Source organism: Pelodiscus sinensis, chromosome 4 (genome assembly GCF_052426305.1).
Source record: "Pelodiscus sinensis isolate ZL-2025 chromosome 4, ASM5242630v1, whole genome shotgun sequence".
In the NCBI taxonomy this organism is placed as follows: Eukaryota; Metazoa; Chordata; order Testudines; family Trionychidae; genus Pelodiscus; species Pelodiscus sinensis.
The window spans coordinates 99,633,370-99,777,548 of NC_143055.1; the positions used below are offsets into that span (position 1 = coordinate 99,633,370).

The 144,179-nt window shown below is 43.8% G+C and overlaps 1 protein-coding gene across 1 annotated transcript; it reads left to right on the forward strand.

Moving 5' to 3' along the window:
- The first annotated feature begins 18,292 nt into the window (after window positions 1-18,292).
- QRFPR (pyroglutamylated RFamide peptide receptor) lies at window positions 18,293-87,603 on the forward strand. Its single transcript, XM_006125586.4, has 6 exons — window positions 18,293-19,114; window positions 75,495-75,653; window positions 76,602-76,663; window positions 77,590-77,825; window positions 82,119-82,216; window positions 85,752-87,603. The coding sequence occupies exons 1-6, from the start codon at window positions 18,775-18,777 to the stop codon at window positions 86,150-86,152; spliced, it is 1,296 nt and encodes a 431-aa protein (XP_006125648.1). The 5' UTR covers window positions 18,293-18,774; the 3' UTR covers window positions 86,153-87,603.
- The last annotated feature ends 56,576 nt before the right edge of the window (window positions 87,604-144,179 follow it).

The following is a 144,179-nucleotide window of genomic DNA, read 5'->3' on the forward strand; positions in this document are numbered from 1 at the left end:
GTGAGGTCATAAGATGTTTGTTCCCTGTATCAATGAAAGAGAGAGATGTACAGCTATTGTGCCCCTTCTTGCCACCCGCAGGCCTGGTAACCATGATTTATACTGGCTTTGATAAAAAACAAGTATTTTTGCTAAGTATATAAAGTAGGATTGAAGTGGTTGCAAGTGATAACAGACAGATCAAAGTAAGTTACTAAGCAAAATAAAACAAAATATGCCAGCTAAGCCTAATACACTAAGGGTTCGTCTACGCTAGCTCGTTAGTTCGAGCTAGGTAGGGTAATTAGGACAAGCGGAGTTGCAAATGAAGACCGAGATTTAAATATCCCAGGCTTCATTTACATGTTCCTGGGTGCCGCTATTTTTAAATCCCCTTTAATCCAAACTCCGTGCCCGTGGCTACATGCGGCATGGAATAGGTAGTTCGAATTAAAGATCCTAATTAGAACTACCGTTACTCCTCATTTCATTAGGATCTTTAATTCGAACTACCTACTCCGTGCCGCGTGTAGCCACGGGCACGGAGTTCGTACTAAGGGGGATTTAAAAATGGCGCCCGGGAACATGCAAATGAAGCCCAGGATATTTAAATCCTGGGCTTCATTTGCAACTCCGCTTGCCCTAATTACCCTACCTAGCTCGAACTAACAAGCTAGTGTAGATGTACCCTAACAGAAGTTATTACAAATCCTCATTTCTCACCATAGTTTTTGTTTCTGGTAAAGTCCTTCTCACAACAAAGCTGATCTTTTTACTTATCTAGTCTAGTAGCTTTGCTTCACTTCACCCCTGTCTTCAGAGGTTTGTTTGTTTGTTTCCAGGTATTTTCATATAGCCTACTAAGGTGGGGAGCAATCTGTGAAGCCAGCTGAAGACAATCATTGTTTGCTTCCTATTCCTTAAATAGAATTTCCCCAGAGCAGAAAGTCTTTGTTCAATTCCCCCCATCCTTTTGTAAAAGTACAAAATTCAAGTTGGATTCCAGCATTAGGTGGCATGGTCATTTATCGTTGTAGAACCAACCACAGTTTAAACTTACAAGAAAAACAAGACTATTTACAGATCATTATCATATTTCCATAAAAGGTATGGGGTGCAATGTTTTAAGTTCCACTTTGGCTTCTTTTTGTAGTAAAAATTATTACATTGTGAAATCAGAGTAAAACTTTACATCTTACTAAAATTTGCCCATAAATTAATCCTGTCTAGAAGTAAACAAATTGATTATTTAACTGAACTTGAAATATCTATTATAGCTGTGTAACTAACCATCATAAATATTTATTTTTAGAAATCCTTTTTTTATTGTAGAGATTTCAGTCTCAAACTGTTTTGTTGCTTCACAGAAGTTATGGAACACTTGACTGCACACATTTAATCCCAGTATTGTATTATGTGTGCCTGCATTTTCCTAGAGAATGTATCTGAGTTTGGTTTCAGGCTTAAAAATTGTAGCCTGAAATCTAGGCAGATTTGTTATCTGTCAAGTTTGTTAAATCTTTTTGACAACGTAAAATTAGGTATTAAAAATAGAAACACTCAGAAGTTGTAATGATACTGTTTTATACACCTCGGCTACGTCTACATTGGCATGATCTTGCGCAAATACTCTTTAACGCAAGAGTTCTTGCGTTAAAGTATTTGTGCAAGAGAGCATCTACACTGGCATGTGCCTTTGTGCAAGAGATGTGCTTTTGTGCAAGAGCATCCGTGCCAGTGTAAACGCTCTCTTGCGCAAGAAAGCTCCGATGGCCATTTTAACCATCGGGCTTTCTTGCACAAGACATTCATGTTGCCTGTGTACACTGGCCTCTTGCGCAAGAACAGTTGAGCAAGAGGGCTTATTCCTGAGCGGGAGCATCATAGTTCTTGTGCAAAAAGCACTGATTTCACACATTAGAACGTCGGTGTTCTTGTGCAAGAACTCCCTGTCAGTGTAGACAGGCAGCATGTTTTTATGCAAAAGCAGACGCTTTGGTGCAAGATCCCGCCAATGTAGACACAGCCCTCATGTCAGAATATTTTGTGAGATATAGTTGAGCAAAATAACTATGATAAAATGACTTAATTTTCTAGATGGAAGATTTTATGATCACAACTAAGTTCAGAGAATAAAGAAAATTCTTCTATATTCCTCCATATATGACAAATTCATCCTGAAATGTCTATCTCTTACAGCAAATAATAGAGTTCCATTGTGATTTTCACTAACACAAATACCTTCAACTTTGCATGTTATAATGAATAAAGCTTGTAAGATGGCTTTAATGATAGTCTTTGACTATTTACATGAAGGATACAAGCAGGGAAAATATAATACAATGTTTTGTGAGTGGTTAGAATTGGTGTTTAGTATCATAGAAGAGGGAAAAGGCAAATAGAATTATTCAAAATTAAAAACAGGCCTTAATTTAAAACAAAACAATAGGCAATTTTAAAGAGAATCTCTATTCTGTTGTTATAGAGTTGAGGCTTTAAAATTTATGACATTCGCTAACTGGAGAAGTGAACCTGCAGCTTAGGGATATGGTGTGCAGAGGCATGAATTGTAAATTGTCCAATATAGCAAAACTCCAACTCGGTCAGTTACATAAAACTCTGTGAAAGTCAGCAAAAATTGGAGGAAATAGACTGGTACAAATTACGTGGTGATAAAGGGTCTTCAGAGTTTCTGGTAAAATCATGGGTTGACATTGCAATGAGCTGAAATATTCTAGAAATAGAAGGGAATGTTCATTGCTACAATAGCCAAACTAAAGTAAACCCCTGATGTTTTTGATTAGTTAACTTTAAAGGGAAAAGATCTCCACCCCTTTCTGGGCACTGCTATCTTGGAGACTTGTAAAAGGAATGAGGAGGATAAAGAGAATGGAAAGAGGAAACAGCTTTACTCATAGGTGCTACTCTCACTATCTATTGAGCGTGGAGAGGAAATCCACGTTATTTGTTTAGGCATGAAGGAAGTAGTATTCTGAAGAAACATCTTGGAATTGATTGTTGAGACTAAGTAGAAAATACTTGTTTGATTCTGTGGATGTTAGTAATGAATCTGTGTTGCGAGTTGCGCTTGACTTGGAAAGAGGAGCTGAGGAGAATTGATGTTGCCTACTCGAAAAAACCCATATGTGTGTGTGTGTGTGTGGGGCGGGGGGGGGTTGATATGGATTGTAAAGGAAGAAAGGGAAATGACTGCAAATATGATCAGGAGGAGAAATAATTTAAAAAGGCAGCAGGATGGTTTGTGAGCAGAATAATTTTGAACCGAAGAGGTGAGAAGAAAATTGTGTGGCTTATTCTCATTCCTCTTTTTTCAGCACAACAGATGAGAACTCAAAGTAAGATGAAAACGATAGCTACAAAAAGGCACAGAATATACGTGATTTAATTTAACACTAATTATAATAGTTCATCCTTTTATGGACAGGCAGCTCTGGGACTAAGCGGCTGACTCCTTGGATTGTTAGGCCAGGCTGGGACAGGAGGACTGGATCCATGCCCTGGAAGGGGTAGGGCTGGGGCTAGCCTCCGCTGGCAGCCCTCCGTGCCACCTGCAGTGTGCCATGTCCCCCACCCCCATGAGCCCTCTGCAACACCTGGAGTCTGGTGGCATTTTAAAGGGCCCAGGGCTCCCAACCATTGGTACTAATGTGGCACCAGTTGGGAGTCCCAGGGCCTTTCGAATCATAGAATCATAGGGCTGGAAGAGACTTTAGGAGGTCATCAAGTCCAGCCTCCTGCCCAAGTCAGGACCGCTCCCAACTAAATCAACCCAGCCAGGGCTTTCTCAAGCCAAGACTTAAAAACCTCTAGGGATGGATATTCCACCACCTCCCCAGGAAACCTATTCCAGTGCGTTCCCACCCACCTAGTGAAATAGTTTTTCCCAATATCCAACCTAGACCTCCCCCACTGTAACTTGAGACCATTGCTCCTTGTTAGGCTGTTCACAGTAGTGACAAATGGCACTTCTCCAGCCTCTTTGGAACCTCCCTTCAGGAAGTTGAAGGCTGCAATCAAATCCCCCTCACTTCTCTTCTACAGACTAAACAAACCCAAATCTTCATAGGTCATGTGCTCCAGCCCCCTAATCATTTTGGTCACCCTCCGCTGGACCTTCTCCAATGCGCCCACATGCTTTCTATACTGTGGGGCCCAGAACTAGACACAATATTCCAGGTGTGGCCTCACCAGAGCTGAATAAAGGGGAATAATCACTTCTATAGATCTGCTGGTAATGCACCCTAATATGCCATTAGCCTTCTTGGCTACAAGGGCACACTGTTGACTCATATTTAGCTTCTCATCCACTGTAACCCCCAGGTCCTTTTCTGCAGAACTGCTGCTTAGCCAGTCAGTCCCCAGCCTGTAACAATGCTTGGGATTCTTCTGTCCCAAGTGCAGGACTCTACACTTGTCCTTGTTGAACCTCATCAGATTTCTTTTGGTGCAATCCTTTAATCTGTCCAAGTCACTCTGGACCCTATCCCTGCCCTCAGCGTATCTACCTCTCCCCCTAGCTTAGTGTCATCTGCAAACTCGCTAGTTTTAATCTGGGAGCTGACCTTGTCTGTGAAGTCAGAGGCAAAGAAAGCACTGAGTACTTCAGCTTTACCCACATCATCTATTACTAGGTTACCTCTCTCATCCAGTAAGGGTCCCACACCCTCTCTGATCATCCTCTTATTGCTAACATGCCTGTAGAAACCTCTCGTTACCCTTCACATTCCTTGCTAGCTGCAATTCCAATTGCGCTTTAGCCTTTCTGATAACTCCCCTGCATTCTCAAGCAATATATTTATACTCCTCCCTAGTCATCAGTCCAGTTTTCCACTTCTTGTAAGCTTCCTTTTTGTGTTTAAGTTCACCAAGGATTTCCCTGATAAGCCAACCTGCTTGCTTGCCATATTTGCTTTTCTTGCTGAGCATCGAGATGGTTTCTTCCTGTGCCTTCGATAAGTCGTCTTTAAAATATTGCCAGCTCTCCTGGACTCCTTTCCCCTTCATGTAAGCATCCCAGGGAATCCTGCCCATCAGTTCTCTGAGGGAGTCAAAGTCTGCTTTTCTGAAATCCAGGGTGTATATTTTGCTACTCGCCTTTCTTCCTTTGGTCAGGATTCTGAATCTACCATTGCATGATCACTGCTTCCCAGATTGTCATCCACCTGTCCTTCCCCTGCTAGTTCCTCCCTGTTTGTGAGCAATAGATCAAACTGTGCATGGCTCCTGGTCAGTTCCTTTAGCACTTGTACCAAGAAGTTATCCCCAACATTCTCCAAAAACTTCCTGGATTGTCTGTGTACTGCTGTATTGGTCTCCCAACAGATGTCAGGGTGATTACAGTCTCCCATGAAAATCATACAGAGAGACCTTGAGATTTTCTCCTGGATGCGCTGAAATGTCACTGAGCCTGCCTACATGCCCTTTGTGGGTGCCCCACCTCTCAGTCTTGCTGAGTCAGATCCTCCAATTTTCTTCAGCAATGGCACAGAATTGGGGTTACCACCCACATCAGAGTAACAGCTCATATAAGAGTAACAGAGACACTGAGATCAGCTCAGCTTTGGAAAGGATCAGTCACAGGGACTTGACACAGCACCCAGGTGCACAGCCCAATGGGACCAGGACCCCACATAAATCCATTTTAGTCTGCATAAAGCTTTATTCAGAGTAAGTTCTTAAGTTGGTTGCCACTTTATCAATGGTAACAATTATTTACAGTGCATTTATTAATAAACAAAAGTGATGATTAAGTTTAAGAAGTGGGATTTAAGTGGTTACAAGTGGTAGTAGACAGATCAAAGTAAATTTATTAAGCAAAATAAAACAAAACACACAAAACTTGTTACATGCAATTTCTTACCCTAACAGCAGTTCTAATCATCTCTTCTCACATGCTGGGAGGCCTCCCAAATGGAGCCTAATCCTTCCCTGTCCAGTACTCATCTTGGGTGATAAACTAGGGTATCCTGGCATCTGGCAGCCTCCCCATTGTTTGGCAAAAGAGATTTAAAGGTGGGAAACGAAAGGCAGGAATCTTTTGTGTTCAGTTCAAAATTTACTTACTTTTGTGGTACAGCATCCAAAATGGCTTTCAGCCTCAGGTGGCCTGGCTACATGTATTTGCAGGATCAATCCTAGTCCAGGTTTATAGGAAAAGAAAGACTATTCATGGATCATTGTCCTGATACTGGGTCCTCACTTAAAATGTCTAGATTAGTAAACAGGTTTTTTCATCGTATTTCTAACTTCAAATACAGTAATGATGCAGGCACACAAATAGAATAAACACATTTAGCAGATTACGAGCTTTGCAATGATATCTTACAAGAAATATTTTGCATAAAGCATATTCAAGTTCTGTATATTTCCATAAAAAATATGAAATACATGGTCACAAGCAGTTTGCAATAATTCCCCCTGGATTAAGATACTATTTTAATTCCGTCATTTTGAGGACTCCACTCATCATAATTTGTGATTGGTTTCTATGTTCTGATTTCATAAGCAATTCTGCTGGTCATCCAAACATCTTTTCTACTTTAATGAATAGAACTAGTGATAGCTTTGAATTGTTTCATTTAAGAAAATGTGTCACAAGTATTGAACTCTGCTATTGTTATCTGTAAATTGACTTAGTTGTGCTAATTTTACTGTAGAATAAAAATTGACAGAGGCATTGTCAGATGCAACTGAAAAGCAGGGCTGCTTGAAAATTTTCTTCCAAACCTTTTTTGGACAGAAAACTAGATTTTTTTTTGACTAAACAAAACCCTTTTAAGTAATCTTCAACTTTCTTTAAACACTTTTTTTCATTGAAAACTGAAAATTTTGATGGAAAACATGATTTTCAACTAATTTTTTGTTTAACAAAAACTATTTATTTATTTGGGAGTTTGGGGAATGTAAAATTGAAGTTTTTGACAGTGCAATGGGGGCAGAGGAAAGAAAGAAACAAAATTTTCCAATCAACTCTACTGAAAAACACTTTTGTAATAGTAGCTTAAAATATACTTCCTATGTACAAAAAAATAGATAATACATTTGAGAATTAGAAAAACATACAGATTTCACTGTGGCATTTACTTCCAGCTGCAGCTGTCTTTTGAGGTACCTGTAACCTTTTGGAAACATCCCTATTTGCTTTTAACATTCTGTATTGTCTAGGGAACTCCTGCTTTTGCTTCTTGAACTGAAGCTATAAAATTTTGATTCTTGCACTCTGACCAGATCCATGACATCTGTGGTTGTATTCCCCAGGAAGGGTTCTCTATTACCCATAACCCACCACCATAAACGTCAGTTGATACGGTCTATTTTTGGGGGTTAGTTACTACTGTATGAGGTCACATTTCTCATACCTAGCAGTCAGTAGGCTTGTTAAGAGGAGAATGAAATAATATTGGGACTAGCTTGTGTCTGACTGTATCTTTGTCCACTGTGGAAAGTTTCCTTATGTGCAGGATACAAAAATGAAAAACATACAGCTAATTAACAGGAAGGTGATATAGGCAACTAGAAACACAGAGAAAAATGCACTACCGCTGTAAACACAACTATTTGTTAGATTAAGGACTGTTATTAATCACAGTTAATTGATGCAATTAACTTTAAAAATTAATCATGATTTAAAAATTAATCACACTGTTAAACAGTAGAAATCCAAATTATTTAATACATTTCAGTTGGTAGTTTTTCCTACATTTTCAATATATTGATTTCTATTACAACAGAGAATACAAAGTGTACAGTGCTCACTTAATATTTGTACTGGTAAAATGATAGAAATAATATCTTTCAGTCTGCTTCACACAAGTACTATAGGGCAAACTTTTTATCATGAAAGTGTAACTTACAAAAGTAGATTTTGTTTGTTTGTTACATAACTGCACTCAAACAATGTAAAACTTTAGAGTCTATAACTCCACTGGGTCCTATTTCTTGAGTTCAGTCAATTGCCAAGAGACATGAGTTTGTTTACATTTACAGGACATAATACAACCTGCTTCTTATTTACAATATCTCCTGAAAGGGAGAACTGGTGTTCACATGGCACGACTGCAGTTGACTTTGTAATGTATTTACATGCCAGATGTTAAACATTCATATGCCCTGCATGCTTTGGCCACCATTAAATAGGAAATGCTTCCATGTTGGTGGTGCTCTTTAAAAGAATATTTGGTTAATTTAAATTTGTGACTGAACTCCTTAAAGGAGAATTGTATGTCTCTTGTTCCGTTTTACCAAATTCTGCCATATATTTCATTATAGCAGCCTTGGAGGATAACCTAGCATATGTTTAAGAACACTTCCTCAGCAGATTTGAGAACATGCAATGTGAGATTTCTAAAGATACCCACACCAGTCAACCCAAGGTCTAAGAATCTGAAGCATCGTACAAAATCTGGCAGGGACAAGGCACAGAGCATCCTTTCAGAAGTCTTAAGAACAATACTCCGATGTAGAAACTACAGAACCAAACCTCCAAATGGGGAAAAATCAACCCTTCTGTTGGTGGCATCTGACTCAGGTGATGGAAAATCAACATGTGTTGGTCCGCTCTGCTTTGGATGGTTATCAAGTAGAATCTGTCATCCACATATATGCATATCTTGTGGAATGATGACTGAAACATGACGGGACACATGACACTTCAGTGCATCTGACACACAAATATCTTATAGAATGAAAAATGTGGCTTAGAAACTACTATCCTCTACACTGCTGTGTCTGAATCAATAATAATTGTACAGGCAGTCCCCGGGTTACGTACAAGATAGGGACTGTAGGTTTGTTCTTAAGTTGAATCTGTATGTAAGTCGGAACTGGTGTCCAGATTCAGCCGCTGCTCAAACTGATCAGTTTCAACAGCGGCTGAATCTGGACGCCAGTTCTGACTTACATAGATTCAACTTAAGAACCCCAGAAATCCCCAAGTCAGCTGCTGTACCACAGGTGTCCGGAGCAAAGCCGCGGAGCACGGGGGCAGCGGGACAGCCCAGACGCGCCGTGGCTGTCCTGCTGCCCTCGGGCTCCGTGGCTTTGCTCTGCTTTGCTCCCCGTCCACCTGGTCTGCAGACCAGGGGGACGGGAAGCAAAGCGGCGGAACACGCGGGCAGCGGACAGCCCAGACGCGTCTGGGCTGTCCGCTGGCCGCGTGCTCCGCGGCTTTGCTCTGCTTTGCCCCCCGTTCCCCTGGTCTGCAGACCAGGGGGACGGGGGGGGGGGGCAAATCAGAGCCAAGCCGCGGAGCACGCGGCCAGCTGACAGCCCAGCTCTGACAGCCCAGCTGACAGCCCAGCTCTGCTTTGCTCTGCTTTGCTCCCCAGTCCCCCTGGTCTGCAGACCAGAGGGACAGGGGGGGGGGAGGGGGGCAAAGCAGAGCAAAGCAGAGCCAAGCCGCGGAGCACGTGGGCAGCGGACAGCCCTGTCCGCTGCCCGCATGTTCCGCCGCTTTGCTTCCTCTCCCTGGTCTGCTGGAGACCAGGGAGAGGAAGGGCCCCGTTTGTAACTGCGGATCCGACATAAGTCGGATCCACGTAACTCGGGGACTGCCTGTACTCATAGTATTCTTCAGCATTTCAAAATCTTGACAAAGCCCAGGCTGGGTTGATTTAGTTGGAGTTGGTCCTAATTTGGGGAGGGGCTGGACTTGATGACCTCCTGAGGACTCTTCCAGCTCTATGAGTCTATGAAAATATTACACATTCATTAAAAAACACAAATATCCTCTAGCGACCTCATCCAGTTCCTACTGATGTTAACGGAAAACTCCATTTGGTTAATGGGAACAAAGTTGGGCCTTAGATTATATGATGAAACATATGGAGGATCATAACTAGGACTTGAAAAACTCACTCAGTGGAAGTAGTTAACAGTCTCTGGCATATGAGACAGCAGTTAAGCCTCCAACTTCTACAAAGTAAAAAAGTCATCACAAATAAAAAGCCTATTTGGTTGCAAAGGCCAATTTTATAGCCCTAGAATATGAGAACAAATGTACTGTTTTCTTCAATGTGAAGATAATTTCTGAGCTTCTGCTCTATCATGGCACAACAAGGAAACTGAGAAAGGGAACTTTAGCTTCTGCTACTAAAAGTTATGTGAGCAGCTGTGAAAACAACAAGAGCTATGTAACTCCATACTATTTTGTCTTGGTCTAACTACAAGCCACATCAAAAGCAGATGATTTGATATTCACTATGAAAGAGGGGAACTCAATTTAAAACAAAATAGACTACTGTCTGAGTTAACATTACCATACTAATTTCCTAGAGAGGGAAACTGGCTCAAAGAACATACCAATTAGTCACATGGTAAATCAGTGAGAGCTGGAAAGAAAACTGTGAGATACTTAGAAGCCCCTTTTCTTCCTTGAGCATTTGTGCCTATCTACTGTATAAAAGACCTGATATCAAGTCCAAAGGAGACATTGACTTTGTATCATGTCCAATATTGTCATATTGCAATTGGACCACATTTATCCATGGTGTAATTTCATTATATTAAAACATTGATCAGTAATATCAATTTGGCTTGTTGATTTTATAATGTCCATAAATAGAGGGAAATGTATGCAAACCCCACATACATACTCCCAAATGGGTAAATATGCAAACCAAGTGTTATCTGTACATTTACTTGCTTTGTGTGCTCAAATGGCTACATTCATTTTTATGGTCCACTAGAAGTCTGGTCCCCAGCTTCAAGCTCAGAATATATTATCTGGGATATGTGGATTATAAATTTTCAGCTGTACTGCCAGTTATTGCTATTTTAAACTGAACTATTACAGTAGTTGCAATAGCAAGTAATCACACTAATACAAGAGGAAATATAGGGACAAAAGGAATGGCTATAGTAATATTTAAATACTGTAGGTCAAAAACTGCCTTCATTTGTGTTTGGAAAGTGTCTGGTGTCCAAAAAATTAATCGTATAAATATTTCTGAAAAAGTTTGTTTGTTTGTCCCAAAAGATCTCCAAAATGGTAAGAGCTAGAAGCACCAAATTTTGCACGGACGCTACTGATCTTAAATCACTGGATTGGTTACATCTCAAAATTGGTTCCCCCAAAGCCCCAATTGCACTAGCTATGTTAATTTCTTAAAGTAATATATAAGAGAAAAGTATTTCCAATAAAATACGCTATGTTAATGTAATTGACAAAGTTAATTCATCACACCTTTTACTATATTTCCCAAGGTCGACACCGGGTATTTCTGCTAGTAATAATTAAAATGAATCAACATCCCCCTTCAACATACATATACCTGGTCACTACATTGGGTATTGAATCACAGAAGATGGTTCTCCCTTTAGGCTTTAAGTTCTGCTATAAGAGTACAAGTCTGAAATGGCTTTAAACTTGATGCTGTTACAGGAGACATTAAATCTAAAAGCAATAGCTCTTGCTAAATATATGGGAGGAATGGAAGAGAGGATTAGAGAGAGGCAGAGGAAAGTATACACCACTTTGCTCCAAATGCCAATAATATGTTAGAGGCTTAGGGGGTCTTGAATAAAAATCCATTAGCTCATCAAGCCATGCAACTAACTGTACCCTTCAATAACTGCCCACACTTTCAGCTCCCACTTACACCCTGATGCCTGAATTAAAATTCTGATCTTTTGGAGATTCTGCAAGTCCAAGTGTTAGGATTCGAATTCAGAAGATTAAAAACATATTACAGGGCAAAAAAAAAATTGTTGTGATGTGCATACATTTTCTATTTACTTTTAAAAAAGCTGTATAGCGTATGCCATTTTTCCCTTGGCACTTAAACATGTGCGTCATTTTAAGACTGTGCATAGACTCATTTAAGTCAATGAGAATACTCATGATTCAAGTTAAGCATGAGCTTTGCTGAATCAGAACCAAAAGTACTGATCACAGTGCAGATACTGTATCTGCTATTAGACTATATATCAGGGCCGGACTGAGCTATTTGTGCACGCCGGGCCCTGGGAGCGCAGCGCCGCCCCCAGGTGCCCGGCGCATGCATGGCCCCGCCTGGTCTGGCAGCCCTGTGAGGCGCCCCTACAATGGGGCATCCTGGGCGGTAGCCCGGTCAGCCCATAGCTTGGGCCAGCTCTGCTGTACATTCATAACAGCTGTGATAGATTTGGTCACAGAAATCCCCTTGAGACTGTCACTTGATATGCTGAAATACCACTGAGTCAGGCCTCTTTCAGCACTAACACAGAGGTAGGTCACAGCCCACAGCAGAGTAATACTGAGATCAGATCAGCTCTGGGCAGGCTCGGTCAAAAGAACTTGCCACAGCCCCCAGGTGCACAGTCCCAATAGGACAAGAACCCTTGATGAATCTGTCTTACGCTGTATCAAGTTTTACACAGAGCAACTTCATGTTGTCTGCCCTTTTTCTTACTTAGAGAGAGATGCATTGCTGCTTCCCTCATAATTATTTACACTGGCTTTATTAATAAACAAAGGTGATTTGGGTTTAAAAATAGGACTGAAGTGGTTGCAAATAATAATGCACAGAGCAAAGTAAGTTACTAAGCAAAACAAAACAAAACATGCCAGCTAAGCCTCGTCCACTATGAACATTTGTTACAAATTCTCACCCTAGTTCTTATTTTAGGTAAAGTTCTTTTCAGGCTAGAGATGTCCTTTACTGGCTTTGGTCCCTCAGTTCTCTATTTTTCAATACATGCCTTTGGTTTGTAGGTGTTTTCAAGTATTCTCTTGGGGTGGTTAGGCAGTCTGTAAAGCCAGCTAAAGACAATCATTGTTTATTTCTCTCACTTTCTATAGAATTACCCTAGGCTCTATTTGAGGCCATGGGGAGGTGGGCAGGCACAGCCCGCCCACCGCTCCAAGTGCCTCCCCCAGCCCTGCGGGAGAGAGAACTAGACCCAGGCTCAACTGATTACAGGGGACAAATAATGACTAAAGGGAGGGGTGCAGGTTACAGGTTAAAAACAAGGGAACCAGATGGGCACATCGAGCAGAGAACCCCAGACAGCGCCTACTGCTCCTCAAAGCTGTCAATGGAGCCAGTGGATGCTACCCATAGGAATTCTGCCTGGATATGTGACACTAGGGAGGAACGGAAATAGGCCCCACAGTCGCAGGGAACCCGTTCATCCAGCATCCTCCTCCTGTGTTATATATGGTGGCTTTAACCAGGGCCAGGAGGAGGTTGACGAGGAGGTCCTGCAGCTAGGGTATGCATAGATAAGAAGGTGTGAGGGAAAAGTGCAGCCAGAACCTCAATAAGAGATTCTGGAGGAGCCGGAATAGGGGCTGCAACCTGGCGCATTCAAGATAAGCAGGCACCAGGTTTTCCCTCACGCCACAAAAGGGGCAGGCGTCCGGGATGGGGGTGAACTGCGCCAAGTACACGCCCATGCTCATGGCTCCGTGAAGGAGCTGCCAACTGATGTCCCCAATAGGCTGCGAGATTAGGTTGGAATATACGCTGACCCATCGGAGTTCCCCACCCTATAGGTCTCAGAGAGTCCCGGCATTTAGTGTTGGGGTGGGACGCGAGGGTGGGGAAATGCAGGGTGTGGAGCACGAGTGCGTACAAGTGTTTTCTTGGTGCGGTTCAAAAACATACCAGCTGCAAATCCTGAAGCTGGCTAAGGGTCCATTGATAGGTAGGCCTGGGGGAGGAGGGAAGAGGCTGTGGAACAGGGGCCTGATAACAAGAGACGGAGAGTTTGCAGGAAGAGAGGGGCGGGGCATACCCTCTTGCAGGGCTCTTTGCAGGAAATCGAAAGCGGTCTGCGGCAAAGCCGCCTTCACCTCCTGGAGTAGGTGCAGGGGGGTGCGAGGGGTGGAGAGCCCCATGCGCTGAGCGAGCGCTTGGGTATCCACCCAGTCCCCCCTGTCATAGTCCAGGAGGTCTCCGACCTTAGTGGTTTTTGCCAGGATCAGCCTCCGGTGCACCGAAGGAGACTCCGCCACCTGCACACACAAGGCTGGATTGTGGAGCAGGGGCTCCGCGAGGTCTACTCCCTCGGTGGTCATGATGGACCTGGTTGCTGAGAACAGCTTCCAGGTCTAGAGGAGTTCCTGGTAGAATCCTGGCAGCTCTGAGAGGTCTCGCAGAAGACCCCTCGGGTGAAGAAAAAAGAGCTGCTGGTCGTATCGGAGCCCTCGGAAGCGGCGGAGGAAGGCGCTCCTCAAAGTGCTCCATGCTGGACTACCTGCACTAAAGAGGAGTCTCTGCAGGGCCTGGATGCGGAAGGTCAGGACCTGACTGTGCATACAGATCAGGCCCTGGCCTCCCTCCTCCAGGGGAAGAGACAGAACCCCTGTAAAGACCCAGTGCAGCCCTGGCCAAAAGAACTCCAAAGCTATCCTATGGAGTTTGGCCAGGACCTCTGGGGCCGGCCTCAGGGTATTGAGCCGGTGCCAGAGCACGGATAGGACCAGTTGGTTCAGTACCAGTGCCCTCCCCCAAAGGAAAAGACACCAGAGCAGTCCTGTCCACTTCTGCAGCTGCTCACCCACTCTGGCCTCCAAACCTCCCTAGGCTGGGAAGCCTTCCCCCAACCCCCATCATCCTGTGAAATTACAAAATTCAAGAAGGATTCTAGCAGAGGTGAGGGTCCATGAGTCAGGAGCAGTGTAACTTGACTGCAGGAAGACAATTCTTGATTCAATTGTCTCTTGATAGTGGGCTATTAGCTCTGTATCTGGCTTCTTCATAGTTGTTCCTGATGGGCTAGTTTCTCATCTATGAACACATTAACAAATTTGCAATCAGTATTCCTAATTTCAGATACAGAAATGGTACATGTATCCAAATAACAGAAACTTTCAGACGATTACAACTTCTCCAATGGTACCGCAAAGTATTTTGCATAAAGCATTTTCCAGTTATGCATATTAATAAGCATATTTCCATAAATAATGAGAAATACACTGTTACACCTGTAATGATAACTACTGCATAGGAAATGATCTCACTGTAGGTCAGCCATCACAATATGGGTCAAACTGTATTTATTATTGCTGAGAACATTTATTTACTCTAACAGAACATTTACTGCCCTAGAAGTAATGTTTATTCTAGATTTTTCTTTTGAAACTAGCTATCAAGCACATAATGAATAGAGTGCTCCTGCTACAGTTTTTGTACAGTTTCAAGGAATGATTGCTTGTGTAAAGGGTCAGAATGAAGAAGAGCTGAGTGTTATTCATTATTTTTAATGATGCTGGGTTATTAAAGAGCTATAAGTATGGCATAATGGTCAGCAAAATGACCAGCATCTTTTCCCTACCACTGCTATTCCCTTAGGTTTGATATTTTTACTATTGCATTGACAAAAAGGAAAGTTATTGCTACAAAAGTTAGCACAGCAAAATTGTCAACTAATTTCTGATTGCAGAATTTTAAAATATTACTAGGGATGATGTATATGTCAGAAAACAATCTGTTGTTCAGCTCACATGGTAAGGTTGCATCACTGAAAGTTGGGAAAATCAATTTTGCCTAGGGTACTGACTGAACATGGTGTGACTCTCATTGAGTGAGAATTAAAATGGAACTCAACAATGCCCTTCTTAAATTCATGTCTTTATCTGGAATGCCAGTTTAAGTTCAAACACTTGGGCTGTGTCTAGACTGCATTCCTTTTCCGTAAAAGGGATGCAAATTAGACACATTGCAATTGCAAATGAAGCGGGGATTTAAATCCCCCCTGCTTCATTTGCATAAACATGGCTGCTGCTTTTTTCCAGCTCAGAGCTTTGCCGGCAAAAAGTGTTAGTCTAGACGGGGATCTTTCGGAAAATAAAGCCTTTTCCGAAAGATCTCTTATTCCTCTTAAAAAAAGGAATAAGGGATCTTTCAGAAAAGGCTTTATTTTCTGAAAGATCCCCGTCTACACTGGCGCTTTTTTCCAGCAAAGCTCCGAGCCGGAAAAAAGCGGCAGCCATGTTTATGCAAATGAAGCGGGGGGGAATTTAAATCCCCGCTTCATTTGCAATTGCGATGTGTCTAATTTGCATCCCTTTTACGGAAAAGGAATGCAGTCTAGACACAGCAGTGGTCCTTGTCTATACTAAGATATCCACTGCTATGTGTCAGTACAAATCTCTATTGCAGACACAATCTGTTGCACAAGATACATTAGAATAGATTTCAGAGATGAATCTTAGTCTTTTTAGCAAAAACAACAAGAAGTCTGATGGCATTTTAAAGACTAACTAATTTAATTTGTTAGTGTTTGAATGTCACCAGACTCCTTGTTTATGTATTAGAATAGTTTACTCTAGTTTGAAATTGTGTCAACATTAAAGTTTTATATGGTGCAACAGAGGCTTAAATATCTATGTAGTTAAGGCTTTTAAAAAATGTATTATAAGGTTTAGGTGATTTTAGATATTGTTTCCATGGAAACAATACACTAAATATATTATTCAGTTGAGATGAAATTCACCCTTGGACTGACAGTTCACTCTTAAATCGTGTTTTATTCCATTCATTGTAATAGAAGATAGGTCACTGAATGCTTTGAAAATCTCAAGCCTTGTACTATATATTTGTAATGCATTTTATATAAATTCTGGGCACACTCCATAGGGTAGTTCTTCAGTGTGGAGAGTCAGCTCTATCATATCTATTTCTACACCCTAATGGTGACAAAAGAAGCTCTCTTACATTGGTGCACTTCTTAAGAAAATTAAATATACTACTGAAAGGGGAAAAAAAACAAAGTGGAAAAGAAAGGAGAGAAGATTACTGAGACATGCTCAGAAGATATTGTAAATTATGGCATTGCACTCTCTGGGTTCTAGACCAAGGGTGGGAAATAATTTTTGATGGGGCCATTCCAAGATTTTGGAAAACGGTCAAGAACCGCACTCTCCCATGATATTAATAGAGGAGATACAGGGTCTGGGATGGAGGTTGGGTGGAGAAAGGAGCTTGGGGTAAGGGATTGGGGTGCAGGAGGGAGAATGGAGTCTGGGAGGGAGTTTGGGTGAAGGAGGCAATTGTGATTTAGGGCAAGGGACTGGAGTGCAGGGGTTTGGAATGTGACCTAGGGCAGGAGGGGATTGTGATCTGGGGCAGGAGATTGGGGTGCCAGATCTAGGAGGTGGTAGGCATACAAGAGGGGGAGGCAGGCTTGGGCATGTTGATGGGAGGGGCAAAAAGTTGGGGTTGCCAGAGGTACGCTCTGGCCAGGAGACTTTCCAGCCAGCAGTCAAACCAGCTTGCCTGCAGAGCTAAGGCTTGCAGAGCTTAAAATATTTCCCAGCCAACCTGCCTGGACTTGTGCTTGTGTGAGTAACTGAGCAGAGGCGGGACGTGTGGTTCTTCTTGACAGCCTGTTATTCAAACAGGCAGCTCCCATTGGCCACTTTGTGGCCAGAAACTGACCAATGAGATTGTGCTGGGGGTGGAGGCAGCCGCATTTCTGAGTGGTGTTATGGGGCAAACAGGGGAGACTGTGTGGGGCTCCCTCCAGCCTATGGGCCATATTTTGTCCATGCCTGGTTTAGACCCATAGGCTATGTCTACACTCGCGGCTTCTTGCGGGAGTAATATGCAAATGAGGCTAAGCGTGGAATATTGCCGAGCTGCATTTGCTTACCTAATGAGCCACCATTTTTTTCAGAAGAGGCTCTTGCACAAGAAGGAACGTCTACACTGCCCCTTCTTGCTTGTTCTTCCTGAAAAGTAATAGGTGTAACTGCTTTGCGCAAGAGGGTTTTACTTGCGCAAGAAGGGGCAGTGTAGACGTTCCTTCTTGCGCAAGAGCCTCTTCTGAAAAAAAGGTGGCTCATTGGGAATGCAAATGAGGCTTGGCGATATGCCATGCTTAGCCTCATTTGCATATTACTCCCGCAAGAAGCCGCAAGTGTAGACATAGCCGTAGTGTCCAACCAGTTCTGAAGTGGTAGCCACTATAGCGAACTAGCCACAGTCAACGAGGCAAATCATATGACTTAGACAAATGACTGTTTCAAGCAGTAAAGGTGGCAGTTGGTGTGGGAGTCACTGGATCAGGGAGCCCACACTAACCAGCTACTTGGCTGGGTGTTTCACCCCCCTTTGAGAATATTGCATCCTGGGACGTGCAAGGATAACACAGACATGGAACTCGCAGGCGCTACTTGGCAGATCACTGTTAACCACCCGCGACAACGTGGGCAAGACTGAAAGGCAAAAACCCCAGCGGCGAAGTGGCGGTGCGAATGCGCAGCCCACTCCTCAGCCGCCCGCTCCCTCCAGGCTCGGGCCAAGGGAGGCTGCAGCTCGCTGAAGGCAGCTGCTCCGCCAGCAGGCGGAGGCGGAGGGGGAGTTGGCAGGGTAGGGAGGGGGGGGGGAGGAGGCGCCTTTGTGCGCTGATTGGCTGGCACCCCACATAAAGCGCCCGCCGGCGCCGCTTCTCCTTTTCAGCTGGGCTGCAAACTTTCAGCGGGGTTCTCGCCTCTGCTGTGGCCGCTGTTAAACGGAGGCGGGGCAGGCGGCTGCTCCTCGGTGGGGTTGCGGTCAAGCCAGGGGCCAGGAGGAGCGGGCGACTCTCGCCACGTTCACTCCTCGGTTCTTTCCTCTCCTTGGCTTGGAGCCTTTCTTCCCCCAGCCCGCAAGTGCGTCCAATTGTTCTTGGGCCTTTAAGGGTTAACTGCTAAACACTCCCCCCCCCCCCTCCAGTCCCGGTAACTGAGGCAGCCGCCCCTCCCCTGGCCCGCGGGCGCACTGGCCCCTGCAGAGCCCTCGGGGCGAGCGCCTGAGTGCAGCTCGCCGCGCGCTATGCCCCGGGGTCCCGCCTGAGCCGCCGCGCGCCATGCGCTCCCTCAACATCACCCCGGAGCGGTTCGCCCGGCTGCTGCGGGAGAACAACGTGACGCGGGAGCAGTTCATCGCGCTCTACGGGCTGCGGCCGCTGGTCTACATCCCGGAGCTGCCCGGCCGCGCCAAGCTGGCCTTCGTGCTCGTCTGCGTGCTCATCTTCGCCCTGGCGCTCTTCGGCAACGGCCTGGTGCTCTACGTGGTGACCCGCCGGAAAGCCATGAGGACCGTCACCAACATCTTCATCTGCTCCCTGGCGCTCAGCGACCTGCTCATCGCCTTCTTCTGCGTCCCCTTCACCATGCTCCAGAACATCTCCTCCAACTGGCTGGGCGGTGAGTGAGCCCCTCGTCACCCGGCCCGCTCCCTCCTCGTCAGGGCGAGCTCGCCTGTCTCTCCCCCGGCGCCCCTGCAGGGTGCGGGCGTGTTCCTGCCCCGTCGAGCGCACCCGCCGCGGCTCCCGCTGGAGGGAAACGACCCGTGGCTCGCTTTGGTCCCACAGCGCTAAGGACGGTCGGTGCTGCTGCTTCACCTTGGTCCTGTGGAGCAGCCTGCTCCCTGGTCTCTCGTGCGCAGGCATGAGGTGAAAGGTGACCTGGGCTATGTCTAGACTGCAGGCTTCTTTCGAAAGAGCGCGTCTAGACTGCAGGCGGATCTTTCGAAAGAGCAATCCGCTTTTTCGAAAGAGAGCACCCAGCGAGTCTGGATGCTCTCTTTCGAAGAAGCCCTATTTACATTGAAGAACGCCTTCTTTCGAAAGAGGAACTTTCGAAAGAAGGCGTTCTTCCTCGTGAAACGAGGTTTACCGCCATCGAAAGAAAAGCCGCGTTCTTTCGAAATAATTTCGAAAGAACGCGGCTTGAGTCTGGACGCAGGGGAAGTTTTTTCGGGAAAAGGCTACTTTTCCCGAAAAAACCCCTGAGTCTGGACACGGCCCTGGTGTGTGGTTGTAGCGATGTAGCTTCCAGGATATCCTAGGGGCGAGGTGGGTGAAGTCCTTATCTTTATGGGCCCAACTTTTGTTTGGGAAGAGAGAGCAGCTTCCTAGCTCCCCCAGAGCGCTTCTTAAGGACTTTCTCTGGGGGAAAAAAATCACACTTACCTTTTATCTCCCAAAAGATGGCAGGCATTTAATTAGCTGCCCCCTTACTTCCCCCCCAGGTGGGCAGCTAGGTAACTTAAAATTTCAGGTACTGTCCTGTTGAAACCCAGGTTCTTGCCAACTCTTTAAATTAGGGCTGTAATAGGGTAGCTGATTAACCGATAAGCAAAAGCTTATAGCTTTGCTATAGACTATATGCATTCCCTGCCACCAGTAAATTTTTTAGCAGGCTGGCCAGCAGCCCAGCTCAGTCCTGGCTCACACCAAGTCCAGGACCTACACTTCAAATGCAGAGCTGCAGCAAGGGTATTAGGAGCCTGGTGAGCAGGCAGCCTGGCTCAGCTCCAGTTTGCACCTGGTTTGGGAGCTCAGACCTGGCCCCCCCAGACAGTGGCTGGTGCCACCCTGCACTGCTGCCTCTGTAACAGTCTGTAACAGAGGCAGCAGCGTGGAGTGACAGGCACCTGGTCCATGCAGGGAACTGGTTTTTAAACTGTTCCCCTCCCCCCCCTCCCCGCCCTCATGGACCAGCTCTCTCCTGGCACCCTAAGGAGGAGGCTTCTCAGGAGTGGGGCCAGAGCACACTGGCTGCTTGTCCCACCCCCTCGGGAGTATAGAACAGTCGAGTAACTGATAAGAGTTCATGAGATTAATCAACTATTCAATTAACTGATATTTAACATCACTACTTTAAATAGCTCCCTGTTGGCTTTTGCCCCAGCTCAACCTGCTCCTGACAGAGTTGCACACCAGCATGCATTTGCTTACTTTTGCCTCTGCTACCCACAAAACACCTCAGCTACATCTAGACTGGCATGATTTTCCGCAAATGCTTTTAACGGAAAAGTTTTCCGTTAAAAGCATTTTCGGAACAGTGTGTCTAGATTGGCACGGACGCTTTTTCCGCAAAAGCACTTTTTGCAGAAAAGCGTCCGTGCCCATCTAGACACGCTTTTGCGCAAAAAAGCCCCGATCGTCATTTTCACGATCGGGGCTTTTTTGCGCAAAACAAATCTGAGCTGTCTACACGGGTCCTTTTGTGCAAAAGCTTTGCACAAAAAGACTTTTGCCTGAACGGGAGCAGCATGGTATTTCCGCAAGAAGCACTGATTTCAGACAGTAGGAAGTCAGTGTTCATGCGGAAATTCAAGCGGCCAGTGTAGACAGCTGACAAGTTTTTTCACAAAAGCAGCTGCTTTTGCTGAAAAACTTGCCAGTCTAGACACAGCCCTTAGGTTTTAGGATTTATATTTTCTTAGGAATCTGTTTTTCTCTTAGGACAGGGGGATTGGTTTGACTATAGAGGGCAGAATGAAGCAATCTTTGTGAAAGGACAGTTCTCTCTTCCCTAATATCTTCTGTACAAGGGGACCTGGCAGCCTTGCTTTATAACACTTCATTGGTATTACTACTGTAGTGTGAAAGCTTTCATAGCTGGGTGGACTGATTTTTCAAACCTTTGCAAGTCTCTGTTCATAACAGGTAACTTTTCTTATTTGCTCCAGAGCTGTTGGCTATTCCTACTTGTTTGTAGTCTGTTATTGCATTTTAGGATTAGGGCTCTGAATCTCCACATCTCATCCGCTAACCTAAATGTTGTACTCATTCTGCAAAGTTACAAGAACTACTAGATCAGATCACTATTGGACTGAATTAACAGATTGTAGTCAGCTTGAAATAGCTGTTTGAGATCTGGTGAAAGTTGCAGTCAACTGAAGTTTTGATTTTTAATATGGTGGGGACATTTTTTTTTTTTTTTTTTTTGGTTTGAAGACTATATTATTGATGACAAGTGCAAAAGAGTAAACTACAGCTTCTGGAAGACAGTTGCATTGAACTTAATGGGCTTTAAACCTTTGCCTTTTATTAACAAAAATGAGTCCTTTGGCTGGTGTATTACAGGGAATACACCAGGCTCCAGCCCTCTCCTGGCTGGCAGCCCTGAGGAGAGGGAACATATCCAGCCTGGGGTCGCTGTGGGGACGGGGAAGGTGGAAGGAAGGAAAGGGTGTAAAGAGAAAAGGCCAGGTCTGCAAATTACTGAGCATGACCAGACATATCCTGGCTCATACCTTGGCCAGGAGGTAGAAAAGGAAAGAGGGAGCTGCATTGCCCCAGCACGACCAACGCTAGGGAGGAGTCCCAACCTTCAGGGGCCAGATCCAGGCCAGCCAGGGGCCCTATCCAGCTCCTGGGCTTTGGCTTCCCCACCCCTTAGACTCATTGTTGCAACAGCTAACTTTTGGGCATCCTCATGCTTAGAGGGATTCTTAGACTTGAATTAGACTCCTTATACAGGCAGTCCCCGACTTACGCGGATCCGACTTATGTCGGATCCGCACTTACGAACGGGGCTCTCGCCCCGGAGGTCGAGGTAGCGGATTGCTACCTGCGAGCTCCGGGGCGAGAAAGCCCCGTTCGTAAGCTGTTCCGGTGCCCCTGGTCTGCTGGAGACCGTCTCCAGCAGACCAGGGGCACCGGGCGGGTTCCCGCGCTTCTGAGGCTTTGCCAGAGCAAAGCCTCAGGAGCGCGGGAACCGCCGCTGCTGCCGCTTGAGACCAGGTGCCTGTGGTCTGCTGGGGACCGTCCCCAGCAGACCACAGGCTCTGGGACTGAAGCCGCAGCCGCGGGAGGGGAGGGGGAGTCCCGCGCCTCTGATACTTTGCCAGAGCAAAGCCTCACAGGCGCGGCACCCTGCTGCCGCTGCTGCTCTGCTCCCCGTGTCCCTGGTCTGCTGGGGGGGGGGGGCGCGGACAGTGTGCCCCCCCCCAGCAGACCAGGCTTTTGTTTTGGACCCTGGAGCAGAGCAGCTGGGGCGCTGCGGATTGGTCCTGCAGCACCCGCTCTGGGCACTACTGGACCAACCCTGCAGCACCCCAGCTGCTCTGCCCCAGGTGTCCTGATTCAGCCGCTGCTGGTCAGTTTCAGGAGCGGTGCTACTGGAGCAACCCAGCAGCACTCCAGCTGCTCTGCCCCAGGCGTCCCCAAGTCAGCCGCTGCTGAAACTGACCAGCGCTGACTACAGGAAGCCCGAGGCAGAGTTGCTCTGCCCCAGGCTTCCTGGAATCAGCGCTGATCAGTTTCAGCAGCAGCTGACTTGGGGAAGCTTGGGGTTCTTAAGTTGAATCTGTATGTAAGTCAGAACTGGCGGTCAGTTTCAGCAGCGGCTGAATCTGGACGCCAGTTCTGTCTTACATACAGATTCAACTTAAGAACAAACCTACAGTCCCTATCTTGTACGTAACCCGGGGACTGCCTGTACAATGCATCTGAAGACATCCCTAAGTATGGGTATGTCTACACTACCTCATTCCATGAGGAGTAACGGTAGTTCGAACTAGGAAGCCTAGTTCGAACTACCTAGTTCGTGCCGCGTGTAGCCGCGCGGCACGGGGTTCGAACCAGCCGGGATTTAAAAATGGCGGCGCCCGGCTTATGCAAATGAAGCCCGGGAAATTCAAATCCCGGGCTTCATTTGCAAGTGCGGTATGCCTACATTACCCTCCCAGTTCGAACTAGGAGGGTAGTGTAGACATACCCTATGGGACTTAAATTCCCCACTCACTGCGCTGTTTTATAACTAAGATAGCCCGTAGGAATTGCTGAGGAGACAAGGTGAAAAATAAGTAGTTGTGCTGGAAAAGCTGTTGGAGTGGGAGTGCTAAACTGCAACCCCTCCATACCTCTCTCCATGCCCCTCATTGTCCCCTACAGCTGGACTGGTGGCTGGAACCTTGGGGTGAGCAGCAGAGAACCCAGGTACATAGTCAGCAATGGAGCTAGGTTGGAAGTTGAGTGGGGACTTTGGGTCAGCAGTGAAGACCCCGGGCAACAGCTAGTAAGCAGCAGATCCTGGGTGGCAGAGGTATGGGGCCAATGGCTAGGATGGGGGTGCTGCAGGACTTCCTGTGCCTATGAAAATCCATATATTTTTGGGGGGTGGGTGGGTGGGGGGGGAAGAGAGGAATATAGTTTCCTATGAGACAAAGCACATAAAATTGGCACAATCTCAATAACATTAGGATGGCTGGTCACCCTCGCTTAGGTTTGGGTTTCATAGCCATGAACCCTTTCTTGGAAGTTGTCATAATCAGGAGTGCTGATCAGCACCTGGTGACTAAGGGGCTAACTAATGTCTCCTAGCCAAGGTATCGGGTGGTCAGCCAATAACAATGCAGGTAGGAATTTCAAACTGGAAAAGGGTTTTTTCCCCTCTCTTCTTTGTTTGAGGTTCAGAGGAGTTTCTCTCTGCTGTTGAGGGAAATGGGAGACACTTCTCTCTCCAAGAACAGACTGCTTAAAATGTGTAAGTAGGGAAACGTTTACATACTCCATCAGGGTTTGTTTTCCTTGTTTGGGGATTTGGTAATAATATCTGAGCTTACTAATTGTTTTTTTCCCTCTTTTGTAACTAAGTCTTACAGCCCAGGGGTTTTCCCCTGAGCATCTGTATCAAATGGTGGCTCTTTCCATCTAGCCAATTCATTATGCTTGCAACTGTAGTTTTGTTTTGAGAATAAACGATTGTTTTTTGTTCTAATTAACTGGTGGTTGATTGTTGCGTCCTTAGGATCCAGTGCTAGTTATAAGGCAGAGTCCATTGTTGTCTGGATTTCCTCTGTTTTCCCAACTCCAAGCGAAACGGAGGCTAGGGCAAGGGGGAAAGCTTTACTTTAGGGAGGGGGTTTCCCAAGTGATCTCTTCCCTGATTTTCTTGGAATTACTTGGATGATGGCAAGTAATCCAATATCTGGGTAGTAGGATTTTGTGGGGGGAAGTTTTTGTACCGTAGCCTGTAGAGGCAAGGTTTTGGAGTACTCTTGTGGGCCCCCAACTTCTGCATTCATTGTGCCAGAGTGGGGAACAGCCTTGACCGAAATAGAGGCCTAAGTTGAGTCAATCCTCTTTTATGAAAACTGGTATTGATGCGCCTTAAGTGGCAACAGGGGTGTGTGTGGGGAGGGATGCAGTGTCACATGTACCCCTGGGTTGCTACCAGAATGTCAGAACCCTCTGGGGAGGCATGCTGACTCCATTCCCTTTACTTTGCCCGGGAGCTTCCCCGGGCCTGTGCCTTTGCCATAGGTGACTTGTGATAGTACTTGGGAGGTGCACCACCCCCCTAAGCCCTTGTGTCACATTATCGGAGTTTAAGGGAAGCAGCCAGGTCACTGCTGCGCCCATGGAGGAGTGTTTGCCCCAAAAGTTAGTATGAAAGGGGCCATGTGAGGTGTCAAACAAAAGCTTACTTTCTACTGATTCTGTATATGTTCTTCATATATCTGTATAGTGTCTGTGTGTGGAGTTATGAATATGTACTCTGCATGGAGACTGAGAGTTTCTCTGTATGTGACTGAGCAATGAACTCAGCCTATGGACATGCTAATTAGCAAGGCTCCAGGGACAATAGGTTTCTTAAGTAGCAGAGACCCACCTATGAAGGAATCTAGGTTCCTGGTCAGAGACCATGTGACTGTCTCCAGCTTGGAAGAAGCCAGGATGGAGGTATAAATAGGCCATGTTGCCGACTCCATATTGGTCTCCAGATCTGCTCCTGACCCCAGATGCGGCATCGCAGGGATTCACGAGCCGGGAAGAACTGTGGACCCATCCTGGCATAGGATGTGCATGAATGACTTTTAAGCCAGCAGCTATAATATCTCTGCGGCAAGCCTGCATTGAGAACTGGGAGATTCGATGCATGTAATGTATGATATTTTATCAACCTTATACTCATGCTTTTCTTTTTTGTAGTAATAAACCTTTAGATTGTAGATTCTAAAGGTCTGGCTCAGCGTGACTTGTGGGTAAGATCCAGAGTGTAAATTGACCTGGGAACTGTGGTTGGTTTCTTGGAACGGGACAGAACTTGTTCGGGGTAAGTGAGATTGGGTTTAAGACCCCTTACCTGTGTATGAGGCCCAGGGCCATCTGGGGCACAGATATTGCTGGGGTGTCGGAGGGGTTTTGCTTGTGAGGCTTCAGGCAGGCAGCTGAAGTGCTCTGTGGGACTGGTTTGTGGCCTATTTGGGAAGGTCTCCAGTCTGGGGGCTAGAGAGAGCCCCGAATTTGAGCAATTCGCCCTGAGCGGACACCCTCAGCTGTGCCCAGACCCGGCCCGGTCGGTTATACCTTGCCAAAATTTTAATTGCGAAATGGGGTGCCCCCACATATCTGCTTCCTGCATCTCTAGGTTGCTCTCCCTGAGAGACGCAGGGAGCAGATATGTGGGGACACCGGCTCCTGCTCTCCACTCAGGCACCAGTCAGCCTGGCTCTTGGCAGAGCTCATCCCTCCACACTTTTCCCCCTTGGGCTGGAAGCAGTTGTCCATTCCGGCTTGCACAGCACGAAAAGGGAGCTAATACTTTCAGGCTGCTGCGAAGCACCAGTATAACCCAGGGATGTAAGTGACTAGTCGACTATCCAGTAAACATAAGCTTATCGAATACTGGACTAATGATGTGACCAGTCACTTCCCCCCTCCCTCCCTTGCTGCCTCTATCAGAGAGAGGCAGCAAGGAGGGGAGCAGGAGCTGGTGCAGGGGGGAAATGGTTTAAAAGCTGGCTCCCCCCAGCACCGCTTCTGTTGCGATTCTGCTTTTGAAATGTACAAGAGCCACAGGGAATGTACATTTCAAAGGCTGAGGTGCCACAGGGAATGCAAGACCAGAGGGGCAAGGAGTCCTGTGGCACCTTATAGACTAACTGAAGTGTTGGAGCATAAGCTTTCATGGGCAAAGACCCACTTCGTCAGATGCATGTCATCTGACGAAGTGGGTCTTTGCCCATGAAAGCTTATGCTCCAACACTTCAGTTAGTCTATAAGGTGCCACAGGACTCCTCGCTGCTTTTGCAGATTCAGACTAACACGGCTACCCCTCTGATACTTAAGACCAGAGGGGGAGTCCCCTGCTGGTCCTGCACTCCCTGCAGAGCTTCTCAGTTCAAAGGCAGAGATGCCCTATAGACTAATCAAATGGTCAATGGAAATCCCATTGACTATTCAATTAGTTAATTCATCTAAATGTAACATCCCTAGTATAACCCAGCTGTCTCATCTCCATGGGTGGTTGCTTAGCTTCCCCCAGCCAGTGGTTCTCTCACCACCTATGCTCCTGTATCTTGGCTGCAGTGTGGGCAGAAAGGCATTAAAGCAGGATTCAACACTTATGGCTCCTGGGAACCTGCAGGCATGTCGGAGAGAAAGAAGAATCCTAGCCAAGGAATAGTGTGGTTGAGGGATACAGTGCATCCTGGCTCCCTCCCTTCCATGCAAGTGGCACCAGCACCATCCTGATGGAGGCACCTCCTGATGACACTTCCTGTCTTTCCACATAGCCAACAGTTCAGTATGGTAGCTTCCTGCGTGTGCCCCACGCTGCAGTGACTGAGGGGTACAGGTAGGGATTGTGTGCTCATTTTGCTCTGGACAGCCTAAGCTGTCTGCTGCATGTGGGGGAAGAATGGAGGGCGCTGCCAAAGGAGTGAAGGGCACTCAGAGCTACCCCACGACTGGCAAAAGTATGGGAGGTCTCAGTGCAGTGTGGATGATTTATGAGACTGGTGCACAGGGCATGTCTCCCTAGAGCAGTGGTCGCCAGTCAGTAGATCAGGATCTACTAATAGATCCTGAAGCTTCCAACAGGTGATCCTTACTGGTTTGGCTGTCCATCCCCCCACTGGCATGCTGCTCCTGCCTTAAGCCTTGGAGAACTCTTCCTCCCCGCCCCCTCACCCCCGCCAAGCCTTCTGTTTGCAAGTGCTGCCAAACACTGTGTGCATGAACACAAGGAGAGATTAGTTTCCTTTCTAACCTCTCTCCGATATGTGATCTCTAAGGGTATGTCTACACTACAAAGTTAGTTCGAACTAACGGACGTTAGTTCGAACTAACTTTAATAGGCGCTACACTAGCGCTCCGCTAGTTCGAATTTGAATCGAACTAGCGGAGCGCTTAGTTCGAACTAGGTAAACCTCATTTTACGAGGACTAACGCCTAGTTCGAACTAGCTAGTTCGAACTAAGGGCTGTGTAGCCCTTTAGTTCGAACTAGTGGGAGGCTAGCCCTCCCCAGGTTTCCCTGGTGGCCACTCTGGCCAACACCAGGGAAACTCTATGCCCCCCTCCCGGCCCCGGACCCCTTAAAGGGGCACGGGCTGGCTACGGTGCCCGTGCCAGGTGCAAGCCTGCCAGCACCCAGCTAGCAGACCCTGCACCTGGCACGGCACAGAGCCACCCACCCGATGCCCCCCAGCCCACCCCCTCTTGCCGGGACCAGGCTGGCGGCTCCCGGGAGCTTGCCCTGGACCGCAAGAGGCGGGCACCTTCCTGGGCTAGTGCGGACATCGTGGACCTCGTCCACGATCTCCGCACTAGGCACAGGAAAGTGGCCGTCTAGGGCAGGAGAGCTGCCAGCCTGGCCACCCAGGACCAGGTGTGCATGAAAATCAAGGGGGTCCACTGAGACCCCCGACCCTGAGCCCTGAGCTTACAATGGCCGTACTGGGTCAGACCAAAGGTCCATCTAGCCCAGTAGCCTGTCTGCCAACAGCGGCCAACCCTAGGGACCCTGGAGGGGATGGACCGAAGACAATGACCAAGCCATTTGTCTCGTGCCATCCCTCTCCAGCCTTCCACAAACTTTGGGCAGGGACACCACTCCTACCCTCTGGCTAATAGGACTCCATGGACCCAACCTCCATGACTTGATCTCACTTCCCTTTAAACTCTGTTCTAGTTGTAGCCTTCACAGCGTCCTGCAGCAAGGAGTTCCACAGGTTAACTATTTGCTTTGGGAAGAAGAACAACTTTCTCTTACTAGTTTCAAGCCTGCTACCCATTCCTTTCCTTTGGTGTCCTCTAGTCCTTCTTTATGGGAACTAATGAAGAGCTTTTCTGTATGCACCCTCTCCACCCAACTCCTGCTTTTAGAGACCTCTATCCTGTCCCCCCTCCGTCTCCTCTTTTCTAAGCTGAGAAGTCCCAGTCTCTGTAGCCTCTCTTCATATGGGACCTGTTCCCAACCCCTGATCATGTTAGTTGCCCTCCCCTCTCCCAGCCTTTCTCTTCCCCTCTCCCACCTCCTTTTCCCAGTCTCCCCCAGTTTTTTTTCAATAAAGACAGAGTCAATGTTGGAAGAAACGTTATCTTTATTTTGTACATCAATAAGAAGGGGGGCTAAGGAAGGGTAAGTGGAAGGAGGTGAGGGAGGAATGGGGTACGAGCCCCCGATGGGGAGGACTGGGCTGGCTCTGCGGGCTTCTGGGGTGGAAGCTCTCCTGCAGCCCCCCAATTACTCCCTCTCCCCAGATGGCAGCCTGCGGCAAGTGCAGCCGGGCTGATGGCCAGTGGTGTGATGTGCCCAGTGTGGGCACTCAGGGCACTCCAAGCCAGAACTTCTTTGCAAGCGGGGCACCCCTTAGAACTGTGTGTCCGGGGTGGGGGTCGGGACCCTTTAAGCGCAGCCCTCGGCTAGCCTGAGACAGCATCTCCATGCTCTAAGTCCTCCTTTTATGCCCTGCCGGCACTGCTTCCGGCCATCCTTAAGCCCTGTTCAGAGTCCACTCAATGTGGACTTGCTAGTTCGAACTAGCAAAACGCTAGTTCGAACTAGTTTTTAGTTCTAGACGCGTTAGTTCGAACTAGCTTAGTTCGAATTAACTAATTCGAACTAAGTTAGTTCGAACTAGCGCTGTAGTGTAGACATACCCTCGGTGTTTTAAAAAGAATAGTGGGCAAAGAGAAATTTGTAAAGAAGTGTATTTTTTTTCTTAAAATTGATGGTGTCCTTTTAAAGATTGAGAGAGGATGATCTGCAACCCTTACTTCTACCTCTGGAGGTTTGTTGCCATGAAAAATGAGGTTGTGGTGCAGATGGTATTGTACAGGACCAGCCTGTTGGGAATTGTGCTTATCCCTACCGTGGGGATGGATGCTCTGAGATCAGTCCACTGGCAGTTGATATAGCAGGTCTAGTCAAGATCAGACAAATCAGCTGTAGATTGTTTTCTGGTCAACTCTGTTACTCTACCCTGGACAAGAAGAGTAAGGGAAGTCAGAGGAGAGTTTCTTCTGTTGATCCCCGTAGCATAGACCCCGCGATAACTTGACTTAACATATGTCAACGCCAGCTATGTTATTCATGTAACTGGAGTTACATACCTTAAGTTGACATTCTGCTGTAATGTAGATGTAACTTGGGAAGTAGCTTTTCCCTCGCCCTGAACTCTTTTTGCATGTACATGTCTTTTCTTTCTTCTGCCTATCCATTTATCCATCTAGGTTTTTGGGTATCCCACAAATCTCAATCTATACGTGGCATTATTCATTGGTGCCCTCATTTGGCAGAGAAGGATGGAGAAAACAAGCATAACTTTTAGAATTAGTAACTGGAATGGTGCACATGTCTCACTACTCTTTGCTATCACAACATGGCCGGCTGTTTCCAATGTGTATGTGCATGAGTCAGGCTATCTTGGCTGACAGCTGAATCCTTACTATTCATAAATGGACTATTCAGAAAGGCCTGAGGATAGTAAACAAGTTTTTTCAAAGCACTCTGTTAATTTCACTTTGGATATTAATTGCCTATTTAGCATTCTGTAGCAAGGAGTGCTGTCTTTCATTGCTGTGCATAGCTAAAAGAGTTACCTAGGGTACGTCTAAACTACATGGCTCCGTCGACGGAGCCATGTAGATTTGTTTTTTTGGCAAAGGGAAATGAAGCCGCGATTTAAATAATCGCGGCTTCATTTAAATTTACATGGCTGCTGCGCTGAGCCGACAAACAGCTGATCAGCTGTTTGTCGGCTCAGCGCGCTAGTCTGGACGTTCCCCTGCCGACATGAAAGCCTTTTATTGACATCCCCTGTAAACCTCATTCTAAGAGGCATAACGGGGAGGTCGATAAAGGGCTTTCAGGTCGGCGCGGAGCGTCCAGACTAGCGTGCTGAGCCGACAAACAGCTGATCAGCTGTTTGTCGGCTCAGCGCGGCAGCCATGTAAATTTAAATGAAGCCGCGATTATTTAAATCGCGGCTTCATTTCCCTTTGCCTATCTGTCTAATCTACATGCCTCCATCGACGGAGGCATGTAGTCTAGACACAGCCTAAGTTTACACTGAAGAGGGTGGCATTCATTAAATGTAATTTCCTGTACAAGTTAGTGCTGGGTCTGGTTGTTTGCCTTCTTTCTAACATTTAAGAGCTACACAGTAAAGACCCTCCTGGGGGGAAATAGAACAGCATGGGTGCAAATAGGACAAAAATTACAACAAGTTGGAACTAGGAATGCTAACTGACAGTTATGCAGGGTCAAACGAGCTTCTGAAATTATTTGAATTCTGTGAGAAGACAATGGAAAAATCATGGGATCTGTCAGTAAGAGGGGATCCAAATATAAGGGACATAGTTAGTCAGCAGAAACTGTGCTAAGCTTATTTACAGATTTTGGGTACTAGCAAATACCTTTGTTCATATGGTAATACAAAACATAACTTCCTGGCTAAAATATTAACACATGCAGCTTCACATCCAAGTAACCAGAAGGTAAAACTGATTGGCTCTTAGAGAAAAGGGTAGGCTTGGGAGGGGGAGAGAGGTGGAGAGGGAGCCATGGACATGAAAGTGGCTGTCTGAAGCCTTTTCCGTGCTAGGAAATCTATACCCCACCAGCAATAGTGAGGGAGTTTCCACCATCATATTATCTAACCCCATCGGAAAAAGGAAAGGAAGTTCCAAGTGCAGAGGACTGCAGTGATGCTGCAATACAAGGAACAGATGCAGGTGCCTAAATAGACCAGGGGTAGGCAAATACCAGCCTGCATCCTGGATCTGGTCCACCAGGTTTAGCTCCTGGTGGGCTCCCATCCTGCAACCTACTAAATGATATCTGCTCTATCTTAGCCTACTAATTGATAGTTGTTTTGTTTTATTTTTGTCTTCCTCTTTTATATAGATTTGAATAGGCTGGTAATGCAAGGTGCCTGCAGAATTAATTTTTTTGAGAGATTGCTTATAGCAGAAGTATGGGAGTTAATATTTGGTATTTTTCTTGTAATTTCCCATAAGATTTGTGAAGCAAGTGTTTGTGGTTGGTGTAATAGTCTATCTTTTTAATTCTGCCCAGAATCTGCAAAGATATCTGCTAACTTGGTGATAACTCTCAGGTCATATTTCCTGTGCAATTGATGCCCAAAACTGCAACCTCCCACCTTTTCTTGGTGGTCCTGGGAGGTCATCCAAGAAAGCGTCAATCAGGCCTAATGAATATTCATGAGTTCCCCAAATATGTTTTCCAATTAGAAATGGTACCCTCAGGAATCTTAGGGTGCTAGACCAAACTATGGACAAGGGGGTTGAACATCTGGGACATTTTGGTGCCAAAAGGGGTATTTAGGCCTAGAAATTTAGGAAGTCAGGGCTGCACCTTCAGTTGTCGCTGACACAGCCCACTCCAGAGTGTTTTTATCTTTTCCGGTCAGGTCATATACTTATATCTATTCTCTCTCTTCACTGCTTTCTTACTACTTTAATTTTGCTTATGTTTGCTTTTAGGAATTTCACCACCACCTGCTCCAAGGCCTCCCAGGGGAAGGGAGGCCACCCTTCCGCATTCAGTCTTGGGGGTACTAAGATCTTGTGGGTAGGAAATACTTTTGTATGATTACTCTTTGTATACTTAAATAATATTTAATTTGATTGTGTTAATAACATCTGGGGAAGAAATCCAAGTGATTTGTGTTCTTGCCGCTGTATTTGTTGTGGTGATTATCATTGTCTTCTCTTTACCAATAAAATTGTTTTCTATTTCATTTCCTGAGTTAAGGTGTGATTGCTGTTGGTCCCCTGCTAGCCCTCAAGAGGGGGAATCTTATGGTTCCAATGCATTGTGACCTGGGATAGAGGACAAACTTAGATTTTCTGGTCAGATTGGCGAGCCTTACCCATTCAGGTTTTAGTATATCTCCTTCCCAAGCTATAACCCCTATATTTACCTGTACGGCCACAGATACTGGTGATCACTGTTCCTGGCCAATGGGAGCTGTGGGAAGTGGTGTCCCAGTCTGCACTGCCTTCTGCCACTCCCATTGACCGGGAACGGTGATCCATGGCCAACAGGAGCTGCCATCACTGGTACCTGCAGCTGTGCAGGTAAATAGAGCGGTGGTGGCTCACCAAGGGCTAACTCTGGTCAGCTGCTGCCGTGTTCTTGTTTACCCCTAGGGTAGATGGTGTTTCTTGGCGTAACTGAACAACTGTTTAGCTTAGCATTAAATTTTGATGTGCTGTATTAGGCAGTGCTGGGTCCAGTCTTAGGGTATGTCTAGACTACAGAGCTTTTCTGGGAGATCAGAGGTATCCTGGAAAAGCTCTGCCGTGTCCAAGAAATGCATTCGCTTTTCTGAAAAAAAGTCGGTAAACCTCATTTTATGAGGAAGAAGGGATGTTCTGAAAGAAGGGTTTTCCTGACATTTGGTCCCATGTAGACAGGCCAAATGTCAGAAAAGCCTCTTTCAGAAGAAAAGTGGGAAAAGATATGCGGTTCGTAATTTGCATATCATTTTCTGACTTTTCTTTGTAATGTAGACCTCTACCACTTTGCTTTGGTTAGCTTTAATTTTTCTTCTGTTTTTGTATTTTTTAAAAAGCAGTGGGGGTGGGTGGCAGTGCTATCTAAGGCCATGTGCTGTACATCCTTCATATAAGCACAAGAACTCCCCATTTCTTCTCTCCTTGGATACAAGTTGGCTTTATCTGAGCTTCTGTTAGTTATTTAGACTATTGTGGACTGTTCTAACAGAGAGAGAATTAAATTCTGACCTGGTTTATTCAGTCCAAAAGGCTTGTGCCCTAGAATGTGCTGGTGTATACAGTACTGTAAGGATCAAAGGGAGTGATAGGAACAGAGAACTGAAGATTAGCTCAAAAGAGACTTAAATTCCCCAAGTATCCTTGTTCTCTACAATGTCTGGTATGTTCTTTATATTCTTCTATGTGCCTCAAACTGTGGAAGAAATCCCACAGTTGGCCCATTATCAGACTGCAATTTAACCTTGGCAGAGATTTAATCCTTAGATTGCAGCTTTTCAGCTTATTTGGAATAGTGTTAGATTTCAGTTTCACGTGCAGTAGCAGTGGTCTGCAGGTAGCTGAATACTTGCTACCTTTTTGTTATGGTGATGTAAAGTCTTCACAGAAAGCTATTAATTCCATGTGAGTCAGTGATTGAGAACACCTCCATCTGCACCACAGACAGGTGAGTCACTGTCTCTTGTGAACCTCTTGATAAATTCCTGCAGTTTCAGGAGTCTTGTAAAGCTGTGCCTGTCTAATGATGGGAGAGTAGATGCTGCAATGAAATTGATTTATACTTTGGATTGCAAATTCCATCACTTCTAGAAAATGGTTGGTCCTTACCTTTGATAAATACTTGTAGTTTAAATTGATCAAATTACTTTTGCATGCAAAATATTGGGGAAGATGAATTTACAGTTGTGGCATTGCGGTAAATGATCCCTGGATTTAATTTAAATTAATGTCTGGTGCCTCCACTTGTAAATTTCCAGAAAATAAACAAGATTTGTGTATTCCAGAGATGACTGCAGAACAACTAACGTGCCATGGAGTATTGAGCTGGGTTTCAGAAATTCTTTAGTAGTGTCTCTCAGGGTATGTCTAGACTGCATCCCTCTGTCAGCAGAGGGATGCAGATTAGGCAGGTCGACATTGCAAATGAAGCAGGGATTTAAATATCCCTCACTTAATTTGCATAAAAATGGCCACCCTTTTTGCCGACTCAGCACTTTGTCGGCAAAAAGAGGCAGTCTAGAGGGGGATCTGTCGAAAAAGGCTTTCTTTCTCGACAGATCCCCCTCTAGACTGCCGCTTTTTGCTGAAAAAGTGCTGAGTCGGCAAAGCGTGGTGGCCATTTTTATGCAAATTCGGCACAGGCTATTTAAATCTCTGCCTTGTATGCAATGTTGACCTGCCTAATCTGCATCCCTCTGCTGACAGAGGGATGCAGTCTAGACATAACCTCTTCTCAGACTTCCTTGTCTTCCCCCTCCAATGAACGTGGCACTCTGAGGGTAAGTGATGCATACAATACCTGACCAAGCAAAACAAAACCTCTCAATATGAACTACAGTAACTCAGTACATTACTTCCTCCCACATGATCTAGTCCAGGGGTGAGAAATACCATGGCAGTTTGCCAGGCTTAGCACCTGATGGGCCACGGCTATATTAACCTACACAGCCACAGGTACCAGTGATGGCAGCTCCTGTTGGCAGCAGGTCATCATTCCCAATAAATGGAGACAGCAGCAGGAAGTGTCACAGATCAGGACTTTGCTTCCCTCAGTTCCCATTGGCCATGAATGGCAATATGTGGCCAATGGGAGCTGTGATTGCTGGTACCTGCGGCTGTGCAAGAAGATATAGCATTGGAGACCTAGCAGGAGCTAACCCTGGTGGTCTGGATTTGGCCTGTGGGCCAGTATTTGCCTACCTCTGATTTAGATAGAGCCTTCTACACACTCAATGAAGGAGAAAGAAAAAGGGGATTCACGTGGTTCTTGACTATGATGTTGTATTTGTATTTGAGAGAGTTAGAGTGTCTGTCCAAGAACTCCTCCTAAATGGTAAAAGCTAAGAGCACCAAATTTGGTATGCAGTTTCCTCTTATCATAACTTAAAGCAAGGTAATGGTTTAGTTGTGCCAGGAAAATGGTATGTGCCTGGAATGGGACTGCCACAGTCCTGGGCCTCCCACCCCTTAGGCACCTGTTACGAAGGATGGAAAGGTGCTGATGCTTCTTCTCCCTCTAATTCATATGGGAACATTGCCGGCTGTTCCTTTTGTTGTTTAGGGTAGTGGTCACCAACTAGTAGATCAGAATCTAATGGTAGATCTTGGAGCCTCTGACAGGTGATCCTGACTGGTTTGGTCAGGAAGTTATAAAGAGCTGGCACGTCAGTTGCCCCTCCACCTTCTGTCATGCTGCTCCTACCCTCTTCCAAACCCCAAGCTGCTGTAGTGAGAGGGATGGAGCAGTCTGCATACTGAAACTCTTGAGTAGCTACAACTACTCAAGAGAGATCTTGGAGTCATTGTGGATAGTTCTCTGAAAACATCCACGCAGTGTGCAGCTGCAGTCAAAAAGTGAATAGAATGTTAGGAGTCATTAAAAAAGGGTTAGAGAATAAGACAGAGAATATCTTATTGCCTCTCTATAAAACCATGGTACACCCACATCTTGAATAATGTGTACAGATGTGATCACCTCATCTCAAAAAAGTTATCTCGGCATTGGAAAAGTTCAGAAAAAGGCAACAAAAATAAGGGGTTTGGAACGGGTCCCATATGAAGAGCGATTAAAAAGACTTGGACTTTGCAGCTTAGAGAAGAGGAGACTAAGGGGGGATATGATAAAGGTCTATAAAATCATGACTGGTATGGAAAAAGTGAATAAGGAAAAGTTATTTACTTATTCCCACCCGGGGCAGTCCTAGACTAGCTGCCAGCACCTGGCGCCCTAGGTAACCCATGCAATCTGTGCCCCACCTCCAAACCCCTCAATGATATTGCGCCACCATTTGGCACCCCATTTAACTTGGCACCCTAAGTAACTGCCTAGCTCACCTATATGGAGGGGCTGCCCCTGATTCCCACAATATAAGAACTAGGGGTCACCAAAATGAAATGAACAGGCAGCAGGTTTAAAACAAAAGTTTTTCTTCACTCAGTGCAGTGTCAACCTGTGGAGCTCCTTGCCAAAGGATGTGGTGAAGGCTAGGACTGTAACAGAGTTCAAAAAAGAGCTAGATAGATGCATAGAGGTTAGGTCCATCAATGGCAATTAGCCAGGATGGGTAGGAATGGTGTCCCTAGCCTCTGTTTCTCTGGAGGTGGGTGACAGAGGAGGGATCACGTGAGGATTACCTGTTGTGATCCTTCCCTCTGGGCCATCTGATATAGGCCACAAGATACAGGGCCAGATGGACCTTTGGTTCTTATGTTCTCACCCTAGGGCAGTGATTTAAATGAAGCATGTACATCTTCTTTTTATTTTTCAAAAAACAAAATTCGAGTTAAGGATCTGAGTAACATGTGTTAAATCTTCTAGTATTTGAATAAAACAGACTTCAGAGCAAACTTCATTATTCTAAATGGAGTTCTTTTAGTCTCTCCCTTCCCCCTCCCCAATGGGGGCAAATTCCACAGATCTGCTCCTGTCTGCAATTTCTTAGGAGCCTTCAGCAGTATCTTTATGCGGCTGCTTCAGGGACCTGGTGGATGGAAGAAAGCTGTAATGCTGTGTCTTGGTAGCACTGACAATGGACCAGGGTGAAAGAGACCTGGTGGTGCTGGAGTCAGCATCCTTCAGGGCTTTTCTCGTCTCCCAATCTAGATAGTTGCCTTCTCTCAGGGCTTATTTGCATGGGAAGTTGGTATGCCAGATTACCACCTTGTGTGGATGCCCTAATTCCAGAATAAGATGTCCACACAGAGCATAAATCAAGAGTAACTCTCAGCTTTAAATTTGGATTAAGATTCGATAGATGTTATAGACAAGCAATTTGTCTGAGGGTATGTCTACACTACTGGCTAGATGGACAGGTAGCAGTTGATCCAGCAGGAGTCCATTTATGGTGTCTGTATAGACTTGATAAATCAACCACCAATCACTGTAGCATCAACTTGATTCTCTACCTCAGTGGGAAGCTCAGTCCATGGTAAGAGCAGCTCCTGTTGACACATGGCAGTGAAAACACTACAGTAAGTAGAGCTAAGTACATCAGCTTCTGCTACATGATTCACATAACTGAAGTTGCATAACTTAAACTGATCTAACTCTGTAGTATAGAATCATAGAACACTAGAACTGGAAGAGACCTTGAGAGGTCATTGAATCCAGTTCCCTGCCCTCACAGCAGGACCAACCACCATTTAAATCATCCCTGATATAGATGTCTATCCAACCTGCTCTTACAAATTTCCAGTGACGGAGATTCTACAACCTCCCTAGGCAATTTATTCCAGTTTAACCACCTTGAGTTGGGAAGTTTTTGTTAATGTCCAGTCTAAACGTCCCTTGCTGCAATTTAACCCCATTGCTTCTTGTCCTATCATCAGAAGCCAAGGAGAGAATTTTTTTTCCCCTCTTTCTTGTAACACCCTTTTAGATACTTGAAAACCGCTATCATATCACCTCCAGGCTTCTCTTTTCTAAACTAAACAATTCTTTCAATCTTCCTTATGTTTTCTAGACCTTTAATCACTTTTGTTGCTCTTCTCTGGACCTTCTCCAATTTCTCCACATCTTTCTTGAAATGTGGTGTCCAGAACAGGACACCATTCTCCAGTTGAGGCCTAATCAGTGCAGAGTAGAGAAGAATGACTTCTCGTATCCTGCTCACAACACTCCTGTTAATGCATCCTATAACATGGACCTGCTCTTAGGCTGTCTCCACTACGGGGCTTTATCGGAAAAAGGTATGCAAATTGTGCTCCGATATTTTTTCGGAAGAGACTTTTCTGAAATTTGGCCCATCTACACAGGGAAAAAAACCCTCTTTCAGAAGAGCCCTTCTTCCTTGTGGGAGGAAGAAGACAGGGATTCTAAAAGCACATCTGCTCTTCCACAAAAAAAGCAGAGGAGCAGACGCGTTCCCTGGACGCAGCAGAGTTTTTTCCTGGATACCTCTGGTATCCCAGAAAAAGCCTGTAGTCTAGACGTAGCCCCTGACTCCCTGTGAGTTTTCAGTGTCCCGTTAGTATTAAAAGGCTGGAATGAAACCAGGGTATACTTAATAGCCAGGTCTGTGTTTAAGGTGTCAATTGGCTATTCTCTAGTTTAACAGTTTGCACTGGGCAATGTGCTATCTCTTTTTTTAGTAGTTGCTCCATCACAAAATAATATTCCTCCCCTCACCTGCTTTTTTTGGGCCAGGAAGATAAAAATTATACAATAGTACAAAGAGGTTCTCTTCTCTCCCCCCACCCACTTTGTGGAGACATTGTTAGCAGAAACATGTGCAAATATCTACAGGGCACCAGGAACTTCTCTATGCTTGGTAATGGAATGTTCCTTAAAATTGGACTCGGCACTGAACATTCTCTATCTCCCCCTGCCTTTTTCCAGTTAATGAGACCTAGGGTATTCACATTACTAGGAAATGCATTATTAGAGGTCACAAATAGACTAAAGGAATTTTGCTAGCTGAAACAAAGTAAAGATAAAAGTTGATATGATCTCCAAATTAAGCTGCACACAAACAATTGCCTAAAGTAAGGTCATGTGTACAAATGCATCCCGCCTCCATTCCAGTAGAAAAATATTATAGTTTAAATTGTCCTTATCCAAGAGTGAGTATATTCTATCATCTGTTCTGTTCCATGAAATGCAAGGTGATTTCATGGTTATATGTATGAATAAACACGTGTAGTAGTATTATTCACCCTTTCTGTATAGCAGTGTAGGTTTTCATTTTCAGATTGTTTCTGATTGGAAGTGGCAAATACTGCCATAAAAAGATGGATTAAAAAGATTGGCATTATTACATTTGGAGAGGAGATTAATCAAAAAAGGGACGTGTGGCACAAGATAAAAGTATACAACATGATGAATGGTGTAGAGAAAGAAATCACATTCTTTATCATTTCTCAGACTACAAGGACAAAGTAACATCTGATGAAACTGAAAGGCAATACATTTTAAAACTTACAAATGGAAACTATTTTTAGACTCTGAAGGTATTGTGCTAACTAAAGTTTAGTAGAATTGAGAGAATCAGGCATACAGTTAATTAAATATCTACAGTTAATTAAATATCTAAGTGTAAACCTCAAGCTGACCAGTCATGGAAAGAAACTGTTATGTCAGTTGTCCATGGTGCAGTTTTTTGCATCATCTTTGAAGATGATGCATCTGATACTGGTCAGATGAGATGGGACGAGATGGAGCACCTGATCTGATCAGATATATTCCAGTTCTGATCTGAGCTGACATTCCTATGACTGACATGTTAGGTCAGACCATGGTAGGAATCTATATGGTCAGACTGAGGTCCATTCTACGTGAGGAAAGTACTAACTAATGGGATAATTCTATTTCATCCAAGGTATTTCTGCAAAAGTCACCAATTATATGGCCACCCTTCTAATCTAGGAAAATGGTGCTCTGGACTGTTCATATTTTCAGAATTCCAAATTATAGACAAATGGCAGCATTTCTCAGTAGTAAGCTACTACACACATAATATTAAATGGGATATATTTGTTTCTCATGTAGGTGTAACTCTCTTTGAAAACTAGGCTTGTCTTTTAAATAGTCTTTAATCTCAAAATATAATTAAATACTATTTTATGTTAATTGCAGTATTTAAACTGTACATACATTAGGAGAGCAAACAAATTAAGTGCCGAATTGAAACCTTCAACTTGCATTTTTACTTGGCTAAGTGTTTTAGTATAATTTTCCCATTTGCTTAATTGCTTTGTTAATGAATGGCTTAAACATTATCATCAAGACAGGTGAATGTATGGACTATAATTTTATTATCTATAAGCAATGAATATTTTAGAGGGAATGAAAATTGAAGGAAAAGCGAAATAATTAAGAAATACTAAATATCCATGAATGGTAAAACTTCCAGTGACTATAGTGGAAGCAGAATTAGGTCAAAATAGAGTTTGGGAGGAAAAAATCTCACCTTTAGAATTTTGATTACTTCTTGTCTTTTATTTTAAAGAAACTCTCATTTTTATCCTCATTACCTCATTTGTGCTTTCTTTTAAGCTTTCCAAATTACTCATTTCCAAATGGGAGACATTCATAATTCTCTCACATAATTCTTTCATACTATTTGGATAGAATCATAGAATACTAGGACTGGAAGGGACCTTGGGAGGTCATCGAGTCCAGTCCCCTGCCCTTATGGCAGGACCCAGTACTGTCTAGACCATCCCTGATAGACATTTATCTAACCTACTCTTAAATATCTCCAGAGATGGGGATTCCACAACCTACCTGGGCAATTTATTCCAGTGTTTGACCACCCTGACAGTTAGGAACTTTTTCCTAATGTCCAACCTAAACCTCCCTTGCTGCACTTTAAGCCCATTGCTTCTTGTTCTATCTTCAGAGGCCAAGATGAACAAGTTTTTCCCTCCTCTTTATGACATCCTTTTAGATACCTGAAAACTGCTATCATGTCCCCCCTCAATCTTCTCTTTTCTAAACTAAACAAACCCAATTCTTTCAGCCTTCCTTCATAGGTCATGTTCTCTAGACCTCTAATAATTTTTGTTGCTCTTCTCTGGACCCTCTCCAATTTCTCCACATATTTCTTGAAATGCGGTGCACAGAACTGAACACAATACTCCAACCAAGGCCTAACCAGCGCAGAGTAGAGCGGAAGAGTGACTTCTCGTGTCTTGCTCACAACACACCTGTTAATGCATCCCAGAATCATGTTTGCTTTTTTTTTTTTTTTTTGCAACAGCATCGCACTGCTCACTCATATGCAACATGTGGTCCACTATAACCCCTAGATTCCTTTCTGCCATACTCCTTCCTAGACAGTCGCTTCCCATTCTGTATGTGTGAAACTGATTGTTCCTTCCTAAGTGGAGCACTTTGCATTTGTCTTTATTAAACATCATCCTGTTTACCTCAGACCATTTCTCCAATTTGTCCAGATCATTTTGAATGATGACCCTATCCTCCAGATTAGTCGCAACCTCTCCCAGCTTGGTATCATTTGTAAACATAATAAGTGTACTTTCTATGCCAATATCTAAATCGTTGATTAAGATATTGAACAGAGATGGTCCCAAAACAGACCCCTGAGGAATCCCACTTGTTATACCTTTCCAACAGGATTGTTGTAGCCAAACAGCCCCCCCCCATCTCAAACAATCTTGCTTGCCCTCTGAGATGAATGAATACAGGGCAGAGAAGGAACAATAAGAAAATCAGCATAGCCATTAAGCTTTGATCTGCTTTGATGTGAGACCAGGATATGCGAGTTTCTCTGACTCTGAGTAACGATTAAGGAAATAAACTGAGCTCGAGGCTGCAAGAAGTGCCCGGCTGGCACCCATGTTGATTCGAACACACACAGTCCCTGGGAGAGGAATTTCCCACTGAGAAAAAGAATGTCCAGTACTTCCAATTTAATCCTCTCAACTCTCTCTTACAAGTGTAAATTAAGTTCACAACTTCCTTGTAAGAACTGGTCTCAGAAAAGACAGACCAGCACCATTTGGCATGACAGACAAGAAAGAGAAATACGTGACCCAATGGGTATAAAAGATGGGTCCAGCACACACTCACTTTGAGTGTCAATCTACCATTTACTTGCTGGTCGGGTTAGGTGCTTGACCTCCCGAGGTTCCACGGGGACGCCCACCTCATATTTTCGTCTTTCCGAGGAATTGAGGGACCGATCCTGGCCTGACACGCTGGGACCGAGTGACGCAGAAAGGGGTAAAAATTGTACCTGTATGTGTCCTTTTGTTTTAGTGCATGCATAGAATAGAGCTCTTTAAAGATTAAGCTGTCATTTGGTACCATTATTTTCTATTTTCTATCTTTATTTTCTTTGTAACCATTTTTTAAAAATATATATTGCCAGCAGTTAAGAAATAGAACAATAGCCATTGCAACCATATGATTTATAAGCTTCCTCAATAAACCTGTAACTGTTTAAGCTTTAACCTGACTCCTTCAGTTCCTGTAATAGAACCAAGCACAATTTAAAAGAACTTCAGCCAGTCATAAAGGGACAGTTATAGGAAGAGCTTGGGCGTTTGGATCTGTGTCACTCCCAGGTGACAGGGTCCACTGGGGCACTTCTCAGCCTTTCCTGGGCTGCCTGCTGCGAAGGAACCCCCCTCCCCCGTGTTCTAGCAGCTAAAATCTGAAGTGTAATAAGCTCTTCCTACACACTGGGGCGTCTGTTAGCCTGTTTGGCTACCCTCTGCGACGGGACCTCGGTCCTAGCAGTAAAGTCACGGACGTTAAACTCGGGGCTCCTTTCAGCCTTCTGAGCTGCCCTCTGCGACGAGACTTCGTGTCTTAGCAGCTAAAGACTTAGGAGACACACCCACACACACTGCCCTGACTGTCGGCTGACAATTGTGAACCATTAATAACTACTCTGAGTACGGTTATCCAGCCAGTTATTCACTCACCTTATAGTAGCCCCATCTAAGTTGTATTTGCCTAGTTTATTGATAAGAATATCATGCGAGACCGTATCAAATGCCTTACTGAAGTCTAGGTATACCACATCCACCGCTTCTCCCTTATCCACAAGACTTGTGATCCTATCAAAGAAAGCTATCAGATTGGTTTGACATTTGTTCTTTACAAATCCATGCTGGCTGTTCCCTATCATCTTACCACCTTCCAATTGTTTACAGATTTCCTTAATTACTTGCTCCATTATCTTTCCTGGCAAAGAAGTTAAAGTAACTGGTCTGTAGTTTTCTGGGTTGTTCTTGTTTCCCTTTTTATAGATGGGCACTATATTTGCCCTTTTCCAGTCTTCTGGAATCTCTCCTGTCTCCCATGATTTTCCAAAGATGATAGCTAGAGTCTCAGATCCCTCCTCTATCAACTCCTTGAGTATGCTAGGATGCATTTGATCAGGCCCTGGTGACTTGCAGGCATCTAACTTTTCTAGGTGATTTTTAACTTGTTCTTTTTTTATTTTATCTTCTATACCTGTCCCCTTCCCACTAGCATTCACTGTTAGGCATTCCTTCAGACTTCTTGGTGAAGACTGAAACAATGAAGTCATTGAGCATCTCTGCCATTTCCAAGTTTCCTGTTACTGTTTCTCCCTCCTCACTGACCAGTGGGCCTACCCTATCCTTGATCTTCCTTTTGCTTCTAAAGTATTTATAAAAAGTCTTCTTGTTTCCCTTTATTCCCGTAACTAGTTTGAGCTCATTCTGTGCCTTTGCCTTTCTAATCTTGCCCCTGCATTCCTGTGTGGTTTGCCTATATTCATCCTTTGTAATTTGTCCTAGTTTCCATTTTTATGACTCCTTTTTTATTTTTAGATCATGCAAGATCTCGTGGTTAAGCCAAGGCGGTCTTTTGCCATATTTTCTATCTTTCATGTGCTGTGGAATAGCTTGTTTTGGGGCCCTTAATAATGTCCCTTTGAAAAACTGCCAACTTTCTTCAGCTGTTTTTTCTCTTCAGTCTTGCTTCCCATGGGACCTTACCTATCAGCTCTCTGAGCTTACCAAAATCTGCCTTCCTGAAATCCATTGTCTCTTCTCCCTTCTAACCTTCCTTTGAATTGTGAACTCTGTGATTTCATGATCACTTTCACCCAAGCTGCCTTCCACTTTCAAATTCTCAACCAGTTCCTCCCTATTTGTTAGGATCTAATCTAGAACAGCTTCCCCCGGTAGCTTTTTCAACCTACTGAAATAAAAAGTTGTCTCCAATGCAGTCCAAGAACTTATGGATAGTCTGTGCCCCGCGGTCTTATTTTCCCAACATATATCTGGATAGTTGAAGTCCCCCATCACCACCAAATCTTGGGCTTTGGATGATATTGTTAGTTGCTTAAAAAAAGCCTCATCTACTTCTTCCACCTGGGTAGGTGGTGGCCTGTAGTAGACTCCTAGCATGACATCACCCTTGTTTTTAACCCAGAGACTCTCAGCACTTCCATCTCCTACGTCCATTTCCACCTCACTCCCAGTGTGTTAATTGTATTTGTTACTCATCCAAACTGCAGACAAAGTAAGAGCCACATACGAAGTCACACTTATTATTAGATCACATGTCTACTTTACATTAGAGTTGGATACGCCCCCCCGGCAGACAGCACACCTCCCGAGATAAAATGTCAGGGTGACAGATGAGCACCTCCATCCCCCTCACAAGAGACTCTCCGACCACCACTACCCTAAGTTTTCTCTTTGCAGTGGTGGCAGCAGACCTCCCAGCCTTGGGAGTACAAGGCTTCTCCTCCTCTGTTACAGGGGGTGATTCCTTATCTCCTGTATAAAGAGGAGCATAACGGTTTCCTAGTACCACAGTGGGAGGATTCAGAACAGGGGAGGAGCAGTGCCTGCTGCCAGAAGTAACCAGCTGCCAGTGTCCACCCTGAGCTGTCCCCTCCTCCACCAGTGGTGTGGCCATAGTCCTGTGTACTGGGACAGCTACTTCAGCTGTCTCCACATGAACATGATCCAGGAATTGATCGTGAATTCAGGTGCTCCTCGACCTAGCCATCTCCTTCTGTAGCTCTTCCTCCTGCTGTCTGAGAGATTCCTCCAGCAGGCACCTTTTGCATTGGATGATCTCCCCAGCCTGGATATCAGTAAGTGGGAATTGCAAGCCACAGTTCCTGCAAAACCACACCAGGATCTGGGTAGAGGCATCCATACTCAGGTGCTCTGTCTGGCTACAGGCACAGGTGGGGGAGACAGAAGCAGTGCTGGCACAGGTGTTGCGGGTCTTCCTGACCATAGTAGGTCTCCCTCTGTCAAACTCCCCTGTCTGCAGCCCACTGTCTGCTTTCGCTCCCTGGTCGCTCTGCCTCTGACTTTTAAAGCCTGCTCGCCTAGGTCAGGTTTGCCCCCTTGAAAAAGTGATCTATACTGCTACAAATAAGAATCAAGTTAGTATAGTTTAATATTTTTCCAAAGTGTTTTAAAGGCCTTATTGACATTTAATTTTAAATGCAGAAGATGTGCTCATGAAATTTATTTCCTGAATTTGAAGACAAGTCCTGAAGGACTTCTGAATAAGGCACACTTTGACTGAAGTAATTAAAACTTTCTAAAGCATAAAAAGACAGTTTCATGATTATATTCCATTGAAAGAGCTCTGCATGTATTCTTAATCTTTTGTACAACAGAACTATTTCAAAGAATGGCCTGAATAATAAAGTAGGTTTAATAATAAGCTTCAGACACTCTTAGAACTGTCTGTTAGGATTTAGCGGCGAGGAGTCCTGTGGCACCTTATAGACTAACCGAAGTGTTGGAGCATAAGCTTTCGTGGGCAAAGACAGATGCATTGACGAAGTGGGTCTTTGCCCACGAAAGCTTATGCTCCAACACTTCGGTTAGTCTATAAGGTGCCACAGGACTCCTCACCGCTTTTGCAGATTCAGACTAACATGGCTACCCCTCTGATACTTGTTAGGATTTAGTTATCAAAGTTTAATTAGAATTTCCAACTTTATTGTATATCTCCAAACTGATATCAGTTAAATTCTATTGCACAGATTTTATAACTAACTTTGCTGTTAAACTCTGAATTATTTGACTAGAGAATCACTATTATTATTCTATTCTAATTTGAATGGAAACAGGTATCTGAACAAAACAGGTATCATTCCTAGAAAGTGTAATGTTGGCTGGCAGCTCCTCCCAAGAAGATCTCAGAAGAAATTGGAATTAAAACTTATTGTCTGTACTTTGTTTTATCATTATTAACTTTAAATGAGTGTCTTAAATCATTGTGCCCTATCAGAAATGGTAATAACTTCTTACAAATAGAAGAAACCATTATTAATTGAGAAGCCATTATTAATTCAGCATTTGTGATCTGATTTTGTTTTCTAAATGACATAGCGGTGGGATAAAATGATGTGGTACTCAGTACCCCTTACATGCCCAGCCCACACTTAAATCTCATGTGTTCTCCCGTCGCCCTTTACATGTTGATCTTCAGTCTCCTTAACAGTTATTCTGTCTGGCTCTCTGTGTACTCTCCCAGAGCCATTTTAGCCAATATACACATACAAATATATGGTTATGAATACGAGCAGACCCTTGTTTGCATTTTAAAAACTTGTGAAGGATGCCAGATTGTATAGCTGTTGGAACAAATCTCTCTCTACATACACTAGTTTCAGAGGTAGCCATATTAATCTGTTCCAGCAAAAAAGGAGTCCGATGGGGCTTAGGGTCTAATAGCTCTATTATGGAATATGCCATAATAAAGTTGTTCTTCTCTGAGGCGCTGCTGGCAGCACACAGAATAATGGGTGATTTTGTCACTTATTACTGTACTTTAAACCACACAGCTACAAGCACTTTATGGCTTATATATAAGAACAGTTAGCTGGGGGTATAAATCTATCCTGCACCAGTTTGCCGAACAATACATGTTCACGTGGATACTGCTGCCACACACTAAAAGTTCTCTAGTGTATTTTAACCTATTCCAGTTTCAATACTTTTTCTTAACTTCTTCAGGATGGTCCTAGTACAATTATTTGTACTTTATCTTATATGGATCATTAATTTAAGTGAAGCTTCATAACCCTTGCATCCTGATTACATTGTAGTCAAAATATTTTTAACTTTTTGTTTCAATGTTCTTTTTAAAAACAATTTATTGGAACTACTTTTTGGAATGTTTCATTTCACTGAAAACATTTATATGATTATTTTAATGAGGTGTTAGGAAAATGTTGATTTTTAAAAAATCTCCAAAAGGATTAAAAATACCCAGAACTCTGAAAACTTTCAATGGAGGCCAAATGCCAAGTTTTAATTATTTTTTTATTTTTTCTTACAAGTTCTGTCCATAGCATTAGTTCAAAAAAGAACTAGATAAATTCATGGTGGTTAGGTCCATCCATACTTACTAGTCAGGATGGGTAGAAATGTTGTCCCTAGACTTTTTGTCAGAGGCTGGACATGGATGGCAAGAGAGGGATCATTTGATGATTACCTGTTCTGTTCACTCCCTCTGGGGCATCTGTCATTGGCCACTGTCAGAAGACCGGATACTGGGCTAAATAGACCTTTGGCCGTGGCCAGTATGGCCGTTCTTATTAAAACAAAATACAGGACTATGTAGCACTTTAAAGACTAACAAGATGGTTTATTAGATGATGAGCTTTCGTGGGCCAGACCCACTTCCTCAGATCAAATAGTGGAAAGTGCTACATAGTCCTGTATTTTGTTTCAGCTACACCAGACTAACATGGCTACATTTCTATCACTTATTAAAACAAGTTTGATTTGCCAAAAAATGACCTTAAAACAAAATCTGCGGTGTAACATCCACCATAAAGAAAAGACAACTGAAAGTAAATAGCAGTACAGGTTGTACCTCCCTTGTCTAGCACTCTTGGGACCTCATCCATTCCAAATGAGGGAATCTTCCAGGTCAGGGAATCTTCCAGGTCAGGGTAAGTCCCGTCACCAGCCTCTCAGGACACTGCCCCTCCCTCCACCTGTCTCCGCTCCAGCCCTGCTGCTACTGGGCTTGGGCTCCTGCCTGCTGCTGCCAGCCAGGGCTCCCAGCCACCACAGCCCCACTTCTGCTGTGCCTCATGGGAGCTTCCTGGGGACAAGGCTTCCCAATTGCCCCACTGCTGCCGCACTCTGCTAGGGCTCCCTGGGGATGGAGCTCGCCAGTCCCAATGGTAGGGACCTCTGCCACTGGACTCCCAATTGGCTCATCCTTCCGGGGCCAGGCCCTCTGGTCCAGCAACATCTGTGGTCCTACTGGTCCAAAGAGTCCCAGGTTTAGGCAGTTCAACCTGTATGACAAAGTAGGACCAGTTAAAGTCCCTAACTCTCCCTCCCTGCCTACTTTTAACTTAAAAGCAAACAAAAACAAAACAAAAAACCCACAACAAACCCAAGCTTCTTTCACTAGATTAATACCATAATGTCTAACATGCAGGAACTCTAGTAATCTCTATGTTGAGATGTTCAAAGTCCTAAAGCCTCTTGGAGTCTGAATGTCGATAATTAATTTGAAAAGATTAAAGATTTGACATTTTGAAAAAAGTTTATTGAAGTCCTACTCATATCTCTTTGCACAATGTGGACTAATAAAACACTTTGCTAAGATACATATGTCCCAACTTTGCATTTGTCTAACATTTTAAATAAAAAATTCAGACCATCAAATTACAAAGCAGGGACGCTAAGAAATTAGATAAAATAAAAAATACATTCCAAAAAAGCACAAGCAGAATTGTGTTGTGCACTATGAACCAAATCACATGACTAAAAAAACAATTCACCACTCTGTGCCAGTGACACTTGACATTCAGAAGTTTCTTTAAGTATTTTCCAGCACATGAAATCTCGTCTCAAAACATTTTCTTTAATAGATTAGATTGCTTGCTGTTTATGCCACCTTTCCAATTATTTAATTTTTAATCCTAATGTCATAATTTACAAGAAGCTGTTGAATTGTACATGCCTTACTTTCAGCTCATAGAAGAGAAGAATATTTTAAATTAAGCAATCGTCTCCTCTCCTCCCCATCTCAACTTAACAGAAAACTTTCTTTTTACACCAAACCACAGTTAACTTCCAAATAATATTACCTGGGTCTTCCTATCCTGAAGCTAAATAGAATGTTCTTTATTTCTAACAAGGATTTTTAAACTACAATATATTAGAAACCCTTTAGTAGCTTTTTTCACATAAAATCTTGGGTATTAAATTTACCCTGAGATTCTTCTTTGCCTAGTTGAAACTAGAATTCCTCTTTCACTTTACGGCAACACATCAGCAAGCTGTGTAGTCCTTGTAAATTGGTACCTTGTCAGAATGGTTGCCATGGATAGTGATGACAGGAATACGAGGTTGCTGGGTAAGATAGACCTTCAAGTGCCCACTCCTCCTCCAATCAAAAGGCCTATTTTCCCTGCTGGAAACATGCAGCGAAAAGGGGAAAAAAAAGTCTGATTTGTTCTGCTACCATTATACTTTTTCATCAAGAGCAAGAGGGAAGTAAAACACTGACCATAAGGCTCTGGCTACACTAGAGAGCTTGCAGATGCACTGATGCAACTGTAAGCTCTTTAATGTAGCCACTCTATGCTGATGAGTGGGCTCTTCTGTTGGCTTAATCCACTCAAATTAAAACAAAGAAATATTATGTGTGAAATCTTGTGTGTCATTAGAGGAAACCAAGAAAACTCTGACATTTCTCAAGTGTCTTCTTTCCTCCCAACCTGTCTCTGACCTTTTTATTTTGTTGGCAGCATATTGGAAGCTGTTATGGTTATAACAAGCACACAGGATCTTTAGGGGAAAAGGCAACACACTGTGTTTATTAAGAATAAAATATCAAAGCAGCTCTCATATGTTTTATAAAGACAAGCCACCCTCCTCCCCCCGATCCTGTAGATGGGGAATAGTTACCAGTCTGCTGTGGCTCGAGTCCATTTTGCTGGCCAGGCAAGGGTGACTGAGGGAGGATTTAGGGTTCCTCTGAGGCTTGGCTTGCAGGACTGAACACAGAGTCTAATAGCAAAAGCCCTCCACTTTATACATGTAAGTTCCCATGAAAGTCTATGGGTTTTGCACTGTCATGCTGCAATCCTTGATATGTTAATCTTGGTATTTTCCTACAGTTATCCTTTGTTGTGGTCAGGCTTTGTTATCTCTTGTTTGTGGTCTCACTTTCAGGAGTGTCTGTCTGTCTCCAGGGCTCAGCTAGTATGCTAACTTCCGTCTGCCTTCATCCAGCTTCAGACACCGTGGATGTTCATATCTCTAAGTGTCTCAAGTCTTTTTGACAATCTGGACCTTCCTGATGACTTACTTCCACACACATTCTTCACTCACAACAAACAATTTACAGAGCAAGAGCATTTCGGACAAAGGATTCCATAGTTAATAGAAGACAATGTAGTTTGCAACGCAGGTATTGTTTAATCATGAGAAACAGGATGAAATAGAAGCATACAGAGCCTATAAGCAAATCATTATACATTAATCTTATATTGTTATACCAATACAAACATAATACATTTTTGCTACAAAGGACCATCAGTGTTTCGTTTCTTCTTGTTCCAACTTCCCTGATTCATAGACTCTTATACTTTCGCAGGTATCTTTAGAGCCTCTGGCTTGATGTACCAGATTCCCACCACATCATGGCAGGGTTGCCAACCCACAGTAATTTCATTTACAGACAAAATGGGAAAAGTTTACAGAAAGACAAATTTTTTTATGGACATCATTTTTATACTATATTAGGACGATATAAGTGGCCAAAAGTGAAAAGTAATAATTGTCATTCATACATCAACGTGCTGATGCTAACTCGGTGGGAAAATGTAGATGATAACATCACATGGATCATGTGATTCACATTACGTCACCTCAACCATTGAGCTGATAAACAACTAAAATGTTTGCTGCTCCGAAGTAAAATGGCTGAAGCAGCACAGAAGAAATTTAATTGCTATAGAATAATTGCTGTTTTTTGAAATTTTATTGTACTTTTACGAAATTTATGGACACCTACATTTTTTTATAGGCTTTATGGACATGTACAATTTTGGCTAATTTTTTTACTGTCCATACATTCACTGATGTTGGCAACCCTGCATATCTATCCCTTATGGCAAGTCTGTTCCATGTTTTTCTTGAAATCATTCTCAGTTTTAATCCCTGCATGGGATAACAAGTTGAGTTCTTGCTTATCCTGTAGCACTCCTAATATGTAGGCCTTATCTACATTGAGAATTGGGGTTAGGTATGTAGTTGCACAGTTGCAACTTCCTGGTGTAAACAGGAAAAGCCCTTATCAACCACTGCTTGCTCTAGTCCAGCTTAAAACTGGTGCAGTTTGTAGCAGTTTTTTCTACACTGTGGATTTGCATTGGTGCAGCTCCACAACCGGCTGACAAATTCTACCTTTTGCTGAGGCAAAACTGCAGCATGGTAGGAAGAGGGTTTTTTGAAGGTGTATATACAAGAAGGCCTATGAAATGGGGGGTTGGGGGAAGGGGATGCAAAGGAAATGGCTCTCTGCCCTTTGTTATAACCTGCCTACAAAGCTTTTGCATGCTTGGAGTGTTGTTGACTGGTACTTGTGTTGTGTTGCCAAGATATGAGGAGTGAGCAATGCTCCCTGTAAGTTGCAGGGCAGCACAGCTTGACAGATGATTAATCAGCCTCCACCCCGTCACTTAGTTCCATGCATGGAGCCCTGAGTTTCTGACTGTGTGATGTGGCTGGTGTCTACTACTGGCTACCAAATCAGGTGGATGAGGTAGATGAGGCTTTCTTCAGACAATTGAGAGAAGCTTCCAGATTGCAGGCCCTGGTTCTTGTGGGGGACTTTAATCATCCTGACATCTGTTGGGAAACCAATACGGCAGTACACAGGCAATCCAGGAAGTTTTTGGAGAATGTTGGTGATAACTTCTTGGTACAAGTGCTGAAGGATCCGACCAGGGGCCTTGCGCAGCTTGACCTTCTGCTCACAAATAGGGAGGAACTAATAGGGGAAGCAGAGGTGAGTGACAACCTGGGAAGCAGTGATCATGAGATGGTAGATTTCAGGATCCTGACCAAAGGAAGAAAAGAGAGTAGTAAAATTCACACCTTGGACTTCAGAAAAGCAGATTTTGACTCACTCAGACACCTGATGGGCAGAATCCCCTGGGATGATAACATGAAGGAGAAAGGAGCCCAGGACGGCTGGCAGTATTATAAAGAAGCCTTATTGAACGCACAAAAAGAAACCATCCCAATGCGTAGCAAGAGAGGCAAACATGGTAGTAGACGGGATTGGCTTACAGGGGAAATCCTTGGTGAACTTAAGCACAAAAAGGAAGCTTACAAAAAGTGGAAACTTGGACAGATGACTAGGGAGGGGTATAAATGTATAGCTCGAGAATGCAGGGGAGTTATCAGGAAGGCAAAAGCGCAATTGGAATTGCGACTGGCAAAGGATGTGAAGGATAACAAGAAAGATTTCTACAGGCATGTTAACAAGAAGAAGGTGATCAGAGAGGGTGTGCGGCCCCTAATGGATGAAGGAAGTAACCTAGTGACAGATGATGTGGGGAAAGCTGAAGTACTCAATGCTTTCTTTGCCTCTGTCTTCACGGACAAGGTCAGCTCCCAGACTAACGCACTAAGTGATGCAAGATGGGATGAAGATGGACAGGTTAGGAACTATTTAGAAAAACTAAAGTACACAAATCCATGGGTCCAGACTTAATGCATCCGAGGGTACTGAAGGAGTTGGCAAATGTCATTGAGGAGCCTTTGGCCATTATATTGAGGAGCCTTTGGCCATTATCTTTGAAAAATCGTGGAGCTCAGGAGAGATCCCAGGTGATTAGAAAAAGGCAAATGTAATGCCCATCTTCAAAAATGGGAAGAAGGACGATCCAGGGAACTATAGGCCGGTCAGTCTTACCTCGGTTTCTGGAAAAATCATGGAAAGGATCCTTAAGGAATCTATTTTAAGGCACTTGGAAGAGAGGAAAGTGATAAGGAATAGTCAGCATGGATTCACACAGGGGAAGTCGTGCCTGACCAATCTGATTAGCTTCTATGAGGAGGTAACTGGCTCTGTGGACATGGGAAAGTCAGTGGATGTGATATACCTTGGATTTAGCAAGGCTTTTGATACGGTCTCCCACAATATTCTTGCCAGCAAGTTAAGGGAATGTGGATTGGATAAATGGACGGTAAGATGGATAGAAAGCTGGCTAGAAGGCTGGTCCCAGCGGGTAGAGATCAATGGCTCGATATCAGGATGGCGGTCAGTTTCTAGCAGAGTGCCCCAAGGTTCAGTTCTAGGACCGTTTTTGTTCAATATCTTTATTAATGACCTGGATGAGGGGATGGATTACACCCTTGGCAAGTTTGCAGATGACACTAAGGTAGGGGGAGAGGTAGATACACTTGAGGGCAGAGATAGGGTCCAGAGTGACTTAGACAAATTGGAGGATTGGGCCACAAGAAATCTGATAAGGTTCAACAAAGACAAGTGCAGAGTCCTGCACTTGGGACAGACGAATCCCAAGCATTGTTACAGGCTGGGGACCGAATGGCTAAGTAGCAGTTCTGCAGAAAAGGACCTGGGGGTTACAGTGGATGAGAAGCTGGCTATGAGTCAACAGTGTGCCCTTGTAGTCAATACGGCTAATGGTATATTAGGTTGCATTAAGAGGAACATTGCCAGCAGATCCAGAGATGTCATTATTCCCCTTTATTCGGCTCTGGTGAGGCCACATTTGGAGTATTGTGTCCAGTTCTGGACCCCCCACTACAAAAAGGATGTGGACATATTGGAGAAGGTCCAGCGGAGGGCAACCAAAATGATTAGGGGGCTGGAGCATATGACCTATGAGGAGAGGCTGAGGGAGTTGGGTCTGTTTAGTCTGCAGAAAAGAAGAGTGAGGGGGATTTGATAGCAGCCTTCAACTTCCTGAAGGGAGCTTCCAAAGAGGATGGAGAGAGGCTGTTCTCAGTAGTGACAGATGGCAGAACAAGGAGCAATGGTCTCAAGCTGTGGTGGGAGAGGTCCAGGTTGGATATTAGGAAAAACTATTTCACTAGGAGAGTGGTGAAGCACTGGAATGGGTTACCTAGGGAAGTAGTGGAGTCTCCATCCCTAGAGGTGTTTAAGTCTCGGCTTGACAAAACCCTGGCTGGGTTGATTTAGTTGGGATTGGTCCTGCCTAGAGCAGGGGGCTGGACTTGATGACCTTCTAAGGTCTTTTCCAGCTCTATGGTTCTATGACTGGGTGGGGCTGATTAATCACCTGTGCAGCAGTGATGCCTGGCAACTTACAGGGAACGCTGGGGGTGAGGTGATATTTTTATGCCACCAATTGCTGTTGATGAAAGAAAAACTTTAAAGTTTAGACAGAAGTTGGGCTAGTAAACCTATTACCCAGTAAGTATATACTTTACTGCAGTAAATGCTGCCTAAATTTTTTTAAAAAAAGGGGTATTTTAGACCCTTTTTGTTTCTGTGTGGTGTGTAAATAAGGCCAGGAAAAACCCACAACTTTTCCTGCTTGCTTCTTGCATTAGAAAAAGTAATGGAAGGATGTTGTTACTCATAGAAAGCCTTTTCTTATACAAAAGGTTAATTAGCCAAGTGAAGTCAAAATGATACAAAGAAAAAGTTGAAAACAAGCTAATTAAAAATCTTTCCCTTTTTTAGTAGCTCTAGTTTCACTCTGGGGTCTTGCATGGTCACTGTTTTAAGAGTCCTTCAGTCTGGAATACTAGAATGTAAAAAATAAGCAGATTTTTTAAAAAGAAAATCTTTCTAGTTGCCTTTTATCTACCATAAAGCAATAAAAAGCAAACGATCCAACAAAAGATAAGGCAAGCCATTGTCCCCTCGCCCTTTTTTCAGATTACCTTAACTTCATTGTGTCCTAGACTACAAACTGCCAAATTAACTTTGAGGTCACCTTTGTATATGTGTATCAGAGTTGGATGCAAAAGAACTGCAGTGTGCATCAAAGCTACAACCATCTCCAGAAAGCTGGCTGAACTGTTCATACTGTATACACTCTGCATTCCTGCTGGCATTATGGGTTTCTAAGCAATCACTGTTGGAAAAGTGTCTGTGGTAGAGAGAGGATAGATAAGCTAGTGCTTGTGCAGCCACCTACGAGAGATTAAAATGTTGCCCAGCTAATTAGAAGAGTGTCCACAGTCAGCAGCGAGTGTTTCTATGGGTGGTGCACATCAAAGCACATAAACTATATTCCACATATAGATGGAAAACATGAGAGACCATTTACAGTAACCTGGGATAAACAAACCATTTGTGATTCTGCAGTAACACTGCAAATTAAGAAGGAACTCAGCTAATGAGTATGTGGATATAAGCAGGCATTGGACTGGCATCACTACATGTCTGCAGCGAGAAGCTAGAGGACTGGTATTATATTGGGAAGCACAAACTGCAAAAGCTGTTAACTGATGAACTCAGAAAAAGACTTGAATGGCATTAGTCTTAACTCCCTAAACAACGTGCAATCATCTCTTGTGAGAAAAGATACTCCATGCTGCGCATAAGCATCAGCCTCCGCTGGATGCTTTCCATTAAGATTCTTTTGCTAGCCTTCCAGCACTTGAAAACAAACACATGAAAAGCCAAACTTCAAGCATCTAAAATATGCCACAGTACTTCTAACATAGCAGTGCTAGTTTTCCCTTGTTTTACTTTATTTGCACACAAACTATAGCTTTTTAAAAATGTGATCTACTTATTTACAAATGTTGACCTTGTAAGTGGGATTCACAAGGGTGACCTAGTGCTACAACTCTTTGCAACACCTACCTTTGCTGAAGAATAGGATTAATAAAAGTGAGAGTTCTGAGTAGAATTGCCTAAGTTAGCCCGTAAGAAGGGCTGAGAAGAAGACTGTGGCCTAAACTGTGTCCTGCAAAAGGATTGCCCTCCTGGAAATAAGGAGCCTAAATGTCTTTGTGGAGCTGGGCCTCAGTGCCAGACTCCCAGTTGGAAGATTATATGTATCTGCAATCAGGATTCAGAGTCCTGAGCCCTCTCCTGGAGTTAGGCATCTAAGCCAAGAGTGACCTTAAAGGCACAATAACCCTTATGCTTTTAATCCAATCGTTAGAGCATTAACTCAGGAAGTGAGGGACTCAGGATCAGTTCTCCCCTACCTCTCCCCCCTCCTCCCCCCCCCCCCCGATGCAAAGCAGGGTCTTTCACTTCCTAACATATGTCTACACTACAGAGAAGATCGAAGCTGCCACAGTTGATCTTCCGGGGTTTGAATTAGCAAGTCTAGAGAAGACAGCTGATTTGAACTGGGGGGGGGGGGGATACTACTCTGGTTGATGCCAGTAGTCCTGGTTACAAGAGGAATAAGGGAAGTCAGAGGGAGTGTGTGCTCCCTTCGACTTCCTGCAGTGTGGGCAGCTCCAAAAGCCAAGTTAAGGCACCTCTAATTCAGCCACACAATCAACATAGCTGAAGTAAGATATCTTAATTTGACCTTATCCTGTAGTGTAGACAAACCCTACGAGAGTACCTAACCACTGCATGGAGAATTATTCTTACACACTCATTGCCCAAAGACTATTCATTGTTACCAAATGTACCTGTATTCGTACCTTACACACTATTGTTGTGATCTTTGTGTAAAATATGCATTTTGAGGTATAACTTATAATTCGCTGATTAATAATATCATAGCAAAATGTGTCTAGCAACCTTACATATAAAGTTATGAACATATGCTGAGATTATGACTGAAATGTGTTTACCAGAAAAGTCTGGTGAGGAGGTTAACCTGTTTTTCAAAGACAGAGGGCAAGATGACACCGCTAGCCAGGTGTCATCAAAACTGATTGGCAATCAGCAGTCAAGTGGCAATTCTTGGGCAACAGAGGGAGACAGTAACAAATTGATCCACATTTTAACAAACAGCCTGGAACCTCTTTCACCATCAATCTCCATGTCTCTGTTCTCACAATTGGCAAGAACTCTTGCTACAACTAATCTTGGTGAAAATGCATTAATTTCTCACTCTCACAACAAAGGAATCAGCTTTGGACTTTGATAATTTGGTCAGCCCTGTTGCTGGGATCCTGTAGTAAAGAGCCAAATTTGGTTTAAGTTCAGCTACTAGAAAGCGTTTTATCTTTCTCTTGTAATCATTTCTGATTTTAATGCTTTCTAGTTGTACTTACTAACAATCTCTTTGTAGTTAGATAAGCTTGTTGCATGTTGTAAATCCAAACTAATCTTGTGTTTTAAACTGAGCTGTATGGTAATTCTTTTTCAAATAGCTAACTGATGGATATTGATTTCTTACCATGACAATGGCCTTCTAATGTCTGAACTGCCCAGGAGAAAGAGAGAGCTGACCAGTGCAGACCACCTGTTTCTTTTAGTATGCTGTGCTATCCAAATTAGCCATGCCATGATGTAATGAGTTGCTTGGAAATGGTAAACTGTCTGGGAGGCAGGGGGAGGTGAGATGTAGTCCATAGGTGATGGAACCAATGTCCAAAGTACAGCTGGGGATTAGTATGTAGTCCAGAAAATGTCTTTTTGGGTAGAGAACAGGGAATGCCTATGTAGCAATTTGAGAGTCTGTATTATCATGGGTGTTTGCATGTAGTCACTGGATAGATGAGTTCACAGCAACCTGCACTGGGAACCTTAAGGAGGTAGTAATCCATCTGGATTCAGGACAGCATCCTGTCTGTTGTCCCATGAATTTTGGCACAATGCCAAGTGTTAACAGGAATAAACATTTCCCATGATAGACACTCCAGATGGGTACTCAAAATTTGAGTAAGTGCATATTTTCCAGGTCACTCCATTTATATGTAAGCTGCTCAGTTACCTTGGGTACATCTACACAGCAGTGTTATTTCAAAATAACTGGTGTAGTCCACATCTACACTACAAGAAGTTATTTCGACATAATGTCAAAATAATGTTGAGCTGGAGGAGTTCTTAACTCCAATGCCTGTAACCCTCATTTTATGAGGGTAAGGGAAGTCAGAGGAAGAGAGCTCTCTCAGACTTCCTGCTGTGTAGACAGCACCAAAAGCCAAAATAAGCTGTTTCAACTTAAGCTACGCAATTGATATAGCTGAAGTTGCGTAGCTTAATTTGGCTGTGTAGATATGCCCCATGTGTCTGAAGTCTTCATACTCTAGCTGGCTTGCTATGTGCATGTAAAGGGCTTCTAATGAGCGCTCTTCGGTGGCTGAGGGGAGTCTTATATTCTCTACTGAACTGTCTGTGGGAGATGAAGTGTCCAGTATGTGGCCTGGGACCAGGCCTCTTCATTTACCTCTTGGGCTGTGGCTACACTGGTGGCTTCTTGCACAAGGATATCTTGCGCAAGGGTTCTTGTGCAAGAACTCTTGCGCAAGAACAGGTCCACATGGCCATGTGCTTTTGCACAAGAGATGTGTTTTTGTGCAAGAGCATCCGTGGCAGCATGGACGCTCTCTTGCGCAAGAAAGCTCTGATGGCCATTTTAGCCGTAGGGCTTTCTTGCACAAGAAACCCCTGCCGCACATCCACATTGCCTTCTTGTTCAAGAGCTCCTGCACAAGAGGGCTTACATCTGTTAGAAAACAGTGTAGTTCTTGCACAAGAAGCTCTGTCTTCTGACACCCTACTGTAAATCTTCTTGCGCAAGAGCGGCAGGCAATGTGGACGCTCTGCGGGTTCTTGCGCAAGAAACCACCAGTGTAGACATAGCCTTGGTGTGGTTGATAGAGGTTGGGGTGGGATGGGGACCCAGGCCTACACACTCGTCTGGATCACAGCTCAGGGACCCTATAAGTAGCAGTTACTGGCTGAGTCTCAGAGTAATTGGTTGCTGTCACGACCCTGGGCCACTTCCTCAGGAAGCCACTCCATCCAGGCCTTTTCTCTAGGGCCTTGTGGTCAAGTTCCTCTATCTAGGATTCTGCAAGGGTTCCCATTGGCTTCTTGGCTAGTCTTCAGCCACAGGACCTGGTTCTGACCAAGTATGAAGTCCAGCTCCTACTGAGAGCTGTCCAGAGTGCTGATGTTCTCCCAGTCAGCTCTTTAGTCTGCCTGGATTGAACTCCAGGAAGGAACTGCCAAGCACTGGTCTATCAGCTTTTTATATCATCTTGCTGCACCCTGATTGGCTGCAACAGAGGCTGCCACTCTGTTCTACTTGGAGGACCTCTTTTCTGCTCCTGTTGCAGGGCAGAGTGCAGAAAGGCCTCCAGCAGGGATGTAGGGCCTTGTCCACCCCATCACAGTGCAGCTTTGCCATTCTGCAGTCTCTAGAATTGTGATATCTTCCAGATTATGGAATGCCAGAAACAATGGAGAAGACAAAGGTGGTAAACTTCTCAATGCCCTCACCCCCAAAGGCAAAATATATTTGAAGGTTTTCAACAAGAAGCAATTGAAAAATGTAGCTCACCATTGTTGGTACACTATTTTCACTGTGATTTAATTCAGTCATGTCTATGCAGCTTCTGTAAACTGAAGGATTCCTTTCAGGGTATATTGCAACTCAGTTTTATACAATATAACTTTTTGGATTTTGGATTCCAAAAAACACTTGTGCCTGCAGATGGCACTGATCCTGTGTTAAAGGACTTTAACAATAATGCACTGTTTGCTGTCTGTGTTACTAGGCCCCTGGATCTTTGCTCATCCCTTTTCCTCTCCTGCTCCTTGATTGTTTACCTTAGCATTGTGAGCACTGCAGCTGGTACCTGGGATGTAGAACTATTGCAGGTGGTCCAAATAACAGTATTGGGGTGATGAACTTACAGTGTACATACTGGGCAGGCCCAGCAAACAAGTGTAATATCAGAGGGAGAGGGATTCACAGCAAGTGGAAAGGCATAGGATGGCTGTAGAGCAAGAGGACAGAATTGAAGAATTCCAGGAGAGACTTGTGGGACAGTTTCTGGAGCAGAAATGACAGCAGCAGCAGCAGAAGATGGAGTGCAGTAGAAAGACCTGTTTGAGAGACTGTTCAGGTTCATGGCCACAAGAATAAAGGCTCCCGCTGCATCTGCATCATGGCTTGGCTACAATGTCATGTGCTGCAGATCAGGAATACTTTGGGCAATTAATTCCATAGTTCAGGTTGTGCAAATGGGACTTAGCAGCTGGACAAGGTAAATCTACCCTGTGCAATCCTCCATCCTTGTGCAGACTCACAGCAGGCTTCTCCACCCCCCATGCAATGACACTAAGTGAACCCTGTAGGTAGAAGAAAGGGCAAAGAAGTGTGAGGTGGAGTCTATCAAGGGACAGGTGATGTGAAGGGATTGACTTGTTGGCGTTATAGTCACAGTTTGCACAATTCAGTGTTTGGTTAATGCTCTTTGCTTTATTAATAATTTTGTGGTTAGTTTATTATTTGCATATGAGTGTGCTAATGGTAGCTGGCTTGCCTGGGGAATTTTTTAAGAATGTTTAATACTATAATAGCATCCAATTGTATAATGCAGGGGTAGACAATAACTTTTGATTGGGTGGCATTCTAAGAATTTGGTAAGTGGTCAAGGGCCATACTCTTCCATGCTATTAATGGAGGAGGTGCAGGGTCTGGGATGAAGGCTGGGTTCAGAAGGGAGCTTGGGGTAGAAGAGTGGGATGCAGGAGGGTGTATGAGATCTGGGAGTGAGGTTGTGACATGGGGCAGGGGACTGGAATGCCAGAGGGGGTGACGGTTCAGGCGGGATTTGAGTGTAGGAGAGGATTCTGACCTGGAAGGGTATAGGAGAAGGGTGTGCGGGGTCTGGGGGGGAGTTATGACCGGGGGCAGGGGTTTGGGTTGTGACCTGGCTGGTTGTTGGGGTGCAGGCTCTGGGAAGGGGTACAGGTGCAGGAGAGTATTATGATCTGGAGGAGGAGTATAGAAGGGGGTGCAGTGTCTGGGACGGGGTTCAGGGATTTATGTTGTGACCAGGAGTAGGGGATTAGGGTGCAGGGTCTAGGAGGGGGGTTGTGACCTGATACAGGAGTGTAGAAAGTGATACAGCATCTGGGAGGGGATTATGGGTGCAAGAGTAGGGTGCAGAAGGTTTGGGTTACATGGGGTAGGGATGCAAAAGGGGGCAAAGAATTAGGGGAGGGAGCATTTGGAGTGCTAGAGACAGCTCCCAGCCAGCAGCTCAGCAGGTTTCTAAGCTAGGCTTCCTGCCTGTCCCACCCACACATGTGCTCAGAGCATTTGGCTGCAGGTACCATGTGTGCTGCTCTGAACACTGTGAGCTGGGGGGAAGGAAGGGGTACTTCATGCTCCAATGGGAGCAGTGAGATTGTGCTGGGGCAGCAAGAGAAGCCCCTTTTCTCCTCCCCGCAGACTCACAGCATTCAGATCAGCACACATGGCCCCTGCAAGCCAGCTGCTCTGAATGCTGTGTGGGGGCAGGGAAGGCAGGGGGCCTGGCTGAGGCTCCTGCTTAGCCACAGGCCGTATTTTGCCTACTCCTGGTATAATGTGTATTTCAAATAATAAAGATAAACATGTGATAAAGGACAACTGGGAAGTTCTATTCAAACATATCTAGAAATTATTTTTTTCTGTATCAATCCATATTGTAAATCCACAGGTCTTGCTACTCACCAGCCTCCCCAATTCATAATCAGTCATGTTGTCCATAAGTACAGTGTATGGCAATCAACCATCCCACACTTCATAATCAGCCTTGTCAAATCAACCCCTTTCCCACCCATTCTTAATCAGCCATGTCATCCGTAAGTACAATGCAGGGCAATCAACTTCCCACCCACCCCCATTTCATTGCATTGCTGTATCTCATTTACTATAAATGTTGTAAAAGCACTTGCATAAATATAATCTCCTTCCCTTAGCCCATACAATGTATGTGCACAGAGCATCCCTGATTCCTGCTGTCTGGATGCATCCTACCGAAGCTGTGATTGATAGTTACCCTTTCTAGTCGAGTGTATCAGTTTAGCAATTAATAACTCTAATAAATCTACTGGAGGGACAAAGGGCTCACCTGTGGCTTCCCAAACATTGCAAAGAACACAGCAGGCCACAATAATGCAGAGAGAATCGAGGATGCTGGAATCCACATTGGTCTGCAGACAGTGCCGGTGGGATTTCAAGCTGCCAAATGCACATTCAGCGCCCGCAGAGGGTGTAATTAAGCCTTCTTTTGCAAGACCCTGGGAGGCCAGGACGTGGTTTCAGAAGCCAAGGCAAATGTGGGTATGCCAGAATAACGCTGGGGACAGTAGTTCCAAGTATGACAATGTCATTTGGTGGCAGGTTGTCCCTGCCTGTCCATGTATGTAGATTCTCAATCATCACAAATTATAAAATTTTTGAGTATAACTCACATTGACATCCACAAATCAGCCTCTGTGTTCCTAGAGCCTACATCATATTGGCTGGTCCCTTAGCAGTTTAATATACTCAGATGCTGCTAGAGGAGGGCAAAGAATGAGCCCATGTGTCCCATCAATATTCCTGGTGCAGTGTGGAAATCCCATTCTTCCAAAAAGCATCTTTTACTTCGAGGGTATTTTATTTGTGCCTGACACCTGCAGGTAAATCACACGTCTGATTGCCCCAGAAACCCCTGCTACCCTCTTGCCTACAGCTGACTTTCCAACACTGAACTAGTTAGCTGTGTACCCTGAGCAGTCTGGAGTAGCCAGCTCCCAAAGAGTTGTAGCAACCCACTTCTTCTTGGCCAGCTAGGCTGAGATGTACATCCCACATACAAGACCTGAAGGGGTTACGATGGCGAGGGGAGCCAATTAACCACCTAGTCCTCACATGAAAGGGAAACCAGAGAGTAATGAAGGTAAACTAAGGAGCTAGTGCTGCTGGCTAGGAACAGGAAGGTCCTCTATAAAGTTGAGGAAGGCTGCAGAGAGAGGGTGATTCCAGTTACTGTCAGGGAGAGACAAAATAGGAAGTAGCCCAGTGATACTGCAATAAGGGAGAGGAAATGCCTTAGGTCAGTCAGGGAGTGATTTAATTGCCACCAAAGAGAGGTTCTGCTCTAAGAAGATTCCCACCTAATATCAAGGCAGTTGTGTAGAGAGAATAAAGGGACAGCTTAGGGGACTCTAGAAGGAGGAAGCATTCTTTCTCTCTCTTCTCTGGCCGGGTGAATGGTAGACTCAGGAGGCATGAGTACCCTAGAAAATGTCTGCTTTGTGATATCAGAGGAATATGCTTTTTGCCAGAGACAGAGGGACAGCCATGCTCTTCAGTCCTCTCAATCTGCTTGTACAGCACAAAGTGAACTTTAATGAGCTGGAAAAACTCCCTCGTGAGGCCCCTTCTGTAGGAAAGCTGGTATAAAGCTAGTGGCAGTGATTTTGCTGCCACTTATGCCCACTCCCCCATGGCTGCTTTCTCTGTGGGAGCTGTGCTTCCCTTTCTCCCCCCATCCCAGCATGAAAGCAATGGAGGGGTGTCAAATAAGGGGAGGCATGGGAGAGAGAGAGAAGGAAGTGATTCTCTGCACATAGTCTTCTGTCAGTAGTATCACTTAAAGCTGCCCTCCCATGGGTTGGGCAGAGCTGACTCAGGGAGTGGATATCAGGTCTCTGCTAACTCCCCCTTTTCACTGGGCCTGAGCATTAGTTGTTTGTTCTCAGCCCTCTGGTTGAAGTGAACATGGGTCTGGTGACTGTTCCCCTTAAACTAAGCTGTGGAAAGTTCTCCCTGTAAACTGACCAGCGGAGAGACGCTCCATGGTTAAAAACAATGTATTTATCTCCCTCTATTGTGTTTATCCAGGCCAACCTTGGAGTGCTGAATTCTGTAAAGAGTGTGGGATGTACATCAGTAGAAGGATTCAAACTGCTGTAAGGCAGACAAGCTGAGTGGGTGGATGGTATAAATTATAAAAGATTACTGGAACAAAAGAGAACATCTATGTTTTATTGGCAAATATGTGTTTTTTCCTTTCTTTCAAAAGCCAGCTGAATAAGAGGAAGCCAAGAACGGAAATTCAGGCTTGTTAGATGGTCTTTTAATGTTCTCAAGTTTTTTTTAATTCACTTTTTAAAACCACTTAGTGATTTGAAAAGGTGTGACAAAGCTGTGTTGAATACCTGCTGCCCTGGAGAAAAGTAAGGTTCTTTAGGAAGGTGTCTATCTTGTACACTAGAATCTATGGACCAAATTGCTTTTTCTGTGTGGACCCCAGTGCTGTTATTGGCTTTCTCCATGCTGGCGCTTAGTCTCTGATGTGAGTGCATGCTCCCTGTTTGATATTCATGTCAGTTGAAAAATAGGGTTTTGGGCCAAGCCCTTCCATTCTGAGCATTTTGTATATTCCAGAAGATGACACAGTTGACATCACAGAGACTTCGTGGAAAATATGCATGGCTGGAATATTGGCATAGAAAGGTGCAACTTGCTCAGGAAGGACAGGCAGGAGGAAAATGGAGGAGGTGTTTGGCACTGGAAAAGGTTCAGAAAAGGGCAATACAAATGATTAAGGGTTTGGAATGGGTCCCATAAGAGAGATTAAAAAGACATGGACTTTTCAGCTTAGAAAAGAGGAGACTAAGAGGGGATATGATAGAGGTCTATAAAATCATGACAGGGTATGGAAAAAGTGAATAAGGAAAAGTTATTTACTTATTCCCACAATATAAGAACTAGGGGTCACTAAATGAAATTAATAGGCAGCAGGTAGGTTTAAAACAAACAAAAGGAAGTTTTTCTTCACTCAGCACACAATCAACCTCTGGAATTCCTTGCCAGAGGATGTGGTGAAGACTAGGACTTTAACAGGGTTCAAAAAAGAGCTAGATAGATTCATGGAGGTTAGGTCCATCAATGGCTATTAGCCAGGATGGGTAGGAATGATGTCCCTAGCCTCTGTTGTCTGGAGATGGATGACAAGAGAGGGATCATGTGATGATTACCTGTTGTGTTTCCTCCCTCTGGGGCATCTATTGTTGGCTGCTGTTGGCAGACAGGATACTGGGCCTAGATGGACCTTCTTATGGTCATTCTTATGTTCTTATATGTTGCCTTACATATTAAAAATGTACACTTGGACTGCAGTAAAGATGGAAATAGCGAACTGATTTGTTGAAAGTTTCTGGGTAAGGATGAAAGGGGTAAAATCAAGAATGATGTCATGCTAGGTGTCTATTACGGACCACCTAACCATGAAGAAGTGGATGAGGCTTTTTTAGAACTGACAAAATAATCCACAGCACAGCTCTTGGTGGTGTTGGGGGACTTGAATGACCCAGACATATTTTGTGAAAATAACACAGAAAGACCCAGACTGTCCAACATGTTCTTGGAATGTACTGGAAACAATTTTTATTTCAGAAGGTGGAGAAAGCTACTAGCTGTTCTAGATTTGATTTTGACCAAAAGGGAGGGACTGGTTGAGAACTTGAAAGTTTAGGGGACTTGAGTGAAAGTGATCATAAAATAAGAGTTCATGATTTTAAAGAATGTTAGGAGGCAACACAATAAAATAAAGATAGTGGATTTCAAGAAGGCAGACGCTGGCAAACTCAGGGAATTGGTAGGTAAGATCCCATGGGAAGCAGTCTAAGAGGAAAAGCAATTGAAGAGGGTTGGCAGTTTTTCAAGGAGACATTAAGAGTACACATTTTGCAACTTACTATTTCACTGTGTAGGAAAGATAGGAAATATGGCAAGAGACCATGCTGAATTAACCAGGGGCTTTTCAATGATCTAAAAAAATTGAGGTGTCCTACAAGAAGTGGAAACTAGGCCAAATAACAAAGAATGATTATTAACAAATACCACAAGTATGCAAGACAAAATTAGAAAAGCCAACGCACAAAATGAGATGCTATATAATCTCCCAAATGGCGCACAAGAACACTCAATTTCAAAAGGAGACAAGTGTAGCACCTTTTATACAGGAGCCTCACTTAAAAATTCAATACATAACAATAAGGAGGCCAGCCCTAATGCAATACAATAACATTAATACAAAAGAAATATTGATACTGGCAGAGCCATTGGCCAGGATGATCACCTGGTCTGGAATAGTTCAGTTTTTTAAAGAACTTGTTATGGAAACTTGACCTAAATTTTTTCTTAATAACAAGAGTGAGAGAGGCTTTTGATACACTTCTGACCACTCTGGTAATCAAAAAGTGTGCCATGTGATTCCAATCATCTGTTGCCCATTCCAATTAACTTAGTATGCAAATTAAATTCAGAAGAGGGCTTAAGTCTTTTGTTTCAAGTTTCTGTAGAACAGTGGAGATACCTTATTTAGTTTAGCTCATAAGAAGTATCAGTCTAGAGAGGTTGTTTTCTGTGACCACTATTTTCTCTCCAGATTTTTTTAAGTCTTGTTTTTAATGAAATTACTTGCCTTATGAACTGATGGTTCAGTAATCTCATGCAGGAGGTCCCAAAGAGACAACTCCATTATCTGTAATGTCGGTGACCAATATGAGGGCAGTCTTGCCTAGTGGTCAGAGCAGGCACCAAGGCCTAGGGTCAGAGCCAGAATCAGTAGATGGAAGCTGGGAGCCAAGAGTCAAGCCAGATACGAACAGCAAGGGTCAAACCAGATGACGGGAACTGGCTATCAGAGCCATGGGTCATTTCTGAGTCCATAATAAGAAGCCAGGGCTGACGGACAAACTGGGAGAAAAGGATGAACGCAAGCAAGGACTTGAGGCAGGGCAGGGCAAAGGTTGGGTACAAGGGGGAGCAGCAGGAGCCAGGAGCAGGCACAGTGGTCAGTCAGCACAAGCATTGAGCCCCTCCAGCTATTCGGCCTGCTGTACTGATGAAGCTGGCCTGGAGGCTAGCTCTGCTGCAGGCCCTGATTCCTGATCCTAAGGAGAGGTACCAAACGGTCAGGAGTTTCTGGAGCCTCATTCTCTACTCCAGGTCTCGGTTCAAGGGGCATGGACAGAGGTGCACAGCGGCTCTGACAGCCTCTGTAGGCCCCTGGGCAAGGTGGTGGGGGGCCCAGCTCTGTATTCCGAGAAGGGTGGGACCTTGGGCAGAAGAGGCATGGCTGGAACAGCCAGCCCCCGGGGCTGCCCAGGACACATTGCCACCCCCTCTTCAGTCCTCAGAGCTGCCTGAAGCATTCAGCATGACGCTCCAGCAGTGACTGAAAGGATCCAGAGCTCTGGCCCCTACCACTGGCAGGCCTGGGGGTGCCTTCTCCTAATAAGGCATGTTGGGAATGTCTGTAGGCAGGTAAACCCCAAAGGGGATGGGAGTAGTTGGAACAGACTTGGATGACAATGACCTCAATGACACTCTTGGCTGGGTTGAACTGGAAGTCAAATAAACATGAAACTTCCAGTAGAGTGTTTACAGCAGGGGCTACTCAACATGCAGGCCACATGCAGCCTGTAGCCCATTTGTTTGCAGCCTGCGGCACAGTTTGGGTTTACGCGGGGCTCAACACACGGCCTGCAAGTGGGAACCAAAACAAAGTAGTAGTCAGTATAATGGTCTTCTGTTTATAACGTGTTTTAGTAGATAAATTCCTGGACTATCATTGTTCATTAAAAGTGCTGTCATATAGATGGAAATTGGGTAAATATTGTAATTTATTAATAACAGCAGAACTGACTTAAATGGGGCCTGTGTGTTGTGTAGTCTTGCCTTAATCTTTGTGTTCATGCCCATCAGTGTGAAAGAAACTATTTGCATATGTATTTGCAAGTATATGCAACCGCACTTTAGTTGCAGCTCTTAGCGTGTGGTCCCTGGGGCTTCCAAAGTCGAATAACCCTGGTTTACAGTATCACTAAAAATCATTCTTGTTACTAATATTACATTTTCCCTGTATTACCTTAGAAAATACAGCACACTGATCTCTAGAAATCCTAAGTATAATGTTTGTTCAAGTGGATTATTAAAAATTGTATGATTTGAATGGTACCTATCGTATGCCTTAAATCTATTTCACAGACTCTGAGGAGCCCTATGAAAGGTTTTTGGTTTTGCTGCAACTGAAATACTCAGGAAAATTTGGACTTTTCTGTTGAGAATTAGTAACACACAAGTGTTAACTCCACTGGCTTGAATGGAATTACTACTTGCTTTACCCATGTATGCTTCCCCTCCCACCACTCTTTGGTAGCCTGATCTAAAAAGCCCATTGAAGTGAATGGAAAGATTCCCTTTGATTCATTGGGCTTTGAATCAGCCCCATATCATTTTACCTTCAGCTTACTGCCAAAAAGATGCTGATCTTTTCAAAGACAACCAATATCTGCTTATTTTTTCATTTAGCAACTGCAATGTGGTGGTGGTGGTTTTTATTAGTGTACTTGTGAGATAAAGACACCAACTGTGCAGAGCAGACATAATCCAATGACATGAGTGCATGTTATCTCCTGTGCTAATCTGGGCATACAGATATATTGTTTAGTAAGCTATTGTATCTATCTCATTAAGGATTTGTGATAGAAATGTAGCCGTGTTAGTCTGGGGTAGCTGAAGCAAAATGCAGGACAATGTAGCACTTTAAAGACTAACAAGATGGTTTATTAGATGATGAGCTTTCGTGGGCCAGACCCACTTCCTCAGATCAAATAGTGGAAGAAAATAGTCACAACCATATATACCAAAGGATACAATTAAAAAAAATGAACACATATGAAAAGGACAAATCACATTTCAGAACAGGAGGCGGATGCGGGGGGGGGGGGGGAGGTAAGTGTCTGTGAATTGATTATATTAGAGGTGGGGAGAGTGGGATGTTTGTGAGTTAATGGTATTAGAGGTGATAATTGGGGAAGCTACCTTTTACATCTGCACTTGAAAGGGAATCCTCTGAACTGTCATTCATGTTAAAATTCGACACTCTCCAAAAAGGACTCAACAAACACTCAAGCTATCTTACCCATTACCAAGATAGCTTCCCCAATTATCACCTCTAATACCATTCCTCCCCCCCCCCCCCCGCATCCTCCTTCTGTTCTGAAATGTGATTTGTCCTTTTCATATGTGTTCATTTTTTTTAATTGTATCCTTTGGTATATATGGTCGTGACTATTTTCTTCCACTATTTGATCTGAGGAAGTGGGTCTGGCCCACGAAAGCTCATCATCTAATAAACCATCTTGTTAGTCTTTAAAGTGCTACATTGTCCTGCATTTTGCTTAAGGATTTGCTGTATTCATTCATGGAAGCGTATGAAGAAGTGGTTGTTATTTTATTATGAGTCATGGTTGTCACCAGGTTGTTTTTCTGTGTGTCAGGGGTCTTACCCTGCTGCTTGTGACCATTCAATCAAATACCTAGTAGTTCAAATCATTCCCTGGCCAGCAGAGCAATGGAAGGTACAGATGCAGCCTGGTAGATTGTCTTCCATGTGGTTCTGGCTGGCCAGGTTAAGACTGCATGAGGATAGCTGAGTATTGTCCTGTGAGGTTGGTTTCGCTACTCTTGAGTAGGACTTCATATGTATTGCCCATCTGGCCACAGTGGGAGTTAAGTGCTCATAACCTTTGAAGATTCAGCCATGTACCTGAACTCTTGACCCACATGCCTTTGGAGCTTAATCCTCCAGCATTGAGCTCACAGGAATTTGAGCCAATTGAAATCAGTAAGCAATAGGGAGCACATGGTGCACAGGTGTGTGCTTATACTAGGCTTCCATCCTTGCTCCTTACTGTATGCCAGTGTTTCCCAAACTATGGGCCGCGGCCCAGTACCAGTCCGTGGGGAAAAAATACCGGGCTTCAGAGTGGCTACCAGGGTGTTCCGGGCTCCCAGAGTGCCCATGTGGCGCCAGGTCCCCCAAGCCTTAGCCCAGGCTGGGTGGAGGATACAGCTGGGTGTTCCGGGCTCCCAGACTGCCTGTGCGGTGCTGGGTCCCCCAAGCCTTGGGTCGGGCAGGGCAGAGGATGCAGCTGGGGTTGCTGGATGGCGGTGGTCTCCGGGGATGGGTGAGTTGCTTCCTGCCGCCTGCTGGCTCCTCCAGGAGGCAGGGGCTGAGAGCTGCCAGCCCTTGCCTAGGGGCAGGATCTCTGCACGGGTAGCACAGTGCTTGGATACTGACGGGGGACTGCAGGCCACTTGGCAAGGGTGGCAGTAGGTCCCGGGGAAAGGACTTCATCTCCCCGAAGCGTGCGCGTTTTCATGCGGCCAAGCCTGTGTTGTTCGTTTTCCTGTCACATGACACAGCAGCCTTGGCTTGTTTCTGCACAGTGCGACGAGGTGCACGTCTTCTTAGATTAACTGCTTAAGTTTTCTTCCTTTATTTTCAATTAAATACCCTCTTTTTTTCATCCTCAATATGGATAAATGGCTGAAGAACGTGACTAGAAATACAACTAAAAAAATGTTCGAATGATGTGCAGCCTAATAGAAGTGAGAATAAGAAGATAAAAACTCCTTGGACCCGCAATTGTTCCTACGAGTATTTGAAATTTGGTTTTATAAGTGTTGGTAGTAATAATCACTTGCCATTATGTATAATCGGTCATGCAGAACTATCCAGTGAGTGCATGAAACCATCAAAACTGAAACGCCATTTGGAATGCAAACATCCAGAATGTGCAAGTAAGCCCATAGATTTTTTCCATAAATAAAAGAAATGAATTATCTTTTGCTAAAAAAAAGCATGAAAACTGCATTTTCTATGTGCTCTTCAAATGAAAACTTTGTGTTGGCTTCATATGAAGTTTCAAAACAAATAGCCGAGACAGGTTATCCACATACTGTTGGCAAAAAGTTAAAACTTCCTGCATTTTCCTGCAGGAAAAAAAGGAAATCAGTTGGGTTCGCTGTCTTTATCCAGCAGTACAGTGAAACGTAGAATTGAAGATATGGTGAAAAATACTGAGGAAACTCTCATACATTGAATACAGAATAGTCAGTTTTTTGCATTACAAGTGGATGAAAGCACTGATATAGCTGATGCTGCCAATTTGATGTGTTTTGTTAGATATGATTACGAAAGCTCCATTCAAGATCTCTTATTTTGTAAACCACTTCCAACAAGTACAACGGCTGCTGAAATTTTTAAGATAATCGATGATTTTATTATTTAAAGCAATATTACCTGGAAAAAATGTGTTGGACCGAGCAATGATGAGGCTCGAGCAATGGCAGGGTCTCGCACTGGGCTTGTCCTGTGGATTCGAGCTGTAGCGCCAGACTGTGTAAGGGTGCACTGTAGTATTCACAGAGAGGCATTTGCTGTGAAAACTATGCCATCACTTTTGAGTTCCACTCTTCAAGAATGTGTGACGTTTATAAATTATATAAAATCTCATCCTTTGAATTCCAGAATCTTTACTGCTTTGTGCAACGAAATAGGAAGTGAACATGAGCATCTCTTTTTACACTGTGAGATTCGATGGCTGTCGAAAGGAAACATTTTGAAACTACTTTTTGAAATGAAGGATGAAGTTTTATTGTCCTTGGAGCAACACCCTCCATTGGCAAAATATGTTATATTTACATTTAAAGACAGTTTTCATGAATTTGATTGGTTAACAATTGTGGCTTACTTATGTGACATATTTTGTCTTTTAAATGACTTAAGTTTGAATTTACAAGGTACTAAAATTAATATTTTCAAAATTCACAAAAAAGTTCAGGCAACGATTAAAAAACTTTGTTGATGGGCACAGTGAGTTAACAAGAGAAACTTTAAATCTTTTAAAATTTAAAACTTTAAATCTTTAACGCTTATGCTCCAATACATCTGTTAGTCTATAACAGTCTATACATCTGTAGTCTATAAGGTGCCACAGGACTCCTTGTTGCTTTTAAATCTTTTTGTACTTAACTGAATTACAAGAGAAATACGCTGAATCTTATATCTCAGATGTGATTTCTGCAGCAATCCAAGAACATCTCTTGGGGCTAACATCAAGCTTAAATGAATATTTTCCTCCAATTGATGCCAATAAAGAACCTGTTTACTGTTGACACCGAAAATGAAGAAATATTACAATTGAATGCATCAGTACTGGATTCATTAATTGAACTTTCCTGTGACTCTGCCTTAAAAGAGAACTTTGATAAACAATCCTTGATTGATTTTTGGTTGAGCTGTAGAAATGAATATTCACATTTAGCTGAGAAAGCAGTCAAATTCTTAATGCCTTTCATCACGACATATAAGTGTGAAACTATTTTCTCAAAAATAAATATAGAAATAGGTTGAATGTCGAACCAGATTTGAGGATAAAACTTTCTTCTTTTGCTCCTGACAAAGTTGCTATGTGATGCAAAACAACATCATCCTTCACATTAGTTCTCTTTTTAGTTATTTAAAAGCTATAAGTGCACACATAATAAATGACTTATATTCAACTCATTCACTTATAAATAAACTTTACAACTGTTAAAATTCTACTGGTTAAATTGTAATTAAGGTAATAAGTTAGGCAGTATTTTATATCAAGATTTATATTACATACTGTTATTATTGTGAATAAATAATAAACAGTGAAAATGTATTCATTTTTCATTCTTTTTTTATATGTATTTATAGTTTTGGGCTATAGAAAACAGTACTGAAAAAAAAGGGGTTCCAACTAAAGTAAAAAGTTTGGGAAACCCTGGTCTAGCCAGCTTTCTATCCATTTTACAGCCCATTTATCCAATCCATATTCCCTTAACTTGCTGACAAGAATACTGTAGGTGACTGTATTAAAAGCTGGCACTGGGGGCTTTGGGAGGACGAGAAACAATTTTTTTGCATGTTCATCATTTGCTTAAGCTCGTGAATGGATTTACTGGTCCCCATGTCAAAAAATTTTAGAACCCCTGCTGTACACCATTTGGGGAAGTTCCCCATACCTGTTCCCATCACCACTTTGCACAGCAGAGGGCAGGACTGAACCTTGGTTTGATTTCTCTTCTCACTCCCCTCCCTTGTTTTCTGTGTATCATTGTTTGTGTAATGTGCACTTAGACACTCTTTTACAATTAATTCTGAAACAAATCTCTATATATTTTAGAGTGTCTGTCTGTGTGCCTGTCTGTGAGTCCATTTGTTCAAGTATTGCTCCTAATCTGTAACAACAGCCAGGGCCACCAAATTTGTTATGTAGTTTCCTCTTCTCCTATCTTAAAAACAAGGTCACGGTTTGGTTGTACCAGGTCAACTGGAAGCCCATGGAAAGGACTGTTTCCCATAACATGCAAAGGGATGGGCTGCTGCTCAGAGACGCATGATATGAGAGTGGCCAGTGGGGGCAACTGTACACTAAAGGAGTGGACAGCAGTGTTGGGGCTCCATCTTGCCCCCCAGCATAACACTGACTGGCAGACCTGAATCTGCAGCCTCTGGAGCTTAGTGCATGAGTCTCTACAGCTTGAACTATAAAGCCAGATCTCTCTCAGCTAAGGCTGTAGAGCAAACTCATTCTTTTCTCTCTGTAAGTGGTTTAAGTGCCACTATATGGGATAGTGAACCACATTCAGTAGGTGTGTGGGTTCCACCAGCTGACTGACTAAGTAGCCTTCCTGCCCCAAACCCTTTCCCCCCTTTCTGGCCCATGGCTGCAGTGCCAAGGGCCAGCTGTGGGGGAGGGAGAGGAGCAGAAAAAAAGGCATCTGGCAGCCAAGGTGGGGGACTTGAGGAGAGAAATTTTCCTGGCAGCTGTGAGGTGCACTGGAGCAAGAGAAAACCACCCTGGCAGCCAGGGCAGGGGCAAGGCACAGTGGGACGGGGGAGATAAAATGCCCCTGGCGACTGTGGGGGAGGGGAGTGAGACACAAGGAGAGACAAAACATTTTGGGAGGTGGGGAAGGAGATGCACTGGGGGGGCGGGGAGGGAGAACAAAACACCCTGATGTGGGGAAGAGATGTACTGTGGAGAGGGGAGATAAAATGGCCCTGATGGCCAGAGGCATGCAGGGTGAGAGAGGAAAAAGGCCCTGATGTGTGGAGGGAGGCTGTACTGGGCGGGGGTGGGGGGAGAAGGAAGAAAATGTAACTGGCAGCTGGGGGAGGTTGTGAGGGACCACGCTGGAGGAGAGAAAAGGCCCCTGGTGGACAGGGAGGGAGAGAAAAGGTCCCATGCCACATGGGACCTCGTGCCCTGAGCCCCTTCTCACCCCCCAACCCTCACTCATACGCCTCCTCACCCTCCAACCCTCACTCTTGTACTTTGCCCCCTTTTTCCTGCACTCCCCTCATATCCCTAGGGCCCTGCCCTGACTTCTGCCCCCTTCTCCTGCACACCACCAGCCCCCTTCCCTGAAGGACCTGGGCAACGCCGGGTAAGTCTGCTGGTCAAACATGCAGGGAAAGCAATACAGTTCTCAGTTTCTCCCATGCAATTTTCTTGGCTTTATTGGGACTGTACCCAGATTTACCTGCATGCAGTTTGCAAAAACAAAAGAACCTACCACTTTTATTAATGATCTAAAGAGAATATGGCAATTATTTAAGGGATTACAAATTATTCCAAAGAAGGGAGAGTTAAGGACAATGACCTCAGGATTAGAAGTATTAGACTGACAATGACAAGTTTCAGTTTGGGAAGAGGTTAATATAAGGGAATACATGTGGGAAGGAATAATCCAAACTATAACTATATTTTCGGAGATAGTAAAAATCAACAATTCAGAATGACTAAATAATAGCAGGTTTCAAATTAATATGTATTCACAATTAATTAGAGCAGCAATAAAAACCAAAGTACAATTCTTTAGGGCCAGCTTTACAGAAGCATAATGTAATGTTTTTTGTTTCAGGAAAGTCCATGTGAGCTTTTGGTAACTAGAATACTACATTCAATTCTGATGGCCTTGCTAATAAAATAAGATTAGAAAAGTGAAAAAATAGTTAAGGTGTTGATTTATGAGAGACCTATTAAGAGTGAAAAGCTAACAGCTTGGCTAAATGGTACCTAAAAGGACAACTGAAGGCTATGCATATTTTGGAGGATGTAAGCATCTCAGAGGGAGGAAAATAATGGGATATAATTAGAAGTTATGAGATGATCAAGAAAAGAAAAAAATCAGATGAATACCAGGAAAAATAGCCTGATAGATAAGACTGCAAAACAACCTCCCAGGGGATATGTATATTGTAGCTATCATGTAACTTAGGACATTTAAAAGTAGATCGAACAAAACTTAATAAAACACTTAGGAAGAATCTTAGGTTATTATGGAGTTGGGCAAGAGGACAGAGAAGGTCTTTCTTCTTTTTCATGCAATTTAAAGATAAAAATCTCAAATAGCTCTGAATATTATGGGAGTGCAAGGAACCATGTGTAACACATACTTGAAAGGAACTTCCTAGAAGTCAAGGTTTTGAAATAAATATACCAAGGAAGTTAATTAGTTTGTTCTTAATATCACTTTACTAACTACCTGGGCTGCTTGTTTTTCTTAATCACCATGGTTACATGCTCCACAGGTGCCTTTGCTTGCAAAATGGTACCGTTTGTTCAATCTGCTGCAATTGTTGCTGAGATTCTGACGATGACCTGCATTGCTGTGGAAAGACATCAGGGAATTGTGCATCCATTAAAAATGAAATGGCAGTACACCAACAGAAGAGCTTTCACAATGCTGGGTAAGATCACAGGCAGCTCCGATCATTTGATGATCACCTGTTCTGTTCATTCCTTCCAGGGAACCTGGCTTTACTATCTGAGGTAGGACACTGGGCTAGATGGACTTTTGGTATGACTCAGTATGGCTGTTCTTATTTGTCATACAACACACGTTGTCTATTGATTCTATTGGATGTAACAGGCGTGAGAGAGTTGAAGAGAAAAGAGAAGCTATTGCTCCATGCAAGGGTATAGAAGTTGCGAATTACTGATAACTCTTGCCATATTCTATGAAGTGGCCCAGAAACACTGTCCTCACCTCTGTTTCCTTTGAAAAAGTTGTGGATGGTGTAAATTGTAAATTTGCCTGCCACAAAAAAGCCTGATTGGGGGGGGGGGATGTTCACAAACTAATGTAAATTGAAGTAACCACCCCTGCTGCTATCCTCTTTGTGAGTAATTGGGTAAGCCTTGGTTTCTAGTCCAAAATAGTTTACGTTTGAATAGGTTTTGTCTCGGATTTCGATAACCTTGTTACAGTTATTTTGCAAGAGATGCTCAAAATATAAGAGTACTGCTGAAGAGAGACACCAGTTGCCAAGGCTGTACTCATTGTTCATATCTGTAAGCAAAGAGAACATATGGCAATGTTGATCTTGCTTTTCACAGGGCAGATGTTGTCTGGGAATCAAATGTAGCTGCCCTTTAGAATGAAAGCTTCTGAGACACTTGGGAAGGAAACACCTGCTGAAGGGGCTAGATGAAAAGTGTTGCTATTTTTCATATCTACAATAAGTCAATTGTCCACAAATGTTGACTATCAAACTTGACTGTAAATTTAGAGTTTAGTTTGCAACATGAAATTCCACATCACTGTGTTTTGCTAATTGAAGCAGTTAAAAGTAAAATGAATTTGTGTGACGTTCCTAGTGCTGCTGAGCATTAAAGAGATGTTTATTTGTTTACAGGAATAGTTTGGTTGCTGGCAGTTATTGTTGGGTCACCTATGTGGCATGTGCAGCGACTGGAGGTATGTTATGACATATAATGTAATCACACTTTCAGAGGGAGTCCTTGTTTCAGATTTAGCATTAAAAGCTGGCATGTTGGGGAATGGGGAGTGTTTATAAATGGAAAAACACAGGTTAACTAAGAGAGAGGGAGTTTGGGTATGCGAGGGGGTGCAACATGGGCGGGAGTGCAGGGCACAAGGGGTGCAGGGCATGGGCTCTGGAAGGAAGTTTGGATGTAGGAGGTTTCAAGGCCGCAGATATGGGGGTGCTCACCTCAGGCAGCTCCTTGCATTCAGCAACCTGTCCCTGCTGTTCCTAGCAGAGGCCTGACTAGATGATCTCTCCTGTCACAAGCACTGGTTCAACCACTCCAATGAGGTTATTTATCAAAATCTCATGGAAGGCTAAATAAATTGGACACACTGTTGCTCTTTCATCCACTATGTAGTTCTATGTTTTAAATTTGTCATTAACTTATTGATTTGTATTAGAGATGTTAAGGACTAGTCGATAAGTAAAAGTTTATCAGATAGTCAGTCGACTGGTTAATTCCCCCTTCCCCCTTGCTGCCTCTATCAGATAGAGGCAGCAAAGCGGGGGGGGGGGGCGGAAGAGGGTACTTCAGAGGGGCAGCGCTGCACAGCTGACCTCGGGCTCAGCTGTGCAGGGTTGCCCCTTTGAAATGCAGAGGTGGAGTTCAAAGGGCAGCAGCTGCACAGTTGAGCCGTTGGGGATCAGCTGTGAAGCTGCTGCCCTTTGAATGCCGCCTCCGCGTTTCAAAGGGTAGCCCTACACAGCTGAGCCCGGGGTCTCTCCACTGAATTCACTTGCATGGTCTCTCCACTGAATTCAGGTTATAAAGCAAAGGTCTTTAGAAAATGTGACATTCTTCATAGTTAGGGTACTTCTTAAAGTGGACTCACTTCTATTTCATGTGTTACAGATTAAATATGACTTTCTGTATGAAAAAGAGCATGTTTGTTGTTTGGAAGAGTGGACCAGTGCTGTTCATCAAAAGATATATGCCACCTTCATTCTTGTCATACTCTTCCTTGTTCCACTGATGCTGATGCTTCTGCTCTACAGTAAGATTGGATATGAACTCTGGATTAAGAAACGAGTGGGAGATGCTTCCGTTCTTCAAACCATCCATGGGAATGAAATGTCTAAAATATCAAGGTTTGTACAATAAACACATATAGTTAGAACTTTGAGTTTGGAAAAGCAAATCTGGGAACTGGAAACAAGGGAAGTGATGGACACGATTTTAAAAAATGACTAATGATTTAATACTTGGTGCCCAATTTGCAACACTTTATAAGGGTCTGGTTTTCAAATATTACTAAAAACCTATACTCTGAAAATTGGGTTCTTTTAAGATGTGCCACACTGGATACTTAAAATGCAGGCCATGAATTGGAAAGAAGCAGCAGTTTGTTATATTCCTGAGGCAGATTAGGAGTAATTAAATACAATTCCCTTTAGAATGCACCTGTAATAAGATGAATAATATCAAAAGTTTTCTAAGGCGAGTTCATTATTTAACTGTGTGTCTATAATCACTGTTCTATCAGCCTCTTACAGACTAAGTAGCACATTAAATAAAAAAGAATGAGAACTTATCTGAAAGCTAACATGATACACTCTAATTTATGGCAGATTCTAAAGAGAACTAAATGCCCTCAGGTTTGTGGGTTTTTTTTTTTTGTGTGTGCCTCGTGAGACCATCCAGATGGCAACTTAGTTTGAAATGCTGTGAAAAAAAATGAATAATTAACAAGCAGACAACTAAAGAGCATGGTTAGTTACACTTCTTTGCAATTTAGTATAGCAATTGCCCTATTTTATGTATTACAGTGCAATTTTCATTTAATTTGGCAAGTTTGTTTCCTAGTGTGATGGCAGCTTCTAGTAGTGTGTGCACAGAAAACAGGGGAGTACCACATTAAATATGGAATCCAAGGAGAATAATAAGTAGATGTCTCAGTCAAGTGGGTAACGTTAGTCAAAATGAGGATAATGATGAAATTGCAAAATGGAATAAAATAGTAATGTAACGTTCTTGTAAAGTGGGCGCCCACCCACACTTAGTAACTCCTCCGCATAGAGAATAAGATTCTACTCCTTCTGCCTGCTAGTGGAACTATTACTGTAGCTCAAGTGGTACAAATTTATCTTGGGTTCATAACTCATGGTGGTAATAATGTTCTCTGGGAGTTCATGAGTAATAATAAATTCAGACATCCTCAGCCTGCAAAGTGTTCTGGTGAAAGCATAACAAGTACCCCTAATAGATGGTATAGACAGACCCCAGTCCTCCAAAAACTATCCTCAAGCAACAAAAATGATCAGGCAGTAAGGTTCCATCCAGTTCCTTACCTATATTGGACATGGATGGAGTAATGAGACAGTCAGTATTCCAGAGCCCAGAAAAAGATCTATCTTTTTGATCTATCATGGATTTTTGAGCTGTTTGTCCCTCTCTAGATATCAGAATTGGATGTGCTCGAATAGATATAACAACATTGATGTTTAAAATACAATATTCTCTAGACTGTCTACCATAAATTAATTAATTATCTTTTGCATTAAAAGAGTGAGGTAAAAGCTGTCAAATAATTAAATCACATATTTACAGATGTTTGAAAAAACTACATAAAATGATCCATCCATGTTTATAACACACTACTGTGATTTCTGGGCACCTTAACTGTAGCCCTAAACTTAACCTTTGGGCCAAAATTTTCAACAGTGACTCATGGTTTTGGGTACCAGGAGCCCTTCAGACACCAAAATATATTTCTTTTTCCTTTGGGTAGGCTGAGGCATAGGTTCCACAATATCATTCCACCTTAAGACATGCCTACTTGATCAGAGGGAAGGGTTGTATGGGATTTTTGTGAGACCATGCAGGTCCTTGCACTCTGGATATAAATCACAAACCTACAGTAATCTCCTATCTTATATATGTGCAATAAAAATTGCTTTTCAATCTTTCATAAGTCCCCAAGAGGCCTGCAAAAGGACAGTTGTAGACTAATGTCATTAACTCCCTGCAATGCTTACCAGGCAAAGCCAACTGCTTGTAAAGCTTACCAGTACTTTTAATTTTTTCCCATTGGACTCTCTCTATGCATTCTTCTCTCCTCTTCAAAAAAAACCTTCCTATTTTCCCCAACTGCGGTTCCCTAAGGATAGGTCTCATGCTGTCTAGGGATGGGACTGCTCCATACTCTGATGCAAATTCCTGCTGTCTGTCTGCTCTGATTGGAGCCTCTCTCCCCCTTCTCCCTGGAGACTCACTTTGTCTGGTAAGTTAGAGCCAGGGATGTCCTTTCTCCCTGAGTTGTTTCTTCGTCTTCATAGTTCCTTCCTGACACTACAGAGTGATATTTGCTTTTGCTGCAGGTTACCATATTAAAGGTGTTAGACATAATTAATACATTACTTCCCCTGGGAATTTTTGCTGGAATGCAATCCTGTACACCAACGTCTAAAATGTATACTAGACTTTTAGCTAAAGTGTACTTGGCATGCAAAGGCACAGAGGTTTTAAAGCTTCCCAAAGCCAGGAGTTTTATTCTTTTGCATACAGCATGCCAATCTCTCTATCAATGCCTTCTCTGAATCACTTACACATCTATATTACCAGGGCTTGAGGTGTGAACCTTAGTCAGCCAGCAAGTTGTATGTAAATCCAGACTACAGGCCCATCAACAAAGGGGTGGGGGAGCAAAGGGGGCAGTTGCACTGGAGCCTGGTGTTTCAAAGGGGCCCAGAGCTCTTGGATGCCAACTCTGCTACTGCAGCAGCAGTGATAGTGGCCAGATACCCAGACTCCTTAGAATTAGTGTTGAAGCACCATACCAGGCACTCAGCGTGGCTTTGAGTGCTCAGGAACTGGGGAGGGAGCTGGCTACCCCTGGCTCCGCCCTTCCATCAGAGACCCCACTGCCAGACTATACTGCTTGTGATTTCTGGCTCTGGACACCTAGAACTGTGAGCCAATGTGGTACTGCTCTACCTCAGTTTCCCAACACAATAACTTGTCTATCTTGCCAGTAAACTCTTCTGGATTCTGCCCATCCAAATCTTGCTTTTCCTAAAGTTACTGAGTTCACTATTACAAAAGAGACAGTGCATGACTCTGTATGTTCAGTTAGCTGATGATTTGCCTTCCACTGTTAATACAGAGCATTGTGTTTATTTTGTAATAAAACAAATTATTTTATTACTAATGAATAGATATTTAAGTGTCAGTATTCTGTTTTATTTGTAACTGTACCTCTCTAGTGACTGAAACTCAATTTTAGCAAGTTACAGTCTTTGTCTACGCAGGTTTTTCACTTGCATCAAGTTTCCAGCAGCTCTTGTCTTTTAGGTCAAGAGGCCCTAGCTTTTATAGCTCATAAGAGGCTGTACTCCATTATCCCCTCAGTTATGAAAAACGGAATGTTTTTTTGATCTCCTTGAATTACTCAAAGTCCATTGTCTCTTCCTCTGGAGCCAGAAAGGTTTCCTGGGGTGCTGTTTCTGTCCCTCACTGTGATTGTTTTCTCCACCCCTGTTTGTTTAGTTTGATGGCTTTATTTATCTTTTATGTATATGTGCTTTCACTGTTTGCTGCCTGTAACCAAGCTATTCAGATAGGTAAATACACATTTTTCTGTCTAGGATAGGTTGGGGTTACACTCTGCCTCCCAAACACCTTTTAGGACCTTATTTCCAGCACACATCTATAACTCATGCACAACCCAGATGTATACCCTACAATGATTGTGTATCACCAGTTTATGTAGGATACCTTACACAGCACCCTTGGGATGTATATTATTACAGCGTTGTTGGGGGCAATCAGTGTGTCAGGTCTAATGTGAGCTACGATGTGCATGGGGAGAAAGGGTCTCTGCCAATTGGCATTCAGGCATTGGCATTCTGGGATTACGGTACCTCCATTTGAGTGCCCTACTCCAGACAACCAAGGAGAGGCCTGATTTTTTTTCAGACCATGCTTAGCATCCATGTTGTGAAAGTCAAGCCACTTTAATGTGTTGCAGATTGGACCCTCAGACTAATCACTTAATGACTAGTCACTTTTGAAAATAATTCGAAGTCTGGGTTCTCATCAATAATCTGAATGTGGGAGAGGGACTGCATTCAGTGTACCAAATATTTAGAGCTGCATAAGTAAATGGCAGAGTTTTAGTGCAATTTCATGAAAGTAAGCAGAGTTTGCATTTCAAATTAGATCCTGCATTGGGAAAATATGACATGGCTGTGTTTATTTATTACTCATTTAATTTGAGTCAGTAATATACAGTGATTTCAAGGAGGGTTAAGCAAATGGGCACCTTTGTGCCTACCTGCATCTTGAGGCACCTAAATACCTTTAGAAACTGATCCTGAGGCATTTGTGTTAATCAGCAGTTTATTCAAAGTTATTCTGTAAAAACTACCATAGTGTAATTTCAGGAAGAAGAAGCGAGCAATCGTTATGATGGTGATGGTGGTGGTTTTATTTGCAGTCTGCTGGGCCCCTTTCCATGTGATTCACATGATGATAGAATACAGTGAGTATCTGCCACACTTCGGAAAAGTAAAGCATTTCCTTTTTGAGTGTTTCTTTATTTTTCAGTAATGGAATCACTGATATTGTATCTAACGCACCCATTACCAGATAGCAAGAGTGAATGTATGCTTTTAAATCTGGAATAATAAACACTGTCTCTGGTGATAGAGCAGTGGGTTTCAAACTATGTGGGTTGCAGATTTAATGCCATCGTGTCCCCCCACAAAAATCTCTCACAGACCCCTATGCCCCGCACCTTCCACCCAGAGACCTCTCCACACAATGGGACATGGAGCCAAGCAACCAGGACCCAGATCCTGGACCCCATCATGTGGGGTCAGGCTGTGAATCTGGCTGAATGGCACCAGACAGCAGGAACCAGGATATTTTTAGCACACAGCTGGGCTGTAACTGTGTGCTAATTGGACTGCATGGGACCTGTGAGTTAAGAATCACTGTGATAGAGGCATGGCTGCTAATTAGGAGGGGAGGGGCAAAAGTATCAGCTGTAACTGGGTCTGGAGATTTAATAGGGTCCAGGACTCCTTCCCACCTTGGCCATTACAACAGGAACAGCAGCAGCCAGAACTCTGGGTGTGTGAGCTGGGCAGCACTGAAAGCCCGACTGGGGGAAGCTTAGAATCATAGGACTGGAAGGGACTTAGAGAGCTCAGCTAGTCCAGTCCCCTGCTCTCATGGCAGAACTAAATATTATCTAATCTAGACCATTCCTGACAGGTGTTTGTCTAACCTGCTTTTAAAAATCTGAGATTCCACAACTTCTGTAGGCAATTTATTCCAGTGCTTAATCACCCTGACAGTTAGGAAGTTTTCCTAATATCCAACCTAAATCTCTTCCTCATATTCTATTGTCCAGTCTTAGTATCATCCACAGAGTTTTATCAGATAGGTGTTTAAGCCTTTCAAAGCTCGTACCTTCCTGCCTGGAGTAATATTTTTGTTCTTTTTATAGCTTTTGGAACTTCATACTGAAGTTTTCATTTAAAATTGTTTCCTCATCTTCCTCCCAGCTGTTCAATATTCCATTGTTTTCTTCTGTTTTCCTTTCACTTCACAGCTACTCTGATTCTCATTACGACTAGTTCTCTCAGCCCTGACTTAAGTCAGTCTCTCTCCTTGTATCCCTCTTTCTAAGCTTGGCATTGGCTGCAGATATAGTGAGAGAGAGCTAGTGGGGTCCATAGATTTTCCTTTGCTGCAGTTGTGGGTTCTCTTTGCCCCATCACAGTCCCTTACTGGGGACAGCAATTAACACAGCTGGTATCAGATGAGAAAAACACTGACACCTGCTCCCAAATCTGAATGTAAAATGTCTCCTTCCTACCGTTGCTTCATCTCAAGTCTGTGCCATATCTCACAGGACAAGGAATTGGTAGCCGGCAGACCTGTTCTGGTGCCCAGGATCTCAGAGGCCCCTGTCAGGCTTGCCTTTCCCTTGCTTTCCCCTTTGGTGCATGGAGGAGGAGCAAAATCAGCATGTGAGTGCCGTGCTCAAGAAGTGGCAGAAATGCAAGCACTGGAAATACCAGAAGTGCCATAACCCTTCTAACTACCCCAAAGAGTGTCAGACTGATTTTAAATAGCACTGTTGTCACACTCCCATCTCTGTATCCTCCCCTTCCCACCCCCCGCTTTGTCTGTCTGCCTTTTTCTCTTCAGCATCTGAGGAAATGAGCTGTAGCTCATGAAAGCTTTATGCTCTAATACATTTGTTTGTCTTTAAAATGCCACCCGACTCCTTGTTGTTGTTGCAGGTCAAAACATATTCATTGCAAATCCGAGACTATCTGTGGGTTTTGGGTCAAGAAATTTTTGGATACTGCTTTGATTGTCTCAGAAATTTGAACCAGATTGGGGATCCTGACACCTGCCAGGCCTCAAATACCAAAGATCTACTTTAAAATACTAGCAATTAAGTATCAGCACAGAACAATGGGGCTGATGCATTTCTCGTCCTCCATTGATTAATCAATTGAAAACACATGGTTCATTCCAACCAATGTCAACCAACCATTATATATAAATGTTCCTTTTTTGAATGATAAGCCTGTAGTTTTCTTAACCTCATACTTCTCTCCATGTCACTAATCACTCTCTCTGCTACTTGGACTGTTGCCTGATCAATAGGGTTTATTGTTAAATAACAAAGCAAAAAAAAATCTGTCACCTTTCATTTTAATTTTCTAGTTTGGGAACACCTCTTTTGGAAAAATTAAGAGGAAAATCAATGTTTAATATTTTATTACATTGAATATTCAAAAGTTGGAGCCCATGAGAAATAGGGGAATGTAACTTGCATTTTCTTAGAAGTCTTTATGAATGGAGAGAGACACAGAGAGAGAGTGATAGCGGACCAACATTTCCATTTCACTGAAGAAACTGATTTCATGTGTTTAACTTTGAATGGACATTGGTCTGATTACATCTATTTCAGTGTGAACCATAATTATATATTTTTGGAATTCTGTATTTATGCAGCATGTGACTGACTATGATTATCAGTAAATACTGTATTTTTAAGCCGTATCCTGACAATCAGTGTTATTATTTACAACCAGATTCTAATTCATTTCCAGAGGTGATTTTGTGCATGCAAGAGGACATGCATGTTTGTATAAAGTCCAGGTCACTCTGTTCCTTGAAGGCAAAACCCTACTTCTACATTAACCATAGATGAGACTCTGAAATGAATTCAATTGTTGGTATAGGTGGACAGAAGTAAAGCCTGGTTAGTTAAGCACAGGACTATGAGTTGATTTTAAATTGGAATCCCAACTCTGCTACTGACTTGTTGCCTGGCTTGTCTCTTCTCCTTGCTTCTTTTCCTTTGTTTTTAAAATGGGTGTAGTATTTACCTAGCTGATAACTCACTTTTATAGAGCTTTTCATCCATTGATGTCAAAGCACTTTACAAAGGAGTCAGTATCATTATCTCTGTTTTGCAGATGGGGAAACTGAGGTACAGCGATTTACCCAGCAGGCCAGTGGAGGAGCTGGGAATAGGATCCAGCTCTTGTTAGTCCCAATACTGTTCACTTTCTATTAGGCCACACTCCCAACTACTATTTAAAGTGCTTTGAACATGTGAAGTACTCTATAAATACTCATCATTAATATTTATTTTAAATGGCTGGAGCTTTACTGGCTTATATGCATCCTGGATTGGACCCAAAGTGTGGAGCATAGAGGAGAGCTAGTTTCCCAGTGAATGAGTTGTAAAAAAGCCAGAGGACCGTATTGGGTGACAAAAACAGCATTTACAAATCTGAAATAAAGATGGAACATAGGGAACAATGTGTGTAACTGAGTGGTAGCTTTGTGTCTATTACTTTTGCAGTTCATGAATGACTCTTTTTTTTTCTTTTTTTGCTTTCTGGTCAAAACTTTTTATTAAAATGGATAAACACATCTAAGACGTTTTTCTTGAAGCTGAGCAAGAGCTTCTAATTTACAAGGGTGGGTTTAAATAGATACAGTGTGTGGGTATCTATATAATTATATTTCTTTTTTCCCAGGTAATTTTGAAAGTGAGTATGACGATGTCACAATCAAGATGATTTTTGCAATTGTTCAGATCGTTGGGTTTTTCAATTCCATTTGTAACCCTATGGTCTATGCCTTTATGAACAAGAACTTCAAGAAAAATTTCCTCTCTGCAATCTGCTTTTGTACCGTCAAGGAAAACCCATCCCCTTCCAGGCGACCTGGAAACTCGGGGATTACTATGATTCAGCAAAAGGCAAATCTTTTTCAAAGAGAGCCCACTGCTTTAGAGGCTAGGAGAGAAGCATTCAGTGATGGTAACATTGAAGTCAAATTCTGCGATCAGCCAGCTGCAAAAAAGAATACAAAAAGGCACCTTGCTTTGTTTGCCTCTGAACTCACTGTGCACTCTGCATTAGAAAATGGACACTAGTGTCATGAACAGACTTGCTTCCTATCTTTGATATCTTTCAACAAACCATTTTGTTTTATTTTTGTACTTTGCACACTGAAGTGAGAAAAGAGAATATATTTTATGGATTACGATGATAGAATGTTTTCAAAACAGTAATATATTTTAGAGAGATTAAGAATAAAACTTTGGAAAACAAGTTCCACTATGATTCCTCAAAATATTTTTCTTCTGACAAATTCTGGCTGACTGGGGTTTACCCCCAAATGAGAACAAACTCATGCTGTTTTTCTATTAACAACTCTGTTTACTTTGTGCCTGTGTTCTGGCTGGCCAAGGGACTGTGCATAGCTGACTCTACAAATTGCCTGAAGGTATTATCAGTGGGGTGAGTACATACTAGTTCTGAGCAGGTCTGGATTCTATATGGAACATGCTACTTCTACTGAGACCCACCCTCTGCAGCTCAGTGGACAAAGGCTCTGGAGAAGGCACATCAGGCGTATTATACATTTCTCTTTTGCTATGTAGGCCAGACAGAATTTTTCTGTCTAAAGTAAGACTTAAGCACACCATACATACTAAGGCTTTTTAAAAGGGAAGCCAATTTGATATCTACAATGTACTTCTTGCATGTGTCTATCTGATGTGCTGTCATCATAGGATAATTAGCTGAATACAAATATGAATATTACAGTGGACTGGCCTGTAAACTGCATCACTTCCATTGTCAAGAAGTTCAGTTAATCAGTAAAATGCAGAATGTGTTCCCTAAAAAATAGTTGAGTTTAAGGTCCTAATTCAGATACCTTGTCTGACTAAACTGCAAGGGTACATCTACACTGTAGCGCTATTTCGGGATATGTCTAGTATCCCGAAATAGCTATTCCACATCTTTGAAACAAGCCCATTATTTCAAAATATAATGGTCTCACTATTCTGACGTCCCTGTTCCATGAGGATTAAGGGATGTTTCAGAAGAACAGTTTATTTCAAAAGTTGACTCTGTAGACAGCGCCAAATTACGAAATAAGTTATTTTGAAATTAACTCGAAATAAGCTACAGCAATTTATGTAGTTTAAATTGCGTAGCTTATTTCAAGCAAGGGTGCTGTGTAGATGCACCCTAACAGTATCATCACTATAAGGCCTGTATGGAAATACGGGGTCTGATTGAAAACCTACTGAAGTCAATAGGAATCTTTCCATTGATTTCAGTGAGCTTTGGATCAGTCCCTGTAAAAGTCATAATCTTCTAGTTTTATTTTTCTGTGTAGCATTTCCTCCCTCCCTAAATGTTCTGCTTTCTGTCCAGTGATAGCACAGTACAGGCAGTCCCCGGGTTACGTACAAGATAGGGACTGTAGGTTTGTTCTTAAGTTGAATTTGTATGTAAGTCGGAACTGGCGTCCAGATTCAGCCACTGTTGAAACTGACCAGCAGCGGCTGAATCGGACACGCATGGGGCAGAGCTGCTGGGGTGGTGCTGGGTTGGTCCCGCAGCGCTGTTCCTCGGCGCTACTGGACCAACCCGGCAGCACCCCAGCTGCTCTGCCCCAGGTGTTCCCAAGTCAGCCGCTGCTGAAACTTATCAGCGGCTGACTCCAGGAAGCCCGAGGCAGAGCTGCTCTGCCTCGGGCTTCCTGGAATCAGCCGCTGATCAGTTTCAACAGCGGCTGAATCTGGACACCTGGGACAGAGCAGCTGGGGCGCTGCTGGGTAGGTCCCTGCAGTACCGTACTTCGGCGCTGCGGGGACCAACCTGGCAGCACCCCAGCTGCTCTACCCCAGCTGCTCTACCCCAGGTTTCAGCTGCTGCTGAAACTGATCAGCGGCTGATTCCAGGAAGCCCGGGGCAGAGCAGCTCTGCCTAGGGCTTCCTGTAGTCAGCCGCTGGTCAGTTTCAGCAGCGGCTGACTTGGGGACGCCTGGGGCAGAGCAGCTGGGGTGCTGCTGGGTTGGTCCAGTAGCGCCGCACCTCGGCGCTGCGGGACCAACCCGGCAGCCCCCCAGCTGCTCTACCCCAGGCGTCGGCCAGAAAAGCCTGGTCTGCTGTGGGGGGGGCGCAATAGCTGCATGCCCCCCCCCCAGCAGACCAGGGAGACGCGGAGCGGCTTTTCTCACCGCGGAGGACGCGGGCGGCGGGACCGCGGTGCGTCTCGGCGGTCCCGCTGCCCGCGTCCTCCGCAGCGAGAAAAGCCGCTCCACGTCTCCCTGGTCTGCTGGGGGGGGGGTTAGCTCCACGTCTCCCTGGTCTGCTGGGGGGAAGCACCCCCCGTGCCGCCAGAGGCGGCAACAGTGGGGGAGGCACCCCACACTAGCGGGCCCCCGCTTCCCTCTGGTTCTTAACTAGGGGTCCGACTTAAGTCGGACTGACGTAACCCAGGGACTGCTTGTACTCACTCACTCGGAGATTTTAGCAAATACAAGATTGAAGTTGCACCAGAGGTGAAAGTAAGCAGGTGTGCTCTGGTGCGCTGCTCCAGCAAGAGCTGGCTACGCTGCAGTAAAAGCCAGCTGGGAGGTATTTAAAGAGCTGGCAGGGAACCAGGTCGCAATAGGACAGTATCTGTAAGAAATGTTAAGTTACTTTCACTGCTAAGTGGCACACAGTGAAAAATGTGAAGCCAGTACAAATGTGAACTATCAGAAATGGGCCAAAACTAGAACTTTGAATTTGAACTTATATGGATTTCTGGCCAGGGAGAAGAAGCTTATTTAGATTCTCATCCTCTGATTTCACACCAGAACTCGTTCAGAATTGGATCCAAAACCACAACTTGCTTAGAACATAAGAACATAAGAACGGCCGTACTGGGTCAGACCAAAGGTCCTTCTAGCCCAGTATCCTGTCTACCGACAGTGGCCAGCACCAGGTGCCCCAGAGAGGGTGGACCGAAGACAATGATCGAACAATTTGTCTCCTGCCATCTTTCTCCAGCCTCTGAAAAACAGAGGCCAAGGACACCATTTTATCCCCTGGCTAATAGCCTTTTATGGACCTAACCTCCATGAAATTATCTAGCTTCTCTTTAAACTCTATTATAGTCCTAGCCTTCACAGCCTCCTTTGGCAAGGAGTTCCACAGGTTGACTACACGCTGTGTGAAGAACTTTCTTTTATTCGTTTTAAACCTGCTACCCATTAATTTAATTTGGTGTCCTCTAGTTCTTCTATTATGGGAACTATTAAATAACTTTTCTTTATCAGCTCTCTCCACACCACTCATGATTTTATAGACCTCTATCATATCCCCCCCTCAGTCTCCTCTTTTCTAAACTGAAAAGTCCCAGTCGCTTTAACCTCTCCTCATATGGAACCCGTTCCAAACCCCTAATCATTTTAGTTGCCCTTTTCTGAACCCTTTCCAAGGCCAAAATATCTTTTTTGAGGTGAGGTGACCACATCTGTTCACAGTATTCAAGATGTGGGCGTACCATAGTTTTATATAGGGGCAGTAAGATATTCTGTGTCTTATTTTCTATCCCTTTCCTAATAATTCCTAGCAACCTATTTGCCTTTTTGACCGCCGCTGCACACTGCGTGGAAGTTTTCAGAGAACTGTCCACGATAACTCCAAGATCCCTTTCCTGATTTGTCGTAGCCAAATAAGCCCCCATCATACTGTACATATAGTTGGGGTTATTTTTTTCAATGTGCATTACTTTACACTTATCCACATTAAATTTCATTTGTCATTTTGCTGCCCAATCACTGAGTTTGGTGAGATCTTCTTGGATTCCCTCACAGTCTGCTTCTGTCTTGACTATCCTAAACAGTTTGGTATCATCCACAAACTTACTACCTCACTGCTTACCCCCTTTCTCCAGATCATTTATGAATAAGTTGAAAAGGATTGGTCCCAGGACTGACCCTTGGGGTACACCACTAGTTACCCCTCTCCAATCTGAAAATTTACCATTTATACCTACCCTTTGTTTCCTGTCTTTTAACCAGTTCGCAATCCAAGAAAGGACCTTCCCTCTTATACCATGGCCATGTAATTTACACAAGAGCCTTTGGTGAGGGCCTTGTCAAAGGCTTTCTGACAATCCAAGTATACTATATCTACTGGATCCCCTTTATCTGCATGCTTGTTAACACCTTCAAAGAACTCTAACAGATTAGTAAGACAGGCTTTCCCTTTACAGAAACCATGTTGACTTTTGTCCAACAAATTATGTTCTTCTACATGGTTCACAATTTTATTCTTTACTATTGTTTCGACTAATTTGCCCGGTACTGAAGTTAGACTTACCGGTCTATAATTGCCAGGATCGCCTCTAGAGCCCTTTTTAAATATTGGTGTCACGTTGGCTACCTTCCAGTCATTAGGTACGGAAGCCGATTTAAAGGATAGGTTACAAACCACAGATAATAGCTCAGCAATTTCCCATTTGAGTTCTTTTAGAACCCTTGGATGAATGCCATCCGGTCCTGGAGATTTGTTAACATTAAGTTTTTCTATTTGTTCCAAAACCTCCTCTAATGACACTTCAATTCGGGACAGTTCCTCAGATTCATCACTCACAAAGGACGGTGCAGATTCGGGAATCTCCCCAACGTTCTCAGCCGTGAAGACTGAAGCAAAGAAATCATTTAGTTTCTCCGCAATGGCTTTATCGTCCTTGATTGCTCCTTTTATAGCTCGATCATCTAGGGGACCCACAGGTTTTTTAGCAGGCTTCCTGCTTCTATTGTACTTAAAAAACATTTTGTTATTTCTTTTTGAGTTTTTGGCTAGCTGTTCCTCAAAATCTTTTTTTGCTTTTCTTATTACATTTTCAAACTTGATTTGACAGTGTTTATGTTCCTTTCTATTTATCTCACTAGGATTGGACTTCCAATTCTTAAAAGATACCTTTTTGTCCCTCACTGCTTCTTTTACATGGCGGTTAAGCCACGGTGACACTGTTTTAGGTCTCTTGCTATGTTTTTTAATTTGGGGTATACATTTAAGTTGGGCTTCTATTATGGTGTCTTTAAAAAGTTTCCATGCAGCTTTCAGGGATTTGGCTCTAGTCACTGTGCCTTTTAATTTCTGCTTAACTAACCTCCTCATTTTTGTGTAATTTCCCTTTTTGAAATTAAATGCCAGGACTGCTGGACTGCTGAGGTGTTCTTCCCACCACAGGAATGCTTATTTCCTGGATTCAGTTTAGATGCAGCTAGAATCACTGAACAAGAGGCCTAGATTTCAGTGCCCTTTGATCTCTACCTCATACCTCACCCTGACTGTAGTTTGCAGAATTCAACCTGAGAGACGACCCCTTCACACTACTCTGGCACTGTAATTTACACCTTTCTTAAGTTTCCGTTTCACTGCCTTTCTTGTTAAGGGATCTTAAATGTAAATGAGCATCTGACCCTAAATTTGTTCTACACCAGAAAACTTCCTCATTTTCATGGCTGAAAAGAAATTTTGTGCTGGTTTGAGATCATAGCTATTTTAAAAGGTTTCTTATTCTTTATGGCAGTGTTTCTGAAAGTGCTCCGCAAAACCATTCTGAGAAACACGTTAACTGGCCACTCCGGTTTGTTTATTTACTGGCACCATGGCCACGGAGCCTCGGGGCTCCCATTGGCTCCATTTCGCTCTTTGCAGCCAAACACTTTGAGAAACACATTAACTGGCCACTGCACCAGTAAATAAACAAACCGGGGCGGCCAGTTATGTGTTTCTCAAAGTGGTTTCACAGAGCACTTTCAGAAACACTAATTTATAGAGCATTAAATTGTCAAAAATTAATGGTTAAAGCTCCATAGTTGCTCATAAATGGAAGCCAAATTTGAAGAGATATGACGCCAATCTTACTTACACCAGTGTATAAATTAGATTAAATACAACTGATTTCAGCAGAGCTCCACCTGTGTAAATCAATGTAACAGATCAGAATTTGGCTGAGATAACATACTCTACTACTGTATTTATTGGCAACCTTTGGGGACAATTTCTGCCCTGGGTTAGCTATGACCAATATCCTTTGAAGTCTGTTGGATTTGCACATCAGTCTGAGGAGTTTCTGATCCTAGCTTTTGGTTTTCATGTTTCCAAAGAGGGAAAACAAATCTCTCTGTAAGATTTTTCTACCTTTATATTGTGATTGGCGAACGCAGCTTAGTGATGTTCAGGACATGAAAACAAATTAACACTGAGGAAAAATGTCTGGTCAGTGATAGATTTGTAACTGAAAATCATTCTGTTATTTGTAAGTTTTGCTTGAGTCTCTTTGTTTACTGTATTGAAATTCAATGATGAACGTCAACAAAAATATTCATTTATTTTGTCAAATTTCCAAGTGAATGTTGCTTTCTGTACTTCTCAATCTCTTGTCTCAAAGCATATTGTATAAATAACTGAATGTGACACTGTTTAAACTTTACAGTAAAAAAAGGTCTATTGTGGCATTGTTCACATTGTGATGCTCCCAATGGTGGCATAAAAGCGTGAATACCAACCTCAGGGCAGACTGCTTAGAAAACAGGGCACAAACCCCAAATTGTTTGAGTTCTTAACTTAAATTTCACCAACCAACTGCTCCAAGTGCAAACTTCAGGCATTTTAACAACTTCAATGGAATCTTAGATAATTCCCAGGGATGCTCTCGTCTGTTTTGCCATGGCAGTGAATACATCATAATCACAGATGGCCCTTTAAACCAAGAATCACAGCAAGAATCACAGTTGGGGCACTACTAACTTTACAGCCGTTGAAGGTGCAAACAGCTCTTTGTGTAGACTCCTATGTCAGGAAGTATCAGAGAAGTAGCCGTGTTAGGCTGTATCTGCAAAAGCGACAAGGAATCCTGTGGCATCTTATAGACTAACAGATGTATTGGAGCATAAGCTTTCGTGGGCAAAGACCCATTTCGTCAGATGCATGTAGTGGAAGTTTCCAGAGGTAGGTATAAATGTACAGGCCAGAATAAGGCTAGAGATGACGAGGTGGATCCAATCAGGGAGGATGAGGCCCACTTCTAGCAGCTGATGTGGAGGCGTGAAAACCAAGAGAAGAGAAATTGCTTTTGTAGTTGGCTAGCCATTCACAATCTTTGTTTAATCCTAGGTTGATGGTGTCAAATTTGCAGATGAACTGTAGCTCAGCAGTTTCTCTTTGAAGTCTGGTCTTGAAGTTTTTTTGCTGCAGGATGGCTACCTTTAAATCTGCTACTGGGTGTCCAGGGACATTGACGTGTTCACCTACAGGTTTTTGTATATTGCCATTCCTAATATCTGATTTGTGTCCATTTATTCTTTTACGTAGGGACTGTCCAGTTTGGCTGATGTATACAGCAGAGGGGCATTGCTGGCGCATGATGGCGTATATTACATTGGTAGATGTGCAGGTGAATGATGGTGTGGCTGATCTGGTTAGGTCCTGTGATGGTGTGGCTGGTATAGATATGTGGGCAGAGTTGGCACTGAGGTTTGTTGCATGGATTGGTTCCTGAGTTAGACTTACTGTGGTGCAGTGTATAGTTGCTGGTGAGAATTTGCTTCAGGTTGTCTGGTTGGCTGAGGGCGAGGACTGGCCTGCCTCCCAAGGCCTGTGAAAGTGAGGGATCATTGTCCAGGATGGGTTGTAGATCACTGATGATGCGTTGGAGAGGTTTTAGCTGAAGACTGTAGGTGATGGCCAGTGGTGTTCTGTTGGTTTCTTTGTTGGGCTTGTTTTGTAGTAGGAGGCTTCTGGGTACATGTCTGGCTCTGTAAATCTGTTTCCTCACTTCCTCGTCTGGGTATAGTAGTTTCAAGAATGTTTGCTGAAGATCTTGTAGGTGTTGGTCTCTGTCTGAGGGGTTGGAGCAAATGCGGTTGAACCTTAGTGCTTGGCTATAGGCAATGTATCGTGGGCAGGGGCGGATATAGGGCAGGGCGAGCGGGGCGGCCGCCCCGGGCCCCGTGCTTCAAAAAGCCCCGCGCATGTGCCGTGGCGCCACAGCGCATGCGCATGGAGTCACTGCACATGCGCCGTGGCAAAGGGGGGGCCCTGCAGAATTATGCTGCCCTGGGCCCCGCAAAACGGTCATCTGCCCCTGATCATGGGGGAGGGATAGCTCAGCGGTTTGAGCATTAGTCTGCTAAACCCAGGGTTGTGAGTTCAATCCTTGAGGAGGCCATTTAGGGATTTGGGGCAAAAATTTATCAGGAGTTGTACTTGGTCTTGCTGTGAAGGCAGGGGACTAGACTCAATGACCTTTCAAGGTCCCTTCCAGTTCTAGGAGATAGGCAATCTCCATTAATTAAAATTAAGTGTAGTGTGTCCGACATGGAAGCTGGAGGCATGAAAGTAGGCATCACGGTCGGTAGGTTTTTAGTATAGGGTGGTGTTTATGTGACCATCACTTATTTGCACAATAGTGTCCAGGAAATGGATCTCTTGTGTAGACTGGTCCAGGCTGAGGTTGATGGTGGGGTGGAAGCTGTTGAAATCGTGGTGGAATTCTTCCAGAGTCTCCTTCCCAGGGGTCCAGATGATGAAGATGTCATCAATATAGCGTAGGTAGAGAACGAGCGTTAGTGGACAAGAGCTGAGGAAGCGTTGTTCCAGGTCAGCCATAAAATGTTGGCAAATTGTGGGGCCATGCGGGTGCCAAGCGGTGCCACTGATTTGGAGGTATATATTGTCATGAAATCTGAAATAGTTGTGTGTGAGGATAAAGTCACAGAGCTCAGCCACCAGTTGTGCTGTGGCATCATCAGCAGGGCTTGACAAATCGCTGAATATACTCACCCGTGGCGAGTAGATTTCAGCCAGTCGCTCCATGCGCCCCATTCACCAGCGCTTCATGCATGCGCAGTGCCGGTCTGGTGCATGCATAGTGCAGGGCTGGTGAGTGGCTCTTGCCGGGGTTTGTCAAGCCCTGATCATCAGGGATACTGTTCCTGACAGCTTGCATTCCATCTATGTGTGGGATGTTTGTGTAGAGAGCCTCTACATCCGTGGTGGCTAGGATGGTGCTTTCTGGAAGATTACCAATGCACTGTAATTTTCTCAGGAAATCGGTGTCACGGAGATAGCTTGGAGTGCTGGTGGCGTAGGGTCTGAGTAGAGAGTCCACATATCCAGACAGTCCTTCAGTGAGAGTGCCAATGCCTGAAAAGATGGGGTGTCCAGGATTTCCAGGTTTGTGGATCTTGGGTAGTAGATAGAGCCCTGACAGGGGCTATTCTAAGGGTGTATTGATTTGTTCCTGTGCTTGTGTGGTGTGATAGGAGATAAGGTGGCTAGCTCAGCCAATTAACCACCTAGGCTGCACCTCAAGGAGGAGCCCAGGAGCAATGAGGAATAATTAAAGGATGATGCTCACCTGGACAGGCACAGGTCGGGCTTGTATAAAGCCAGATAGCTGAGGGAAGAAAGGAGCTGTAGGGAGGCAATCTGTAGTCAGTCTCTCTGAGGCTAGGGTGAGGCGATGCTCATAGGTGAATAGAGCCTGATAAAAGGCAATATGGAAAGAAGTCCAGGGTAACAGCAGCAACCTACAGGCCACAAGGAGGCACAGTAGAATGAAAGAGAGTACCCTATAACACCAAAGAAAATGTCTTCCTAACCCCCCATTAATTAGAAACTGGCTTATGCCTTAACCCGGAAGCTTTATAGACCTAAAGGTCTTGCATTTTCTTTATCCTAATTATTATAACTTGTTATAGTCTTGTCCTTAAGAATGTCCACTTTTTTCTAAGTGCAAGTAAGTTCCCGACTTCCCTCATTTGACCATGAATTCTACAGTCTAGCTGTGTGCCATGCAGAAGTATGTCTAGTGCTATCCCACTGGTGCAATTACTAACAGTTTAATTCTTTGATATGGAGGATTGATTTTTATGCAGTCAATCTGGGCATTACTAACCGCCACTTACCTTTCCGACTATTGTACAATATGAATAGAAGCTAATTGTATGCTCACTAAGAAAACTTAATAAGCATTTTAACAGTTCCAGTACTGAAAACATGTCTAACTCATTGTAGGTGAGTCATACCACTGATTTAAATCAAAACACCCCTACACATAAAGTTACCCATGTAAGGTGGAATTCACAACATATTTAGGTGCCTACATATCCAACAGTGCTAACCCTGGGAGTTTAGATGCTTAAATCCCAGTCTTAGGCTCTACTGTGATCTAGGAATCTGCCACTGAACATTTTAAGTGCCTAAACTCATGTGGTGACCCCTAGTTCAGGGCAAAAGTGGCCTAGATTTCCACTTCTGAGCATGTGCACTGATGTCTCACTCCAGGCATCTCACAAAACTGGGTGACTGGGCAACAAAATGAAAGATGAAATTCAAAGTTAAGAAATGCACATTGGAAAACATAATCTCAACGGAATATATAAATTATGGGGTCTAAATTAGCTATTACCACTCAAGAAAGAGATTTTGGCATCACGGGGGAGAGTTCTCTGAAAACATCTATTCAGTGTGCAGTGGCACTCAAAAAAAAAAAAAAGCAAACAATGTTAAGAATCATTATAAAAGGGATGGAGAATAAGACAAAGAATATCTTATTGCCTCTGTATAAATCCATGGTACACCTACATCTTGAGTACTGCACGCAAAAAATACACTGACATTAGGAAAGATTCAGAAAAGGCCATCAGACTATTAGGGGTGTGGAATGGTTGCCATATGAGAAGAGATTCAAAAGACTGGGCTTTTCATATTAGAAAAGAGATGACTAAGTGGGGGATATGTTAGAGGTCTATAAAATCATGACTGGTGTGGGGAAAGTAAATAAGGAAGACATAATAGGGATCACCAAATGAAATTACTAAGCAGTAGCTTTAAAACAAAGGAAGTATTTTTCACACACTATACAATCAACCTGTGGAACTCCTTGCCAAAGGCTGTTGTGCAGGCCAAGATTTTAATAGGGTTCACAAAATAATTTGATAAGTTCATGGAGGATAGTTTCATCAATGGCTATTAGCAGTGATGTTGTCGTTAGCCTCTGTTTGTTAAAAGCTGGAAATGGGCCATAGAGGTGTGTTGAATGGGAGGAGTGCTGTCCTTTTCTAAACATCCCAGCATTCAGTAACTAACGGATTAAACCCAGGTAGCTAGGAAGTGTTGGCAGGGATCCAGGAGAACCAATGGGAAGAAAGTGTTGAGATTTGAATTGAAAGGGATTCTGCCTGCTGCTTGTCTTTTGGGGAGTTCAAATCAGGAGCTATGGGAACAAGATGACTTGAACTAGGCTGGAATACCATGCCTAGAAAAGAATAGCAGGACTGGAATTGGACTGGACCTTGGAAGTACAGATATGTGAGTAGATACGGAATGTTTTAGTTGGACGTGATCAGGTTATTTTCTTTGTTTTGTTGTTTCGTTAAATTCCTCTGTGCTGAGTCCAAGTACCCCCTCCACCCCCACCCATACACTGTAACTAAAGCTGAATCCCAGGGAAGCAATTCTATTTTTCTCAGTTGCTTTATAACACCTAACAACCAAGTATGCTTTATCAAGTGTCTCTTTTTGTTTTGTTAATAAAATCACCTTTTTTAAGACTATGAAATAGTCTGGGAGATGAAAATTCTGTAGTTGCACTGAATAGAACATATGTAGGATGGTGGAAGTTGGAGAAATGGACATGCTACCTAATTTCCCCTGCATTAGCTGCATTTGTCAGCAATCAAATGTAAACTGCAAGGATGCTTTTTTTTTAAGCTGGCCCAAATAGGTGCTGACACTTGATAGAGAAGAAATCCTTGAGATCAGGAATGGGAAGAAGTGAATTCTTGTGTCACATCTAAGATGCATAGATTTTTGTTTGCTACTGAAGCAAAGCACTAAAACAATTTCTCTGAAACTACAAGGCTTTTTCTTCTTAGGAAGGAAGGAAATAACGTTGGCTCATTTCACAGAAGAGTACTAAAGCACTCCAAATGGATACTGAAGACTGAATAGGGGCCTGGTGATTTTTTTTGGAAGAATCAGATGGCTGAAATATGCTGTTGCCCGACAAACCTCTAATGCAGCGTTTCCCAAAGTGTGGTCCGCGGCCCAGTACCAGTCCTTAGGAAAAAAATACCAGTCCTTAGAAAAATTATTGAACGCGATCCTGTTAATTTGTGTGATGGGGCAGCAGCACCCTGCACTGCCAAGAGTGGCGGTGCGGCCCTCTTGGCCATGCTCCCGGTTGGCGGGGCTAGATCCAGCAGGCGCTAGGACCCAGAAAGAAGGCCGGGCGCTGCGTGCACTGATGCAGAACACCCAGTGCCGGACACAGCCAGGGGAGCCAGTGCCGGCAGATAAAGTGGCCGGGATTGGGACCAGGATGGGTGGGGGGAGGCGGAATAACATGCCGGACAGGTAGGGCCAGCAACACAATTTATTTGCATATTCATCATTTGCTTAATGAATATGCAAATGAATGTTACCAGTCCTCCAAAAGCTTGTGAATGGGTTTACTGGTCCCCAGTATCAAAAAGATTGGGAACCATTGCTCTAATATAAGGTAATTGTATGAAATTTTCCCATAGCAGGATGGGTGGGCACTGAATTTGAGGAAAGATAAGAGCATTATTGGGTAGTATGATAAAGATGTCTCCCCTGTACACAAGAGCAGGTACAACAAGTTACAAGAATTTTGATCTGTGTTAGAAGTGGGTAGAAAAATGTGCTAATCTAAAACATTCCGGTATGTGGAAAAATCTGAATACTCTTATGGGCTGTGTCTACACTGGACCACTTATTCCGGAAAATCAGCCGCTTTTCCGGAATAAGCTGCGAGCTGTCTACACTGGCCCTTGAATTTCCGGAAAAGCAATGATGCTCTACTGTACAAAATCAGCCGCTATTCCGGAAAAACTATTCTGCTCCCGCTCGGGCATAAGTCCTTATTCCGGAACACTGTTCCGGAAAAGGGCCAGTGTAGACTGCCCAGTAGTCTTTTCCGGAAAAAAGCCTCGATCACGAAAATGGCGATCGGGGCTCTTTTCCAGAAAAGCGCGTCTACATTGGCCACAGACGCTTTTCCGGGAAAAGGGCTTTTCCAGAAAAGCAGCCTGCCAATGTAGACGCTCCTTTTCCGGAAAAACTGAAAACGGAATAGTATTCCGTTTTAAGCAGTTCTGGAAATTCATGCCAGTGTAGACACAGCCATGGAGTATATTACTTCTCTGAGATAAAGTGTTTTCTCACAATTATCTTCCATTTCAGCTGTACTCTTTAGAGGAAGAAGGCAGCATGATAATTAAGTGCAGTTGCTCTCAATTCTTGCCCTTAAAAATCACTTCCTCAGTACTTTGCCAGCACATAGTCAGATGCAGTGCCTGCTCTAAAGTGCTTGTAGGCTAAGGGCCGGATCCTACAAACAGATCTCTTTATAAGATACCTACCTCTGTGGGAAGCCTCACTGACATCAGAGGGGGTCAGCAAAAGGGCAGAATTCCATCTTTGTGGGTCTGTGTCCAGGTTCAGGACTATGAAGACAAGAGGCACCACAAAGATTCAGGAGGAGGAGACCACAGGAATGCAGTAGTGGACAGCAGAGATTCATATACGAATGGCTTGAGGTGATGACTTGAATGCTTAGTGAGACTGCAAAACCCAGGATTATTTCGCTCTGAAAAGGAAAGCACTAGAAGGACTTTAACTGAGAGGTAAGATAATGAAGGGTACAGTAGACGTATATAAATAGCACTCTCCTTCTTCTTTCTTATTGGACCTACCAAAGCTATTGGCAAGTAATATAAACAAGCAATGCTACTTAGTGTATTACTAGCCTGTGGAACTCCTACAAATGTAGGTGGCAATTAAAAAAAAAAGGCTGTAATGTAACGAATACATGTAGGGATGTTTTGAATCACCTTGAGAGGTGGGTAGTCTGAAGTAAACATTCTTGCCTGGATTCCACTGTCCTGGCTTGTAGATCCTTAAAACTATAGTGGGCTAAAACGTCATGCACAAAGATTGCAACAATTAACTTTTTGGTGCTCTCTATTGAAATCCTACACCCTGAGTTCAGCATTTTATGATCCCTCTACAATGCACGGCAAAAGTAGGGCATCTAGGAACGGGATTCAGAGACGCCAGCAGCCTCAAGATATGTCTCCACTTCAAATTGGGGGAAGGGAGGGGATTTCTAGCTCAGCGATGTGCTCCTGCTAGCTCTGACTGAACTATAGGGCTAAACTTAGAATGTCACCACAGTGATAGAAGGGACTAGCCATCCTATGTCTATGCCTACTGTCTCCTGGATACGTATCCTAAGCTAATCAAAAGGAAATGCCAGGGAGCGGCGTAAGCATGTGACAGCCCCTCAAAAAGATGAAGAGATTTAATTTGGAGCTGGAAGGAGGCACCTATCTCTGCTTAGACTTTACATCTGTGATCCCTATTCTCGTGTCAGCATTTTAAACCAGGTCATACTGCTCTCATGAAACCTGAGAGGGATCCCATCTGGATGCATTATAGCCCTCCCACCTCAAGTTGGAGTCCCTGCTCTAAATCAGGCAGATGGGAGAACTGAAGAAAGGACTCCCAGATCACAGATGAATGGCCTATCTACTGGGTATTCTAGGTCCTAGGACACACACACTCCACCCACGAAATCTTCCACTCTATGGGTATGTCTACACTACAGCGCTAATTCGAACTAATTTAGTTGGAATTAGTTAATTCGAACTAAGCTAATTCAAACTAACGTGTCTAGAACTAAAAACTAGTTCGAATTAGCATTTTGCTAATTCGAACTAGCATGTCCACATTAAGTGGACCCTGAACAGGGCTTACGGATAGCCGGAAGCAGTGCCGGCAGGGCATCAGAGGAGGACTTAGAGCGTGGAGATGCTGTCTCAGGCTAGCCGAGGGCTGTGCTTAAAGGGTCTCGACCCCCACCCTGGACAGACAGTTCTCAGGGGTGCCCCGCTTGAAAACCAGTCCTGGCTTGGAGTGCCCGGAGTGCCCACACTGGGCACATCACACCACTCGGCCAACAGCCCGGCTGCACTTGCCGCAGGCTGCCATCTGGGGAGAGGGGGCAATTGGGGGGCTGCAGGAGAGCTTCCACCCCCAGAAGCCCACAGAACCAGCCCAGTCCTCCCCATCGGGGGCTCGTGCCCCATTCCTCCCTCACCTCCTTCCACTTACCCTTCCCTAGCCCCTTTTCTTGATGTACAAAATAAAGGACAATTGTGTTCAAAAATGGAATCTGTCCTTATTGAACAAAACTGGGGGAGACTGGGAAAAGGAGGTGGGAGAGGGGAAGAGAGAGGCTGGGAGAGGGGAGAGCAACTAAAATGATCAGGTCCCATATGAAGAGAGGCTAAAGAGACTGGGAGTTTTCAGCTTAGAAAAGAGTAGACGGAGGGGGGACAGGATAGAGGTCTCTAAAAGCAGGAGTGGGGTGGAGAGGGTGCATACAGAAAAGTTCTTCATTAGTTCCCATAAAGAAGGACTAGAGGACACCAAAGGAAAGGAATGGGTAGCAGGCTTCAAACTAGTAACAGAAAGTTGTTCTTCACAAAGCAAAGAGTCAACCTGTGGAACTCCTTGCTGCAGGAGGCTGTGAAGGCTAGAAATGGAACAGAGTTTAAAGGGAAGTGAGATCAAGACATGGAGGTTGGGTCCATGGAGTGCTATTAGCCAGGGGGTAGGAGTGGTGTCCCTGCCCACGGTTTGTGGAAGGCTGGAGAGGGATGACACGAGACAAATGGCTTGGTCACTGTCTTCGGTCCATCCCCTCCAGGGTCCCTAGGGTTGGCCGCTATCGGCAGACAGGCTACTGGGCTAGATGGACCTTTGGTCTGACCCAGGACGGCCATTGTAAGCTCAGGGTCGGGGGTCTCAGTGGACCCCCTTGATTCTCTTGCACACCTGCTCCTGGGTGGCCAGGCTGGCAGCTCTCCTGCCCAAGCCGGCCACTTTTCTGTGCCTAGTGCGGAGATCATGGACGAGGTCCACGATGTCCGCACTTGCCCAGGCAGGTGCCCGCCTCTTGCGGTCCCGGGCAAGCTCCCGGGAGCCGCCAGCCTGGTCCCGGGAAGAGGGGGAGGGCTGGGGGGCATCGGGTGGGTGGCTCGAGCCGTGCCAGGTGCAGGGTCTGCTGGCTGGGTGCTGGCAGGCTTGCACCTGGCACAGGCACCGTAGCCAGCCCGTGCCCCTTTAAGGGATCTGGGGCCGGGAGGGGGGCAGTAGAGTTTCCCTGGTGTTGGCCAGAGTGGCCACCAGGGAAACCTGGGGAGGGCTAGCCTCCCACTAGTTCGAATTAAGGGGCTACACACCCCTTAATTCGAACTAGCTAGTTCGAACTAGGCTTAATCCTCGTAGAATGAGGTTTACCTAGTTCGAACTAAGCGCTCCGCTAGTTCGAATTAAATTCGAACTAGCGGAGCGCTAGTGTAGCGCCTATTAAAGTTAGTTCGAACTAACTCTGTAGTGTAGACGTACCCTAACTGCCTCTGGCTATTCCTTGGGCAGTTTTGGCCTGCTCTGAACAAACCTAACAGACAAGGCTGGGGAGAGAGGCAGGGGAACACCTGGTTTGAGAATATCAACAGGATTTAGGCACGTACGAGGGCTTTGAATAGTTTAGTGACATCACGAAGTGGGTGACTTTTTTGTGCCTGCCGATCAGCAGAATCTTAGGTGTCAAGGGAATGTAGGCGCGGTGACAGGGAAGGGTAAAAAGCCTGTTAAAAGGGAAAAGGGGCAGTGGAGACTGGGCAACTGGGCAACTAATTAAGGGCCAGGTGAACTGAATTAGGCTGCCACAGGGCCTCTTTAAAAGCCTTCCCTAGGGCAGGAGGAGGAGTGTGGAGAGGAGTAAGCAACCTAGTGATAAGGCACCTCAGAGAGGAGGAACAGGAGGAACCTGCAGCCCTGCTAAAGGCTGTAGGGGAAGATGAGAGGCTTGAGCAGGGAGTGTTGAATGGCTCCCTATCCCCACAGGGCTAGAAGAAGGCTTACTACGCCACTGTGACTGGCCCAGGGCTTCAGCCCCATGCGCTATTCTTTATGCTGAGGGCCAGGAAGGCCCAGGGCTAAAAACTCTGCAAGGGAGGGCCCAGCTGCAGGCCTCAAAGGGTGAGAGAGAGGATGGAAGAGGGGTCAGGGTCCCAGGAGGGGGACTAACTAACCGGCAAGTTAGTTGACGAGTGGAGGTTTTTCAGAATCTCCGTGATATCTAACTGCTGGACTTGAGTGTCTAAGTCCCTTTGTGTATCCTAGCCCCTAGTTCAAGGTCATACAGGAGTTCTCCGTTGGTTGGTTTGTTTTCTTCTGTCTGGACAGAGTTACCTGCCAATTATTTCAGCTTCAAATAGTGACTTTTAAGAAATGGAAATTGAAATCTGTTTTCTGAAAGGTTTTTGAATGGCATCAAGCTTATCTGTTTTCAAATACCATGCAATTAACCTGTCAGTTAAGAAATACAGCACTTGGCAATGGGGGGACAAAAGATGCAAAATCTTACAAAAATGGATGTTGCAATAGGGTTTTTAGCCCTCTGCCTCGGTATTTTGCCAATAGACTTGGCTATTATTGGTTTAACCACAACTTCTACTGCAAGCTTGGAGGGTTATAACAGTTAGCTGGTATTAACTATAATGTTTTACCTGTGGCCAAAAGCACATAGTTACAACACTTGATGCATTGTGATGGTTCCTGGGGTACCCTGACAGCCTGCTCACAGCACTGTGGCCTCATCCTGTTTTCATTAACCTGGATACTCCTTGCAGGGCACCCTCCAATCCAGAGTCTCTCCTGGGCTGTGTCTAGACTGGCCAGTTTTTCCAGAAAATCAGCCGCTTTTCCGGAAAAACTGGCCAGCTGTCTACACTGGCCGCTTGAATTTCCGCAAAAGTACTGACTTCCTACTGTAAGCAATCAGTGCTTTTTGCGAAAATACTATACTGCTCCCGTTTGGGCAAAAGTCCCTTTTGTGCAAAACTTTTGCGCAAAAGGGCCAGTGTAGACAGCTCGGATTTGTTTTCCGCAAAAAAGCCCCGATCGCGAAAATGGCGATCGGGGCTTTTTTCCGGAAAAGCGCATCTAGATTGGCATGGACCCCTTTCCTCAAAAACACTAGTCCGTGCCAATCTAGATGCTCTGTTCCGAAAATGCTTTTAACGGAAAACTTTTCTGCTAAAAGCATTTGCGGAAAATCATGCCAGTCTAGACATAGCCCAGTCTTTCTCACTCGGTCCTAGCGGAACTTAAGTTGGCTACCTCCACAGAGACAGCATACACACAGACCTACTACATTACTTGAGGAGTTTACTTTTCAGTTTAATACACAGCACTGGGATGGTTTTGTAGTAAGCTACAAATTAATTATTAATAAAGAATACATTTAAGTGATATGAACAGAAGAGACAGGTATGCTTACAAGTAAAACCAAACACACTTTCTAGTGACTAATATAGAATTTGACCAAGCTACAAATCTTAGTCTACAATTATAGCCTGTTTTCATCTACTTTTGCCTCCTGCGTCAAAAGCATCTATTTGTCATGAAATCTAATGGACAACAGGGAGCAGCACTCCCTCCAAGTCTTCCAACAGTTCCTTAGATCCTCAAAGTTTTTTTGTTTTTTTTTCACTTGGGAGCTAGTATCTTAAGTTGACAGTCTCTTGTTAATATATATAATTTTGCAGTGTAAATGATCTTTCTGTGATCATCAGTGCAAAAATATTCAATTGCTCTTGGACACAGATAGCTTGGTTTGTGATTAGCCAACTCACTGAGGGTATGTCTACATATCAAAGTTAATTCGAAATAACCGCCATTATTCTGAATTAACTTTAATAGCATCTACACAGGCAAATCGTTATTTCGAAATACATTCGAAATAGCAGAGCGCTTATTTCAAATTTGGTAAATCTCATTCTATGAGGAATAACTCCAAATTCGAAATAGCTAAATTGAAATAAGCGCTGTGTAGACGCTTATTTCGAAAAAGGGGGCCTCCAGCCATCATTTCACATCATGCTAGTACTAATGATAAGCTTGTTATTACCTTTCAAATGACATAGTATCTTGTAATATGTCTGTAAGATGAGTTACAGGATAGGGGTTGTACCAAGCATGAATGTTAATAAGTATAGCATTACTGCAACTGGCTCTACTTTTGAGATGGAGAAAGATTGGCTGTCGTGCTAGCTAGAAGGCAGTGAAGGGACCCGCTGGTGTACTGCACATAGACGATGTAAACAAGAAAACATTGTATGAAATACCCTTTTATTCTTTTAGAGAGTCTGTTCCATCAAAGTAAGCAGGAAGAATACACTGATGCTCAGTGAAAGTCATGAGAGGTGGTTGATTTTATAGTTCTTTCTATTCTTTTTTATAACTTTCACAGATTATTTACATCCAGAAAAGATTTCCTATATTGTCCCACAGGACATTAAAATGAAAAGCCTACTTTTTGCTCAGGGTAAAGCTGCATGTTGATCCCAGTGACCCATCAGGAAGGTGAAGCTAAATTGATGAGTGATTAGCAAGGCTAGAGAGGAAGAAGCTATTGCAATCAAGAAAGGAGATTGTTACAGCTGTCATTCAGGTTGTCTTTGTGTTGCCGGAAAGAAAAGGTCAGGTGTTTTAGAAATATTACAAAGGAAGAAATGTCAATATTTGGAGAAAGGTGAGGGACTGCGAGGAGTTAAAGATAGCCTCCATATTATGGGTCTGAGTGTCCCAGAAAAGGCTGTTGGCATTGACAGATAGGGGAGTATGAGCAAGAACCTAGTTATGAAAGCTGAATGAGACCTCAAGAAGAGATGTTGAGAGACAGGACTTAGGAGGCTAGATGGATGCAGAGAAGCAAAAGTGGACAAGTAGATCTGAAAGTCCTTAATAAAGGAAAAGTTAGTTGTAGCCTCATTAGTATAAGAGCTTATGTAGGTCTTGTTCACTTTAACATTTTTGAAGTTGGGTTTTTTTTTATTGAACTTTGTCAGTAGACAATAAGGTTCTCCTTGGTGTTTCAGCTGCATTTTGGTAGAGCAGTCTTTTAGTCTGCCTTTCTAAAAAGCAAGGATTTAAAGTGAGTGCAAAGCAGGAAATTGAATTATTAAATTGTACATGACCTTTTGCAAATATCACCTTCTATTCTTGCTTCAGGCCATTCAGAAAACTGTTGATTAGTGCACTGGAATTTTACTGCAACTGCTTAAGGACTCAGTGATTTCTTTCTGAGACTTCCGTGAAGTTAGTTGTGTGTGGGGTTTTTTTTAACAGCTATTGATGTGTAGGAACTGAGAATCTGTGCTGCTACTGTTGAATTGGTGTGTTTTGCTTTCTTTTTAATTTTAAAGTTTAATTGCACGAGCCCCTAGTCCCTGATGTTGGTTGCTTTAATGACACTTGTTGCTGAAGTCTTTTGGTAGTTTTTCCATCTTTTTAATTCTGTTTTTGATGCCAGACTTCAGTTTAATTATTTAGACAAGATAGATGCTATCTTTGAAAACGCCTGCTTGTACAGCCTCCATAGAGAACATTTTCTGTGCGTGTTGGATTACTGTTTACGGTGCTGTTGTTCTTATTGACTTGTTTCTATGCAGCTGTGGTGAACAGACCCACGCAAACCCTTTCAAATTTGACTTGAGGGAGGCTTTCAGATTTTCTGTTTTAAAAGCAGTTCTCCTGCATTCACAGTCTCTGAAGTGTGAAAAGGATCCTGTTTGAGTTAGTCATAGATCATTGCAAATGAACAAACTTTATTTTAGCCCAGCCCCGGGGCTGGTGACAACCTTTGCTGGGCCCTGGGCAATGTGGGGGTGTAAGCTCTGCTCTGGGCCCCAGGAAGGGGTGAGGCCTCAAGCGGAAGGGGCAGGGCTAGAGTCAGCCAGACCTCAGCACTGCCTGGACCATGCTGCATGTGGCTCCGGCAGCAATTAAAAAGGTAACTGTCATCTTCTTCCTGTCAGTGACTTGGCCTTATCCAACCTTCTTGGGCAGGTTCAACAGAAGCGAAATAAGGACTCAGTCTCTAATTCAGCCACCAAAATGTAAAATGATAATGATTCAGCAGTAATGAGAGCATGCTCAATATCAGAGGGAATAAAATAAATTAATAATGTATGAGGTCACTGCCTCTTAGAGTGACTGATATGGGGATTTGTCAGAAGACTTTTTTGAAAAGTATTTTCCTGGCTGGATCAGAGGACAGTTAAAATGTAGCCTTGTCAAGAAACCAAATGAAGTTGTTACTGAGGCACTGGACTTACCAGCTATCATAATATCAGACCAGGCCAGTCAGTCAAGGGGAAATATCATGGAACTTGCCCTGTTGCCTTATTCTACAAATCTGGCTAGACTGCACCATAAAAGCGGCCTGATGAAGCATAAGAGTATCTGGATCATTTCAACAGATATTTTGTAGGCATAAGCAAACTTTGAACAAGCAGTTGAAGCTCAGAAAAAGACCAATGGGAGTTCATCGGTGGCTGGAAAGTTCTGCTCATAATTTTCTTTGACAAATTCACCTTCTCTAGAAACCAAAGCATTATGAAAAGCCCTAAATTTTCCTGTTCTTTGTCAAGTGAAAATTCCCCTTGCAAAAACCCCCTAAACTATAAACAAGCAAACATTTCCTGTGCGAGGGTATAACTTTAACATTGGGGCCACGGGTGTTTTCAGGTAGGGATATTTTTGGCAAGCCCTTATAGAAGAAGAAACGAATATTGGGTGAGAAAAGAAATGCTGAACATACTGGAAGCACATTTCCTTGCTGCTGCTTTGTATTCTTGATTTCTCTGTACACTGCCTCCATCTGCAAGCACATCCCTCCTTAGCTGACACTGACTCGAGTCCCAGATTATTTTGTAAATCCAGATCTCTTTGCCTTCTCCTACCCTCTCCGCTACACAGATCATCTGTGTATCGATTTTTCTTAGTACTCATTCACCCACTCTAAACTCCTCTCATTAGTTAGGAACAGTTTCTTCACACTTTTTAAACACTGTAAATGTCTTCCAATCTATTTTTCGTGTTCACAGTGCATCTATCTTGGTTTTGCTAAAAGCGGCTGGAGTTTTTCATAGATTTTTTATTAAGCATTTGGAGATGTAATCTTCAGCTTTTAATCTTAATTATCATCATTTCCAACTTCAAATTGTTTACACCGTGAAAGCCATTATCCATTTTTTGTCACAACAACATGACCCATTGTTCTTTATACTTCTCTAGAATTCATCTCTGTGGCTGCATATGTATTGGCATAAATCTTTCTATTGTCCTTCCACAATGACGACCTTATATAACTATGCTATTTTTTCATCAAGTAACATATTGTTTAATTTCAAATTGACATTAGAAAAGTCCAAATTGGCTTTGGTTAGTCACCTGGGTTGTGATTCGTGAAGACACTAAGTCACGTTTTTGGCACCACTGCAATCTACAAAACTACTGCTCTGCTGTTCTCTAGCTCTGTAGGCATCTACACTCACTCAGACCCTATTTTTTTTTCCTGTGGGCATGTGAACTGCAGCCTCATGATAGGTGTCTGGATGCCTATCTCTTGCCTAAACCTCAGAGCATTTCACAAACAGGACAAAATAGGCATTTGGCTGCCTAAACAGTGTGTGTGAGAGAGAGCCTGAATCCATTTAGTGGCAGGCAGGTGGAGGAATTGGGAACCCAGAATGTGGACAAGTGTCTGGTTAAAAGTTCCCCACTTTTAATGGGAGGGAGAGAATGGATTTGAAGAGGGATCAATTGGCTCCCATGTGAGTGCCTTAACCACTGGACTACAGAATCAAAAGCGGAATAATTTCAGTAGAAGAGAATGAGGGTGGTCCATAGTAAGATATTCCATAGCCCAGTGGTTAGGACACATTCCTGAGAGGTGGCTGATCGTTTTTCAAATCCATTTTTCCCCTCAGGAAGAGGGAGAGACTGTTACTGGCAGTAGCTCACATCCTGGGTGAGTACTCCCTCTGCTACACGAAAAGTTATAAGGGAAGTCTTCTGTCTACTTGTACCCTCAGCTGTTTTGTATCAGGCCCTGCATGCAACTTGAGCAGCAAACACTTCCCCTGGTTCATAGATTGTTGACAGAGAGGTGCGATCACACAGACCTGTGCATCAATCTCTGAAAGTGGGATTAGGTGGCACATCTTTGATAGTGTCTCCCATTGAGGAGTTTAGACAGCTTTCTACCTAGTCTGTTGGGCTTGTGGATCATGGTCTAAGGTGTCTGTATCCCCCCATTCATTCTATAAAGGCATGTCTATGCTGCAGCATTATTTTGGAAGAACTGACGTTATTTTGACATAACAAAGTGCGCATCTACACAGCAAGCTGTAATTTCAAAATGATTTTGAGATGGCAAATGTCTTCCTCTGACTCCTGTAACCCTTATTTACCAAGGAGTAAGGGAAGTAAAAGGAAGAGTGTTCTTCCTTCGACTTCCTGCTGTGTAGACTGCGCCAAAAGCCAAATTAAGCTATTTTGACTTCAGCTACGCAATTGATGTAGCTGAAATTGCGTAGCTTAATTCAACTTTTGCCTTGCAGTGTAGGCATGCCCTAAAAATCCTGGGCACCTAATTCAGGCTTTGTAAATTGGAGTATTTCTACTGTGATTCTTCTAGCTGCCTAAACTTTGGGTACATCTTTTTGCCTTTGTAGAAATGAGCTCTCAATCACCTTCATGATTCTTTTCATGTCTATAGTTTAATGAATTCCAAGGCCGCGGGGACTATTTCTACCGGTGATCAGACTACATGACCATAACACAGGCTATATAGTTTCCTCCCAAAAGTTCTTAGAGCAGATCCATGCGATCAGGTATGCTATAGGATTTAATTGTGCATCTGGGATGACATGGACTAGGTCCTGAGGCCCCCTCCTGGAGGCCTTATGGTTCTGCCACACCCATCCCAGAAAAGGGCAGTGGAGAGGTCCTCTGAACTGCCTAGCGTGGCAGTTTTGGGAAGCAGCCAGTCAGGGTCCAGCAAGCTAATATAAGGACTGCTTCTGGGCCAGAGTAAGTTCTGTTCTTTACTGGAGCTGGAGGAGAGCAGATAGTGCTTGGTGCTGGCTGCTGGAACTCCACTAACTTCAGGCAGTGAGGTAAAGATGGGGAAGGTGCTGGGGCCACAGGTACGTGGCCCAGGGGGAATTACAGCAACAGAGCAGTTATCTAAAGAAATGTTGCAGCCAGCTGCTACCTACAGAGTCCCTGGGCTGGGAACCAGAGTAGAGTGTGGGTCCAGCTTCACCCCCCAGTGGATAATGAGGAAGAAGGTTGAAGTGCCTGGACTTTGAGGCACCCCAGCAGGGGAACTGAACGTAGTGGCTTACCTGAAGAGCTGGGACCAGAAAGGCCCTGAGAGGGTGAAGGGACAAACCCTAAAGTTTCCTTAAGAAAACTTGCACATGGTTTACAATAAACAATCTGATCTTACCTAATCTCAGATCTGTAGTCCCAGTTGCTGTGAAGATTTCATTAGGTGTCCTATTAAATCCCTCTAAGCTTTTCTTGACTATCTTAGGCAATTACATAAAATCTGGTAAATTATCCCTCACTGACATCAGGGATGCTCAGTCTATATATCAGATTGACTGTCTAGGTCAGTGGTTCTCAAAGAGTGATCCACAGACTACTAGTGGTCTGCTGCTGTCTTGCAGGTGGTCTACGGGCTCAGGACTTCCCCCCCCCTTCTCCTCTGCAGCGGGAAGCCCCACCCACCCACTAGTTATGGCTTCCTGCTGCGAGGGGGAGCCTTGCAGGGGAAGGAAGAGACGAGGTGGGGAAGGCAGCAAGAAACTGCTCACCTGGAGGCTTTCCCCACTGCTCCCATTGGCTCAGCCCACTCCTGCACCCTCCCTTCCACTCAGACCCCCCCATCCTCAGCCCACTCCTGCACCCATTTTGTTGTCATGGGTGGTTGGCTGGTGGTCCACGGAAAGGTCCGTGTTGTGTGGAGTGGACTGCAGGCTAGAAAGCTTGAGAACCACTGGCTAGGCTATAAATCACTCCTGAAAGCCCCAGATGTACATATGCAAATATTCTAAACAAGGAAAAAATAGGGACAAGTTCTGAGACCTCCCCAAACCTTCCCTCCCCACAAGTTCAAAACATGTTCAATGTATTTCCAGCTTTTGTGGATTCAGGCTTCAGTTGATTATGGTTGAAGCAGGAAGTTAGATTATGTTTTACATGAGGCAACTTCAGAGATTTGTGAATGGGACGGACCAACGTTCCCATTCACAATTTGGTATCATATTTTAGCATGCGTACCCTCTTCAATAGTGTTATGAGGCTGTGCAATACAGCAGAAAGAGCAGTCTGACCCTTGAAAGGACCTGATTCCTTGGATTCAGGCTTTCCCACATATTAAATTCCATGGGTCCTAAAAAGGCAGTTCGTAATGAGATCCTCCCAAAAGGCCACAATAGTTGTAAACTACAGTTTTCAAGTGTTCTTTGTAAATCGCTTGTCCCTGTAATTTTTCAACCAATGTCTGAAATTCATTGTCTTTTCTGATTTTTTTTCTTTAATTCTTGGTTACTTACAAAGTCACTATTTGACTTCAAAATCCCATCTCTTTCTTCTGCTGAACATCTGACCTGTTCTGAAGTTGTTCCTGAAAACAGTTTAAGAAAAAGTGCTACAAGGTGAAACTAAATATTCTCCTGTGCTGAATAGGCAATCCCTGGATAAATAAATTGAAATAATTACATAGGAGAAACTCTTCCCCCTGGTGGTATGACTGGGTTTTTTTTAAATGTCATACAAATATTGGTCTCTGTTTGTATTTAGAAATCCGTTACCAAAGTCAGCACAAGGAAGCAGCTCTATGACTTTTGGAAAATGAAAACTTCAATTTAAAAAATTGATCAATTATCACAAGGTCTTGATTCCCAAATACCTTTCTAGCTTACACTCACTTGCGAATTATTTCTGAGTTTCTCTCCACAATTTGAATATATAGAAGTTTCAGTCTTGGGCTTAATAGAAGTGAAGTTTCTTATGCAAGAAGGAATGGATACCGTAAACTCTCGAGTATAATGCGCACCTATGTATAATGCACATCTGCCTTTTAAAGGTCAGAATTCTTGAATAAACTAAACTCTTATCTATAACACACACACCCATTATACTCGAGATTTTAGTATGCATAAGAAAAAAGGGGCTCACGCCTGCTGCGGGGAGCTCCCTGCCCAGCTGAGCTCAAGCCTGCTGCGGGGTCCCCCTGCCCAGCTCAGCTCATGAGTGCTGAACTCGTGTCTGCCGGAAGAGCCTCCCCCGCCCAGCTGCCGGCGTGCCGAGCTCACACCTGCCAGCCCTCCCGCCCCCAGCCCAGCCCAGCCGTGCCTACCCCCTCGCCCACGCCCAGCTCGTGCCTGCCGAGGGTGAGTTTAAAACTTTAAAAAAACCCTCCTATAGATAATGAGCACCCCCGACTTTGATGCTAAAAAAACGAGAAAAAAGTGTGCATTATACTAGAGATTTTATGGTACATTCTTTACCAATTATTAAAAAAATCACTGAGTTAATTCTCCATCGCAGTGCCACAATATATAAGAAACCATTAATCCAGAGCACAGTCAGGAAGAGCACGAAAGGGACCTGCAGACTTTTAAAACTGTTACAAAAAGGCTATTGAGAGAGGTGTTGAGTACCAGCAGGAATCCTTTGGTGGCAATGCTCTCAACCTATCACCAGGGACCTAATCCTCTGGAATAAGTACCAAAATTCCCATTGATTTTAATGGGAACATAAGATATCTGTGAAACTACAAAGTGTGCAGCAACTGGACAGATGCTCACTTTTAGTGCAGCCGTGTGGGGAGGGTATGTAAAGGGAGTGAGCTTAAGGAGTGTAGCAGCACTTAAAAACAATAAAAACAGGCATAAAATTGCAACTCTGCAAATTTTTGCTGTGGAGCAGATTTGGCTTTAAAGAAAGGTGGAGGAGGGAGGATTTCTGTAGCAGGCTAAGCTTCCTGAGAAATAGAAGCCAGAGTCTGAGTTTGGAAGGACTCATCTTCAGCTTGGAAGGACTGTAGTCATGCTGCAGTGAAATACATGGGTATGAATAAAATTCTGGACAGGTCTTACTGAATCTGGCAATAAAAGATTGACACCTCTGTTGTGGTATGAAAGCTCCACTCCATAAATCAGATGTAACAAACATGTGAGCTGCAGAAGTTTTGCTTTTTAAAATTGGACTCTTTCATATTGAAACTTCAAATCTAGAAGGGTGTAGCAGGACAAGCTACAAACAGGATGATGAAGTCAGGGATACCACATTCATTCAGTGAAAAAGGCTGACCTCTGTTTTTCATGATGGTCCATTCCTAAGACGTGGCATCAATTTTGGACTGTGTTCTACCCTTCATTCTCAGTACTCTCTTATTTATGTCATAAGGGTAAAATATGGCCTTTATACTATAAGTTCAGTTATTACTTCTCAGTATTCTCTACCTTATTGTCAATTGAACTTAAAGGTGTGGGGAACTTATTTATGATCATATCTGTTTCTTTCCTCATTCTCTTTTCCTTTCACATCTTCCTTCTCTCAGCTTCACTTTTCTTGGTAATCCCCTCGCCATTGCCCATCTGAATCTCTCTGGGTATGTCTACACTACCCCACTAGTTCGAACTAGCGGGGTAATGTATGCATACCGCACTTGCTAATGAAGCCCGGGATTTGAATTTCCCGGGCTTCATTAGCATAAGCGGGGAGCCGCCATTTTTAAATCCCCGCTGCTTCGAACCCCGTGCAGCGCGGCTACACGGGGCTCGAACTAGGTAGTTCGGACTAGGTGCCTATTCCGAACTACCGTTACTCCTCGTGAAATGAGGTGTACCGGTAGTTCGGAATAGGCACCCTAGTCCGAACTACCTAGTTCGAGCCCCGTGTAGCCGCGCTGCACGGGGTTCGAAGCAGCGGGGATTTAAAAATGGCAGCTCCCCGCTTATGCTAATGAAGCCCGGGAAATTCAAATCCCGGGCTTCATTAGCAAGTGCGGTATGCATACATTACCCCGCTAGTTCGAACTAGCGGGGTAGTGTAGACATACCCTCTCTGGTGTCTTCCCTTTCATATGGGCCAAAGTGATCAGCCATGAAATGCTGATGCTGAAATGTCATCATTGGCAGTAGAGATAACACTTCAACCAGATTAACTGGGAAAGGGGAGCTTCACAGCTCTGATTCATTATTTCAGGCAGTCTAGAGACCTCATAGCATCAGTTACCTTGGTTCTTATTTGGAAGGTTAACTTTGCAATCAGAGAGAGACTCCTACTCATTTTTAGAAGGAAATCTTGAATGTCATGTGGGCCATACAAATATATCAAGATGACTGGATGTTGCTGGGTATTTGACATTGCTGGGGTGAACCAGTGTAGCTCTCCCATATGGGTATGTCTAGATTACATGTCTCCATCGACGGGCGTGGTTGACAAGCTCCATGAAATGAGGTTTACTGGAGCAGTCGACAAAGGCTTCCCTTGTCGATCACGCCACGTCTAAACTGCCTTGCTGTGCGGGATCAGCTAATTGTCCGCACAGCATGGTGGCCATTTTTATTTTAATGAAGCAGGGATTATTTAAATCCCCATTTCATTGACTATGCTGGGTAAACTAGTTTACATGGCCATGTAATCATACCCCATATGCCCTTAAATGAGCACACTGAGTAACTAAAAGCTCAGATTCCATTTTTCCCCCGTCAGATTCCCTTACACCAGGGCTACTCAACATGTGCAGCCCATTTGTTTGTGGCCCACGGTGCAGTTTGGGTTTACATGGGGCTCAACACCTGGCCCGCAGGTGGGATTCTGTGAAATTAGCCTCCACTGGGAACATGCTCCACAACAGAGAGGCATTTCCCAGGTGGGGTGAGCATGAAAGATGCAGGGAGACAGGCTGGCTGGAACAGGCAAGTATAGGGTGTTGGCAATTCTAGCTCCCAGGGAGGAGGTGTGGCGAGCACCGAGGCATTGTATGAAAAAACCCATTTGCATATATTTGCATATATATTTGTATGTATATGCAACCACACTTAAGTTGTGGCTCTCAGCACGTGCAGTGAGTATCATTGTGGCCCCTGGGGCCTTCAAAGTTGAGTAGCCCTGCCTTACACCTTACTGACATACTGTCTGCACCACCTAATACTTCGGAATTTGACCTTCAATTTTTATAACACACATGAGGTACAGGCAGTCCCCGGGTTACGTACAAGATAGGGACTGTAGGTTTGTTCTTAAGTTGAATCTTAATGTAAGTCGGAACTGGCATCCAGATTCAGCTGCTGCTGAAACTGACCAGTGGCTGACTACAGGAAGCCTGAGGCAGAGTTGCTCTGCCCCGGGCTTCCTGGAATCAGCCGCTGATCAGTTTCAACAGGCTGAATCTGGACGCCAGTTCCGACTTACATAGAGATTCAACTTAAGAACCCCCAGGCGTCCCCAAGTCAGCTGCTGCTGAAACTGATCAGCGACTGATTCCAGGAAGCCCGGGGCAGAGCAACTCTGCCTCGGACTTCCTGTAGTCAGCCGCTCCACAACAGTTTCAGCATCGGCTGACTTTGGGATGCCTGGGGCAGAGCACCTGGGATGCTGCTGGGTTGGTCCAGCAGCGGCTGAATCAGGACGCCTGGGGCAGAGCAGCTGGGGTGCTGCCGGGTTGGTCCAGTAGCGCCCAGAGCGGCGCTGCGGGACCAACCGGCAGTGCCCCAGCTGCTCTACCACAGGCGTCTGGAGAAAAGCCTAGTCTGCTGGGGAGGGGGCGCACTAGATGCGCCCCCCCCCCCCAGCAGACCAGGGAGACGCAGGCGGCGGACCAAGACGCTCCGTGGTCCCGCCGCCCGGGTCCTCCGCAGCTTTGCTCCGCGTCTCAGACACACTGTGGACACGCCGCGGACACGCCGCGGCTGTCCCGCTGCCGGCGTCCTCCGAGGCTTTGCTCCCCGTCTGGGCTGTCCCGCTGCCCACGTGCTCCGCGGCGGCTTTGCTCAGTGTCTCCCTGGTCTGCTGGGGAGACGTGGCGCAGCTTTTCTTGCCCCGGAGGACGCGGGTGGTGGGACCGCGGCGCATCTGGGCGTCCCGCCGCTCCCGTCCTCCGGGGCGAGAAAAACCCCGTTCGTAACTGCGGATCCGACATAAGTCAGATCCGTGTAACTCGGGGACTCCCTGTAACAGAAGGTTTGCCTGGTGCCTCAGTGGGAGTCACTAGTATCACTTCATATCCTGTTTGCTGTCACTTCAAACACACAGACTCAGGTCCTTAAAGGTATTTACCTGAAATCAATGAGTTAAGTGCTTAAATAGCTTTGAAAATCTGGACTAAAATGTCTTTGTCTTTGAGGATTCCAGTAGCACATATATAAGATCCGGAGACTGCTTTATGAATCTATAGAAGTGTACATAGTACTATGGTTTGCAAAAGTTTGATAAGATTATAACAGCTCTATTATGCTCTCTGTCGGTCTTCTCTAGTTCTGGGTTTCCATGGGTATTGCTGCTAGAAGCCAAGTTTTGACCATTAGCTGATTTGGGTGTAGTTTAAGGCTTTCAATGAACTTGCAATTTCAGAACATACATTAAGAGAGTATAATATATTTTAGTGACTAAAATACTCACACAAAATCTGTGCCTTGCTTCACACTTTCTCTTTGAAGAGGCAGTGTTGCAAAATGCAAGCACAACTCTCGTCCTGCTTGAATTATATGTTGTTGCACACCTCACACCATAGATGGCCCCATTGTGTAGCTGATCTTTTGCTGTGCTGCTGGTTCACCACAAGAAAGATCTTCCACACTCTCTAGTTCAGAAAAATACATGCAACTAACTTGTAATGTAAAGGCTCTTGAAAATGAAATACTTAGTCAACAGCAGAATTCTCTGTGAATGCTTGTGCAAGCGCATTCTCAATGGGACTGGGAATTGGGGGAAAGTAGAGGGAAAGAACTAAAGTTAAGACAGTCAGGCATTTTTATGTGACTGCCTTGGTCCATTAGTCTGTTTTAGAATGCATCATTTGCATAAACTCCAACTTGGAGCAAACAAAGTTCTAGTTGGGCTCAGTCTTGTTTGTTTTGATTAGTTACCTTAGATGATTTCCTAGGGGTCAGTTAGCTTGGTTCAGTTATCAACTGGGGCAGTGTTGGGTGGTTCCCCAAAGGACTGTGAGAGTTCACTTGGGAGGTTGTCTCCTGTAATGAGCCCTGAAGGCAGGAGAGGCAGTAGTGGCTCCTGGACCAAGTCCAGGAAAAAGCCAAACCTCAGGCCAATGGCCCCGAGGTAGACTCGGAATAAGGATCCAGAGTGGGGAAGATTCCCAGGAAGAAGCCCTGAGTGGCTGTGATTTGGGGAGGTACTGTGCCTTCAGGGAGAAAGCAATTAGAGTACTTGCAAAGGATGTGGGAAATCAAGTTTAAATCACCACTGCCTGATAGAGACCAAAGGTTTGAACCCAGAACTCCCACCTCTCCAGTGTGTACTCTGACACCGGAATCTGGGATATTCTGTTGGGGGGGGAGGGACGTGTTCTCAGATACTCTCACTGAAGCTGTTCCACTTAAAAGGCCATTGGGTCCAGTGAGAGTGAGAGACTCTAAAGCATAATGGGATGCAGGCCCCAGCCCTTCTCCAAGTCATATAGAAGTGCTTGGAGTGAGAATTTGAACCCAGGCCTCCCATAATCCTGGTGAGTGTTCTAACCATTGGTCTACTGGATATTAGTATCTCCGTTGCAGTACTACAGCTGACCTGGTTTAAGCATGTAACTCCAGGACAAGGCTCCAGGCTGTGTATCCCATGCAAAGGTAAGAACCTAATTCCCAGGGAGGGGTGGTAAGACCTTAGCCCTCACCTTACCTGAAGTAGGCAATAGGAAATGTTCACTCCCTGCTCAGCATATTGGCTTTTTTGGTTCCCACTCATGGGAATTGCCTACATGGAGAGTTAGTGAATGGCAAGCCTGCATGTAAATCTACAGCATATAACTTACATCTCTCACTGGACTGTGTGTACTCTGCTATCATGTACTAACATTTTTGTGTAGTGTGCTCTGATGTATTTGACTTAACCTACAATTCTTACCTGAGTTCTTAACTAAATAGATTTGTGAGGAAAAATTGTATACTCAAAGGTAAGTTCAGAATTGCACCTGGACTGTAAACTGCTGTTGTTCTCACTAAAAATCTGTCTAGGAAGCATTTGTTCTGAAAGGTGAAACAAAGGCAGCAGAGGCTGTTTAAGAAATTCTTCATGTGTCTCCGGTGACCTCATGTGAACTATCTGAATTTTTTAAAGAGGAATGGTATTGTCACAAATAAAAATAAATCAGAAGAAATGTACTCAGCAGTTTATTTGAGCATCAGCATATTTTCGCCAGCTCTGTCTTCTAAATCACTCAAGTTTATTTCACAGAGGAAAAGTTAAAATATACCTTAGTATATTGTCAAATATTCTGAAGTTTAGACTGACAAGTTCTCGCGTTCAGAACCAATAGTTTGAGTTATTAGAAGGGAAGAATTAAATATGTTGAGTTTGAGGCGATTTTTAGCATCCAGTGAATACAAAACAGAATTGAAAGATGGCCTAGAACTTCTTCATAGTGACCTAAGTGGGAAAAGGCTTTCAGATTTTATTTACACTTTTAGGTTCTTTCTGCATAACTTGTAGAATGTGTCTTCTAAAGTGACAAATTCAGGATTCCGATCCAATTAACAAATACAAAATAATATCAAATGAGCTCAATACATTCTCTTAATCAAAAACCTTACATTTCCTATTGCAGTAAAAGGCCATGCACATTATGCTCCTGTAATACTGAACGATATTCCATCCCAAGATATTTGAGTGTAATTTCTTACCGATATCTGCATTTTTGACCAACACATGATATATATGTGATGACCAGATGTTTTTAAAGGGACATTCCCATATTTAAGCCTTCTTGCAGATGTTCTGACTTTAAAAACAAAAAAGGCCATTTGTCCTGTGTTTTGTTTCTCCCCTCCCATCAGTATTTGTGGGTCCTAATGCTGGTTGGATCATCATTTTGCTAGCTGCCCATTCACCAATGGTAACTGCCAGCAGGGGGTCCTGTAGCTGACTATGGGGATGAGTGCAAGGCTGATTGTCTGGTAATGTTGCAGCACAAGGGGGACAGCTGCTCCCCCTGCTGGACTGTCAGTGCAGTCCCAGCTGCATACTAGTTCTTGGCCAGCAAGCTTTCTCCCTCTCCTGCCCCATTTCCAGCCAGCAGTGGCTACTTGCTGTGGTGCATGGTGCAGGCAGGTGGTGACTGGTTATGTGTCTCTCTGCTGCCTTCCCATCAGCCCTTTACTTGCTTCCCCCTTTCACTGTCACCTTCCTGTTGTGTTTACTCCCCCCACCCCCCCTGCACCCCAACCCTGCTGTGTCAGCATCTCTTTTCCGGCGCGGTGTGGAGAGCCAGCTCCTGGTCACATCATTCAGCTCACCAATAGCATCCTTCTTTTCCCCACTGTTTCTGGCTGGGCTGGCACCCAGGGAAAGCTCAAGACCCTTTTGGCCCAGGGTGCCAGGAGGAGCCAAGTCCTAGCATGGAAAAGCTTCCCCCTCACCATCCCCCCAGCTAAGCTCTGGAGTGGTGGGAAGGAAGCTATTTCAACCTGTTTGCACCACGATCCTGCAGCTCCCCAGCCAGGGGGTGCTTAGCACCCTCTTCACATTCTACCCCCCATCCTGAGTCTTGTCCCCAGGGAGTGCAAAGATGCTCTGTCCCATGTGCCCCCTCCCCTGCTGAGCCACCTCTCTAGATGGGTTTGCTGAAGCTTCTGCAGTCAGGTTCCCTGGGCCTCAGTGCATCCTTAGGGCTTAACCCTTTCCTGCCCACACTGTAGCCAGCGGACAGGAGGTGGCTGGGTTATAGCAGTGGTGAGCAGCAGATTGGAGGTCTTAGCTGCTTTTCTACACTGCATAGGCAGCAATGGTCGGACCCCACACTTCTAAAACTGAAGTTGCTCTTTAGTAAGATAATTATTTATATACATGCTGACAGCTCCTCACTGAGAATATTGAAGGGCAATGACGAGATTCTCTCCTGCTCAGTGTTACAGGTATAGAACTGGTCTATTCTTTTTTCAGTCCCTCCCCCCCCCCCCCCCAACCTAAAAATGTTCTTAAATAGAAAATTTTGAAGGGAAAAACTTCATTTTATATTGCTTCCAGTGTTGTAGTAGACCTGTTGGTCCCAGGAGACATGAAGAATAACTCCACATAGTTTGACACTTTGTCTCTTACCCACAAAAGTTGCTCCCATAAAAGATATAAAATGAGAGATTTGGTGGGTAAGGTAACACTTGTGATATATATACTTTTTAATACAATGTATAATTAAATTAGGGGTATTTTGACTTTTTTTAAGCTTCCTTTTCTACCCCCACTTTTTTCAGACATTAAAAAAAAAATTTCAAAGTGACTGGTGGCTTAAAAAGAAAGTGTGTGTGGGGTGGGGGGAAAGTGAAATGAGGTGAGTGGAGAGGAAAAACTAAAAAATGATCAGTGAGAACTCGCTTTCATCCATCAGCGTTAAAACAGCTTTTTGACCCATTTCTTTTTAAAGGCATACCCGTGTGGCTTAAGATAGCTTAATCTGTATCAAAACTGTTTTTCAAACTTCCTAAATTATATTTTCTGCCTGTCAATGCTACAGAAAGGTTACTCAAGTGATATGCCTACTTTTTTGTATCAAAGTTATGGGTACAAGCTGTAGAAAATGAATTCTGACCTAAAACTAAGTTTGGCATATAGTGACACACGTGTGTCACACATGTATGGTCTCATAAAACAGGAAAATATTTTAGTATGAATCACTTTGAATGCAAAAACACCGAGTCAGGCAATTTACTAAATGAATAAGTATGAGAGAGTGGTTTTACCGGGCATGAAGACCAAATATGAGAACTATTTTTCTCCACTCACATATTAACCAAATTGCTTTGTGCTTTGGTCATGAAAATGAAAATTCGCTTAATGCCACATTATCTCCAGCTAAAACTCATGGGCCAGATTCTTCACTGGTTCAACTGAACCTTGCTTTGCTGACTGCAGCAGAATTAGTCTGGTTTACATGGCAGAGCATCTGGACCACTGTTGATCCCACAACTAACATATTGACCTAATTCATTCCTGGCATAGATGAATTTGACCCATATTATCTTAGGTAATAAAGCTAATACTTTCTTCAAAATAAACTTTTCTTAGTGACTTCTTTTCCTGATATTTTTGTGAAGAACCCTAATGCTATGATGCCCAAACTTTTTACCTCACACTCCTCCTTACCCCTTAAGTGCATACCCCGCCCCTGAGCTAGAGATTTTCTTCCCACACTTTCCTCTTCCCTTTTTTGGGGAGACTTCCAGAGGCACATCTGGCTGTTGCTTCTCTGGTACGATGGAATTAGCTATCCAACTGTCACTTGGGTGTTTTAAATAGCTCTTCTTTTGCTATTGGAGGGAAGAGAATTAAGGAAGCCAAAATGACTTTTTTCCCCCAATTTTTCATTTGGGGTAAGATAAAACTTCAAATAATGAAAAGACAATTTTCAGTCAGTTTTGTAATTTTGAAAAAATGACCAGTTCTAGCTCTGAGCAAGGACTCTGGGACAAATGAAATAGAGATCAGAAGAGTCATCACAGATTTTCATACAGAATCTTTAGTATACTGAATCTAGTTTATCTGCTATGTAACACTGCACGTATGCAATCTGTCACTTCTATTTGCTTGCCTCCAGATTTCTCCATGTACTGAAATTTGAATCTCTGAATTAGTGGCATTGTTTTAATGTCGGAATCCACTACATTATTGTGTAATAGTCGCATATGTACAGAAGAGGTATCAACATTTCTGCTCGCTTCAGCACTTGTCATTGTACCAGAAGAGCCTAAGGGTACGTCTAGACTACCGCGTTTTGTCGACGGAAGTTTTGTCGACAGATACTGTCGACAAAACTTCCGTCGACAAAGAGCGTCCAGACACATTGAGTTCTGTCGACAAAGCAAGCTGCTTTGTCGACAGAACTCCGTAGTCTGGACGCAATGTTACAGGCAATAACACCTTCTGTCGACAGAGTTCTGTCGACAGAAGGTGTTATGCCTCGTAAAATGAGGTATACCAGCGTCGACAAAAGGGCTGAGTTCTGTCAACGTTATGTCGACAGAACTCAGCGGTAGTGTAGATGCTGGTATAGTTTTGTCGACAAAAGTCCACTTTTGTCGACAAAACTAGGTAGTCTAGACACACCCTAAGATTGAGTGGGAACTACACTTTCCTCATTAGAGGATGGCTGGTCAAGTAATAGTTGACTGACTATTATGAAAGTTTATACTGTTGAGGGCTGCGTCTAGACTGGCAAGATTTTGCGCAAAAGCAGGCGCCTTTGCGCAAAATCTTGCCACCTGTCTACACTAGCCGTATTTGCACAAGAACACTGGCTTTGTACTGTACAAAATCAGTGGTTCTTGCGCAAATACTCCAATGCTCCCGCTCAGGGATAAGCCCTCTTGCTCAAGTATTCTTGCGCAAGAGGGCCAGTGTAGACAGCTAAGTTAATTTCTTGCGCAAGAAAGCCCGATGGCTAAAATGGCCATCGGAGCTTTCTTGTGCAAGAGAGCGTCTACACTAGCACAGATGCTTTGCGCAAAAGACGTCTTTTGCGCAAAAGCATCCCTGTCAGTATAGACGCTCCCTTGCGCAAATACTTTTAACGGAAAAACTTTTACGTTAAAAGTATTTGCGCAAAATCTTGCCAGTCTAGACACAGTCTTGTTGTCTGTGCTGTGGATAAATGAAGCACTGTCATTTCCAAGCCTGTCAGTCTAGTACTTTCAACAAATAAACACTCTGAAAATAAGTGCCAGTCCCATATGGGTATGCAAATACATTGTAAGTGACTATGCCGCATGCATACTGTACAAAAAAGCATTGCCTTATGCCATTCTTGAGGTATTGAATGTAAGCCATACCATACATTATTTAAAGCACATTGCTACTCACAACTATGTAAGTATTGTAAGCCACAGGCAGATTCAATTCAAGTCACTTTTCTTTGCTCCTTCTCCCCTCTCCCCACTATTCTTTTGGTGATACTACACTAACTATTTAGAGCTAGATTGGCCATGATCCTAATTAAGTACACTGTGGAGGTGGAAAGAGTAGGCAAGGAAAAAGCCAGCAAAAATCTACTTCTTCCTACCTAACCTAATATGGCCCTGAACAGCCCCCACAAAAGCTGGGGGACTATTGAAATCCCTGTGTTCAAAAGAATTCAAGAACTCAGGATCTGTCTCCTTTCTGTGTCCTGTTGTGATGTGTGGGCTGACAAACTTACTGTAAGTTCAACTGTAAAAAGTAGGTAAAAACTCAAAAGATGTTACAATTGCTTATAAACTCAAAGGTTTGTATGCAAAAAGATATGAAAGTGAGACAAACTAAAACTAGTCTAAAGGAAAAGGCCTGCAGATATAACTCAAGGACTGTTAAGATCATGCTTCAGAAAATGTGCCCAAAACTTATGAACCAAAATTGATGTGTTGGGATATTAAGCCCAACTGGTAGACAAAAATGAGGGGAGGTGATATTCTACCCATTACTCCATTGTTTTGGGTCATTAGATCTTTTGGAGGAAAGAAGATGAACCAGATGATGAAGCTCACTTTAGTAGCCTCCATCATGGCAGATATACCCTACTTCTCCTGGGAGCAAGGATCTTCTTTATTCTTACCGTAAGAGAAACTAATACAACAGTCCTCAAAGGTGTAAGGTATAGGTTGAACCTCTCTTGTCCAGAATTCTCTAATCCAGAAACATCTGTTGTCCAGAATGATTTCAGTTATCTGGATGGCCACCTTTCATGGGTGTGGCCAAATTTCCTGTGGTCCTGTAAAGGTTGCTTACAGCCACCAGTCCTAGCTCTCAGTGTTCTTTGCTGTTATTTAGCTCTTATTTACCCTAAGGCCGTGTCCAGACTCAGGGTTTTTCGGGAAAAGTAGCCTTTTCCCGAAAAAACTTCCCCTGCGTCCAGACTCAAGCCGCGTTCTTTCGAAATTATTTCGAAAGAACGCGGCTTTTCTTTCGATGGCGGTAAACCTCGTTTCACGAGGAAGAACGCCTTCCTTCGAAAGTTCCTCTTTCGAAAGAAGGCGTTCTTCAATGTAAAGAGGCCGTCTTCGAAAGAGAGCATCCAGACTCACTGGGTGCTCTCTTTCGAAAAAGCGGATTTCTCTTTCGAAAGATCCGCCTGCAGTCTAGACGCGATCTTTCGAAAGAGGCTCTTTCGAAAGATGCTTTCGAAAGAGCCTCTTTCGAAAGAAGCCTGCAGTCTAGACACAGCCTAAATGTCCTCTAACTGCCCAGTAAGTAGTGGTAGTGTTGGTAATGCTGCTAGACAATATTGACCTCCCATGGTCTGGAAAATTCTCTGGTTTGGAACCAGTTAGGTTGCCAGACTAGGGAGGTACAACCTGTACTCTGAGGTGACTGGCCCCATCTGTCATTCCATCCTCCACCTGACCATGGTGATAACTAGCTAAGGTAGGGTAACAGAGTGCCCCAACTTGAGGTTCAGTACAGTATGAACATCTCCCAGTGCTCAGGGATGGTCCAGCAGCAGCTGTGTTTCCAGAAACACAATCTTTGCCAAAGCTATGTGGCTTTACATTGCTCCAAATTTATAGCTGTGCCCACATGGAGGCTACTAAAGTGAGCTTCACCATCTGATTCATCCTCCTTCCTCCAAAAGGTCTAAGGACCCAAAACCAAGGGAGTAATGGGTAGAATATCACCTCCCCTCATTTTTGTCCACCAGCTTGGCTTAATATCCCAACACCCCATCATTTGGGTAAGTCAGATACAATGAGGCACACAGAATGCTTTTCTGAAGTGCTATTAGTGAAGCTAGGCAATTGGGAGAGAGTGTAGCTTGCATTATAGATTCAGGCTGTACCAGCCTGACATTAGAGGAAGTACCAAGAAGTCAGTCTGTGAGCGTCTTGCTCAAATGCTAGCTGCAGATGCAGCATCTCAATAGTTTTTAATAAAGAGTCAGTTTTGTTTAAGGAACTTGGAATTATTGCTCAGCACATGATATATGAACCATAGTGGCAGCAATTGTTTTAGTGAGGCCCTATGCAAGGGAAGAGAGTAGGATTAACAGGCAAACCAGCTCCCAGAGGCCAAGCAAACACATACAGTATGTTGGGACCCAGGCCACCAGAAACGCTGGATTTCCAGATGGAAAACCTTGCACCAGCAAGGAAGCAAGAATTAAGTCTGTATATAGATCTTTCCATGATGGGATAAAAATGTGCAAATGAAGATTTTTTTTAAATATACTATTCTAGTGGAGGGGGAAGGATAAGAGGTGAGTGAAACACTACTGGCTGCAGTCAAACATGTTTGAGTATTGTGAACCCTGGCAGAATGAGATTGTAGATAGATATTGTTACTTCATCCAAATTCAAACATTAGAAGAAAGAATAGATACTTAAATTGCAGAGCTGACAACTCTGACATCCACATGTAACTTTGGAGGCATTAAAGATGGGATTGTTTGTGTACCATGTCATTCCAGATGAGATTCTTAGAAACAAAACTACCCCTAGAGAATACTACCAAATAACTAGGGTAGTTCAATTCTCTTGAGAAAGGATCAAAATAATACCCACTACAGCAGAACAAGTAGAGAAGCTCAAACTAATTAATGTACCTTGGAAATATCTTGTATTACCACTCATTTAAAGTCAGCAGCTCCCCTCCAGACACCTCAGCCCTAGCTTTTGACAGTGAACTATCCAAACTGTGACTTAATTTTGTCAACCCAATAGAAGAGGAGTGGCAGGCTGGCTTACTGATACTTCCTATCTCCTTCTATGTCTCTACAATGAGCTATTTATGGGGAAAGTATATGGCAACAGAGAAAGAAAAGAGGCAGAGGAGAGAGTGGGAAGTGAATTCCACCTTGCTGAATCTATTGATCCCTAGTAAGTTCTACAGAATCACAATTCAATACTATCAACTTAGAATTGAATAAGGATCTTAACTGTTTAAGATTGCACCACAGAGGCAAGTCCCCCTCTCTTAATATCCACATTTCTACATCAACTGATGTGTATGAGCCACTTTCATCCTGACTTGATTAGCCTCTTTTACTCAGGAACCCTCTTTCTTTTGTTGTCCTTATATATACACTCCTGCCTCTGTATACTCCATTCCATCTGATGAAGTAGGTTTCACCCACAAAAGCTTATGCCCTAATAAATCTTAGCCTCTAAAGTGCCACAGGACTCCTCATTGTTTCTGCAGATACAGACTATCACAACTACCCCTCTGAGACTAGAAATCACAGTAATTTTCTTGACTAGTTTCAGTACAACTCTCAAACTAAAAAATGCAAGTACTCCACCTTTGTTTCATTGGAGGCTCTTAAAGGACTTTGCAAATAGAAATGAACGCAGTAACCTTGTATGGTCTCATCCACTTTTGACTGAAGCACAGAAAGATCACAATACTTACCCAATGTGATGGAACAAAGAACTGACCTTCATACTCTGAATTCCGTGCTCTGACCACTAGAGTGCTCCCTATCAATAATACAAAATAACTTTTTACAGTTGTTGTTCTGCAATGTCCTGACCCAATACTCTTTGGAAACATCACCCAGCTGTGAGTTGGAAGTGAAAAGTAGTTCTTTAATTACTCAGATACTTACAGCAGCTCATTCTTAAACCATAAGGAATCCCATATTGACACAGCCTACAGCTGAAGCCTCCCACGTAGCTCGTAACCTCCCTCCCACCTCTGCTGTACGTGGGAGTGCATCTTTACTAGAAACAGTAATTACAAAAATGACCTTCATGATTACTGAAATTAGTGGATGGTACCACTGACTCATGGAGTTGAGCCCAAATATTTGGTAATGGCAAGTTTCTTTTGTATGGCTTTCTCTACCATCTTATGCAACTACTGAAATGAAAGCCAATTTCATGACACAACGTCTTTTGTGACATATCTGCCTGATTAATTTAGAGTTTCTTCTGTGCCAGAACGAGGGTGTTACAAAGACTGCCAAAAACCCCTGCCCATGTCTCTCTCCTGGCAAAGGCAGCCGTAACTTGGTTTAGTTAGGCATTACAATGATGGCCAGCTTTGAGGGATGTTTTTATTTTGGTTTTTAAATAGCAAGCATTCACATCTATTTGAAGTAGAAGTTGCCACCTATTTTCTGTAAATATGTCTCCACAAAGAATGTTAAGGATCTTTTCTAGCCCTTTTTATTAGCTATAAATGCTTTACTTTTATTGTTCATCTTTGTTGTACTTAAATAGGAAATCCCCTTCTCTAACCTATTTGTGATGAGTCAGTGATACCACTCAGTTGGAACTAAAGGGGATTCTACCTCCTAAATTGCAATAAATGTAAATCTGTTTCTTTGCTTTGGGTGTATTCCACAGCCAGAAAGAGACTTTTATGTTTGTTGGGTAAGTAAACCATGTTCTTTCTAGACTTGCATAGTAAGTCTGCAGTATTGATTATTTCCTCAAGCAGTTAACAATTTAGAAACTTTATAAGGGTTCCAGTAACAATTGGGTTTATAAATATTATGCTGAATTTATCTGGCATTTAAATACACATTTTTGTACAAACATGAATTGCTTATGTGTTCATATTGATGGTCACACAAACTCAACAAAAGGCACAATTCAATTCAAATCTCTGCCATTTTAAAAGACAGATATTGTTAAAATATCCAACACTGAAATGGACCAACTTGCATATTTTAAGTCTTTCCCCACATTTCTCTTGTCCATAGATATGCCTATCGTCACCTCTGCAGAATTGCATCTATAAGCCACCACCACCTCGGAGAGCCTCATGCATCACTTTTCTTTCACCATGGTTGTGAATTGCAACTCCCTACAAACTCCCAAGTTTACCTTCTCCAGCAGATGCAGAAAATCAATGCCTGCTAGAGCTAGTCAGGAATTTTTGACTAAATGGTTTTCTATTTGAAAAGTATGAATTAATCAAAACCAAAACTTTTTTGCCAGAATTGTATCTGTTGCCACCCACCTTTTGTTGACAATCTCAGTTGCAGGATGCAGGAGAAGGAAAAGACTCCCATCCCAGAATAATCCGTATTACTGTGGTTAGGAAATTCTCACAAAGGATGTGGATATCTAATGTCAAGGCTCTGTCCTGCCAGATTTGGAGCAGGATATGAATGTTCATCTTCAGCATCAGAAGCCTGTGTCTTCACCGCCAGGCTACTGACTATTCTGGGGTGTCTCTGGCTCAATGTGTTCTAACCAGCAGACTACTGTCTTACGCTCTGGCGCAATTAATATTTAATTTGTGTATAAATTGGAATAGCTCCAAGAAGCAAGAGTGAGACATCTCTGGGACAAGGAACTCTCTGGCTGGTTGTTTTGCACTGGAGCCAGATTTTGAAACTTTGCAGTTTTTCACGAAATGGTAATTCCATTTTTGACTGGCTGTAGTTTAAGCCTTCTCATGCACATGGAGAAGTATAGACTCTTCACAGCCATCATTAAACCTCTCCACTTGCTCCCCACTGATTTCAATACTTTTTTCTTCCTTGTTAGCAAAATTCTCCATGGACCTTTTTCATCCTCATTCCCTCCATTCATCTAGCACCAACTTTTGTCACCTCAGCTTTTTAAAATATTTTATGAATATGTTGAATAGCCAATGGTCTCAATATAGATCTGTGTATTTACTTCTCTCCATTGTAAAAGTGAAGTTTTTTTCAGCCCTTGTTTTCTATCTTATAACTAGGTACTGGTTCATGAGAGAACATACCCTCTTATCCCATGACAACTTACTTTGCTTAAGAGCCTTTGGTGAGAGATCTTGTCAAAAGCTTTCTGAAAGTCTAAAATAAACGATATGCAGTGGAGAGCCCTTACCCATATGTTTGTTTGAACCCTTCAACTAATTCTAATAGATTAGTGAACCCTGACTTCCTTTTGCAAAAACTGTGTTGACTCTTCCCCAACATGTTCATTGACGTCTGATCATTCTGTTCTCTACTAAAGTTTAAACCAATTTCCCTAGTATTGAAGTTAGGCAAACTGACCTGTAATTGTCAGGATTGCCTTTGGAGTCTTTTTAAAAAAATATCAGCATTACAATATCTCTCTTTCAGCTATCTGATACAGAGGTTAATTTAAGCAATAGGTTACATACACAACTAGTTGTGTGCAATTTAATATTGAGTTCCTTCAGAACTTTTGGGTGAGTTGGTCTTGGTGACTTATTACTGGGGTTTTTTTTTTTACAGTTTGTTCTAAAATCTCCCCTGTTGACACATCATTCTGGGATAGTTCCTCAGGTTTGTAGCCTGCAAAGAATGGCTCAGGTATAGGGATCTTTAGGAGCAAAACTCACATTGACTTCAATGGTTCATAATTAGGTCCATATGGGAGTTTTTGCTCCTAAAGACTCTTTTTGCTGATAAACACCATCCATATTGGATGTAAACACGGGAGAACAATAAGGACAACGGGCAGCGTTACAGCAATCTTGATACATGGCACAGCAGCTGCGTTTGTTTATTTGTAAAGAACCTACTTAATAGTTTGAAAACACTTCTAAGGTCTTCATCCTGTATATAGAATGGGCCTGTGACAAGTCAACTTTAAAGGCACTTTCCAAGAGAGGCTTCACCCAGGTTGCCCATAACCCTGATACTCTGTGACCTGTGCTTGCTGCTTTCAGATACTTGCAGTGTTCAAAGATTTGGTCTGGATTTACTATATAAAGTAGTACACTAAATGGAATGGGACCTGGCTGCATAAGGGTTATAGGCCATATTTTCAAAGGTATTTAAGCAGATAGGCTGCTAGTGGGATTTTCAAATCAATAGATTTATTAACTCAACCTGCTAGGGCAGAGAGTGGGAATTTCAAAAAGTCTTACCTGCATCATTAGGTGTCTGAATATATTTGAAAATCTAGCCCTGATTGTGGTTGTTTTTTTGTTGGTTTGTTTTTGTTGTTTTTTTTTTAATATGACTAACATACTCTTGAAACTATTATGTTTATCCTATAGTGAGGTCTGTGCACAGACTGACTGGAGTCCCCCTGGACTTTTGATAAGAGGGTGGATTGACATTGGCCAACTAGGATTTAATTAATTTGTGGGTAATTGGCTTTTTAAGGCAAGTTAGGGACCAACTTATCTGAGCCCCTGTAAAGGAGAATGAGCCAAACCAGGTCTCCCTGAGAGTAATTAAATCTTTAGGGGGCTGACAGGGAGCTAATGAGCCTGACAAAGCATTATGGGGAAAGAATCAGCACTCTGTGGAGAAAGGAAACTGCTAAGAGGAAGAGCTAGAAGAAAATCTCACCAGAGCAAGAAACCTGGAACTGAAAGGTGTGCTCCTGTCGGGAGGAGCTCCAAGAAAATAGCATCAGCAGGACAGAAGCATGGGAGCTGCAGCTGGCTGGACGAAGTGGCTGCAGGAAATAAAGTCAGGCCAAGCGTATACTACAGTGCTACATTGGGCAGAGACCGGCTATGCCAATGGGAGAGTGTTTTCCTGTCAATATAATTACTCCACCTTGGTAAGAAGTTTAAGTTGTGCCAGCAGGAGAGTGTCTCCCACCAATATAGTGCCAGCATGGACACTTGTCACTCGTGAGGGAGGGCTTTTTACACCCGGGAGCAATGTAAGATAATTGACTTAACTGATGGTGTCGATCAGCCCTCAGGCTCAACTGAATCCTGGGGAGAAGGGTGGAGGTCTCTGACTCTAGAAGAGTGAGGCGCTTTAGTGACAGCCGGAGGCTATCACAGAGAGATGGAAACGACTTTATATTTGAATTATTTTTATTCGAATACAGTAGATTCTCATCATGGAACTTTTGTCACATACATTTGGTTTGTGTAGAGCAGGCTTGGCAAGCTGCTCAGTTGTCCAGTCAAATCATTTGAATTACCGGCCTGCTATTTAACCCCAGTCAGTTATCAACTGTTTTATCAAGAAGATCCTAATGTAGGTGGTGGCCCACCTTCATTATTGCATCATGGTGCCCTCTGTTAACAAGCCTACTACAATGGCTTGATCATTTACTTTACTTTATACTAACATAGGGGAAATTGTAGTCTAGCAGCAAGTTCAACTTCTTGAACAAAGTGGCGTGTGTGTGTGTAAACTACCACATATGCGGGGGAAGGAGGGCTGGCATAGAAATACGATTTTTTATATATATTGAACTTAATGTTAGACAATTACAATATATATAAAAAACTGTATTTCTATGCCAGCCATTCTCACCCCCGAGCATATGTGGTGGTTTACAAAGCTTGTAAAACAAGTTTAAAACACATGGTCTTTGTCCCCAAGGAATTTAAAATGTAAACTGACTAAATTTCTTTGTATTGTCAACTCCCTCTGTCCCACCTTCCTGAAAAGAAAGGTTCAGACATTAAAACTCGTTCATTAACACAAGGAGAAAAGATTAAGAGCCAGTTAAGTTGCTTGAAAAGTTGGCCTGTTGCCTACCTACTCTTAGTGCAATGGTCACTAACCACTAGATTTGGGATTTACTAGTAGATCCTGGAGCCTCTCCCTGACAGGTGATCCTGACGGATTTGACTTGGGGGGGTTATCAAAGCTGGCACTTCAGCTGCCCCTCCCCACATATTGCTGTGCTGCTCCTGCCCTCTGCTTGGAGCTGCCCCCCAGAAGCTTCCTGCTTGCTGTGCAGGGGAAGGCAGAAGAGGGGGATACTGATATCAGGGTGTTCCCTTCTACTGCCCTTGTATCCCATCTCCAGAGTGAGCAGGGTGGAGTCTCAGAAAAGGTGTGGGATGTGGCGGGGCAAGGGTGTTTGGGTTCGAGAGAGATCCTGAATGACTTAAATTCAAAAGGTGATCCTGTGCTTAAAAAGGTTGGAGATCACTGCCTTAGTGCATTTAAAATGATTTTGTCTGTTAGGGTGTGTCTAAACTACATGGCTCCATTGATGGAGCCATGTAGATTTGTTTGTTCGGCAAAGGGAAATGAAGCCACGATTTAAATAATTGTGGCTTCATTTAAATTTAAATGGCTGCCCCACTCTGCCAATCAGCTGTTTGTCGGCAGATCAGGGCAGTCTGGACGCTCCCCTGCCGACATGAAAGCCCTTTATTGACCTCCCCAGTAAACCCCCTCCTACGAGGCATAATGGGAAGGTCGATAAAAGGCTTTCAGGTCAGCGCGGGAGCATCCAGACTAGCGCGCTGAGCCAACAATTTAAATTGCAGCTTCATTTCCCTTTGCCGATCAGCCTAATCTACATGGCTCCATTGATGGAGCCATGTAGTTTAGACACACCTTTAGAGTTGCTATGTGTTTCTTCTCTTCACTAATATCTTTCTTTTGCAGCTGTTCAGTCATGAACAACATTCTCAGTTACATATGGATCTAACATTGCTTTAAAGGGTAATGATTCTTTTTTATAAATTCTTTTCATTGTTTCATTTTTCTGAGTTAACTAATTTATGTTAAGTGACTCTTTTTGTAAATAGGCATAACTATCTATGACTAAGCCTATTGGAGACCTTAAAGTCTTACTTTTTTGTTTCTTTAAGGTTCATAAGAACAGTATTTTACCTTTTTTTTAACATGACTGAATATCAAATATCTGATTGGAGTGAGCTAATTAGCTAACAAAGTGGTCCTAGCAATAGATTCCAAAATGGAGTATTCCCATATATCCTCCCATTTCCTGCATCACAATCTTTGCAGCTATCGGCACCAGAGGTTGGGTCAGAATTCATGAAGGAATCAACAGCATTAGCTTCCACATGGTTAAGCTTTTTCAGGATGCATGCAAAATCACACACAGCTCCATAGCAATAATCAGAGTGTTAGTCTATAGCCACAAAAAACTACATCTACACTGCAGGCTTCTTGTGCAAGAACGGCTGTTCTTGTGCAAAAACTTGCGGAGCATCTACACTGCACGTGCGTTCTTGCACAAATGAATTTACAGTAAAGCATCGAAACAGAGGGCTTCTTGGGCAGGAGTTCTCTCCCCACGAGGAATAAGCCCTCTTGCACAAGAGCTCTTGCACAAGAAGGCAGTGTGGATGGGCAACAGGAGTTTCTTGTGCAAGAAACCCCTATGGCTAAAATGGCCATCAGAGCTTTCTTGCACAAGAGAGCGTCCACACTGCCATGGACGCTCTTGTGCAAAAGCATGTGGCAGTGTGGATGTGCTAAGCACAAAACAGTTCTTGTGCAAGAAGCTTGCAGTGTAGACATAGCCTAAGGGTACATCTACACTGCAAGCTTCTTTCAGAATAAGCTTCTCTGGAAGATATCTTCTGGAAAAGCTTATTTTGAAATAGAGCGTCCACACTACAGGGAAGCCTCAAAGTTAGTCTGAGCCAGGCTCCCCTAATGTGGATACGCTATCTCGACTTAGAGCCCCAGAAGCCACTAGGGAGGAATAACTTTAGAATGACCTTGGTGAGGAGCTATTTTGACATAGCAGCAGAGGATCGTCTACACACACCCTGTTCTGAAAAAGCTTTTTCGGAAAGGGCTTATTCCTCGTGGAATGAGGTTTACCACCATCGGAAAAAGCTGTCCGTTATTTCAACTTTCTGTCAAAATAACGCAATTGCGATGTGGACGCTAGTATTGTTTTTCCAGAATAATGTCTGTTATTCCAGAAAAAAACAGCACAGTGTAGATGCACCCTAACAGATTTATTTGAGCATATTTTTTGTGGGTAAAAATCCACTTTGTCTTTTATGAAGTGGGGTTTTACCCATCAGAGCTAATGCTCAAATAGTCTGTTAGTCTACACTAGAGAGTTATTTCAAAATAAGTTATTTCAAAATAATAACTTCCGAAATAACTATTTCAAAATAAGCTATTCCTCTTCACAAGCAGGAGTTACTATTGTAAAATAACAAGCCCTTTCATTTAAAATAACAGGGTTGGTAGTGTGGTTGCTCACCTTGTTATTTCAAAATAAGGGGAGTTATTTCAAAATAACTTCCCAGTGTAGACGTGCTCTTAGTCTTTAAGGTGCCACAGGACTCCTTGCTATTCTCACAGCCATGATCCTTCCTTCACTTCTCTCCTCCCCTTGGTAACATTCCTGGACAAAATTTTCACACCAAAGTTGTATTTGTCACAAATGATTTTATTAACTATGGATTACTTCTGACTGTAATGGACTAGCTTTATAACTGGAAAACATTTCCACTCCCCTCTCTCCATATACTGTTTCATGGTGGCTTACAACCCCATTAAGTGGTCACAGAGTAGCATAAGAGCGCTCCATTTAGGAAGGAACAACCAGTTTCACACATACGGAATGGGAAGTGACTGTCTGGGAAGAAGTATGGCAGAAAGGGATCTAGGGGTTATAGTGGACCACAAGCTGAATATGAGTGAGCAGTGTGATGCTGTTGCAAAAAAAGCAAACATGATTCTGGGATGCATTAACAGGTGTGTTGTGAGCAAGACACGAGAAGTCATTCTTCAGCTCTACTCTGCACTGGTTAGGCCTCAGTTGGAGTATTGTGCCCAGTTCTGGGCACCGCATTTCAAGAAAGATATGGAGAAATTGGAGAGGGTCCAGAGAAGAGCAACAAGAATGATTAAAGGTCTAGAAAACATGACCTATGAAGGAAAGCTGAAAGAATTGGGTTTGTTTAGTTTAGAAAAGAGAAGATTTAGGAGGGACATGATAGCACTTTTCAGGTATCTAAAAGGGTGTCATTAGGAAGAGAGAGAAAACTTGTTCATCTTGGCCTCTGAGGATAGAACAAGAAGCAATGGGATTAAACTGCAGCAAGGGAGGTTTAGGTTGGACGTTAGGAAAAATTTCCTAACAGTCGGGGTAGTCAAACACTGGAATAAATTGCCCAGGGAGGTTATGGAATCTCCATCTCTGGAGATATTTAAGAGTAGGTTAGATAAATGTCTATCAGGGATGGTCTAGACAGTATTTGGTCCTGCCACAAGGGCAGGGGACTGGACTTGATGACCTCTCGAGGTCCCTTCCAGTCCTAGTATTCTATGATTCTATGATAGTTACATGCATAGCAACTAAGGGTGTTATTCTTAAGAGCTGGGGGAGCCACGCCTCTGGTGGTAGATACATGCTGTTAGCAGGAGCTTCCAGTAACTTTTGCAGTGGTTCCTAGAGTGGAAATCTCTCCCATTAGTATATTAATAAACATTAAAATGGAGTTAGAAATTGACCAGGCTCAGAGGCAGCTTCTGTCTTTCAGTGTCTGCTGCAGGCTCTGAAATGGGCTCTTCCTCAAGAGTTCCCACCTCTTTTCATCCCTTCCCTAAAGCACCCTCCTCTAAGCGATGTGGCCTAGTGAACTAGTGGGGCTTGGTGGCGGCAGCAGCAGGAGTGGGCCCCCCCCGACATTCACTGGCAGCAGTGTGGAAGAAGTGGAGCGACCCAACCCTAGCCTGCTCTTCTCCCCTGCATCCTAGCCACATTGCTCTGCTTCCCACTGCCAGTGAGGGCAGGGGAGGGCGGGTCCTACTCTTCTCCCCTCCCCTTAAACCCTTCACCTGAGCAATGCAGCTGTAAGCCCGGGGAGTGGAGCAGGGTTGGGCCAGATTGCTCTGCTTCCCCCACCACTGATGAGTGCGAGAGCAGGCCTGACCTCCACTGCCTGTGCTAGGCCTGGTAATCCTCTGAGCTATTGTCACTGGTATACGGGCTTGGAGGAGGGATGGAACTGCCCTCCCCACAGCAGGATGAAGAAGAACCACATGGCTGAAGCCATGTCACTCCGCTCCCGCTGCAGCCAGAGAGAAGGGAGGGAGAGCACAACCCGTACTGCTGGTGCTAGGTTCCTGAGTCCTGCAGGGCCCCTTAATGTGTGGGACCTGTGGCAATTGTATGGCTGCTGGACCTTTGCCTCCCTTCATGCCCCCGCCCCCACCCCCGCATTACTTCTGAATCTTGATACTTTAATAAAAGTCCACTATTCTGCAGGTCTCATACCAGCGACTGACCAAAATCTTGCTGTGTTCTCTTGAACATGAAGCAGTGACTGTGGTAAAAGACAGCTTCTGTCCAGTCTCTATTTTAATGTTCTGTGATGGAGTGCTAGTCGTTCAGTGTTCAGAAGGCAATGGAAGAGTTAAATGCTGACTCATGGAGCTGCTGCACTACAGCAGGAGGTTGCTTCCATTTCCTTAGAGTCGACTGGAGAGTCTTAAGATCGAGGGCGAAGAAAATTTGCCAAAAGCATCTTACAGTCCCATGGGCTGACTCCCAAACCCGAGTTGACAGGCTGTGTCCAGTGGCAGCTGGTATCCTAGAGGAGAGGATGCAGGGAGGGCCACACAGAAGGGTGGGGAACATTTTTGTAGGGGCATAGAAGGGCGGTGCACCTCCCAAGTGCTACCATGAGTTTCCGATGGCTGGGTGTATGCTGAAATGCAATAGGGCTCAAATCCCAGCTCACAGCTTGACTTGGTCTAGAACTTTCCAGGCTTCCAGGCTTCAAGACCAAGTCTGAGAAATCTGTGTCTTGACAGAAATAAAGGTTTGGGTTTATATTGCCACATAAACATACTCTGAGACCCTTCAAGGTGGGAGAGTTTTAGTGCCAGGTTGTAGCCTAAGATCGAATGCCTACTCTACAATTTTAAGCCCATAGCCTTACCCTGTGGGCCAATGTCAATTGACCCTGGCCACAGAGGCTTAGTACTTTGAGGGTTTTTTTTAATGGAGTGTAGACCTACCCACTGAAGCAACTGGGACAGTGTGGGTCTCATCAATGCTACCCCATGATAATTGGCCTTTTTTTATTACAATTTTCCTTATGTGGTATTTAGTCTGAACAGCCATATGGACATTTAATTTCGGTTCAGTCTGTTATCATGTGTGTTTGTTCTTTTCTACAAAGCCCTGAGAGATATCCCATAAATCAAAATAATTAAAAAAAATATGCTGTTAAAATTAAGATGTTTTCTACCAGATGCTGTTGAGAAAAGTTCTGGATTCTAAGGGAAAGATTACCAGACTACTATATTTCCTAGGGTAGTTAGATACTGCCTTATAAAGAAGATGGGTTGATCAGCAAACATTTAAGAATAAGATTCTAGTGGAGTTGCACTTATTCCTAGTGTGTAAAATACTTTGCAGTAATTAAATATAGTTTTGTGTTTTTTAAATATAGTGGAGGTTACAAAAATATCTTTACTATAGCCTTTTAGTACTCCAAATGCTCATTAAGAAATGGGAAGCCCCTATCCAAAACTCCATGAATAGTATTTCCTTACAATGAGCATAAAATTTAATCATTTTAGCAACCTTTTTATACTTCTGGGTATTTCTACATTTTTCCTAATTGTTCCCTAGTGCTTAAATACTGCCCTTCTGTGGATTTTTATTAGTAAAACCTGAAGTTCAGATGGGTGCTATTCCCATTAAATGAGGGTCATTTGAGGTGAAATAACAGCCTAAAATCAGGAATTATTCCACTTTTATAATCCTTTTTAGAGGAAACAGGAACTTTTAAGGCCGTTCGTTTGTCAAACAAATGTACATAGACATTTGAATTTTTGGCCAGTTTTGTAGTAAATGGATGAAGTAGTATTTCCAATTTAGTATCTTTTAAATTCTTTGGTTCTGACTTTTTATCTGGCTGTTGATAATAATTGAGAGATCTCTTATGTTGTGGTTTTTAATATCACCACACCGATCTTGTGCAGAAATACTGTAATGTTATAAACTTGTATTATCCATGATTCAGAAAGAAGGAAAAATTGATTCATATGTACTACAAGGGGAGGGGAGTGCTGCTCATTATGGTAATGTTAGTGGCTAAGAAGGGTAAGTCTCTAAAGGTTCCATGGGGTCATCTGGGGAAGTCCTTAAGAGATTACAATTCTCATCTGAACTTTGGTGGAGAAGCCTATTTCCTTTTTTCTTCCTTCCCTCTGCCTGTCAACGGCTACTTTCTTGCTCCTATCCAGCCAACTGCTTCACCAGCAGGCACAAAATCTTTCCTAAGGTGCCTTCTGCATTCCTGCCCCTCTTCTTCAGTCTGCTTTACATCCTGTTCAGACACCAAATCCTACCTCTCTTTTCTGCTTTGAGCTTAGGCTCCTGTGTTCTGAATTCTGAAGTATTTCCTTTATCCAGGATTGGATGTACATGCACAGGATGATAGCTAGAGCCCTGTGTTAATACACAATTTTTATCCACATCCAAACTGTGATCCGCAAAAAATGACTCATAGCTATCCACATATATGGGTGCCCATGGATATAAAGTGGATGTGTGTGGATTTGCAAGGCTCTGATAGCAACAGCAGATAGGAGCAACAGCTGGTATGATGACTTATTACAAGGATATTCTATGTAACGATACTCAGCATGACATTGTGTGAGCTGCTTTAATGAGCTACCTGTAATAAAACAGGTTTAAAGGCAAGAAGTCTCAAACAAAATTTAATACAGACTATTAACTATCTACCTGTAAATTTTGGTAAGGAGTCCCCTGTATTCTTTGTACAGAAATGTTTTAGTACTAATAAGTGCAGAAGCTGCAAGAAAAAGAAAAGGGAAATGTGAATATTTACACAAAGGAAACTAAGTAGCTAGATTTGGGAGGATCTTTTTTTAAATGTTTCTGTGTTCTCACCTTTTGTCAATTTCCTAGCCTCTGTTTGTCTGGAAATGGGTGACAGGAGAGGGATCATGCGAGGATTACCTGTTGTGTTCCCTCTCTGGGGCATCTGGTACTGGCCACTGTCAGCAGACAGGATACTGGGCTAGATGGACATTTGGTCTGACCCAGTATGGCCGTTCTTATGTAATGTACTTTGACTTGCTAGCTTTAAGTAAAGGACAGAACTTCTGATGTGGATAGGGCCTGTAGAGGAAGTCACCAACAACCTCTTCCCTTCAGGCATGGGCCCAGGATAAGTCAGCACAGACCAGGAAAAGATCAAAGACCAACTGAGTGGGTGATGCATTGGTTTTTAGCATAACTTATAGCATCCTCTGTTGGAGGGGCTTTTATGGAGCCCAAACTGTGGCTTAACAATGTCTTCTTATGGTGCAATTCTAGGCGAAGTTGAAAAGTGTAATTGCCTGTCTTCCCTGCCTAGTATAGCTGCCCATGAAGATGCTGAAAAAACAACTACTGGTCTGGTAGCACTTTATAGACTAACAAAATATGTAGATGGTATCATGAGCTTTTATGGGCACAGCCCACTTTATCAGATGACTGGAGTTTTGAGTTTAGGATGTGCAGACGCAAAATAAATAGGAGAGAAGGAAAAGGGAGGGGGGAGGAGGACAAAATTGAAGGGGGCGGGAAACAAGGAGCAGAGGGTATGAAAATATCAAAAGGAAAAACAAGTAGGCAGAACTGGTAACCTGTAAGCACCTAAATATTAGATAGTTAAAAGAAGCAGATAAGGATCATAGGATAGCAATTAGAGAGGAAGCGTGCTAACATGAAGAGGCTGTTTGCATTCACTTTTGCCTGGCCTCTGTTCTCTAGAGACCCCAAAATGCTGCCATGCATTTGGTCACTTGGTGGCTTACGTGAAATATGTTCGTCCCGTTCCTTAGTGAGTTTGTCCATACTGCAACTTGTCCATACTGCCCAACAAACAATTCCTGTCTTAACAGTTATACAGAGGTGATATGCTTCTGCCTATCCCTGTTCTATAAGAGAGCCTTCACTGAACTATTTGAGGTCAATGAGAGGATGGCCAGGAAGATGGATGCATACTCTAGGGCAAGGCTAAGGCACACTGGCCTCAGTCCTGCAACAAGAACTACAAACAGATTCTTGTACCCACAGGTATGTCAGTCAATCTTTTTGCAGGTGCAAGGGTCTTCTTGCAAATCCTGTTGCAGAATTGGGTCCTAAGACCTCAAATTTCAGTGCTTCTATAAATATTTATCTTCAATAATAAAAGTTAAAACCCAAACATGTAATTATGCCAGAATTTTCAAGTCCATATTCGGAATATAGCTATGGTTGTTACAAGGGCATATACCAAGGATTATAGAGAGAGATTTTTTTCAGAGGCATGGCAGCAGTACTGGCTTTTGCCCATCACTACTTCTTAATCTGGTGCACATGAATCTGTAAAATAGAGCCAACCTATCTATGACAGAGGCAAACAGTTCTTTTCAGCATGACAAAAATGTACCTGTTCAGGAGCAGTTCTCTTTCAACCACTGAAAAATGAACAGCTGTAGGCAGCTTATATATAACACTTATACTGGGAAATGGGAAACAACAGGTGGTCTTGTTACTGAGGAAAGAATCTTGCACATAGTGTGGTGTCAATGTTTTAATTTTCTCAGAGCGCAGCTAGAAACTTTGGTTGTCTCTAGACTTCAGGCTTTTTTCGAAAAAAACTTTACCTGCATCTAGACTGCCGCCGCATTCTTTCAAAAGTAAATTGAAAGAACGCGGCAGTTTTTTTGACCGCGGTAAATTTCATTTTACGAGGAATAACACTTTTTTCAAAAGCGCTCTTTCGAAAAAAAGGCGCTATGTAATGTAAACTGTGCTTTTTCGAAAAAGAGCATCCAGACTGCCTGGGTGCTCTCTTTCGAAAAAGCGATTTTCTTTTTTGAAAGTACTGATTGTAGTCTAGATGCTTTTTTTCGAAAGAGGCTTTTGCAAAAGTATCTAGGAGAAGGAGGATTTGCAGCTTTCGAAAGAGGCTTGAAGTCTAGACGTAGCCTTTTTAAGCTGCAAATCCTCCTTCTCCTGGATTCCTTTCCAGAAGTCATGGACCCCAATCTGGTTTTATACATGATTTCTGAATTGTTCTGTTTCTCTTCCCAATCTCCTTTTTCCCCCTCAGAGCGGTCTCTACTTACTCTAATACTTAACTTGCAATTAAGGCATTTGCAAACCATTCAGGATCAAGTATTTAAGCTGTTATCTTCACATTATATTAAAATTTCTCTATGTAGTTTCCTTATTTTCCCTGATGGAAAAATCCCTTTACACAAAGCTCTTTAGTGGATGGTAAAATAATTTTGATGGCAGGCATCCAGTCTGTGCTTTTCGTAGATAAGTGGATTACTTATAGACAAAAAGCAATGAAATATTTTGTTGTCCCATTATAGTTTACAGTGGTGTAGTCAAAGGGGTCTCCCTTTCTTAATTATGTGGATGGGAGACCCAGGATGGCAAGACGCATATGTGAATTCTGATGGCTTCCCCCTCCAATTATTCCCCTTTAAGTCAGGAGAAAAGGTTCACTCTTAAGTGTCTCTGACTTACTGTCCTCTACCTCTGCAAAATGTTTTGCTCTGCTTTTTTTCTGTCATTACTTTCCAAACACCAGTGTTTTAGAGCATGGGTTCCCAAACTGGGGGGGCGTGCCCCTCTGGGGGGGACGTGAAGAAATTCCAGGGGGGGCGCAAGGTGATCCAGGCCCCTTCTCCCCTCGTGAACCGCCCCCCCCCCCCAAGAAAGAGACCGGTCCATCTGGAGCAGACTTCAAAATGGCCACCTTAAGAAGGCAATACCTGCTCTGCTTTTAGTTTTCCTGCTAATTTTGGTTTATGGCCCCAGTCAGTTCCTTTTTTTTTTTTTCTCAAATTTGTTGCTATATTTTTTTTCTTTGTGGGGGGGGGGGGGGAGGCAGAAGTGTGAGGGTTTCTCAAAAATCAAAAAGGGGGCACGATGCCAAAAAGTTTGGGAACCATGTTTTAGAGGAACTTAAAATTAAATAATTGTTCTGAGTCAAGGTAACTTTTAAAACACAATTTTAATCAAAAGAACAGTCCATTTTCATCGTCTCTTCACAGGCTTAACAAGGTCCCTGTTCTGTATTAGAAATTTCAGGGAGAAACTGCTGCTCAGGACTGATGGTCAGCAGACAAGACTCTCTGTTTCTCAGGCCTAGAGCCCTGAAAATGCACAGATATCTGCTTTATATCCGTAGCTCATCTTTCTCAATATGGATAGGGATGTGGATACAAATTTTGTATCTAGAACCTTGCAAATTTTCAGATATCAATGGGTATCTTCGTCTGCACGTGTCAATGCAGATATCCATGGCTCATTTTTTACAGGTACAAATTTTGTATCCATGCAGGGCTTTGCTCAGAGCAACTCTTGGTGCATGCATTTTGAAATATCTGCACTGCAGGGTAAGCCCAGAGTTCAAACTCAGGTACAAACCTAACCTCTCCTTCTATCATCATGCAAATTGTTCTAACTGAGAGTGCCACAATGCCATGGGAGTGGAGGGTCCAGCCCTGAGTTAAGTCGGAACCCAGAGTTCAAGTTCTACTACTTTGTAATGTAACACACAGGATTTGTGGTCTGGGAGTCCACTAAAAATATTCCACAATCCCAGGAAGTGACTTTCTTTGTCTTCTGAACAGGCAAGTTTGGTTGGAAACCAGGTTTCAATCATTCCTAACCTGGGATTCGTGGGCATCGGGTGAAATCCCAGCTGGGGAAGGCAAGCTGCACCCCGGTCCTTCCACCCAAGCCCCTCCCACTCCCAGCCCGATCTTCCTGGCTATGTGAAGAGCCGGGGCTGCCATGCTGTGGCGCCAGCCCTGCTCTCCCAGGTAGTTGGGGTGGAGCCAGGCTGCTGTGCCAGGACCCTTCGGTTCCTGGTGGCCAGAGGGAGCCAGGCTGCCATGCTGCAGCCCCATCCTTCCCTGGCGGCTAGGAGGAACCAGGCTGCCGGAGTTATGGTCTCAGCCTTCCCCAGTGGCTGGGGGGAGCTAGGCTGACAGAGCCCCAGCCCCAGCCTTCTCCTCTTAACTTAACGCAAGTTAAGGCTTTAGTTGTGCCAGGAAAATGGCGGGCGCCTGTAATGGGATTGCTTCTCATAAAACTATATAGAAGAGAGACAGAATCACCAGGCAGGTGAAAGGGGCTGACTGGGGACATGCGCCCCTCCTCCCCCCCCAATCCAAGACTGCCCCATCCCTGAGCATCCCAACTCTGAGGCAACCATTGCTGACGGTTCCCCTTCATCAGGGAGTGAGGAGAATTTGCAGTTTGCTGCAGTCCTCACACTGGCAGGGGAGCACTGGCGGCAGATGAACTGTGCACTTCACTCTTGCTCCCTGACAGGGACAGGAAAGGGAAGAGCAAACAGCCTAAGGAGGTGTGGGGGGCTTTAGCCTCCCTGCCCTCCCTCACTGTCAACCCCCCTCCCCCATCTGAAATAAAACTTAACTTCATAAAAATAACACTGTATTTTTCAAAAATACAGTAATTTGAATAATGTACATTTTTTTCCCAAAAAACCCCAAACAAACAGACCCAATCCCGGAGGGTATGTCTACACTACCCTGCTAGTTCGAACTAGCGAGGGTAATGTAGTCATCCGCAATTGCAAATGAAGCCTGGGATTTGAATTTCCCGGGCTTCATTTGCATAAAGCCGGCCGGCGCCATTTTTAAATGCCGGCTAGTTCGAACCCCGTGCCGCGCGGCTACACGCGGCACGGCGTAGCTAGTTCGGATTAGGCTTCCTAATCTGAACTAGCTGTACTCCTCATTCCACGAGGAGTACAGCTAGTTCGGATTAGAAGCATAATCCGAACTAGCTACTCTGTGCCGCGTGTAGCCGCGCGGCACGGGGTTCGAACTAGCCGGCATTTAAAAATGGCGCCGGCTGGCTTTATGCAAATGAAGCCCGGGAAATTCAAATCCCAGGCTTCATTTCCAATTGTGGATGACTACATTACCCCCGCTAGTTCGAACTAGTGGGGTAGTGTAGACATACCCTAATTGAGTCAGGCTACGTCTAGACTGCAGGCTTCTTTCAGAAGAAGCTTTTCCAGAAGAGATCTTCTGAAAAAACTTCTCTTGAAAGAGTGTCCACAAAGTAAAAGCGTAGCGATGTGCTTTTTCGAAAGATAGCATCCACATTCATTGGACACTATCTTGCATTTAAGTTGTGATTACTATAGACGGAGCACCTGTGCTTTTTCCTGGAGGCCTCTTCTTTAAAAACCCTCTGCTCTTCCCCATCCACACATAGCTTTTTCCAAAAGAGCCTGTGGAAGTGGGGCCTCCGGACTACTGCAGGGCAGGCGCCTGTGCTCTCAGCAGCGCGACCAGAGCCGGGGCTGGCGGCA

Bases quoted from the DNA above. Each gene is read 5' to 3' on its own strand.
- QRFPR (XM_006125586.4), top strand. From the start codon at position 18,775: ATGCGCTCCCTCAACATCACCCCGGAGCGGTTCGCCCGGCTGCTGCGG. The intron at 76,664-77,589 runs GTATGTTATGAC...CATGTGTTACAG, and splicing joins GGCATGTGCAGCGACTGGAG to ATTAAATATGACTTTCTGTA. The intron at 82,217-85,751 runs GTGAGTATCTGC...CTTTTTTCCCAG, and splicing joins TCACATGATGATAGAATACA to GTAATTTTGAAAGTGAGTAT.